Raw genomic sequence first — 144,179 nt, forward strand, 5'->3', positions numbered from 1 at the left:
TGAACTTCTTTCAACATGACTTCGGCAACGGTAATCCCTCGAGACATCGCGTAGCTACCGGGCAGCGTGACGCCGGGGGTGCTGACAATCGGGACTCTCCTTCCTCGTACACCGAAATTATCAAGCGCTTTTACTTGGCTCTGTTACGTTTCGCCTACGACGCGCGGTAAAGCCAGCGCGGATGCAACGTACGCCGGAGCTTCGTTCCAAGCGGCGGACATTTTGGCCCGTTCGGAGCGGCCGCGACGCATCCCCGGCGAGCGCGTCCCGGCATGTTCAGTGCCACGTGTCTTTGTGTGTGCGTGTGTGTGTGTGTGCCCACGCTTGTCAAAGCGCGGCAGCCGGGGAGAGGAGCTCCCCCAGTGTGAAGCGAGGAGGTCTGACCGGCGCCGGCCCGTCTGATGCGTCACCTCCTTGTTCCAACGTGTCTCTCAGTCCGTCCGTCGCTGCCGTCACGGGGTGTCATCTCGTGACCTTCCCTCTTGCTCTCAACTCCGAGAGTATAAGAGCAGCTGCCCCCGGACGCCAGGAGAGAGGCTCCGATTTCTGCTGTTGAGTAACGTGCTCTCCCGTCTCTCTACTTCGGTCGACCTGACCGCCCGCTCTTTGCGATGCTAGAATAAACAAGTTGTTCTGTTAGCAGTCGCCTCATGCTTTGCTGGGACCTTCGGATGCTTCCAGTGTGCCCCAGGCCGCCAGGCCTACGCTACCCTTGGGGCTTGCGGCCCAGTTGCAATAACGGGCGTCAGCACTGAGGTTCCAACAGCCGGTGCCATCGGTGCGGATCAAACATCTGGTTGCCAGCGGTGAGATCGCGACAACGGAGGCCAGCAGCGAAGATATGCGGTTGACTGTATGCTGAGCAGCACAACGACCATCCGGGAGCAGTGCAACGAGCCCTGTGTGATGACTGGTTGCCTGCAGCGGAACGACTGCGCTGAATTCTTGGCTGCGAGGTTTGGTGAGTGCGGGACTTTCTTCTTCTGAGTTTTGCCAGGCTTTTGTTAGTGTCAGAAACAGAGCTGGTAATTGTGGTTGTCGTTGCTGCCGGGTTAGTTGCGGCAAGACAATAGTAGGCAGTAGAGAAAGCAGCATTCAGAGCAGCCATGGATTTGAAGTCGTTGCGCAAACCGAAATTGTTGGAGCTTGCAAGAGAGTTGGGTCTGGATGTCTCAGACAAACTCAGAAAACCAGAACTGCTAAGGGTTATTCTTGAGTTAGGAGCTGAGGATGACGAGCTGTCGGAATGCCTTGAGACCATTGAGGAGAGGGAGACTGCAAAAAGAGATGAGCTTGAACGAAAAGAACGAAACGAGAAAGAAAAAGAAGAGCGTGACCGTCAACACGCTTTGGAAATGAAGCGTCTCGAGGTAGAGATGGAACGCGCTCGTAATGGAAATCAGGCACACGGTGCAGGAGAACGAGTATTGTTCAAAATGACTGACCTAATGCGGCCGTTTAAGCTTGGAGAGGACATTGGTTTGTTCCTGGTTAACTTTGAGCGAACGTGCGAGAAGCAGGGGTTCTCTCGGGAAACGTGGCCACAGCGCTTGCTCACTTTGTTACCCGGCGAGGCGGCCGACGTAGTCGCTCGCTTGGATAGAGAGGAGGCAGAGGATTTCGACAAAGTGAAATCGAGTCTGCTAAAAAAGTACAGGCTGTCCGCGGAGGCGTTCCGTCGGAAGTTTCGAGAAAATGAGAAAGGCAAAAGTGAGTCATATACAGAGTTTGCCTACAGGCTAATGTCAAACATGCAGGAGTGGCTCAAAGAAGATAAAGCGTTTGGTGACCACGAGAAAATTCTGCAGTGTTTCGGGCTAGAACAGTTTTATAGTCGGTTACCTGAGAACGTGCGGTACTGGGTCTTGGATAGGCCAGACGTTAGTACGGTGGCTAGAGCCGCTGAGCTAGCCGAAGAGTTCGTGACGCGTCGGGCTCGCGGAGCTAAGTACGGTCAAAAGGGTGAATTTGGCTCCAAGTTTGAGAGGCCGAAGTTCACGCCCATGAGAGCAAAGGGGGACACACGTAGTGCGGACGCGAGTGAAAGCAGTCCGACTGAACGTAAGGAGACGGCGGCAGCCGAAGCCGAACGCAGAAAGCGGTTCGAGGCGAGGCAAGCGCGCGTTTGTTATACGTGTCAGAAGCCGGGTCATTTTTCGGCGCAGTGTCCAGAAACAAAAACAAAAGTCGTGTTTTTGTCGTTATGCAGCACTGACGAGAACATGAAGCTTCTCGAGCCTTACATGCGAGACCTCCTCGTGAACGGGAAGGAGTGCCGAGTGCTTCGCGATTCCGCAGCTACGATGGATGTAGTTCACCCTTCTTACGTAGAACCCGATATGTTCACGGGCGAGTGCGCATGGATCAAGCAAGCCGTGGAAGCTCATAGCGTGTGTCTGCCCGTAGCAAAAGTGCTTATTGAAGGACCTTTCGGAGCACTTGAGACGGAGGCGGCAGTGTCATCTATGCTGCCCCCCCAGTACCCGTACCTATTTTCGAACAGGTCCGATCACCTCCTGCGCGAGAAGGGGCTTTTGTTTGGTGAGGCTAGCGTTCAGGCCTTAACCAGATCGAGGGTTCGGGAGCTCGCTGCAAAGGCGGTAGTTGCGGGGCCGACGTTGTCGAACGATGAGAAAGGGTCAGAGGCGCAGCAAGGTGATATTCAGAGCACGCCCGAACTGAATAAAATTGAGCCTGTAGCGTTAAACGCACCAGGTACTGGAGAGGAAATTCCCGATGCGGGAAAGTTAGAAGAGCTATCTGAAGATTTGCTCATCGCGCCTACGTCAGATGGACTTAATAGGTTGCTAAAAGTCAGCCGGTCGGCTTTGATAGACGAGCAAAAGAGGGATGGCAGCCTAGAAAACATACGCTGCATTGTCAAGGAAGGTGTCGCCAAGAAAAATGCTCGCTTTGTGGAAAGAGGTGGGGTCCTGTACCGGAAGTATATAGACCGCAGGGGAGTGGAGTTCAATCAGCTGATCGTGCCTCAGTGCTATCGTCAGGATCTGTTGCGCTTGTCGCATGGGGGTTCGTGGTCCGGACACCTAGGAGTTAAGAAAACTAAGGACCGTCTCTTGCAAGAGTACTATTGGCCAGGGTGTTTTCGGGACGCAGACCACTTTGTGAAGACATGCGACACCTGTCAGCGGGTGGGCAAACCAGGGGACAAATCGAGGGCGCCGTTGAAGTTGGTACCTATCATTACGGAGCCTTTTAGACGGCTCGTTATTGATACAGTGGGACCTCTGCCGGTAACAGCCACGGGGTACAGACACATTCTGACTGTGATCTGCCCAGCGACAAAGTTCCCTGAAGCAGTGCCGCTTAAAGAACTCAGCTCAGTTGAGATAGTCAATGCACTACTGTCCATATTTGCGCGAGTTGGTTTTACTGCGGAAATCCAATCAGATCAGGGCACAGTGTTTACTAGCGCTTTGACGACGGCCTTTCTCGAAAGGTGCGGGGTAAAGCTGCTACACAGCTCAGTGCACCACCCCCAGTCGAATTCCGTTGAGAAGCTCCACTCCGTCATGAAGCGCGTGTTGAGAGCATTGTGGTTTGAAGAACAAACTGACTGGGAGCTGTTTCTGCCTGGGGTGATGTTTGCATTGAGGAGCGCGCCGCATGCGGCTACGGGGTTTTCGCCAGCTGAGGTAGTGTACGTTCGCACGCTGCGATATCCGCTTCGCATGCTTCGAAACGGATCACTGCCCTCTCCAATGGCTGCCGACCATCTGTTCCACAAATGACCACCTCCTGCGCTGGAGCCTCGCTTTGCAATAACATTCCTTTGAGGTGCGTTACAAAAAGGGGAGTCTCAACGGTAACGCCGATGGCTTAAGTCGAAGCCCCTAACGTGGGAATCAGCCTCAAAATTGTTTGTTATTGATGTTTTTCTTCCTGAGGCAGGATTTTTAACATATTGCTTTTGTGTAGTGTTTCAAAGTGATAATGTGCTTTCTAGTGCAATTTTCCGATTTGTGGACGCGTTCTGAGTGCTGCTAGACTACTGTAAGGAACTAGGCAGTAGTATTAAAGGGAAAAGAGCCTGGCATGGCTTAGTGAGGGTTGTGCCGTGCTTGCTGACTGAGCGGCTGAGTTTCGGCGTAGTTCTAACGCTTGCTGGGAACGAGAGAAAAATGAGAACTCTCCCGAAGTCACTTTGCAGTGTCCTCTGTGAACCTGAACGTGAGAACGAGGCCTTCTCGGTGCGCTGCGCTCAAGAAACGCCGAGGGACGACCGACTTCGGTTATGAGCATCATCGAGCGACATCCCTCTGGACAGCGGATGCAGTCCCCTGACCATCGGGATCTCCCTCCCCCGGCGGGGCGGTCTGTTACGTTTCGCCTACGACGCGCGGTAAAGCCAGCGCGGATGCAACGTACGCCGGAGCTTCGTTCCAAGCGGCGGACATTTTGGCCCGTTCGGAGCGGCCGCGACGCATCCCCGGCGAGCGCGTCCCGGCATGTTCAGTGCCACGTGTCTTTGTGTGTGCGTGTGTGTGTGTGTGCCCACGCTTGTCAAAGCGCGGCAGCCGGGGAGAGGAGCTCCCCCAGTGTGAAGCGAGGAGGTCTGACCGGCGCCGGCCCGTCTGATGCGTCACCTCCTTGTTCCAACGTGTCTCTCAGTCCGTCCGTCGCTGCCGTCACGGGGTGTCATCTCGTGACCTTCCCTCTTGCTCTCAACTCCGAGAGTATAAGAGCAGCTGCCCCCGGACGCCAGGAGAGAGGCTCCGATTTCTGCTGTTGAGTAACGTGCTCTCCCGTCTCTCTACTTCGGTCGACCTGACCGCCCGCTCTTTGCGATGCTAGAATAAACAAGTTGTTCTGTTAGCAGTCGCCTCATGCTTTGCTGGGACCTTCGGATGCTTCCAGTGTGCCCCAGGCCGCCAGGCCTACGCTACCCTTGGGGCTTGCGGCCCAGTTGCAATAACGGGCGTCAGCACTGAGGTTCCAACAGCCGGTGCCATCGGTGCGGATCAAACAGCTCGGAGGATCTGCCCCCTCCCACATTGCAAACTCAATAGACCTCAGGCTTTGACACTAAGGCTTCTACAGACGGGGGCATACCCAAACCCCCTACTTCTTCGCAAGATGTACCCCGAAATTCAGACGACAAATGCATGTGCACTATGCAATGACTTAGCGAACTTACCTCACATGCTCTGGCGATGCACCGCGTTACGCGGCGATGAAACTAACACTTCTTCACGCTGGGATGCTGTCCTACAGAGCCCCAACCTCGAAGAACAGTTATGGGCTGTCCAACGGGCCCGCGACTTGGCGGAGAGACTCGGTCTCTCTGTCCCGACGTGGGAGCGGCCCGCTGCGCGCTAAGGCGCGCCCTAAAGGACCCTAATAAAGTTTTTCATCCATCCACTAATCGCGATTACATGATTTTGTTTAGTATTGCTGCGGAGCGCGTGCGTCCGAGCAGCCCGGTTGCGCGCAGCGCGGCGTGGTTTCGCCAGAAATGTAAACAAGAGAGAAGAGCTAGCCCGAAAGGCGGAGCAACGCCACGAGCAACGCCAACTTCCGGCTTCACTTTAGCTTCACAAAGAGTGAAGTCAGGGCCTCTCTCGAGTTTCCTTCCTCCGTGGGTACAGCAGATTTCGGCTTCAATCGCGTTGCGGCATGCTCCCTCCTCTTTTTTCCTTCCTCCATGGTCACAAGTTTGCTTACCATTTCTATACGGAACTATAATATATTCTAGTGGCACGAACGGCTCCGCGCAGGCAGCCCGTTTTCGCATGGATGCCGCGCGATGGCGCCACTGCAACTTTTCCTACCGCTATGGCGCGGCGGCCTACGATTTCTGGCGCTTTTCCGCATTGAGGATTAGCAGATTTCAAAATGACCGGTGCTGTTATCTAAAAGCGTTCATCTTACACGTGCAATGACTTATTATTTACAGATTTCTGGTTGTGAATATGCTGGTCAATCATTTAAGCCCGAACATCGCTGTACGCATTTTCAACCGAGTACAAGCCAATCGCCGGCTGTGGGTAGAAAAAAGTTCATTCGATCGCCTTTCCACATCAGTGCAAATTGGCCATATAATTACACTGGGATGAACTAGTACAAGCTGTCCATAGATGTGATCGTGCAAGAATGACCGATTTTGAATGTACATCCTTTGCAGTAAATTCTCTTCCTGAGGTTGGAAAACACTGAGCTTTTTCAGGCCACATCTTTATAGAGAGCATACTATATAGAAGAGTATACTCTATAGAAGAATATACTCTTCTCCATTTGGGAAGATGTTACAAATATTACGGCCTTGAGGCTATCCAACTCGATTCCGCACCAATCCTTGGACTGAGCTTCCGTGGTCCGGAGAGAGTCGAGAGACAAGGAAGCACGGTCGGCTGCAAGCGAAACTTCATGCTCTGGCGCTCCAGCATCATCCTCGCCGCTGCAGGACCGGCTCCTGCTTTGTTGACACGCCCACTTCTGTTACACTTCAGTAGTTGGTGAAACTTTGCTCCTCTTCCTTTCTAGCCTTCGTCGCAGGGTTACGGGGGAAAGATACGTTGGACAGCCTGGAAACAGCGTTGGTACTGCGTCCGGAGCAAGCGACGGCTTCCCTCGCGGAATCCGCACTTCGTTGCCGTTTATCACGTGCGCATAGTCGCACAGAACGAAGTGTGGTTCAAAGTGATGCTCGCATACCGCCGAAGAAGCGGTGAGAGCTTTATTTAGCTTTAGTTTTTTCGTTGCCGTACGAAAAAAAATGGCTATGGCTTAGGTAAGGTTAAGCCCAGGATGCGAAGCATACTAGCCTTTATTTTAGTTGTTGAACCACTGTTTAGCCTGGTGAACTGCCGTTGCTTGGCTATATTTGGTTCGGCTAGACGAAGAAACAACTCATGCATTACTGCTTCGCCTTCAAGAGTGGAACGCGACAGCGTTCCCGTCGACCCGCCAAGGGGTGTAAGACAATGGGCTACAGGGCAGCGACTACGCGCCCCGCATTGGACGCGGTGAGCGTCGAGCAAAGCAGCGTTCGGCGCGGCAACGAAATGTGCGCCTGAGCAAGAGACGCACGCCTTAGACACAGCTCGTTTCTAAGGCAACACCGCATTCACTAGAGGCGCTTTTGTACCGCTTTGAAGCATCGTACTCGTGGCTCAGTGGTAGCGTCTCCGTCCCACACTCCGGAGACCCTGGTTCGATTCCCACCCAGCCCGTCTTGCAAGAGTTGAGCCAAAGCCACTTCTCCTCTGTCGTGACGTCACGGTGTCACGTGGTTTCATGGCGACACCGCCGCGCCTGAGGAGCTGGGTTGAGCTCTCGTAATATGCTTCGCATAAAAATTACCGACGATTACGTTACTTCCTAATGCGAAATTTGAGCGCAGCAAATAAGCTGTTTCACCTTTTCGATAGATTGAGGCAAAGAAATCGAGCAACACATGTATGCGCTATCACAGAATTTTTTTTAAATTTTTCACACGTATTCCTTTCACAAAGACTCCACTAACAGTTCTTGACAGTCATGAAGGAAGCTTTGTGGTCGGAGAAATAGACTGATATATGTTCGATTTGGTACACCAATGCTTGATTCTCAAAGACGAGATCTATACAAGTGCCTCGCGAGGTTGTCACAGCCGTGGGATGCGTTACGAGCGAGAGGAACGGGATGTTCTCCCGCATAAGTGTTAGGAAATTGCTGTTTGTCTTTATGTCAACATTAAAGTCCCCCACTACTAACATCGGTGTGGATCGATGGACGGTTAATGCGAGTTGCAGGAAGTGCACGACGTCTTTCGTGAGTGCGGTAGGGGCGAAGTCGCAGACTCGCAGGAAGAGGGGGCGGCGTGTACACCCAGCGGCAAATGATGGGGGCAGAAGCGCGCGCAGCAAGCGGACAACACGATAAAGGGAGGAGGGAAGAGATAGCAGCGACTGACTGATGCCGCTGACGCCGATAGTGAGTCAACCCTAGCTGCGGAGTTGGTTTCAGGGACAACGCCGCCGATGCCGACACAAACAATATGATACCCTCGCTTCCGCAGCGCTAAGAACCAGGTCTAGCCGTGGGAAGGTGGTCACGTATTCGTCGACGTGCCGGGGCCTACGTGAAATAACCGGCGCGTCGGCAACTGAAGAGCACCCTATCCGCCACACAAGAACAGGGGGGGGGGACCCTTTCCTCCTCTTTCTGCATGGCGGCGACGGTGTTCTATGCAGTCACGTTATCTTGACTCTCTAGCGGCGTCAGCGGCATCCAGCGGTATCAGTCGGTCGCTGCTAGCGCTGGGGGGATGAAAGGGGGGCGGAGCTGGTTACGAGGCCGACGACAACGCCGACGACGACGCGAAACCCAGGAACGGACGCCAAAGAACTGCGCTCTAAAAACTCAAGCCGCGCGAAAATAGAAAATAGCTTGTCGGGTTTCGAGACTACCACGCTAACCGATTCAGCCACTGTCGATTCATCATACGCGTCCTTTAAAGCGGAGTTTCATATGCATGAAGAAGTAGACGCAGCGTTAAGCGCGAGCCAAGCACAGGCGTCCCCTCCCTCAGGAGGAAGGAAAGGGCGTAATCACGTGTTCGCTCGCCTCGCGCCCGCCGTTTCCCGGCAGTCAGAGGGGGAGGCTGCGTTTGTTTCGTTCTGCCGAAGAGAAGGCTGCGTTCGAGGAACTTCAGCGGGCCGCGCGTCGTGCATTCGGTCGAAGAACAGGTGGCGTTTGATGAACGCCGCTGGGAACACCCTCGAGAAAGGGCTCGTCGTCGACGTGTCGACGTCGCCGTGAGGAAGCGCGAAGCCGAGTCGTTAGAACAACGAAGAGCCGCGGATCCCGAGCTTCGCTTGCACCCCTCTTCACAGTAGTAGAAGGGCGGTCAATTTTTTTCTACTCCGCCCTTGTATGGTACGCGATGACGGTGAAACGCCAACTAGATGCTGAGCAGACGACGCGGCGTGGGTGAGCATATTCAGAAGGACGTTTGCCCCTGTTGTCGGCTAAGCAAACCTGAAGGAACTGCTGAGAAAAATGTAATGCAAATCAAACCAAGCCCCAGCATTCAAGTAAACGCGGCCTATGTTACAGCGCAAGAACATTTTTTGTTGTGATATATCACCGGCGCCCGGCTGCGTGTTCGCACCGACGGCATACAGCTGTTTCGGGCCTCCAACGCGGGTGGTGTTTCACCCTTTGCAAAAAGAAAAAAATTGGAGGACGCTTAAGCTTCGCCTTTAACAGTGGAACACCATAGCATTCAAAGGTCCCTGACTGCTTCTCAGGCTTCCCGGCAACTGGAGAATATGTAATCGTAATGTTTACTGGGAAACACCGGCCGCGAATCCTATGCACGAAGGCGGGCTTTCTGGTAGAAACGCGACCTCTTGCGTGGCCCACGATGGATGGATGGATGGATGTTATGAGCGTCCCCTTTGGAACGGGGCGGTGGGTTGCGCCACCAAGCTCTTGCTACTATACTGCCTAATATTCTACCTAGGTTAAACAATGAAAAAAGAAAAAAAACACTATGAACTACCATGCCCAAATTTTCTGATCCCTTATTGCGAACTGTGCTTTTGTACGTCTCCGTCTTTTGTAGTTTCCCTACTTTTCTTCCACCAATCCTCCAGTCGCCTCTTACTAATGTCTATTGCGGACATGTTTGCTTTACCACTGCTCCCTCTGAACCCAAGGGCTTCAAGGAGGCCAGTGGTGCCTAAATCGACCGCTGGGATGAACGCCGCACGATGCGGCGCAGGCAAGCGCCATCTGGAGGTATTGCAAGGAACCAAGCGCGCCCCTCCAAGGCCCCCAAGACCTTCGGATGCTGGCGCGCGCAAATGGCAGACGGCGCTTCCGGTTTATGGTAGAAGCGCTGGAAAAGGGGTTTCTTTGAGTTTTCTCGAAACAGAATTATGTTTTTTCGTATAGTCAAGCTACAATCCGACGCTGTCATGTCTGTAGGTTGTAAGTCGTACTTTTCGATTTTTCTACGCATTTTAGCCAGAGAAATTCAGTTAGTTCAGTTACTTTCTTGCGCCACATGGATGGCCTAGGTATGGGTGGTTCGGAAATCATTTTGTCGATGACACCAGATTTTCTGTGACACGGGGCCCTTAACGCTATCGCGTTAAAGAAAGCTTGCCTTCAGTGAAGCACACTCTGTCTCATAAGTGGCGTTTAGAAGAGACAAGGCTGCAAGTTATGGGAACGCAGACCCAGGGGTGAATCTCCGCATGGCTGCCATTGGCTGTTTTCGAGAAGACGCTCTTTCGACGCTAGCGCCAAGGTCTCCTTCGGTTATGGCCCTAACAGGAGGGCGATGGTCTAGCAAAATGGCGGCGCACACGATTGTTTACGTTGTCCTGACAACAGGAATAGCAGCCGCGCGCCGCCTCCTCCCTGGCGTTTCTTCTTCTTCTTTTTTTATGCGAAGCATATTAACGTAGGTTTCGGGCCTTTGCGCGACGTCCGGCGGTTGCCACCATTGACCCTGAAGTGCGGTCACGTGACATGACGTCACGTGATGACGTCACACCGGGTGCAGATGGGGCCTCATATCGCGCCGTCGGTCGCCTCCCGGCGGTGGCCATCATTGACCTTCACGTGACCTTCAAGTAGGTCACGTGACATGACGTCACGTGATGACGTCACACCGGCTGCAGATGGGGCCTCATATCGCGCCGTCGGACGTCGCCCGGCGGAGGCCTCCACGCTTCGGTTCGCGCCGTCGCGCGCGACGCGGCGGCGGCGCCACCATCGCTGCATGACGTGATATGTGACGTCACGCCAGGGATGAAGCGGCGCGCGCCCGCCGTCGCGTCAGTCTCTGTGCCCGCAACCGCGCCAGCGTCTTTGCGCCGGGCGTGTATGCGGTCAAGATGCCTCCAAACGCTAAGAATACGCTAAGGTTAAGCTCAGTGGATGCTTCGCATCCACTGGGCTTAACCTTGATAAGCCTCCAATTTTTTTTATTATGCCAACCCGCCCCGCTCCCTTTCCCCCATGCCACGCGCGCCGCTTACTTTTCATTTTGCCTGCACGCGCCGTGTTCCTGTTTTTTTTTTTCTTTTCTTATTGCGCGCGCGCTACGGCTCACCGCGAGCCAGCTCGCAAGCAACGCCAATGCGCGCGCTACGCCACGCATTGGGCTATGGGCGCTCCATGCTAACACGACTACGCGCAACACAACAGATGTTTGGTCTCGCTTTATTGACTTTGTTTCCGAAAACAAAGATTTCTCTTATAACGGGGTGTGATTCACGCTCAAAAAATGAACAAAAATGAAAGGTGCATGACATATAAATGAGTACTAAACACAAGAAGTTCAGAGACAGTGCCAAAAAGAACGCTAGAAAATAACGGTGGCACGTGAAATAACGCTAGAAAAGTAACGGTGGCAAGCGGGAACAGAATGTATATAGTCGGCTTTTGCAGCAGCACATACAAAACACAAAAAACACATTCAAAAAACAAGATTTTTATATAACGCCCTCAAGATCAAAATGTAGACGAGCTTCTGATATATGCAATAAAATATTGTACAAAACTGGACGACGTGTGTGACATAGGACAACTAAAGAAAGGGAAAACTCACTGGTAATGGCAAAAACAATGACAGGCAAAATACCTAAAAAAATAGAATAAAATGCTAAGATTGTTTAATTGACAGCCATACCCAAAAAAAACCATGGCTTACTTATAAACCTGCACGAAAGTATATGAAATGCGTGACATGTTCATTACTACTGAATAAAATGAAAAAGACATGGCAGAACAAAAATAACATTGTACTAAAAACTGAAATACACATTATCACATTATATTGCACTTGGCCACAACTTGAGTAACGGTGGCAAGCGGGAATAGAATGTAATCGGCTTTTGCAGCAGCACATACAAAACATTCGCAGAAAGGCCTATTCCTCAATCAAAGACCAGGTAAAATAAGCCTACATCTAGTCATGTGACCAGGAAGACGAAAGCTTCTATGAAGACGTCGAATTGGCGATGGGTAAAGTCAAAACTAAATACACTATACTGATGGGCGACTTCAATGCCAAGGTAGGCAAGAAGCAGGCTGGAGACAAGGCAGTGGGGGAATATGGCATAGGCACTAGGAATAGCAGGGGAAAGTTATTGGTAGACTTTGCAGAACAGAATAATATGCGGATAATGAATACCTTCGTCTGCAAGCGGGATAGCCGAAAGTGGACGTGGAGGAGCCCGAATGGCGAGAATAGAAATGAAATAGACTTTATACTCTGCGCTAACCCTGGCATCATACAAGATGTGGACGTGCTCGGCAAGGTGCGCTGCAGTGACCATAGGATGGTAAGAACTCGAATTAGCCTAGACCTGAGGAGGGAACGGAAGAAACTGGTACATAAGAAGCCGATCAATGGGTTAGCAGCAAGAGGGAGAATAGAGGAATTCCGGATCAAGCTACAGAACAGGTATCCGGCTTTAACTCAGCAAGAGGACCTTAATGTTGAAGCAATGAACTACAATCTTATGGGCATTATTAAGGAGTGTGCAAAAGAAGTCGGTGGTAACTCCGTTAGACAGGATACCAGTAAGCTATCGCAGGAGACGAAAGACCTGATCAAGAAACGCCAATGTATGAAAGCCTCTAACCCTACAGCTAGAATAGAACTGGCAGAACTTTCCAAGTTAATCAACAAGCGTAAGAGAGCTGACACAAGGAAGTATAATATGGACAGAATTGAACAAGCTCTCAGGAACGGAGGAAGCCTAAAAGCAGTAAAAAAGAAACTAGAAATTGGCAAGAATCAGATGTATGCGCTAGGAAACAAATCCGGCAATATCATTACTAATATGGATGACATAGTTCAAGTGGCTGAGGAGTTCTATAGAGATTTATACAGTACCAGTGGCACCCACGATGACAATTGAAGAGAGAATAGTCTAGAGGAATTTCATATCCCACAAGTAACGCCGGAAGAAGTAAAGAAAGCCTTGGGAGCTATGCAAAGGGGGAAGGCAGCTGGGGGGGATCAGGTAACAGCAGATTTGTTGAAGGGTGGTGGGCAGCTTGTTCTAGAAAAACTGGCCACCCTGTATACGCAATGCCTCATGACCTCGAGCGTACCGGAATCTTGGAAGAACGCTAACATAATCCTAATCCATAAGAAAGGGGACGCCACGGACTTGAAAAATTATAGACCCATCAGCTTACTGTCCGTCGCCTACAAACTATTTACTAAGGTAATCGCAAATAGAATCAGGAACACCTTAGACTTCTGCCAAGCAAAGGACCAGGCAGGATTCCGTAAAGGCTACTCAACGATAGACCACATTCACACTATCAATCAGGTGACAGAGAAATGTGCGGAATATAACCAACCCTTATATATAGCTTTCATTGATTACGAGAAAGCGTTTGATTCTGTAGAAACCTCAGCAGTCATGTAGGCATTACGGAATCAGGGTGTAGACGAGCCGTATGTAAAAATACTGAAAGATATCTATAGTGGCTCCACAGCCACCGTAGTCCTCCATAAAGAAAGCAACAAAATATCAATGAAGAAAGGCGTCAGGCAGGGAGATACGATCTCTCCAATGCTATTCACAGCGTATCTACAGAAGGTATTCAGAGACCTGGATTGGGAAGAATTGGGGATAAAAGTTAATGGAGAATACCTTAGTAACTTGCAATTCGGTGATGATATTGCCTTGCTTAGTAACTCAGGGGACCAATTGCAATGCATGCTCACTGACCTGGAGAGGCAAAGCAGAACAGTGGGTCTAAAATATAATCTGCAGAAAACTAAAGTAATGTTTAACCGTCTCGGAAGGAAACAGCAGTTCACGATAGGTAGCGAGGCACTGGAAGTGGTAAGGGAATACATCTACTTAGGGCAGGTAGTGACCACGGATCCGGATCATGAGACTGAAATAACCAGAAGAATAAGAATGGGCTGGAGTGCGTTTGGCAGGCATTCTCAGATCATGAACAGCAGGTTGCCATTATCCCTCAAAAGAAAAGTGTATAACAGCTGTGTCTTACCAGTACTCACGTACGGGTCAGAAACCTGGAGGCTTACGAAAAGGATTCTACTTAAGTTGAGGACGACGCAACGAGCTATGGAAAGAAGAATGATAGGTGTAACGTTAAGGGATAAGAAAAGAGCAGATTGGGTGAGGGAAAAAACTCGAGTTAATGACATCTTAGTTGAAATCAAGAAAAAGAAATGGGCATGAGCAGGACATGTAATGAGGAGGGAAGATAACCGATGGTCATTAAGGGTTACGGACTGGAGTCCAAGGGAACAAAAGCGTAGCAGGGGGCTGCAGAAAGTGAGGTGGGCAGATGAGATTAAGAAGTTTGCAGGGACGACATGGCCACAATTAGTACATGACCGGGGTAGTTGGAGAAGCATTGGAGACGCCTTTGCCCTGCAGTGGGCGTAACCAGGCTGATGATGATGGTGAAAATAAGCCAACAACACGACTTTTCTTTCAGCCCTAATGCAATGCTTAGCAGTAAAATTACGTCACTTAAGGCACTAAGTCGTACCTACTTGGCACTCCTCTGTATAATAAACACGAACTACAAAAATCTGCACTTAGGACACTTGCAATGCTCATGCTTTCCAGAAGAAAAAAAGCGTATCATGCCTACACGTGAAGGTTGTTCGCGCGGTTCTCCCATCGGCGATTACTGAGATAATACACAAACACGAACAGTAACTTTTCAGCTGTTAGTACGTTTGTGGAACGTGACACACAGAAAACGCACCGAAGGCGGAATGGAATGCTAAGCAAGCTACTGAAGTTGCAGAATGAGACTTGGCACAGAAAAACGTCATAGACAACGTGACAATGAGGAGGAACATCTATTTGTCAGCTTTCTCTACCGTTAAGAGGGAAGTATAGCACAATCAAGGCGCAACGACGTCCGGAGGCTCATGGAGCACACGCATGGATAGGGCTGTGTTTGTGTGCATGCGCCTTCTGATGTCCTTGGGTCTGCGCGCTCACCTGTTGTCTTTAGGCGCCCGGAACAACCTTGCATGGCTTGTTTGTGAAGTATTCGTGCACCACTGCACGATGCACGAGTGGTACGAGTCGTGAAACGAGTGAAACATCGCGGATCACAGGCACACAGCTATCGAGGAATATGTAACTGACGAAACTATCTACGCCGGTCAACGCACAGCAGCGCACGCTTCCCGATAACAGCAGATAACGAAACGTGAAACGTCATGCAACGGACTAAGCTCGCGCCGGGCGCGCGCGGAGACAGTCGAAGGTGAGGGCGTTGCAGGAGAGGGCAAGGAAAGGAGCTGAGAGGAGGGAAGAAAGGGCACAGCTTCCTGGATCGGCGAGCGCGGGTGCGCGCCGATCTAGGAGGTCGTACAAGGGAAGCGATGGATGGCGCCAATTACCTATGCCACCGGAGCGGCCGAGTTTCCTAGGCCGGTCGCAGGTGCTTGCACATGGTGAATATAATTCGTATGTCAGCTACCGCGTCCCATTTCGTATTGTTGCGCAACTTCTCATGCAGCTTATGACAACGCCGTGTGCTTTTTTTCTATGCCAGCTGCCGTGTAGCACACTCTAAAACGCCGTCCTATGTCTTGGCTACGACTACGCATTTTCTTTCAGCAGTAATCCGACCAGGTGATATTAGGGCATGCGCAGTAGTTTTGGGCCTTTTGCAATATAAGTATCACTCTAGTCGTTTAGCACATCGCGTGCAAGCAATTCGCCAATCACAGACTCGAATGAATAGAAAAGAGAGAGTAAGCGCGAGAGTGAGGAGGACGGCGCAAAGAACAACGAGTGTCGCTACCTTGTAAACTTGTTTTATCTAGGGGTTGTGGGGTTCTGATGTGGGATTCTCACACCGTACTCTTGGGACAAAGGAACGACAACACAGTAGTGCAAACAATCACAAGGGCATTTATTGCACCTTTCATAGATCAATGCCTGCTAGCCGAGTTGCTATCCACAAAACATGCCAATGGGCGCGCGACAAATCTAGAAGTCCGACTCACCGCGACCGGAAGCGAGCGAATATGTTCGCCCCATGCTGGATCCCAACGCCTGGTCGTTCGCGTGTTCGGTCACGCCAACGGTGGTGCGTTCGAAGGCGGCCACGCGAGGCGGTCTCGCAGAAGCATGGGTCGGCGCGCACGCGGGAGATGTTCACACCGTGCACCGACCCGCCGGGAAAGAGCGTCGCTGCACGCGCGGCACGGCACGTCCGTGCTGCTTGCTGTCTCGAACCCAAGAGAGCAAGCGCCTTCCTTTCAGCGCCCAGGTAACCTCGCCTGTCGGCGGCGTTAGCAGCGCAACACTCGCGCCATCTCTCGCACTGCGCTTCAACCACATCGACCGCGCGGGCGTCACGCAGGCCACGCGGCGAAGCGGGAGTACAGGAGACGCGCTATGCGGGAAAAACATCAGGGGAGGCGCGAGGGTCGCGCATCCCCACAGGGTCTTAGACCCAGGCGCACCGGGGCACCCCAAGGCGCCGTTTCATCCAATCATCGTCGCCCCAGGGCACCCCGGTGCGCGCCGGTGCGATTTTCCGAATTTGCCATCACTTTGCTTACTAAATTACTATTACCTTGTCTGGGCTACAACATCTAAATGTAACTTGCAACAGTTGGTAATACTTGAAAAGAAAATCATTCGGTATATAGAGAACGTTAATCGGCTTTCGCCAACAGATAATACATTTCTCAAATACAGGCTAAACCGCGTAGATAAATTATACGAACGTAGATTACTAGAAACAATTTACTTCTCATCCGAATATGTTAAGAATTATTTTACATCCCTTGCTCAGCTAGAATTCTGCACTCACACAAAACATATACTACACGAAACCCCCGAGGTATGGAGGGTACCATGGTTTCGACACAATTACAGCCTACAGTCCTTAACACATAATATACCGACTGTACTAAACAAATATAAGCACACAGCTACGCTAAATAAAAATGGTTTGCGTCATTACTTTCTTTCTTTATAGTGGTACTTTAGTATATTGCATTCAAGTGTAAAATGAATTTTTTTATGCATACGTGCGATTTGTAATGTTTGTTGTGTATAAAGCCTTCTGTGTATATATCATGTGAGTGCTACTGCCATGTAAGGGACCCTGGGCCTCCATCAAGCTGCTGCGACAGCTTTTTGCCCAGGGATACGTATCCCTCCAGTTCCTTTTGTTTCTGGTAAATACAATTTATTTATTTATTTATTTATTTATTTATTTATTTATTTATTTATTTATTTATTTATTTATTATCTGAATGCTCCAGCTACGTAGCACATTCCTGACGATGTAATTCTGCCTCACAACAGAGTTTGTTCTCCTATCCGTATTGGTTTAAAACAACCTTCTTAGTAACACTATGTGCTTCCATAGCATTTCTGACAGGTAATCACCAGGTACGCGCCGTGAGAGGAAGATGCCCTCAAGAGTGATGATGATCATCATTGTTGTTGGGGAAAAATTACGCTTTAAAGGGTGTTAAATTTTTAGAATATATATTTTCTGCTCACCACAAAACATCTTTAGGCGAGAAAGAAATTTCTAAAGATGTGTTCTTTGGCCCACCTCCCATAGTGACTTTCCCGTTGTTCGCAAGGCTAAGAAGAAGGAAGTAGACGTCCACTTTTAGCAGTGAGGGTGCGCGTTTCTGGACGCGCCCAAACACATCAACTTCATCGTCATCATCACCATCATCGCGCGCGCCATCGGATTCTAACAAGGCCACGTAGCGTTGTTGTTCAGCGCTCGGGAACGTCGCGCCTTGTTCTGACCTGGCCACAGGAGAGATAAGGATCATCGCCAGCATCGAGCTACCTCATATACAATGAGGCGGCGACGGGTGGAGGAGTCGCATTCCAAGACCGTCAGCTACCAATACCCGGACTTGGTAAGCGACGCCGCATGGTGCGAATTCGAGCAGCGTACTTGATACCTTGCGCCGTTATCGAGGCCTACAATCCTGCGAGTCATCTATTCTATGCGCGTCCTATATTGATTGGGAGGCACTCGTTCTCCGTACATAGTATGTAGAATGTCCCAGTTAACGTTATCCAGACTGTCAAAAAAAAGCACGCTGGTGCAATATGCGATTATAAGACTTACGGTGTTCGTTTATAGGTCCTCTTCCATAACCAGGAATGTCTTCCTGGTTACCAGCGTTTTGACAAGGAATCTTGTCTTCAAGGTAGCAACTGCGTTCCTTAGCTGCGTGTATGTGCGCGTAGCTCTCTATCTTCCACCCTCAACGGAGGGGAAGAAGAGTAAGCTGGTGCGTATAGAAAGGTGAGGAAAGTCGAGGTGTTCTGGAAAAAAAAGAACTTAGGCTGAACCCACCTCACAATGACTGTCGACAGTAATGCGTTTAGCATTGAATCAATATAGCGACAAAACGTATTGCCACCGTCGTAATGAGTTTTTTATCAGGCGTGCACTCTTAAACAAAATTACACCTTTTGGGTCGTATCTTGCCACACAACAATAATCGTCATCTGTCTTGTCCGCATCTACTTTCTTTAACGCCGCGAGCCCGGTAGTTCCAAGTCACGAACGGCATGCCTGTTATCAGCATGGCAGAGCATTCTCGACAGGAAAGTAGCGAACGCAGCGTTTACAAGGAAGGAAACGCAAGCAAGGCAGATGACGATTGTTGTGTGGCAAATGTGCACCCCAAATGGTGTACATTTGCTTAAGAGTGCAGATGACGATTATTGTTTGGTGGCAGATATACGCCCCAAAGGGTGTACATTTGTTTAAGAGAGTGTACTGCAGCGGTACTCCTCTTTCCCACTTCCCTAACACTCGCCGCTAAGGCTGCACGTGGCATCCAAAATGCATGGCGCGCCGATGCGTGCGAACCCTTAAGCCTAGACCACACGTGCGCTGGCGGACGCGCGCATGCTCAAGTCCAAGCGCATTGCCGCTGACGCGTTTCGCGAGGAACGGTGATTTGCATCCACAAAGCACTCACTGTGCTCACTCACAGACGCCTCGGAAGACACCACTTCGTACTTTGTTATTTACATTGTTTCAAAATGCTTCCATATCTATTAATGTAAATGTTATATTTTTAATACTTTTAGACCAACACAAAAAGGAAAGGTTAAGCGCTGCGTAGCCAGGCGCGCCGTCGCGAGACAGCCCAAGCGCGCGATAACAGAGAGCTGTTCACCGAGATCGCCCCGCGTTTCGACGCGTACGAGCTGTGCCGCACTGCCTCCGCATGCGTGGGCGCGCGGAGGCGAGCTTGCGCGCATCCGCAAGCGTACGTGGGGTGTGAGCTTTAGAAACGCGTCATGCGGCAACCGGGCTCCGTCTCTCGCGTTTCTTTCTGGACACGGTGCGCCATCTAATGGCACTGACGAGAAGTGCGCGCGTGGCCTACGAGACGAGAAGCTCGGCGCGCCGGTGCCTGTGAACGCTGAGAATTATTCCCTCACTTGCAGCACAGCCAGTGGCACATACTCAGTGACCCCAAGTTGTCGAGTGGTTCATTGAAAAGCGGCACATACCGAGTGGACCTGCGGTGCAGCCTGCTAAAGCGTCGGGCTGCTGTCCTTGAGGAACCCTTGTGACGTGGTTTCGATTTCGCTCAGCATCGAAGAAACTTGAGGGGTCTTTTTCAGCATTTTAGAGCGGCACATTCCCAGTGACACACATCTATTAACCCAAGTTGACGTCAAAGACGTTCATTGAAGAGCAGCGCACACCTACTGGCACATACCCAGTGCCCCAGTTTGCATCAGAGCTTTACTGACGACCAGCACAGACCGAGCGGCACATACCCAGTGCACCAAGTCGACGTCAAAGAGTTTCAATGAATACCGATAACTAGCCAGTCCCGCATCTACAGAGTCCCATGTCGGCATGAAAGGTGTTCGGTAAAGAGAGGCACATATATGTACACATTGCCACATACTCAGTAACCCAAGTTGTTCTGACGGTTGGTTTCGAAGCATGTTCCCTTAACACCGAAGTATAACGTGCCCATGTGACCATGGATGGGCAGGGGTATTGCTGTTGTTTCTTCCAAGAAGTAGGGGTGGAAAGAACGGAAAATGATCCATGTGTAGATCCTTTTTCGTTTTTATCTTCTCTACTTGGATGAACCGATAGCAGCATGCACCCCGATGTCTTTCCTCGTTGCCGCAAGTAATCACCTTCCCCCTTCCTATGTTATACAATTATCGTTCTTTAAGAACTTTATCAAGAAGCGTAGGCTGTTGGACAAGTTGGTACATCATGTAGTGTCGTTGAGTGGGATTACGGGTGGGAAGAAAATAATTGGACAGGACAGACCTTCAGGCAGGAGGCGGATACGAAGCTCATTCATATTCACATGCAAAAGTTGCAAAAAAATACTAACGCCCAAGGAGATAACTAATTTCTTTGTGCGTCAGTGCAACCGACGGGCCACTGACACACGAGGCAGAGTGTGCCTATATCTGGCCAGCCTCAAATAATTTCCCTCACCCATCTGTCAATAGACTTGCTTAAAATCGTTGCATTTCTAAATAGCGGAGTGCAACCGCAATCTTAGATGTGCGCAGGTAGGTCCATACCACCCACTAAATAGGACAGACATACGACAGATATACTACAGACAGACATACCAGCCGCCGGATAGGACAGAGCGTCTGTCCTGTCCACTTCGTTTCTGTCTGCCCGTAATTCCGCTCAACGACACTACATGAACCTTATCCAGTTTTCGGTATATCTGTCAGCCTGTCCTCGGCTAACCCCTTTCACGCCAACTTGGGCCATTAACGGGTAGGTCATCCACCTACTGTGCTGAGAGAACCGGGTTAGAAACCAACGAATAGAACTTGTGGTTGGGCGAGTGGGTTCATACTGCGGGGAAATAAATGGACTGCGTGGAATTCAAGACAAGGACGTAGTAAGGGACACGGACAAGCGCTAACTTTCAGCTAACTTTATTCTTCGTCGCTCGTCAATAAATGTCTTCAGTCGCACATGCACGAAGCATGTAAACACGTTGTCACTACCACAGATTAGAGCAAGCCGCGCAAAAACTTGTCACTATCCATTAAAGAAACAGGTGTGTCACTTACGCAAGCCTTCCCTCTAAGAGATATATAGAAAGCTTCCATCAGCTCCCGGGCAGTGGCATCTTGGCTTCTACCCAAGATCTTCATCTTTCGGAAATCTCGATTTTTATTTTTTCCTCGTAGAAACCTACTGTCGGAACCTTTTTTCACTCCAACTTGTGACACTGGGTAGTGTCATTGGATATGTGCCGCTTTTCAACGAACACCTTTGGCACCAACTTAGGTCACTGGCTATGTGACGGTGGCTATGTGCTGCGCATCAATGAACATCTTTGCTTGGATAAGTGGCTATATGCCATTAGGTATGTGCCGCTCTTCAACGACCGAAAAAAAAAAACTTTAAAATATCTCCGGTACTACGTGGAATCGAATTCAGCCGCGTCATATACGGGGTACCTTTTTTTTTTAAGTTCTACCGAATTTTTAACAATCGCCTGTGGCAGATAGCATAATTCTTGTCCTTGAGCTGTATTATTCGAAGAGGCGGACATTACTAACACGAGAAACTGAAGCACGTATTCTAATAATTAACGCAAATCCACTAATTAACCTATTAATATTAATTGCACATATCGCAATTTACGAATTGTAGCAGGTGAGGTTGCAAGACGTATCCACTTGAAATTAATTGCCACAATTGCACCAGTTTGGAGATTTTATTTTCGAAACTGTAGGACAAAATACATAGGCGTTCCAGTTACTTTTGTGCTTCATTGCGTAATAAAGTGTTTTCCTAAGTAAGTAAGTCGAACAGTGAACATTTACGACGATTTTTGTGGCGCCCATCTTGAAACTCGTGTCATTCTGGAAATTCGTTCCAAGTGGATACGCGATGTAAACTCACCGGCTAGAATTCGTAAATTGTAATATATGCCGTAAAGTAATTAAGGTGTTAATTCGTGACTTTCTGTTCATTAGTTGCATACGTGCTTCGATTTCTCGTGCGAGTAACGCCCACCTTTCTGAATAATCCGGCTGAAGGACAATAATAATGATGTATGCAACAGGCGATTTTTAAAAAAAAATTCCGTAAAACTTAAAAATGGTCACCCTGCATATTCACACAATCATTCAGACACGGGCCACGCGCGAGCTTCGTGGTGGCGCCGCTAAGTGGCTTGGCGTGTCCCGAGGAAGCGCGGGAGAGGAGCCCAGCGGCAGTATACGTCATACATGACGCGTTTCGGCGGTGACAATACGGTGTGTCGCTACATTTTTGATCGAATTTACGTCGACAGACACCCTGACATGGTTTCTGTCGTATTTTTTTTTTTTGGCACTTCGATTCTCCTCATCTTACTCTACGCACATGCTCACTCTCCTCCACCTTTTTTTCTGAGGATGGGAGAGAGTGAGCTACGTGCACAATAAGGCAGCTGCGGAAAACAGTTGCTGTCCTGACGAAGACAAGTCCGCTGGTCGAAGCGCTGGCTCCAGAGACATTCCTCGTTCGACCGCTCTTCAGCACTTCAATCTTCCATCTTCCTCTGGACTTCTCTCTTGTTCAGAGTATACTATATGGAGGCGTCTTGTACTTATGAGCTAGGAAGCCAAAGCTAGCTCGTTCCGGTCATTACAGCGAGGGCCGAGCGAAGAAAGAGAGAGATAATATTTAATGGCAGAAAGGTGGAGTGGTCGGCCTGAGTGAAATGCCTCTAGCCTGCTACTCCACGCTGGACCGAGCGAAGATGACTGCTGAAAGTACTCGGAACAATTATGCGCTTATCTAACAAATAATCGCGTTCCTGAGATAGTTCTCGTACCTAAAGTCGCTCACCATTATTATTATTAATTTTCGTTCTCACGTACCTGTATCATGTCTGTCTTGTCATGTCTGTCATGTCTGTCATGTCTCTGTATTTAGTCATCCTCTTGATTCTTAGAAAGAAAAGAGGGTTGTCAACTCGTTTTGCGGAAGTAACTTGCACATTTAACTTAATTTACGGTTGTTCTGGCACACCACGACGGGCTAAGTTCTTTCCCTTTGTATTCAAGCAAAGCAATGTATTAGGAACCTTGGAAATCGAACTAAGTACAGAACAAACAGTTACTGATGCGAAAACAGTTCCCAACACTCTCCTTGTTCTTAGTGTGTTGGGGATACATCCGAGTGCCAAAGCGGATGTCTGAATCGAACCTTGAAGCTGTTCCAACATATTTCCGCGTGGCAATGCCTGCATAGCTATGTCACGTAATCTAAGGGTGCGCCATAATTAATTATACAAGAATAAGAAGTGCCACAGTATTAGTAACTTGCACATAACTGCGTTTACATGAATGCGGCAGTAGAGCGTATCGCATTTCCCAGCGCATTGCGGTAATACTATGCGACAGCATGTGGCGAGTCCCAAACAAGCCGAAACCTCTTTTCCGCGAGTATGTTTCGCCGGTGAGTGTAGGAGCGCACATGCCGCAGCAAGTCACGCTTGTCTTTCCTCTCCTGACGCATTAATGCGATTTGCCTTCCTAGCGCATTACCGCCGTATAAATGAATTGCGATGCTCTACAAATACAATGAGCCACTTGTCGCATTCATGTAAACGCGACATGTATCCCTCATTCTAAATATGCCATACTCTGTTTTAAAGAAACGCTAGTACAGAGTTAGTGACTGAAGCAGTTACAGATCTCACAGAGCGTTTCTAACCATTTGCTATCTATTTCGCGACTATAAAAAGCCGCACTTTCTCCCGGAAGGCGAAGCATCGATTGCGATAGCAAATTAGTACACAGCTATACGAAGTAGGATAGTAGTTTTGTCAGCCGTATAAACTTGTAACGCTTACAAGTTAACGCTTACTACTTAGTATGGTGTCAGGTGCGCACTAGCTAACATTAACACATCTGACTCGATGACCGCACGTACTCACTGTCAAAACGCTGGAGTGAGAAAGCACAGCAACAGTAGCGAGAAAATTGACCTTTGTGCTGCCTCTCGCTTCAACGCGAACTAAGCGGCGCTAAGGCTGTGCACACGAAGCTATCAGCACTCGATGCACTCTGTCCAATGCATTGCAGATCGCTTTCAAGATAGGACGCACGCGGCCGCGCCATAAGCAGCCAACGCCGGAGTAGAACGACCCCCCCCCCCCCCCCCCCGGTGCCTTGCGCGCGACGAAAGACGGCGCGCTTCCTGCCCGCGTTCCTCCCTTGCGCGCGCGAGATCCCAGTGTGTCCGATGCATCGCAGATCGCTTTCAAGATAGGGCGCACTCGGCCGCGCCATAAGCAGCCGCCGCCGGAGAAGAACGCCCCCCTCCCCCCGGTGCCTTGCGAACGATGGAATATGGCGCGCTTCTTTCCCACTTTCCTCCCGTGCACGCGCGAAGTTGAGCCGCTATGGTCGGCTCACCCTCGCACGCTTTCACTCGCACATACAGCATACGGAGCTCGGCGTCGATTTAATCGTCCTTGGACTTTATACGGAACGTCACGGCGACGGCGACGCCATAAATGCGCCTGGAGTGTCCATATAATTGCTATCGCAATAATAAGCGTCAGGGGGCGCTGAAAAGTCTGGCTACACCATGCAGCATGGCGGATGCAAGGATGTCGCCGCTACCGCGTTATTTGATTATTTTCTTGCAGTGTGATGCCGGTATCGCGCTGTTTTGTGGAAGGAGAGAGGTGTATTCACGCCGAGCACATTGATTCAGTCGGTACCAGAGGTACACTGGGTAATATGGCTGTACCCGCCGTGGTTGCTCAGTGGCTCTGGTGTTGGGCTGCTGAGGTCGCGGGATCGAATGCCGGCCAGGGCGGCCGCATTTCAATGGGGGCGAAAACACACGTGTGCTTAGGTTTATGTGCACGTTAACGAAGCCCAGGTGGTTAAAATTTCCGGTGCCATCCACTACGGCGTGCCTCATAATCAGAAAGTGGTTTCGGCACATAACCCCCCCCCCTTTTTTTTTGGTATGTGGCTGAACTGGTCGCGCTGTGTATGCAAACCTCCGGCCTGTCAGTGGACCCGCGCGAGATTCTGGTGAAAATCGTCAATATATTCCGGCACATTGGTGGTGGAAACGAAGTGCACTCCACTTCTCCAACCTTCGTTCCCGTGCTCGTCGATGTATAGTGACTTAGCTAAAGAAGACTTCCCTGTAACAGTAAATCAAAACATTAGCATGCAGCACTTATCAGGCTTATTGGAAAAACGCCGCACGTTTCTGCTGTTTTGATCCACTGTTACAGGGAAGTCTTCTTCAGCTAAGTCACTACATCGACGCGCATGGGAGCGAAGAGCAAGAACGCTGCGCTGTACAGCTTTTAGAACAGGGACGTGATAACACGATTGATTCCATACTCCTATCTCAAGCGTGTTATATTCCTTCTCGCTGCGCTTGGGCTTCGTTAGTCACAGCGGCCGATGAAGTCGCTGTTGCAGACCAGTAGGCCAGAATAGGAATGAAATTGAAAAAAGAATCAGAGGAGAAGGGGGGGGGGGGGGGGGCTCATACGTCACACCAATCCCAGCTCACACTTCTTCAAAACATAAAAGCCAGCAATGAACAGAATGTCCATGCAGACTAAGCGTGTAGCGGGGAATCTAAAAGCGAGCTTTGAACTTTGTCACGCGCCCTGCATGGTTCAGCATGCGTGACGAAGCTGCGGCGAAGCTCTCCCGCTGCTTTTGCGTCCCGAAAATTTCTGTTATCTATTTACATTTAAGATATGCGCACGGTGACTCCTACTTTGCTTAGCCGTTGTTATTTTTAGTAGATTGATCCCTTTTTTTTTTTTCTTCGTATAGAGCAGAAACGAGAAAAGAGAAACCGAAGGATCTGCTTACAACAAAAACACATCTTTGCACACCAGGTGCAGTTTGGCTTGTGATGTATGACCTGATCGTAACTGATTACTCCCCCCATCTTTGTGCCACCGCCTCTGACTGCTCTGTCAACTAATAAAAGTGAAAAAATCTGTTTTGCTGTGAAGAGACTGTTAACTCACCTCTTGCACGAATCTAAACTAATTGTGCATGTTCCTCTATAGCTGAAGTATCCTGCATTTTAACTGGCCAAAACTGTGTTCATCTCTGAACTGCTTATTTCCTTCAAATGCTAATGTGAGATAACATTGTTTTAACATTTACATACTTTCAAAAGAATGAATATTTTACATGATTTCCTACTAATTTGATCTAATTATTCGGGTAGCGTGCCTAGGCACGCAAGGAAGTCGTACGGCTATGTGACAAGTTATTTTCCATGCCGGCGCGTATGTGTCGTTATTGAACCGTGGCAATGTGATGCAACGAGCGTTAGCGGGGGGGGGGGGGGGAGCGAGGGGGGGGGGTTGCAGGTAAGCGAGCGTCTCCGCGTCTCCTCGTCTAACACAGCTGGCCGTGGTTCCGCATGGCTCTCCGTTCGGCTGAGCGCATACGCGGCCCACGCGCCATATCTTGGAGGTAATCTGCCCGCTGGGCGAGCCAGCTGGGCGAGACGAGATGGCTGATCTCTTCTTCGCCGGTGTACGCTGTCTTCCAGCGCGCCTAACTTTTTCGGAGACGCGTCGAAGCGAGAGGCAGCCCGAGGCGCTCGCTCCCCAAGGCCCGCGCTCCTCTTCGCACCAGCGTTGTGGTGACATCAAGTGCTCGCGGTCATCGAGTGAGATCTGTTCGTTTGCCTGTGCGCCCTCGACACAATGCTTAATTTTATTATAGTAAGCAAATATTTAGTGCAATTTGTACCGCCGATGAATCTACGAACCCTACTTCGTGCATTTGTTTAATACTTTACTTTCGCTATCAATGCTTCGCCTTTCCGGCGAAACTGCGAGTTTTTTTTTTTTTTTTTTTTTTTACTAACGCAAGATATCCACAGGGGCCATAGAGCTTAAGTTCGTAAGGCTACTACTACGTCGTCTTGCCGGTGCACGTGTATTGTGCTTTGTACTAGCTCTCTTTCACATGAAAGAAATTGCATGCAACATGTATCAAAACGGCAAGTTTGGCGAGTTAGCATCGTCGAAATCAAGCAGCATGAAACGAACGAGAAAAAAAAAGCGCCATGCTGTCTGAGTCTATCGTATTTCATTCGTTCCGCGCTCTTTTTTTATTTATTTATTATTTCGAAGATGCATCTGTAAGCGCATATGTGACTGTTCTGACACTTTGGTTCGTTTGCCTTCTGAAACAGCACTCTTCATTATTTACTTCCGCGGTGCGTGGCTAAACCTAAAGCACGCTTTCAGTCTACATGATCACATGTTCATTTTGCCGCCACCGGTTGGTGTCGCTTCGTGTCAAAATAATGCGCCTCTGATCCTTCTACACCTTAATCCAAGTAATTTCTTTTCCCGACGAATGACTCTTTCTTTATACAAATTACAGGATGCCGCAGCAACTGCCATACAGGCGGCATATCGGGGACACCTAGCGCGAAAGAAAATCACTACGCTGAAGGTAAGGTTCACGGAGAAAAGGGAGGTCCCAGCAATGGTATCTTTGTTTTGTAAATTCAGGCGTGCTTGTCGTTATATAAATATATATATATATATATATATATATATATATATATATATATATATATATATATATATATATATATATATATTCATCCAACTATCTATTAAACACAGAGGCAGCCACGGCAGCAGCAGCAGCAGGGAACCCACACAGGCCGCGTGGTTGGCGGCGTCACCGGCAATCTCACCGGCGTCAACACCGCGACCTTCCCGCTTTGCCCTCGCGGCACCAGGCAGCAGACTGTGGCTGCCCGGGCGACCGCACACGGCAACCGGCGTGGAGCCAGTGGCTTCAGGCGCCAGCAAGCACACAAGCCTCCACCTAGCTCTAGTAGCAGTAGCGAACGCCATTTGGCACAAATGAAAAGCTCGAGCCAGCGTCGCACAAGCTACAGGGCTCGTAGGCATCGTTACCGACCACCAGCGATGCCGCCTTTGCCTCTCAGAACGGCGGTGTACGGGGAAGCTGCAGCCAACCAGCCACGTGTGGATGCCTCAGACAGCGACGGCGAGAACGTTCGACGCTTTGGAAGCGACATTCTAATTGAGATGAAAAACTCGAATCAGGGTTGCACTCGTACTCCAGTGGGCGACGGCAACTTCTGGTACGAGGACGATATGGAGCGTGCGGCCCGCGCAAAGCGCTTGGCGTCTTCTAGCGGACCAATTTTTATTACACCGCGTGTTCAAAACGCCAAGTGTCTGACCAAAAACTACCAGCGAATTGACGGCACGGGAAGGGACGAAGGCCGGCGCGGCGGCAGGAATAACGGCTGCCAAGGAACCTGTCCCGAGCCTTGCACCGCCCGATACGTCCACACGACTGAAGAACTGCCCGAAGAGTGCGAGGAATGTAAAGTCCATCAAACTTTATTCGGAGGGCAGCAAACCTCGAAGGAATCTCTCCTGTCGTGTCATGACAAACCTGGAGTTCATTTCCGTAACGAGTCCGACCGCCGCTACTACGAGCGGAGAATGGCGATGCGCATTAGGGACGAAGAGTCATGCGAGGAATGTTCGTACGAATCTCACGCCGAAAGAGACTGGCAGCGTATCCTCGCAGCCAGCATCAACCTGCCGGACGACCCTGGAAGAACAGAGAGATGGGTTCTCGCACATCACCAGTACGCGCCAGAGCCTCTGCGTGCGGAAAGCGCGGCAGATCCCGTGCTCATTTTCGGAGAGGCCGTCTCACCTCCGAAACAGGAGCCGAAGGTTCCTGGAACCCGCACTCGGCAGGCAGACAAAAACCACGCTAAAAAGATGGCCGAAAATATGAAAAGTGCCGCAGGAGCATTCGTAGACGACTCCTCCGAAGACAGTTCACCGCCGCTAGATAGGAAGCAACTCCAGTTCATGCCGTCTACCGTTTGGCCCAGCCACCGGGGAATTATGAGGAGCTACAAAGAAATCATCAAGGAAGAACAAACGAAAAGAGCTGTGAATGTCCCGATAAATGCGTCTTCGCGGCACCAGATTGACCACACTTCTCGCAGAAAGGACGCCTGTTATAACAATCCTCGCGGCGAGTACCAAGCAAACGAAGCTCGCTTCGACGAAGTGGTGGGACATGGTACCAGTGTGAACAAAGGGCACCAGACAAGTACGTATCCCGAGAAAGTGTGCGGGTGCAAGGGGCAAACGATGCCAACGGACGCGTTCGACCACAGGCAACATGCCTGCGGTGGTGCACATCCCAGGAACCCATATCAAGGCAAGATGCTTCCCGTAGAAGGTACTCTAACAAAGTCGTCGTCCCAGCTGACAGGAAACCGAGAGATTGGATTTCGCCCAGGCCAGTTACTGATGGAAGGGCGACGCAATCAAAGTTGTAAGAAAAAATGGGCTGCCAAAATCTGTAACGGGAGTGGAGACCAAAGTCCTACCTCGGCGGACCACAAGCTCGCCGCGCCGCTGCGTAGTCGAGCCGCGATACGCGCACAAGCCGCGAAGTTCGACAACGCCCCTGGCGAGCAGAAAACTCAGTTCTACTCCTGTGAAAGCCGACTGAGCAAGGACACGAGTGGGTGGCGGGCCGCTGACGCCGAGTCGCACTACTGGAGCCCTGTGACCTCACTGCTACCGCCGCTGCCCCAGAAGAAAGTCCGCGAAAGGCGAGTCGGCCCATTAAGTTTCCCCCTAGCTGGGACTCCCACTCATATTTTTTTTTTAAGTGCAGAGCTTTTTGGCGGGAGAAGCGCTCTCCGTACGCGCGAGCTTTCCAAGTTTCCTGCATGCGCGTCAAACATGGTGCCGCGCCGCGCTTTCGCTACGAGCGTGTTGAAAACTGGGCGTTGACATTAGGTATCGTGAAAATAAAACGATAAACTACGGCCCCGCACTGCAATCGCCCCAGCTTGCAGCGAGCTAAAACGACGGCTCATTATCTTAACGCATATACATCGCCATTTGAAAGTCAAAACTATACCAAAGAGCTGCGCCACATGTGCCCGTATACGTGCGTGAATGCATGCTCTCGAATTCTCGTCGCCATGCTAAAACTCCCGGTTGCTAGAGGATTTAATGTGCCTGAAGCACTTTTTCTGCACGCCTGCCATACAGCATGCAGCATTGAAGCAGTTCACAAATACGACAAGGGATGCCTGACAAACTTCAAGCAGCCGCGACATAGCGTTGCATGCCGTTTACATTTGAGGACTAATTCAAAAATATTTTCTTTAGTAAGGACTGTTTTTTCACTCGAAGGCCGCTTTTGCTTTTATATTCGCTATCTTGATTGGCCGGCGCTTGTTTTTACGAGCGACTGTACGTACACACGAACTGTGTTGTGAACGCGAAACATGGTGCTTGGGAAATGTCACGGCATGTGAAGTGAAAAATGTCTTGGACAAAACATCACCTGATGGCTGGAAATAAAATTACATTCAGTATCAACATTTTTATTGCATTGTTTCTTTTCGCAGGCACGAGATCCTGAAATCCATTCGCAGCGACTGGTTTTACACCGACGATATGGCCATTGTTCCGACGCTCCAGAACATGACAAGCCACAACCTTATGCTTATCGGTGGCATCTCGGCTGATTTCCCAACCAATTATTTGGATGGTGAGCTCGCGCTGGGAAGTTAAAACTCGCAGCAAGTCTCAATGAACTTCATCTTTTCTGTGCACGCTTCAACCGCATGCTCCTTAATTATTGTGTACAACAGGAAGCGCATAAAGCAGCAAGTTATCGTAGCGCGATTCCCATGAGCGAGCCTGCTACAGCTACGGAGCCCTTTAATATTGATCGCGTGCTGTAATAATCAGTCGATCGATCGATCAATAAATAAATAAATCAATAACTCAATCAATCAATCAATCAATCAATCAATCAATCAATCAATCAAATGTTTATTATAGTGCCCAGGAACAGCTACGGAGCCTTTGTACTGGTGCACTTAAAAAGTAACACGCGAGACAAAATTTGCAGAAAAGACAAATGTACTAGATAAAACAATGTGAGATAGATAAACAAATGGGGAAAGAAAAAAAATGGGAATTAATCACACAAAATAATCAACATAATTATCTGCATATATAGAAAACACAGAAAATGAACTCTGAAATACGTCAATGCAAGCATAATACTTATTAGACGTTTTCTGGAGACGAGCCAGAATACAGTCACTAATGCAACAAGGCCACGCAGAAAACGCGCAATGCTGCCCGGTATACTTTTGCGGCAATGAAAATTATACATGAGCAAGAAGCTTTGGGCAATGTATAATGCAATGGACACCTTAGAGAGGAACAGAAAGTCTAATTAAATAATCAATCAATCAATCATTTATATACCGTGCCCAGGAACAAAAATGAGTTCTGAGTGCTGGCGCACGCATATATAAAAAACGAAAAAGAAACAGCAGGGGAATATAAATTAACAAAAAAGAGTAAAAAGAACAACCTTGAAAAGAATAGTGTGAATACAGCAAGGCGCAAGGCGAATACAAAAAAAAAAGGAGGAGAAAGGCACTTGAACAATGTGTGAAACTATGACACAACGCAAAGCAGGGAAAAGAACAATGACAGTGAGCTATGAAAAATATCAAGATCATAAAGAATGTATTCTGTGGACGGTTGAGTGTTGGTGATGACAGGCAGGAACATGTAAAGTTCTATGTTCTCTGGTAATCTCGCACGGAATACGAAACCTGATACAACTGACGAGTTCGGGGCAGGGGAGGATACCGTGAAGAAGTTTGAAAAGATACAGAAGGTCGGCGTTATTACGTCAGCAGCGAAGTAAGGGCAATGGCAATAATTCTTAAGTGCTAGAACAAGGTCCAGTATCCGTGTTAGCAAAGCGGTGATGATATATGCTTAGAAACTTTTTATGAGCACGATCTATAATGTCACCGTTGGATCTAAAGATGCCATTCCTGACGACAGACGCATATACGAGCTGAGGAAGACTGATTGTTGCGTACAACTAGCGGAATGGTGTAGGAGAACTGGGGTGCGATCTTGTACGCGTTCCAAAATAGAACGGAGGCGGTTCGTTCCACCGAGCCAAATACGATTTGTCAATTTGAACCGTGCCGAACGCCATGACGTCAATTGTGACGTGATATCTGCTGTCAATCATTCCGTGTCGTTTGCTATCGGACGAACGCAATGGAACATACCGCCTATTTTGTGACGTAAAGAACGAACCGCCTCCGTTCTATTTTGGAACGCTTACAAGATCGCACCCCTGAATTATCTTGATAGTCTGCAAACAGAGCCAAGAGAGCGCATGCCCCGCATTGCAACGCGTTTAGTGTGAGCAGAAATGGTAAGGTTGTATCGAAAAGTACACCGAGATCATTGCTTTCTGTGCACTTCTGTACACGATGGTACAGAATAACAATTAAAAAAAAACAAATGCTTGCTGTTTTGTGATCAAAAGTCATGATTTTGGTCCTAGCAGCGTTCAAGGTGAGATTATCTTCGCATTATATTTAGAAAAAGAAAAAAGGTCAGACTGCAGGATGCAACAGTCATCAACAGTACGAATTTCCTTAAAAATCTTGATGTCATCGGCATATAGAAGGAATGAAGAATTCCGAACAGTAGAAAGAACCTCATTAATAAAAATTAAAAAGAAAGGAGTGGTCCTAATGCTACTAGCCACTAGTTACTAGCCACTGCTACGCCACTAGTTGCCATGTAAAAAAAAGACGTTTGGCCAGTAACGTTAACACAACATGATCTATGAAGATGATAACTGCGCAAGAGATCGACAGCTGACGAGTCGACATCAAAGTGCTTAAGCTTGATCAGAAGCAATGAGTGGCTGACTACATTAAAAGCTTTGCTGAGACCACAATAAATGGTGCAAACTCGCCCCCTTTGAAGTACCGGCGCGGAGATCTGTGTCCTGAAACTTGCGAGATTTGTGATAGTGGAGCGGCCGGAGATAAATTTATGCTAATACGGAATCAATTACTTCTTCACCGTAAAAGACAACGTGTTGTGAAGAGCAAGCTCAAAAATCGTAGACGTGGCACAGAGAAAAATAAATCGGGCGATAATGCGAGACATCGGTTTTACAGCCAGACTTAAATACAGAAAAAAACACCAGCAGTTTACCACATGCGAGAGAACGTGGAAGTATTCAGAGAGTTACTAAATATAGATGTCAATACTGGAGCAAACATACTGCCGTAAGCTTTTCGAATTGCGGAGGGGATGCCATCAGGGCCGCAGGATAGGGAAGGCTTCAAGAATTTAAAGCATTCGCTGATGAAACTTTCATCAAACACAGCACGAGATGTAAGAACCGTCGTGTGCTGCCGACTGACACCAGCTTTGAAACCAGAAGTTTTATATAAGGACGACAAAATAGGGCAGCAAAATTATCGGCGACTGCTTGGACCTGTATTCCTCTAAAACACTCGACACGTTTAACAGCAGACAAAATAGGGCAGCAAAATTATCGGCGACTGCTTGGACCTGTATTCCTCTAAAACACTCGACACGTTTAACAGCAGATATACTTGCAAAATTCTGCCGGGCGGTCGAAGGCGCTCTTTTCCAAGAATGCAATATACGAGTCGTGATCCGGCTTATAGAGACGCATAGTTCACCGGGAGAGGCGGGCTAGTTGGTGGTCTATATTGGAATGCATTATGATTCCGCGCTTTTCCTGTGTGTTTCCTTCTTCGTCCGTTGTCGTTTGCGCGGTTACATAATGCATTCCAATTATAGCGATGTTTGGAGAGTCCGAAAAAAGCGGAATTCTTCTCTCCACTATAATAATAATAATAATAATAATAATAATAATAATAATAATAATAATAATAATAATAATAATAATAATAATAATAATAATAATAATAATAATAATAATAATAATAATAATAATAATGTGGCAGTCGTATCAAGTGGCGAGCTTTGATAGATGAGCGAAAAACGGGAAAGCTGCATTTTTTCTCAGTGCACGCATGATGGCACGCGCAGGGTCTGCAGTTACTACCTACCACCCGCATAAGCAAGCCTGGTTCTTCTTCGGCACCATGCCTGAACCGAGGTGCTACCACACCGCAGTACTCGTCGGCGACGCCATCATTGTGGCAGGCAAGTGTTGTCCAAAGTGCCCGCAAACAAGAGCAATAGCTAACGGTCTTTTTTAGCGCCTGGGTCAGAGTTCTTTCTTGAAGCTATAGCTCCGTTGGCATTACAGTTCAAAGGAAGGGCCTCTTCAAGTATAAAGAGCGTGGAGCGCGAAAGAAAGAACGACCGACACATAAGCTGAAGAACTGATCACTGGAGCATATACGCCCAACTACCATCTTTATTTCTTTCGTTGTTCTAGCTGTGGGCGCCATCTGGCATTGTAGCAGATACGGGGGTTACAGGGCCGCCCGGCTAGACTGCAAGCGTGAAATGAACCCGGTGCGGACGTTCTTGATGTCGTAAGAGAACGTAATGCTCTGGAGCATCCCCAGCTGCTGTGGAGATGCATATGGGTGACATGGTGTCTCCACGTAGGCCGGCTTGAGACTGTCTCCTCACGTCCTGGCTGCGCACTGACAAAAGTCTTGGTGGAACGGCGCAGAACCCGAAAGGGCCCGACGTAGGCCGGCGTAATAGGCGCCCGGATACCGTCTCGCCAGAAAAAAAGAACGTGGGGCGGTCGCGAGGTCCGGGTGTTCGAATATTTGTTGCTTGGCTGACTTAGGTTGCACAGGCTGGAGATCGCGGAAGCAGTCGTGGAGGCATTGAAGACAGAGTTGATATTGGGAAGCTGCCTTTTATATGGTGAAAAGGTCGCCGGGAAGACGTAGAGGGGCGCCAAAAACCAATTCGGCCGTAGAGCGTCCAAGGTCGCGCCGGAGGACAGCCCGAAGGCCAAGCACTACCAACGGCAAGTGTTTGTCCAGCGCTTACGATCACGGCATGCTGTAAGGGCCGTCTTGAGCTGCCGATAAAGATGCTCGACCATGCCGTTAGCAGACGGATGGTAAGCGGTAGTACGGCAGTACTGCACACCCAGCATACGGGCAAGTGCAGCAAATAATGCAGATTCAAACTGCGCGGAAGAGGTCCAGACATATCGCACCACAGATAGCACGGCGCGGACGGATGGGGAACAAGCTCGAGCAGAAGGGAGCAGGGCGTTAAAGCAACGCTTGTATTTCAGGGCCGGCGAGCTGCGCCTCCGATAGCGCGTGCCAGTCGACAGCAGTAGAACTGGAGCCGATCGCCGCAACACGGGATCGCCGCTGCGCTGTGGGCTGGCTCCCTTGAGATGCCGTATGCCCGTGGTGAATCCAGACATGTATGCAGCATGCCGTATCTCCCGCACGACGTACTTTGACGAGTTCGTGATGAACACATGTCAGAGGCTCATAGTCATACCGTGGAACTCGCGTCCTTCCAGTAAGTGGCGGAAGTGCGTCAAAACGGGAATGTACCAGCAGAGTTGCCTCAGCGACGGCTTCCTTAGAAGCCAAAAAGGCAGACCGAGTCTGAGGCGACCATGGTATTGTCGAATACGGGCTCCATGGCTCTTTCAATAGGTCGATGGTCGGCTTAAGTAAGGTTTCGCATTGTGGAATAAAACGGCGTGAAAAAATGACAAGCCCCAAGAACTCGCGAAGCTGGGGAAGAATGTTGGGCACTGGAAAATTCCTGACAGCCTCGATGAGGGATGGCAACGGAAGGATGTCTAGTGTCTAAACACGTTGGCCCACGAAATCTAGCCCAGAGGCTCCAAAAACGCATTTCTGCGGGTTCACGAGGAGGTCATACCGTTGCAGATTCTCGGAAAGTTCACGCAAGTGACGCTAGTGGTTTTCCGTAGTAGCGCTAGCGATTAGCATGTCATCAATGTACGCGGTGTCCCCTTGTTTCACCTCAGCGATAAATTGCTGGAATGTTTGTCCGGCGCTGCGCAATCCAAAAGGCATGTGCACTAACTTGTATAAACTGAAGGGCGTCGTGATGGCAGTTTTAGGAACGTCGTTTGAGTTGAACTGTTGGTACGTTTTAACCAGATCCACTTTGCTGAAGATGGCGCACCAAGGCATATTAGATGTGAAATCTTGAATATGGGGAAGTGGGTAGCCGTCATGTACAGTTTGTTTGAGCATTGAGAGCATGGTAGTCCACACGGCCGCCAATCATCCGTATCCTTCTTTAAATGCAGCGGCGAAGCCCAATTAGCACTGGATGAAGTACGAATAATGCCGAGTTGCAGCATGTTCAAAGTCCCGTTTAGCGACGGCGAGACGCTCGGTGAAAAGCGGCGAGGACGGGAAGGAAGCGGGGGACCACGTGTGATAATGTATTGAGTAACAGTGTGGTTAGAAGGTTTGTTAAAATTGTAAGGTTTGTGACCTCGGGGAACTCGGCCAAAATTCTCTGGTAATAGACTTGGCGGAACAAGGGCGTGAATGCCAGTGAAGCAATCCACTCTCGTTAGAAGTCCAACGATCGACAGACCAGTAGTGCCATCGATGAACCGTTGGGGCCGCATGCTGACATCAAGGTTGTAAAAAGGACAGGAAATCCGAACCGATGATGGGATGGACGACGTCAGCGATGACGAAAATCCAGCGGAACGTGAGGCGTAATCAGAGGTCAATGGTAAGTGAACAAAGCCCATATGTCGCTATATAGCGGCGCGGAGAGGCTGTCCACGAGGCTTAGAATGGCGATCATTTCGGGATGGGGGCATTACGCTCTAAATTGGGCGCCCGTGTTGGTAAGGAAACGTATGCCCGTAATCTTGTCCGTGATTGTGAGCAGGCGGCCAGCTCGAGGAGATGGGTCACGTGCGGCCGTCAGAGACCCTTCCTGTCGTTTCTCAACCGGGTACAGGGGGGGCGTGCACTTCCTAGCACGATGTGCAAAACGCGGGTGATGCCAGCAGATTCGCTGCAACTGAGGAGTCCTTGCCCGCGGGGGCGCGAGAAGACGACGAAGCACGTGGACTAGAAGAACGCTGGCGTCGTGTGGGCTCGTGAAGTAATGGCAGGCTTGAGGTCATCATTGCGTGCTTCGAGCTGGGTGACCCCTGAGGGCTCAGGTAACGCGACGACAGAGACCGAAGGAGCGGCAACCTCGTGGACCTTATTGGCGAGCTCACCCAGGCGCTCCAGCGTCGTTGCATCAGCGGCGGCAAGGACGAGGCCAACAGGTTGGAGAAGGCGTTGCAGGAAACGTTCCTTGGGCAGACCGCTGTCGTTGTTGAAGTTACCTTCGCCCAAGGTTCGCCGCATCTGGTGCAGTATTTGGGAAGGACGTCTATCACCAAGTTCTTCGCTCGTCAAGGGCTGTTGCAGGCAAGTACGTTCCGAAGGTGCGTTACGCGTGAGGATCATTTCTTTAAGGCGCTCATACGGGTTTTCATCCAAAGGCTGAGCGAGGACGTCGGTGAGATCGTTGACTACTTCGGGTGATAGTGACGAGATCACTTTGTAGTACTGTGTCATCTAAGTGATCCGGTGGAGGTGGAATTGTGCTGCCTGTAGAAACCACACCTGGGGATTCTGCGTCCAAAGTGGTGGCAGCTGAAATCGCGCCTCGGCGATATCGGGGAGGCGAGGGCTTGGCTTGGTTGAAGAGCTTGACGCAGCGAGGGCCTGATGTGCAGCATTGCAAGGTTCGGTCATGTTTCGTTCCTAGGCCACCACTGTGGAGCGCGAAAGAAAGAACGACCGACACGTAAGCTCAAGAGCTGATCACTAGAGCCTACACCCACTACCATCTTTATTTCGTTCGTTGTTCTAGCTGTGGGCGCCACCTGGCTTGGTAACAGATTCGGGTGCGACCAAGGAGGTTAAAGAAAAACTGCTGAAGTAGAGGGAGCGCCCGTCAAGTGAAGCCGCCGCATCGCCATCTTGCGGGGGGCAAAAGCACGCCAGTCGCCCCAGATATATGTTTCGGGTCGTCGTATCTTGCCAAGCGCGGTGCTGTGCGGATCCCAAAATCTGCTAGCGCACTCGGGTGTTTTTAGGAAAGTTGACGTACAAGCAGTTGACATATTAACATTATCCTTCTCACATAAATAAGGTTGCAGATTAGCACTGCCTCGCTCTAGAGTAAAGAAAAAAATTTATATTTCACGCTAAAAGCAAACGGCCGCCACCAAAGGTCTGAAACAATTCATGGAATGAGGATGCTAAAGCCACGGCTATACCTGATCATAATGAAGATAATATTGAATAATTATGTTTGTTGCACGTACTGCTATTTCTTATGCTGCACTTTCAGTTTTTAATAGTTTTTTTGTCATGACAGCTTTCATGATTGATTGATTTCTACGCTGCATTAAAGAGGGTGAATAAACGTTAATTATTGCGCGAATTCTTTTTCTGCTTTGCGGGAATGCATAATCATATGCCGATAAAATTGGAAAATGCCCCAGTACTCGGATACCTGTGATCCGGAGACCTCCAATATGACTCGCCCCATAGCCCACAGTGTTGCACTAGGACTTGAAAATCCGTTAAGCAATTAAAAACTGCTGGAAAAGTCGGCGAAAAGCGCTGCGAAACTCTTGGCTGGCCCCTTCTTGCCCCCCGCAAGGTGGCCGCCATTGGCTTCACCCGAACGCATAGGCGACTTCCACTCCAGCAGTTTTTCTTTAACCTCCTTGGGCGCTACAACAGAACAACGGCATCTAGCGAGAAATTCTACGCCGCGTGAGCGCGACGCTCAGCCCGGCGATGCCTGTGTTTAAGATAGAAATGCACGCTCCCATTTGTTTCTGCGCGGTCTTGTAGCGCATCCACACATACACACACGCCTCCCCATAAACTATAAAGGTGCTCAGCGCTCTCGAGTCTGTCGTCTTTCGATAGTTCCTTGCGGTAGTTCAGCGCCGCTTTTGTCCGCAAGGGTTTTTCATTCGAAACTTTCTTTGAGTTTTCCCACCTCTCTTCGTGGACGGCTATCTGGCTGAGTAGACTGGACCGATCTGCAAGCAACTGGCACTGTAAGCCACCATTGAAATAATTGGAATGATAGACATGGAATTCACTAAACGTCTTCCTACTGACTTCAAACGACTTCGTGACCTTGAGGTTTGATCACATTCGATAAAATATTGCGTTATAAAAAGTGCAACTATATTGATTATGCATGTGCGAAGAGTCTTATTGCTCTCATGCGTTTAGCAAAGTACGATTGCTTGGAAATTTAGACCAATAAAGGCAGATAAAGCGGAATAAATAAATGTGTAAGTCGCAAGCACGAAAAATATCCTTGTACTACCGGTCATTCCCGTAATACATGCCCTAGTAGCCGAACAATCTTGGCGGCAGAGTTCCCTCTAGTAACTTTTGTAGGAAGCTCGTTGTAATAATGACTTGGTGCCGAATTTTTTACTGGTTCATAACGCGCGCTGATCCTAGGAGCATATCACCGTGGTACCGTGCGTGCGTGCTCGCGCGCGCGCGCGCGCCTGTGTGTGGGTGTGTGTGTGTGTGTGCGCGCGCGCGTGCGTGCGTGCGTGCGTGTGTGTGTGTGAGAGAGAGATGGCCAGACAGACAGACAGACAGACAGACAGACAGACAGACCGACGGACGCACGGACGGACGGACGGACGGACGGACGGACGGACGGACGGACGGACGGACGGACGGACGGACGGACGGACGGACGGACGGACAGACAGACAGACAGACAGACAGACAGACAGACAGACGGACGGACGGACGGACGGACGGACGGACGGACGGACGGACGGACGGACGGACGGACAGACAGACAGACAGACAGACAGACAGACAGACAGACAGACAGACAGACAGACAGACAGACAGACAGACAGACAGACAGACAGACAGACAGACGGACGGACGGACGGACGGACGGACGGACGGACGGACGGACGGACGGACGGACGGACGGACGGACGGACGGACGGACGGACGGACGGACGGACGGACGGACGGACGGACGGACGGACGGACGGACGGACAGACAGACAGACAGACAGACAGACAGACAGACAGACAGACAGACAGACAGACAGACAGACAGACAGACAGACAGACAGACAGACAGACAGACAGACAGACAGACAGACAGACAGACAGACAGACAGACAGACAGACAGACAGACAGACAGACAGACAGACAGACAGACAGACAGACAGACAGACAGACAGACAGACAGACAGACAGACAGACAGACAGACAGACAGATAGATAGATAGATAGATAGATAGATAGATAGATAGATAGATAGATAGATTCTTTCCCAATTTTTGCCTGCCGATTGCCAATACAACGAATTCACACGCGTGACTGGTCACGGTGACCATCATGCAGGCGGCCTGGACCCACTGTGCGTGACGAGCAGCGGCCACATGCAGCCCTCCAATAAGGCGTTTCTGTTCAGCCTTCGCAAACGAAGCTGGCGCAAGCTGGCCGATATGCACTGCGAGCGCGCCTACCATGCCGCCGTCGGATGGTCCGACCGTATGATCGTCTTCGGTGGCATGGACATTGCTCGAAGGTAAGCCACTTTCCAGGGAAGGAATAAGATTACGTTTCAGCGACCTCGTAGCCACACCATACTCATTAAAAACAAAGAAATACTGCCGTAGGGTTGATATGGTTGCTGTCCTGGTGGCCACTTGTACTGTTTTCAGCTTCATTTAAATGTGCTGTATGAGCAGGGTGTCTACCAACCGGGAAAGCCGGGAATTCTCAGGGATTTTGAATAGTCTGGAAATACTCGGGGAAAACTCAGGGAAATTGTGGTTTTATCAGGGAAAATTAGCTGTAACTTTATTGCAAGGGAACGAAAGTCGCAGTAATGCTGGCTCGCGTAACAGAGAGGAATCGTAACGAATCGTCTTTTGACGCCGTGTCGTCTGCTGCCGACTTTCTGGACGCCCGACGGCTCCGCGGCACCATCACGTACCCCATAGAGTCAATGTCTAAGAACGTCTAAAATTTCGGAAGCAAGATCCTTTCGCCGTCCTATTTTCCGGACTTTTTGCCCTGACCGCACGTACCAAACGGCATTAATCAAAGCCACCACTGCCGCCGTTTTGATTACCTCGCCACCGTGGTAAACGCTAGGCCTAGCTGCTTCAACGTTCCTTATTAAGCTTCTTGCCATTCGGCGCCGTGTTTTTCATTGAAATAATTCGCCGCTGTAAGCAATGGCATTGACTCTGTGTTTGTGTTCCTCGCGACTGGCTTCGAAGCTCGGAAAGTACAACGCGTTGCATTATGCCGGTTTTCAAAAGTCAGCTTTGCCTCAATACAGAAATTTTACGCGGTGAAGCATAACAAGCGTGGGAAGGGGCAATTGTCACGGGACACAGTATCTTTTCCTTAATTATACACGCGTCCATTCGCCATCTCCTGTCACAGTACGGGCACCGATATGCCTAATAAGCGTACTGGTAGTCCTTTTCAGATGTGCCTGTGGCGATTTGAGCCTTTGATGGCAGTAAAAGACATGCATTCATTTTTTTTTTGGACAGCCCGATTTTACGGACGTTTTCACGGCCCTTAGGGAGTCCGAAAAATCAGACGCTGACAGTACACCTGTCGAAGAGGACGCTTCAAATGGTCCGTGGGGCGAACGCGCGGTGGAAGGAGGACGAGAACAGACAGGACCTACGCATTGAGTAATGAATGGGAAAGGAAGCCTGCGCGGCTTTTTTCAAGGAGCTTGAGCACAAAAAAGAAAGTGTTGGCTGACGCCGGAATGCAGGTGTCCCTCATCCAAACCGAAATAAATTCTTTAACGCAGTGAAACGCAACACTGAGGCGTCGTGCGTGGGCTGAGAGTATGTCAGGAGAGTTGAGGTTGACACACCAGCTGTTGAGAATCTCATTTGTGACAAAGTTCGGGCCTCACACCAATTAGGTTGCTATAAATTGAGAAAAGTAGCTCATATCACCTTCAGTCACGGCGGCCACATTCGTAGACGCAACATATTTTTGCCATTTCTGTGCAGTGGTAGCAATAAATAGAGCATGAACATTAAGCTTACGGCAAATTTAACATTCTGATAACCTAAATTACTTCCATTTTGCTTCAGAGTGGTATGTATCGTTACAGAGTCTAGCTTTGGTGAAGGCACTACCATGTTTTACGTGACGCTTGATGTGGCGCATGTCGGTAGCTACCTTGAAATATATATATTTTTTTCTTTCTTGAATTGCTTGAGGCTAATGAATAACTTGTGCGTGTAATTCGAGCGGAGGATTTAATCCTTTTTGTGAAGAAGCGTAGCATGACTAGCCTTACAATATTCAAATATTAAGTTACTTTGTAATTATAATGACTCACCATAAAATGCTCAAAGAATCATTCTGTCACCTTGATTTACTTTCAGTGGAGTCTCAAGCACCACCTATGGTTCACACATATGTATCGACAGTCGATCATAATTCGTGACTTGGATATTCGAAAACATTTGTTTATGTATGCATCTCATTTTTGTTCGTATTTGAGAATGTTCCACTCGATTTGCAATGAGTTTTACCATCTTTTTCAAAGTTATTTTCTTCGCTGTGCATTTTACTAGCCCCTCGCTTCAGATTTTTTTAAATAAAGTAAATGATACTCCTTACTATTCAAAATGGATTAAGTCGTTTTTTAGCATGCTTGCTAGAGAGTGACAGCATCGGGCGACATAGTATCAGCCTGTCTTGACGAAAACAAAGTTCCGCGTCACTCGGGGAGTTTTGCGAAGCCACTCAGGGAAAACCTGTAAAACTCAGAGAATTCGGAAATGTCAACTTGGTACACACCCTGATGAGGCCAAAGTCAATATCTCCCTTTAGTTGACGCACTTAAGAAGCTCTTCGTTGAGTCAATCCCTTTCCTATTACATTAATCTAAAGATCAAGAAGAAAGGGGGTTAACCGAGGAGCCCGATTTTATTAATCATATCATGTGAAGCCAACAAGGACACCAAGGAAAACATAGGGGAAATTACTTGTACTTACCAAGCGAATTAAAGAAATTATAAATTAATGGCAACGAAAGTGGATGAAAAAACAACTTGCCGCAGGTGGGGAACGATCCCACCAAGCGGTGGCGCTGGCTAACACTCCCAAGGTTAGGTCTAGTAGTAACACATAAATACCCAAGGAAGTGGATGGGAAAGCGGCGCCGCGGTAGCTCAATTGGTTAGAGCATCGCACGCGTAATGCGAAGACGTGGGATAGTTCGCCACCTGCGGCAAGTTTTTTCATCCACTTTCGTTGCCATTAATTTATAATTTCTTTAATTCACTTGGTAAGTAGAAGTAATTTCCCCTATGTTTTCCCTGGTGTCTTTGTTGGCTTCTCATGATATGAATCTAAAGATGTCGCATTTGCGCCAAACGAAAAAATTATCTTGACCCTCGGCACAATCCGTCATCTAGCATCCAGCCTAAACGGAGTTTGGAGCGTCTGCACATATGTTGTTCATTTGACAACGCGTTTAGCTTCACAAATACTGAATCAGCGTAGCACCCACGTGCGACGGTTTCAGACTTGCTCGAACGCCGAAGAGAAAAGCAGAGAAATAAGTCAAATTTAACACTCAGGAGTGCATTTGCTCTTCTGTTCATATTGTAAATAAAAATGATTATGGGGTTTTACGTGATCATGATTATGAGGCACGCCGGAGTAGGGGACTCCGATTAATTTTGACCACTTGGAGTTCTTTAACGTGCACCCAATGCATGGTACCTGGGCGTTTTTGCATTTCGCCCCCATCTAAATGTGGTCGCCGCGGCCGTGATTCAATCCCGCGCCCTCGGGCTGAGCAGCGCAATGCCAAAGCCACTACACCACTCCGGCGCGTTATTGTATATAAGATGTTTATATATGAAAATGTGGGACTTTTTCCAGGAGCGCTCTTACTTGCGCGCGCTTTGCCTCCGTAGCTTCACCTTCGTTGCCACATAAAGTTGATATAGCACAAATCCACGCCATTATTGATCAGCTGCGCCGGTAAATTGTGGCCGAGGCGACTCTTTTGCAAATTAACGCGGGCTAACCTCCGCTCAGCCTTACTGGCATGATGGCCCGGCGACAGAACTCTGCACAGTGCGGAGGTTTATTCCACCAAGGCGGACCAGTGGACGCTCGTTCACCCGATGCCCGTGGGACTCATGGGCATGGCGGCCGTCACGCTCGACAACCGCATCTGGATCTTGGGAGGTGTTACTCGCGACTACAACGGCTCCAACCTTCAGGACTCGACCTACGTCTTCGACCCTCGAACAGACACGTAAATATCGACGTAAAAAGCGTCTGGCAGTTGCTGAGGTGGAGTCACTGTTATTAAGTGATTGAATAAAGCGCGCTGCATCCACGCAGGTTGTCCTTGTAACATAAACCAGCCATTAAAAATCATAGTGGTACATCGCAGACGGTATGTGCCGCATTCAACGGCACATTCTTCGTACCTAAAATGAACAGACGGACGGACGGACGGACCGACCAACCGACCGACCGACCGACCGATCGATCGATCGATCGATCGATTAGATAGATAGATAGATAGATAGATAGATAGATAGATAGATAGATAGATAGATAGATAGATAGATAGATAGATAGATAGATAGATAGATAGATAGATAGATAGATAGATAGATAGATAGATAGATAGATAGATAGATAGATAGATAGATAGATAGATAGATAGATAGATAGATAGATAGATAGATAGATAGATAGATAGATAGATAGATAGATAGATAGATAGATAGATAGATAGATAGATAGATAGATAGATAGATAGATAGATAGATAGATAGATAGATAGATAGATAGATAGATAGATAGATAGATAGATAGATAGATAGATAGATAGATAGATAGATAGATAGATAGATAGATAGATAGATCCAGGTAGAGGTCTCCTGAATCATTTCGAAAATTTAAATATCGCCGCAAACTACTCATTTCTTTCTCATTTTTTTTTTCATTTATGCGATGAAGAATGCAATGACTGCGACCAGTACTTGGTGGGAGCGCTCTTTCTGTGAGTGTGGTGACGGAGGCGTAATAACAGGCGTCGTATGCTGTGCAGCTGGGTCACTCACTCGCCCATGCCGAGGAAGAGGGCCTTCTGCTCAGCCGTGCCCTTGCAGCGCGACATCTGGCTGGTGGGTGGCATTGTAGACATACGGCCGTTAGAGTGCACCAACCGCATCGACGTGCTCCGAGTGGCACAGGGCAGCTGGGAGCGACGCGCCTCCTTGCCCGGCCCCATGCACTCTGTTCGAGTCGTCAAAACAGGTGAGTATAGCTGTCTACAGAAAGCTCATTTACACAACTTCCAAACAGCCTGACTGCAAAGATGGCCGGCGCCAAAATGCAGCTGCCGCAGATGCTGAGGTGAAGTGCTTACAGCGCGATCACCACCCCGTCGGCGCAATTTTCAGAGAAAAGACTCGTTGAGCAAACATTTTACACATTGTAAATCAAAACTAATTTAAAATGCTCAAATTATTCCTTTCTTGTGCCGTCTAGTAGGCGTTATTTGTCAAGTCATCTCGCCTAAATTTTGGTTGAGCTTCACCGCATTGTAAATCATAGTGAGGTGGTGCACGCTTAACAGGAGACTTCATTGCAAATGAAGGTAGCACAAAATGGCGGTGTTTGGAACAGCGAGGCACGAACACTTCTAAAAAATTATCTCGCCTGCGTTTACAATGAAGCACTCGGAGACACCGTGTCTTCATTAAAGGCTCGCTCGGTTCGAGCATGTGGGGTCTTGAGTGAGCGTTTGGGAGTTTACACTGGACCCTTCAGCTGTACGTTTACAATTCATGGTGTCCCATCTTTCTGCTGCCTCGTGCCACTTGCGCGATTTTTTATTCTCTGTCATGAAGTAAGGTGCTGAGCGAGTGAACATCAAGTGGTCCATGAACCTGTTTTCTTACCTTAACGCAGTGGGCACCTGCAAAAGAGGGGTTACACCAAAAACGCTGTAAACGTTGGACAACAATTCTAACGTTTTTAATGCGAAGTATTACATGGGAAGCGCTCAGCAGGTTCACGCAAAGTCATTTTCAATTTTTCGGTTCACCTAAAAAAACATTTTTTCGCTTATAAATCCAGCAAAATAACGCTACGATCTTAAACTAGACTTAATAATGTATATAATGATGATAAATTGTGAAGATATGTGCAATGAAATGCCATATATATGATATATATTATATGCAATGTAAGATATATGCAATGAAATTTAAAATAAGACTCAGTTTCTTGGTTTTGTGACGTGTGAAGTGATAAACTAAATTAGGAGTTTGAAAATTGCCATTCTATATTATCTATGTAGTAAGGGTTCACATAAAGTGAGTCACCTGACCATACGATGATTTAGGGGTCCTCGGTCCTTTGGGCATGAAGGCCACATCAACCGCAATGAAGTCCGAAGCTCCTCTCCTTCACGCGCTAGAGGCGCATCTGCGGCGAAACTGGCGCGCACCCATTGGTGCGATGATTGGACAATCTCCAGAGCTGCTACTGCTTTCGGGCTGCAAACATGTCTCGACCAAAGAACGTGAGCGTTGCGTCAACATCATGCGCCAGAAGAGTCAGGGATAGACAGAGCTACCCTAATCTAACAAGAAGAAAAGCAAGAACGTTTCGCTTGCAAATGCGCAAATAAGAGCCACTATATAATGCTTCGCACCACGATATCTCCCCTTAAGAGAGTTCCGGCCATAATTTTCTAAATCTATAAGGCTTACTTGCTCGATTACAGTACCACAGTAGCGTAAAAAATAAATGTTTTCCTCTTCTTAGAAAGTCCGAAGTACAAAGCGCACAGAAGTCAATTTTGCTGGGTTAACAGGTCGCACTTACTCAGAGGGAAAAAAGATACTACCGTCGACCGAAGTCGCTAAGTTACGGCTCATCAGCGCGCAACGACAGAGGCTCAACGCCAACCTGCCCCCCCCCCCCCCCTCTCTCCCTCTCTCTCTCTCTCTCTCTCTCTGTACGACTCCATTAACACTTTCCAATGCATACTCCGTCGCTGAAATCTGAGAGCGAGCGTTCTCCGCGACCTACAGGCTATGAGGTGTACCTGGTGGGCGGCCAGGACGAGATGAACAACCCGACCGAGGACGTGATCGTTTTCGACCGCATACAGCTCAGCTTCATCAGGTGCACCAAGACGCCCAAGGCCCTTGCCGGATTCGCTGCCGTGGTGCTGCCTCAGGACTGTACGGTTCTGAAGAGCTGTCCGTGGGTGAGTTCACTAGTCTCCGGAAGAATCGCCACTTGCCTCACCACATGGCACCCTGCCCCCGCGCGACGCGAGATATGGGATCAAATCTCTTCCCGGTTGAATATTCTAGCCGTTCGTCCTTCCTCATTTAGGTCTGTATACGGTAGGATTGTATTTGACGGTATATCACAATATATTTTATGCCCCAGCACAAGTTATGAAATGTCGCACTGTAAAATGACCACAGAACTATTTACGTCACCCTATTTTCGTTTTTAATGCGAAAGCATTATATGCCCCACTGAACAAATATCCGTCGGCGTGACCGAGAGATGGTACCAAAAGTAAAAGAGTAAAAGCACATCAGAAATGCTCGGATTGACGTCAAATTTCTCAGGAGGTTCCTGCAAACAACTTAAATCAATGACATGTAAAAGAAAATTTCGATCTGGGTGGGAATTGAACTCATGCCTCCGCGGTGCGAGGCACGCACGCTTCCTCGACTCCACGGTGGCTCCGTGGAGTCGAGAAGTGCTTAGATGAAGAAGAAGTGAAGATGAAGATGATAAGAAGTGCTTAGATGTCCTCGGATTTGTTTACGCTCTTCGCAGCCTGGAAGCACAGCGACTCCACAAGAGCGTTGGTACGCTGCCACAGTCATCCAGAGGGCGTATCGACAGTACCGAAACGGCACCCTACAGTACTACAACAAAAACGTAAGTCATTCTGTAGACATAAGCATAGCGAAAAGTATCTACCGAATCGATGGCGTCCGCACCTTCACTGGGATAATGTCCGTTACTGACGTTTGCAGGTGCGGTACGGCCCTTCGAAAGTTGTCGCCTCTCGACAAACCTCAATGCCTCATTGGCCGCACACATGCCCGAGGGACTTAGCGCCGGTGTGCATCGAGGTGAGGGACACCATAAGCGCAGTTAGTCCTTCCAGAAATAATCGCTTCTTTACCATTGTGCGGCTATAGTGATTACTGGAAGGCAGGCACCTAGCCAGGTGCCCGTTCTCGTTCCTTTTTGTCTCTCGCACTTATAGTGTCACGCGACGCCTACAGGTTTTAGGAAGCACAAAACTTTTAATGACGTGTTCTTACATCGTCGTCTGAGCCGGTAGTAAATCTACGTATATCAAAGTGCTTACATGTTGCCTGCGCAATTACACACTCCACCACCAGCGAAAGGAGAGCTATAATTACGTTGACCTAAAATGAAAATGAGGCAAATTGCACATGCTGGCAGTGACGTAAATAGAGCGTTCCAATACAACAACAGGGAATCTGCGGGCAGCCGTGGAGATTATCCTGCGCACCACCACATGTGGCTGCGCTTCAGCACGTACCGTATATATCTAATACCCCCTGTGCAATGCGCGAATGATAGCAATAGTTCCGGTCGCAACCATTCAGATGGTCTTCTATATCTGCCGGCGCTTCGAAAACCTGAGGAGTAAAAAGTACGCCAGGTCAACCATACACAGGCCTGAAACAGCATGCACCGCGCACGTAACAGCCATTAAAATCGTGAGTCAATGAACTGCGCTTCCACGCTGACGTGCAGAAGTGGCCGCCCAGTAAACCTTCAACAACCACCCTGAACGCTTACTGCGGTGCCGGCGAACCTGGCGAGAGAAAGTACGCGCACTACACAACGCTGCGCGCAGACATGGACCCGAACCTTGGGATGCTGCTGCACATGGGCAGCTCCTTCCTGAAAACAAAGTAAGTGACGCGCCAAGCTCCGTGCAATCGTCTCGCCGTCCGTGACAGTGCTCGCTAGCCGCACAATGTCGCGTTATTTATTTCTCGTGAGCTCGGCATTAAACATGACGCCGAGTAGAGGCACGCCTTCGAAAGATTCTTGCGGGGTCGCATATGTTCATATGCACCGTATTTGAGAAGATGCGCATGTGTAGATATACGGTAACGTTCAACTTCGCCCGACAAAGCGGGAAATGTCGGAACATTTTAAAAGAAAGTTTAAAGAAAAAAAAACTACTTAAGCTGCACTGAAACTTCAATATGTCCAACATGAAAATGCAATATTAAAATTGCGTATATGGAACAAAAACACTATGATTTCGCAATATCCCGAACTTAGATTCTTAACTAACTTATTTAAAAGATGTATTTTTAAGCAGCTAGGTAATGAGACGACGTCACCGCGTATATGGATAAGCTAATAGGTGCACAAAATTGCGGGTGCCGCTTCGACACCACGTTTAGCTGTCATTTATTACCTTATCTCGTACTTTATCAGTATTCCTACTCACTTCTGCATGACGTAACTCTAACGCTGATTGGATATGTCTTACGGCCGCGGAAGCTACATCACGAATGTTGCCAATATTAAGAAAACCGCTGTAAAGCAGTAGATATCTCCACAATGTCCGCTGCCCAACGTCATTTCTGACACCGCAGATTTCGCAAGGAATATATATATATATATATATATATATATATATATATATATATATATATATATATATATATATATATATATATATATATGTACACACTGTGGTAATAGAAAATCCCGAACACTGCAATTTTTACTATGCATACAGCTTTCAGGACCCAAATGAAGTCAAATTACACGCGATACAAGTTTCCCTGCGCTCTTATAAAGCGCCTAGTACATAAGTGCGCAGATTTCTCGGAGCACGAACTAAACAGGCAGGCAAATGAGGAGGGAGTTTACCGACAGACGGTGATGCGTGAGAATGTTTTTTTTTTTCATTCGGTTACCGTGCTCAATTCAGTACTCTCGAATGCAAACACGCTCCTGTATCGTGCTTTTGGTGCACGTTAAAGAACCTCAGGTGTCGTGAAAACTATTCCGGAGCCCTCCACAAAGGCGACCCTCATAACCAATGTGCACTATGCAATTTCTGGACGTTAAACCCCAACATTTATTTCCGCATTCTCCTCCTATATATTCGTAACTTAGCAGCAGCTCGCCGCTCGAGGAGCATACTAAAATACAGTTGATGTACGAGGGACGTTCCGAAAATAAGTTTCATCATTTATGTTCACGCGGAAACTTTATTGACAGAAAAAAATACACCATGGCATCATTAACTATACACCTTGCACTATTTTTCTACATAGTCACCACCGACAGTGAGACATTTATCGTAGCGTGCAATCAGTTTGAAGAAACCACTCCGGGAAAACTCGGTGCCCTACTATAGAAGGAACTGTCGCGCCTGCCACGGTTGCTTAGTGGCTATGGTGTTGTGCTGCTCAGCACGAGATCGCAGGATCGAATCCCGACCACGGCGGCCGCATTTCGATGGGGGGCGAAATGTGCAAACACACGTGTACTTTGGTTTAGGTGCACGTCAAAGACCCCCAGGTAGCCCAAATTTCCGGAATCCCCCACTACGGCTTGCCTCATCATCAGATTGTGGTTTTGGCACGTAAAAACCCCATGTTCAATTGTATTTCTAACGAAGTATCGGACAGCCTGCTCCACCTCAGCTTTGTTTTTGGAAAGTTCAGGGGACAGGTGGCCATTCATATCGGATAACAGCGAACACGTTGTCAGCTCACCCCTGTTTGCCATCGTAATTTGTACTCGAATAACCTCGAGCACGCCGGTATGCTGCTACTCTCGCTTCTTCGGTGCTCTGTGCATGCGTCATTCCTCCTCCGCTGATGCTCCTTCCGTCGCTGAACCAGCAATGAGCGTGGATTCTTACGGTGATTGTTTGTTTCACCTGGTATACCATCTTCTCTTTTTAAAAAAATGACGAAACTTACTTTCAGAACGTCCGCCGTATATGGCGCCGGAGGCATCTATGTTTATACGTGCGCGGGCCTATCACCAACCACATCGTTGCAGCTTATTTCAATACAACCAGCGGGTGCGTGCCACAGTCTAGGATGCGCCCTGCCACGGTAGTTTTTGTGAAAGCGTGTGCATTGGGATTCACGTCAATGCTTTTTATAGCGAAGCTTTCTTTGCCTCTTCCTTCGACTTTCCCGCTGCTGCTGCTGTAGCTTTTGTGGATGTTGTGGATGCTGCTGCCTGGCACACCGCGTCGGGGTGACAGGAGCGAGTCAAAGAAGAAAGGCAACGATATAAACTCGTTTAGATCCCACCGCATCGAATGTGCACAATGCCCTCTGGAGCTCCCTGAACGTCGCCACATTAGCCTCTGGAAAGCTGTAATCATCCGTGACCCCCCGCCCCCTCAAAACATTGCATAAACTGCATGGCTTCCCTTTCTATTAACGTGCGAGTCCAGAGGGGACGTAGATAGAACGGTAGAGAAGAGGGAGGTGAAGAGGCACTTCCCATACAAAGAGGGGGGGGGGGGGGGGGGGGGGGTGACGTGAGAAGCCAAGGAAACCCTACTGCTATACGACAGCGGTTGCGGGGAAACTGTCTATATAGCGTCCATTATTTTCGAAGTTGTCCGCGCCACTGGCGTACTGAAACCAGACAAGCGCAGCTGCAGAGCGTCAATCATTTGCTGCAACGTGGATTTGATGGCAGAGTCCGATAGGGATGTCTCAGCGCACTGTCGTTGTTCGTTCTGACATTCCGAGGCTCTTCTTCCCGGCGGCAAGCGTGGCCATGCATTGGAGCCCTGGATTGCGTTGCTCGCTTGATGCAATGTCTCGGGAAGATCAAACGAAACCGATTCAACGACGTCCTGCTAGGCCTGCGCAATATAAGCCAGGCAGCTCTCGTTTGTTTCTACAGCTTGTCTACGTCGACAAAGCAGGCGCTTCCTCCTCTGGTGCACTGATGCTGCCGCCTCTTTGTGTGACATGCTGGTGTTGCTCATCCGGTTCAATATTTTAAACCCTTTTTACTGTTTCGGGCAATCCTTGGAATTCGCCTTGCGTGATCCATCGAAATTTGGGCACTTCATCTCTTTGACAGGGTGTAAAGATATGTCATGGGCGCCTGCACGGCGGAGGCTTGCACTCTTGCCTGTGCAGGCAGCGCTGACATGGCCTACTAACATTAAGCACTTGCGACATTGCATTGATCGAGGCACATAAGGACGCACCGCGTGCCCCACGTAGCCCCCCTTGGCATGCTCAGGCAGAGTGTCTCCCCCGAATAGAAGCTTGACGCTCGTCGAGCGGCCGAAGCGCTGAAAGTCGATGATCTTCACGGTTGAAGACGGAAGCTTTTGAAATTCTTCGTCGCCGTAGTCAACGACGACATCGGAAATGACACCTAACCTATAGTGCGACCAGCCTGCCAATGAACGAGCGCACTTCTACATGTCCTAGTATTCTCATGGCTTTCAGTGTTCCCAGGGCGGCCTTCGTCGCTACTTCCACCGTAACTATGTTTTTCCTGTGGTTGAACCGTAGTTCGTTAATTAGCCGCATTATCAAGATAGGTATTCAGAATCTGCCTATAAACCGAATTTAAATTGTTGGAGACGTCGACAGGCACATGTACAATCGCGTAAGTCGGAGTAAGCTAGTGGTCCGGTAGAGCCTTGCTCACTCACGTCTTTGATCGTTGTCCTGCAGTATTTCCTCTTCAGTCGTTTGCCTTCCACGACAGTGAAGTCGATGTCGGAATCCGTGGGATCGCTGTTGTAGAAACAGGAGCCGGATACCTCAATGTCGACGAGGCGAGCCTTACACCATAGCACTAGGGCCCCAAGTGCGAAGAGACCTGCTCGACGCTAGAGATGGCTTGCCGTCTGTCATCGCCTCGGACGGCTCCTCGTCCAAGAAGAGCTATTATGCCTTCGCTGTAACTAAACTGTCGAAGCGGGGCGAGAAGCTTGCTTGCTTGCTCCCTCTATCATAGCTCGTACTGACTACGGGGGACTGAACAAGAAATTTTAGTTAAACGTATTGGAGGAGATAAAACTAAAGCTTTAGAGAAAAAGTGTACATGAGGGTAAAGTTGAAATTGTACGAGAAATTAAAGTAAACAAATTTTATTTTAGAGACATTTATTTTTTTCCTTAGAGGAAAACGTTTGCTTATGAAAGGATAAGAAATTGGAAGGTAATTGTATTCAATTTCAAATTGCAATTTTCTTAAATATAGAGAGGAAAGGCGACGCGAGAAACTCGTTTGGACCCCACCGCGTCGAATGTGCACGATGCCTTCTGGAGCTCCCCGGACGTCGCCTCATTAGCCTCTTGACAGCTGTAATTATCCGTGGCCTCCATCAAAAGCATTGCATTAACTGCAGCGCGCCCCGTTCTTCTAACGTGCGAATCCAGAGGGGACGTAGATAGAACTGTAGAGAGGAGGGAGGCGAAGAGGCAGTTCCCATACAAGGACGGGGCGGAGGAGAAGGTGACGTGAGAAGGCAAGGAAAACCTACTACTATACGACATCGGTTGCAGGAAAAGAGGATAAGCTTAAGTTCAAGGTACGGTACAGTAAGTTCCTGCTATTTCTGAAAAATAAACATCATGCACATATGTCAAGCGGGCGACTTACGCAGGGCGTGCACAAGCATAGCCGCATTAAGTAAAGCCCACTACAAGGTCTGGGCAACAATACGGAAGCGGTCGACCATCACTTCTGTGCCCTCCGCGATAGCTTTGGGGCTATGGCATTGCTAGAGGTCGCGGATTTGATCCCGACCGCGGCAGCCGCATGTCGACGGGGGCGAAATAGAAAAGACACGCGCACTTAGATTTTGCGACACGTTAAAGAGCGTCACGGTGTCAAAAGTAATCAGGAGACCGCCACTACGGCGTGCCCCATAATCCAATTGTGGTTTTGGCTCGTACAGCCCCATAATCCAATTCGAGCTTAATACTTCTGCCACGATGCGCTCTGCCATGTGAGGTAATGACTATGTTCAACCCCCTCAGACCTCATGAAATATGGCGCACAACAACGCCTCAAGCAAACACCTCTCCCTGTGTGCTCTGTGTAAACAATCAGCAGCGGTGTACGCAAAGTAACGTTTAACATCAACTCACCACTCTCGTGTTAGACTAAACTTTGAAGAAATTAAGCTTTCGCCGTCAACATCACCGCTAATTATCGCCAATTAAAGCAACCAGCACTTAAACTTCTCTTACATCGATTCCTACAGTGCGTGGGATCTGAATAATTTTTTCGATGCCCGGGCCATCACAGCACCTGCGTACGCCTTCTATCCGAAATTTAACACAACGAAACGGCAACTGCAGCATTCGGTGCGAGTGCCTGCGTAAACTGCCGCTGTCTGTAGCAGCACGCAAATCCGGCAGGCATCGGTGCAGTATCGTTGCGACAGTGAGACCATGCTTGGAAAATCGCCAATTGCGCGGTCTGAGAACCAGCGTGCGTCGCCCTCTAAATGCAGGAGTGCCTTAGGACTACGTGTGGCGCCCGCGTGGATGTCGGCCAAACTGCGCATGCTCGAAAAGACACAGCAGCCGTGCGACCCACGCTTCCCGGTGATCTTGGTTGTGGGCGGACTGGACCCCCGAAACCCGATGGGCTCAGGTACAGAGGCAACGCGGCGCGCAAGCGGCGCGCGACTAAAATTACACGTCCATCTTGTTGCACTCTAGGTTCGGCTGTCCTGAAATACCATCCGTTGAAGGATCGGTGGACGCTGGTGAACGCCATGCCAGAGCCTCGAAACTACCATGCAGCTGCTTACGTTAACGACGTCATCTTTGTTACGGGTACGCTATCACCATATAGCTCTATGCGTCCAAAATCGCCGTCGACTATCCGAAGTTCATTCACCGGCAGTCGAGATCTTTAATGAGCATTTTTCTTGATAAAGTCCGTTTTTATTAGCAAGGAAAGTTACAGTGCATTTCAAGTCAACCTTTTGGCAATATAGTACTATCTCATGGTGGAGACTGTCACGGAATCGAATCCCGGCCAAGGCAGCCGCATTTCGATGGGGTCGAAATGCGAAAACACCCGTGTACATAGAGTTAGGTGTACGTTAAAGAACCCCAGGTGGTCCACATATCCGAAGCCCCCCACTACGGCGTGCCTCATAATCAGTGGTTTTGGCACGTAAAACCCCATAGTTTAATTTTTTATTGGTGGAGGCTGATATTCCCTACATAACATATCCTATTAAGTATTGCGCTTTACTATGTATATGCAAAAACTTTTTTGCCAGTCCTTTGCCAAGATACCCTGCTCGGCGGCTTTTGGCTTATTCTTCACTCGGCATTAGCTTGGCATATCATATTGACCGCAAATAAAGACGGGGACAGAGGGAGAGAACACATAAACAGCACGGGTGGTACTTAGAGTTATGTGTTCTCTCCCTCTGTCCCCGTCTTTATTTGCGGTCAATATGATATGCAGTAAACACCAACTAGGCCAATGTGAAGTTCTTAGCTTGGCAAGCTGCCTTAACGGAAACCATTCTTCCAGCAGGTGGCTACTCAACATTCAACAGGAAAAGTGGCGAAATGGTCGCAACAAAAACTACGTTCGTCATGAGCACTGAAACTGGCAATTGGGAAAGATTACCGGACATGTGGGATGAAAGGGCGTGCCATGCATCGATTGCCACAGAAGACAGTGTCATTGTTTTTGGTGGAAGAGGACACCATGGAAGGTAATAACGGGGAGAGTCTTGCTTAGCTGTGGGATGACAGGAAAGCGACCGATTCTAATCGTAAATATGTTGATATATTCCTTTTTTTTCTTAGTATCTGTGTACGTGCACAACAACCGGCAGAAACAAGCAATATCGCAGTGTCGTTGACAGCAAGACCACACATTGGAAAATCGTCATTCGCGCCGAGAACGTCTTCCGCGCGCGCTCTGAGATTGCACATGTCATATCCCGCGTACTCACTCAAAATGCAGGAGTGAATGAGGAGTCGACTGTTGGCTAGATGGCCGCAACGTGCTTGGTCAGGCACAGCAGCTGTGCGACCCACTCCTCAGCGCTATGCCACAAACACAATACCTTCTTTCTTCTTTTTTTTTACTTCACGTACTCGCAGACATCGCTTAGGATAAAGTTAAGGATAGATTTATTAACCACATTTGCGCGTGCAGCTGTACAGAGGTGGTAGGGATAGGGATAAAAACTGCATTTACAGCAGCTTGACTAGCCCCACAATCTTGAGGTCTAATGACAGCTTTAAGGCGACATGTGTATTTTTTTTACAAAACATTTTTTTTACAAAAAAATACAAAACAGCAGGGCAGGAGGAGGAATAAAACTTTATTTGCAAAAGTGAGCTGACGGTGGAGTCGTACGAGGTGGGCGGCGTCCCTAGTCCAGCATGCCGTGGGCCTGAGCCGATAGCTTGGCCCTGCTCACCAGACAATGCTGGTCTTCAGGGCTCAGGCTTGTCAGCTGGGCCTCCCACTGCTCGACGGTGTTTCCGGTTATGTGTGGTATCGATTGGTTGCGCCCACACTCCCCTACCATGTGCTGGAGGATATCGGGCGCAGAGCAGATCGCGCACTTGTATGTGTAGCTCGCAGGATACATGGCGTACGTGTAGCAGGGTGCCGTGAGGGAATGTGCCGGTCAATAGTTTGCGGAAGATCACCGCTGCTTCTCTAGTCAGCTTGGGATGCGGGGGTAGGTAAGCCCTCCTATACCCAGTCTGTAGTGGCTCAGGATGTGGCTGTATGTTTTCGGGATGCCATCGTGCAGGTCCACCGGGAATCGTGAACCCGGTGGAATAGTCCGGAAAATGTGATCTTGGGCAGCGGCGTGAGCCGCTAGATTACCCGCCAGGGACTCATGTCCCGGGCCCCGGACAATATATATTAGTTGAAAATTGTCCATTTTCTCGAGGATATTCAGGGCTTCTTTAGAAATGCGGCCCTTTTGGTAATTTCTGCACGCCGTTTGCGAGTACGTGATGACTGTGATGTGATCTTCACGCTTGCCCGTCGTGGCCTCCAGAGCTATCGCCGTTTCTTCCGCGGAGTCGATTTCTGGAGTTTTCGCCGAGGTCGCTGCTACCTCTTCTCCCTGGCCGCTGGTTACGCTGACAGCTTGAGCTGCTCTGTTCTTGTTCTTTGAAACGTCGGTGCATCGACTTCTCCATTTTTTTGGTCCTTCATAGGCCTTACATAGAGATTGCACTCTTGCTTGCCTCCTTTCTCTGTTGTGTTCCGGATGCATGTTTTTCGGGATGCTGGTCACCATGATCTTCTCTCTAGTGGAACCCGCTCTTTTCTGGATTCATATTAGACTGGGCAGTCAAATACAGCAAGTTTTTTATCGAGTCACTATATAGATACTTTACGTAGCCTTTCATTAGTAAGTCCGAACTTATTGTGTGTTTTCAGCAAATAATAGGCTTCCATTTGAAATATGTAATTCGTACGCGCCCAAGGGACATACCATTGTTCGGAGTGCCGAGCAGAGTGAGGAGAATTGTGTATAAAATTAGATAAAATATGCATATAAGCGCTATTTTCACGATTTAGGATGTCTAGGATAGCACTAGTTGGTATTCATATGAAAGGTTAACTGTTAAATTTTACGAATGATTGAGACGTATAAACTTTAAGGCAGACATGCAATCTAACGAAGAGATTATGATTATTATAATATACTACTACTACTACTACTAGTAGTAGTAGTAGTAGTAGTAGTAGCAGTAGTAGTACGTTTTTTGCAAAAGTATCATCATTCATTGATTGTTTTGTTCCATTACCCTGAATAAAGTGACAATAACACGTTTGAAGCAAAATGTGCATTATACAGTAGAATCTTCTGAGAAAGTAGTAATATCAACTGGCATTTCCTCAATGCTCCAAAAATTTTACGCAGTTTGTCATGCAAAAAAATTGATATGGTGGTCATACTTCATACAGGGTATCCCAACTAGCATGCACCAAGATTAAAAAATATGCAAAGGCAATGTAGCAGGACAGAACCAAGGTAATGTTGTTTGGAGTTGCTTGGAGATATCCTTATTATTTTTTTGCATTCTGCCTAATTACATAATTAGTCTTAATCAACTTTCCAAATATTATAATTAGATGTAAAGTATCAATGACAAAATTGTAGAGCAACATGAAAAAGAATGTGGGCAGTTTGCACTAGTGGTGCAAGGCTGGGTTACAGCAGAGCTAGTTCTGGCTTTTGCTAAGTGTTGCTAGGTTGAATTCAATTAGTAAGTACAAGTAATTTCCCCTGTGTTCTCCTTGGTGTCTGTTGTTGACTTCTTATGCTATGATTAATGAATATCGGGCCCCTCGGTTAACACCCTTTCTTCTCGTTCATTTATACAACGAGGGTCTCGACTCCGGCAACATTGATGCCTTCAGGTACCACGTGTAGTTGCCTTCACCCAAAAAGATAGCGTACTCGTGACGCCTGCGGCAGAAAGGATGTTCCATATCCGGCGCCAAGGTTTGCGAGTGATGGCGCTGGCTAGCACTCCCAGGATTAGTTCTAATAGTAACACATAAATACCCCAGAAAGTGGATGGGAGAACGGCGTTGGAGGTAGCTCAATTTGTAGAGTATTGCATGCGTAATGCGAAGACGTGGGATCGTTCCCCACCTGCGGTAAGTTGTTTTTTCATTTACTTTCATTTCCATTAATTTATCACTTCTTTCCCCTGTGTTCTCTTTGGCGTCTTTGTTTGTTGGCTTCTTATGCTACGTTTTGTGAGGTTATCATGGCTTGGCTAGGCTCATACCAAGCGTTGCTAGGTTTTGCTAAGTGTTACGAGGTTATGCATGGCTTAACAATGCTCATACTAAGTTTCGCCTAGATAAGTTTCGCCAAGTTCTTGCGAGGTCATACACGGTCAGGCCGGTAAGCCCCAGCAAGTCACCGGCACACAAGCCACAGTATACGCATCACAATTTATTATGTACAGTTCTTTGGTACCAGTCGTCATCATCGTCGATCCGGTCCTCGATGTCCGACCGTCGTCGTGGTCGGTGGCGTCCAGGAAGGCTTCGCGAAGCACCTGCAAGGCGGAGCTCTTCTGTTCAAAGTTCCGCACCGAGCTCACCGTGGAGGGATTCACGTCGAAAAGAGCCGGTCACAGACGCGGCAGCTGTGCCCGAACTCTATGCCAAGGCTGGAAGCGGCCGTTCGCACCTCCCATGGATTTGCGGCCCGGCTTGGCATTGGAAGCTCTCGGTGATGCGCAGGCCCGGAACCGAGTCCCGGCGGCGCCGAGAATTCAGACGGCAGCGTTCGTTGTCTCTGGCCCGAAACTATGGATCCTTGGCTCGGCGGCGGCCTTGGCGCGATCGGCAGGGTCGGCTCTCCTTCGTAGATCGTAGTCACGCTGAGCCGCGCGCCGAGCTTCCTTGTCGGTCACAGACGCGACAGTTGTGCCCAAACTCTATGCCCAGAAATTCGCGCTGGAATTGGCCGTTCGCATGCCCCGTGGCTCGGCGGGCTTGACACTGGAAGTTTTCGAGCAGTCGCAGGCCGGGATCGCTTTCTCGGCGACGTCGAGCGTTGGAGCGTTTAAGTGTCGACTCTCGCGTTCCCTGGATTGAAACTCGGTATACTCGACTCGGCGTCGTTTCTTCTCAGCCGCAGCTTCGGCGCGGTGTTCCGGATCAGCTCGGCGGCGACACATCGCTTCTCGCTTGGTAGTACGGCGCTCTTCCTCGTAAGACGCTTCTTCGGGCGTCCGGACTTTCTTCCGTCTTCCCATGGCAGCAGCACGTACGCACGGATGCGAGAGGTGCGTCGCCGGCTGTTGCGAGCTTCGACTCGCCTGTGACGTCACGACTCCGCCCTATGCGCGTGGGGTGCGAGGAGGTTACGTGGCTCGGTGCTCTCGCAGGTGGTTGCTAGGCAGCGCACAGCTGGGCTGAGTTTTCTGGTAACGCTCCACGGCTGAACGAAAGCTTAAACAGCTCAGCTGTTAACATTCCCGATACAGATTTCTGTTGCTCAATATGAGCTACATAAAAGTCATTGTCCGAGCCTGAAAAAAAGCCCGCGAATACACGCAAAGTGCCTCGAGTCGCGCGGCAGCTTTGCGTGTATTCGCGGGCTTCTTTCACGACGTCGTTACGCAGTCATAATGCAACCGTTGTGATACCGTCGTTGTGTTGCCATCGTGGTCATTCCATCGCCGTCATTCTAACTTAGACATCCAACTCTTGCCATGCCATCATCTTAACACTGTTGTTTTACCATTGTCATCACTTCAGTAACTTCATAACATTGTCATGCCACCTTAGTCAATCCAACCACGTCAGTTGTTCTTTGTTTCATCATCATCACGCTGTCATGATTCAATCACGATTATTCCACAGTTGCCATGCCATCGTTGTCAGACAGTCTCTATCATGCATCTATTGTCGTACTGTTGTCATGCTGTCGTGATCGTGCCATCGTCGTCATTCGGAGGTTGCCATATCGTCATCACGCTATTGTCGTCATCCCATCCTCCTCATGTTGTTGTACCATTGTCATCCTTTAGGAATCGTCATCTCATTGTCATCATGCCACCATGCTCGTGAGTGACCTTGGCAAGCAAGTGCTATAGCAAACCGAGATCATACCAAAGTATGACACATAAAGCCGAAGCAACAGAATTCTCAGAATGACCAGTACCAATGGTAAATAAACTTGACTTTAGAAATACGGTGCATCACTACATTCCTCAAATGCTAATCGCATTACCACTGAGAGTCATTATGAGATGAATTCTGCCGCAATTCTCTTTATTTTTAGAATCCTTGAGGTGACTTCAAGTCTACAGCCTCACTTTGGTTTCATGATTTTAAGTGGGAAATGTTTCAGGGGCCCTATAACGTAAAACTATTCCAATATGTTTTTATTCCAATCTCCTGACGTGAAATTTGCGTAATCGCCGATGCAAGCGTTGGGCGGTGACCCGCAGGGCTGTCTGAACAGACCAATCAAACGCTGTCCTCGATCATAGGAGGTCACTTTTCTTTGCTTGAAAATCGAATAACCTTGCCTACACTGAGCGGCTTGTCTTACCTAATTGGCTGACAAGAGGCGAGGAGCACACTCAAGTGAAGAGGGATTCGATGAGGCCGAGCCAGTGCAATGAAAATCGATAACCAGAAGAAGAGGCTGGGGCCGGCATCTGCGATTGGTCCGCTTTTCCTTACTTAGCTTGCAGTGGCTGGTCGAAAATCACGGCAGCATGTAATGGAGGCTTAAGAATGACACTAAAACCGATCCTCAGCAAAGAGGAGTTGGTAGCACGAGGTAGTAAACGTACCAAAAAGGCTCGAACACGTCACATGGCCACGCAAAAAGCTTTATTATGTGCAAATAAACTCATGCTCTCCGGCAGGTGCGAGTAGCCAGTGCCCGAGTGATCAACGGCAGCCATCTGTTATTCCTTTCGGAATGGGGCAGCTTGCGGCTATTCAGAAGAAAATTCAGTTTTGTTCGGCATATTAATGAATCTTTAACATGTACGCATCACTTTGACACGGTGAGTTTTCGTGGTTTTGCGATGTTGCGTGACAGGCGGTGAAGTGGGTGCAGCCCAAAAACTCTTGACCAATAACTGACGGCTAATGGTGAAAAAGCGTGGAATCGGAAATAACTATTTTTCTCTTGTTCAGTCAAATCATGCATAATCAGAGTGTACACGTCATATCAGACGGGGAGCCATCGCGGTTTACGTGACGTCGCGTGACAGAAAGGCAAAGTATGGGTGGTCCAAAAAAGTTTTTGATCAATTGCATAGGGCAGATTGCAGAATAGGAATAGAAAAGTTTGGAATAGCTTTATGTTATGGCACCCCATTAGTGCAAAATTTTTCAAGAAAACATTCATATGCTCTTTGAAGACAAGAATAACAAAAAATATCAAAATTTAACTACCTTAATTTCATCCCAGAACTGCAAAATCATGTGGAAATTTATCTCAATAGTGCAAAAAGCCTGTGGGAATATATGTATTTACAGTACATGCTAAGAGGAGTCTGTCTAGCTGGGTTTCAGTTCTTAGGAATAACTCAATACATAGGTGAGTGATGCATGACAAATCACAATGCTCATTTAACAAATCTTTTTTTTAACTTATACTCAATCACTTAGAGCACATGCTGCAGCTCAACTGCAATTTAGGCCAAGTAATAATTAAGTCACAGTCATTTAACAGAAAAGCTGAAGCTGGCACCAGTGTCAGCAACTGTTCTCAAAACGTGCCGCAAAACCGGCTGGCATTCCAGTTCTCTTCACAGTGCACGAAGGAAAGCTTCGGAAGACCATCAACTGGGATACCAACATAGTTTGCAGTACATTTTGGAGCAGGTACCTTGAAACTAGTGCTAGTATCACGGTTTATGCAAAATGTACTTGGAAACCTGAAAATTGCAATTTGTCATGCAAGTGATGACCACCTCTTCAGGTAGTCCACCAAGAGGTGATACTGAGCTATCTGCTACAGGTGACTCAAAACTTACCAAGGACTCACCTTGGCACCTGGAATTTTTAACATGCTTTGAAATATCCACGTGGCTGTTTTTTGCACTTTACCATAATGGTAAGAAAATAACAGCACCACAGATAGATTCAGTAACTATATGTTGATGATATTCTGAAGAGAAAGAAAGCCCGACTTCTTGCCATCACTGTGAAGATGCGGCCAGTAAAAATTTTCATTTAAAAATGGGAAAGCATAGTGCTCAATTCCTCAATGCTTCCACTCTATCAAACATTTTGATGTTTCATATTCCAGCTTTTTCTATTGCACTAAGCCCCGGTTACAGCACGGGCCAGTGCAGCATGAAACAAACATGATGTTGCACATCAAATAAACACAGCAAACATGTTCTGTGTGGTTGCAACAGGCCTTCACACTACTGAACCATACATGCACCAGTGGCCTGCATTTGTTGGTTTAAAACTTGGGCTGGGCATTTAATGCACAGAATTGACCATATTATTAGGGTAACATTATAAATACCAAGGAAACTATTTATTCGCTTGCTGCACAGGATCAAATGGAGGGAAATAAGACAATAACATAGATATTAGAGGGCATGGTTGACACAAACCAAGGGCAACTACAGAGCTCTGGGAAAGGTCATTGACATAGATATTGTTTCATATCGTCTTAAAAATTTTTTTTTATTCACAGACTACTTTCTTCTGTTGAAGAGTATGACTTGAAGAAGAATGAATGGAAGCAGCTAAACTCAATGCCAGAGCCAAGAATGGGCATGGCTGCAGTGGTCAAGGAGGGACGCATATGGCTTTTAGGAGGAATGTCCGAGAGGCCCAATGGCCCAGCTGTTTCTGAAGTTCTTCTGTACTCACTACAACATGACAGGCAATTTTTTTTTGTATTTCACGCCTTTCTATGCTCTAGTCTCATATTCTTTGTCCATGCATAAAGGGTCTACTTTATTTCTAACAGCTGGGCTCAAGGTATACCACTCAGGCTACCTCGAGCCTTTTCATCTGCAACTCTCATCAATGGCAAAATCTGGCTCTGTGGAGGCTGCAGAACAGCTGATGTTGAAGAGGAGCACCCTGTAAGCATGAACTCTATTGATGTCGGCTCCAAGCACTCAGAATGGAAAAAAACCTGCAAGCTTGCAGTGGCCAGGCATAGTGCTTCTACTGCAACCATAGGTAAGAAATTGCCACTATACTATCCATAGACTGAAAAGTGCCTATTTGCTTTACAGGTTCATGCATATTCATCATGGGTGGCATCAACAGCCGAGAATGGGGTGTACTCTCCAAGAACACGTTGATTGTTACTGACCGAAATGCTATATTATCACCGAACCCAATGCCTCAACCAGTTGCTGGACACACTGCTGTCACTGTGTTGCCTTCTGCTAGTCAGCATCCAATTTCCAGCATCAAGTGGAGCAACGCCATATTTGAAAGGCTTACATAATGCCTGCTTATAGCAAAAAAAAAAAAACCTTTCTTGCAAAAACTTTTGCATTCAGATGGCAATCTTAGAATGTTGTGTGTTCAGAGTTCAGTCTCATAAAAACAAACTTGTGGGCAGCACATTTTTGTTCTCTCTTCATTTACCACCACAATGGTGAGCCTCTTGATAAACCACTCTCCAGTCATTATCCCACCGACTGTAGTCAGGTGTCCGACGAAAACTCGTCTGGCCAGGAAACATGCTGGTGCCAAAAAAATAATAAAAAAAAACATCAGGATTCAGGCCCCGTATGGGTCCCTTGATCAAAATGAAGATGTAAGCATGGGTGCGTACCTATTTATGGCCGAGGTGGCGCAGCGTGCAGGTGCATATCTCTGGAAGATTACCCCGCATCCTGTTTATCATGCGTCTAGTTGATTGAATGTAGTAAGATATTACATGTAAAAGCAAACGGGCAGATAAGTGTTTCTCAGTTACGATGATGGCTGCGGAGTCCAGCCAATGCTGGATTCCACATAGTGGGTGATTTGCACAATTCTTGCAATTCTTGCAAAATTCTTGCAAGAGCTTCGCTTGTTTCCACCATGAAACGGCAAAATAAACAGTGAAGTGTGCAGCGGTACCTTACACAGTGTGAACAAGCGAAGCCCTGGCAAGAATTTTTGAAGGCCCCTCACCAGGTCTGGCCACTTTGAGCTGACAAGCGCAGAGCATACAATACACGCTAACGATCGTGTTGGCAAAGAATTACTTTGCTACATGCCACGGAAAGATCTGAAATTTTAATTGGGACGCCTTTTCCTTTTACCTCGCGGCGACTGCACTCCAAGCCGGGCAGTGACGTACTCGTGTGCCTGCGCCTACGTACTTGTGTCCGCAGTGTGACGTCGCTCGTGGTGACACGAGACTTCGAGAAATATTCAAGGCAACATCTGTTAATTCTGTGATCTGTCGCTTGAATTGACAAACTGAAGTTTAGAGAAATAATAAAACACACAAACGGAATGTCTGCATGTTTTTTGTTTTCTTCACACCGAAGCAAGAGAGATGTACTTCCGCTTCATCTGCTTGTTCTTACGGTCGTGCGGTCATGTGCGCAGGTACCGAAACTATGCCATTTTCTACCGTGTTCCAGCACATGATCATGACCTGCGATCTGCTTGTTCTGCCTCAGTATACGTGTAGCACTGAATTATACCGCTAGTCATGTGTCCTTCTGCACAGCACACAAAATCGTGCCGCTGCGATCACAACAGCTCGTGCACAATGCCGACAGCAGAAGTGCGCAGTGCCGAAAAGAAAACCGAGGAGCAAAAAAAAAAAAAACGAAGGCGGGGCTCATGACGTATGCGTCACATGATCCTCAAGGTCCAGTATGGGAGAACACAAGGAAGGAATTTCGCTTGCAGAGGCTAGACGGAACGAGTGGAGAGTGTGCCAAGCTTGGCAGTGGAGCCCACCTGCTAAAATCATGGGTTTGCAGTACTAAATATTTCTATCTTCGCTATTAATGAGCCGATTTGAAAACGTTTTGTGGCAGAACGCTCCCTAGAGGACATGTAACAACTTCCATCGTATCACCGAAATTTCCTAAGGAGCCTGGTGAGGGGCCCTTTAAGGGCTACGTGTGCAAATTGCCCACACGCCTTTCCAAAAACTTAACCAACAGCTGGTTCATGCAAAAGACCCTTTGAAGCACATGGACTACCCAGGAGTGATCTACAAGATACCATGCAAGGAGTGTGACATGTTATACATCACATCTGCCAGAGCGGAAATTTTAAATGGTGCTTGAAACAACACATGAATGATGTTGCCAAGGGCCACACAGCCATGAACCCCCTGGTGGACCATCGTGAACTAACCGGACACAGCATTGACTGGGACCCAGCAGCCATCATCGCAACTTAGAAACACCTGTCTGCCCGTTTCCTTTTAGAATCTTACTACATTCAATCAACTAGATGCACGATAAACAGGATGCGGGGTAATCTTCCCAAGATATACACCTGCACGCTGCGCCACCGCAGTCACAAATAGTCGCGTGCCCATGCTTATATTTTCATTATGATCAAGGGACCCGTACGAGGCACGAAACGTCATGTTCTTTATTTTTCTTTTATTCTTGGCGAGTGCATGTTTTTTTGGCACCACCCCCATTGGCTGTGTCAAATGACCTAAAATGCAAAACTTGTACTATAAACATGTGTCAATGCATACACTTTACCAATTGAAATGCTATATTATCACCGTGCCCAATGCCTCAATTAGTTGCTGTACACATCTCTATCACTGTGTTGCCCTCTACTAGTTGTAATTCAAGCTACGTCATAAAGTGGAGTGACGCCATATTTGAAGAGCTTGCTTAACCCTTTCAGGCGCCGATTAATTGTTCGTTGAAAAGTTCGTTTCACCACTTTCCTTGAATTCTTTAACGAGTTTCGTCAGGTTAGCAGAATGCAGACTCCTTGTGAAAGCTGACTACAGGAACACAAAATTTGAGAACAACTATTTCATGTCTGGCAGGCTTGAAAAGTGCCCATCCAGCCACTTCAAAATAAAGCCAGGAGCAAAAAATTGAAGCACAATGAAAGAAGGGAACTCACCACATCTGACATACTGACACCGCAAAAAACACCGAAACTTCTACCTTCTCAATAGTTTTACTAAAAACATTCCGCACATGTTATTCAAACTTACAGCACTATTCCCATCGGAAGTGTTTCAATATGTAATACATTTGAAATATTACTTTCATCTATCCTCTTGTTCTTGGTGCAATATCTTGGTGTGCACACTTGTGCACACAGCGCCTGAAAGGGTTAGTGCCTGCTTGCAGCCAAAACAAGCAAGTACTTTATGCTCTGATGTTCACACTCATAAAACACTCTTGGGATCATATCTTTATTCTTGTTTCATTTACCAGAAAGGTGAACCTCTTGATAAGTCACTCTCCAGTCATTATTCCATTGACTGTGCTGTCAAATGACCTACAATGAAGGTTATACAATAAATGTGTTAACACAAACCTCCTCAAAATGAAATAAATAAATGTAATAGATGCAACTGACCTGGACACTATCTGGTCACCAGGTACATAGAAGGGATTGCAAACAACATCACAGTACGAAGCATGAAGTTTGTGAAACATCTGCAACAATTTAATTTTGTTTGCATGCTGTGCATTTTCAATGAATGAAACATGAAAGATGAAATTGCACCACTGTACCTACCTGCCGGATTTCATTGTCACGAAGAGTTGTACGCGAAGTTTCCACAATTACAATGAACTTTGTTTTAGTGTTTGTCACATATCCATAAACTTTATAGTCCTCTGTGGGGTACAGCAATCCCAAATACAGCTCCCGAACGTCTCCAGAACTCTTGTTCCCAGGAGATATCTTTTCTTCGACAACATCCAATGATGTGTGTATAGTATATAGAAATTTGAGTTCATTGCACGGTGTCACAGTCTTTACAAAAAGCGGAGAATTCTGGAAAAAGAAAAATACTTAAAATTAATTCTGTGCCCCACCATGAAGTGAAGTAAGGCAGGGTAATTCCAATAACAGATTTAACCCTTCATGGTAAAACAGTTCTGCGCAAGCCCACAAGGTGGAGACATGTTCATGAGAGGGAAAAAATTGCCATCCACCTGACTGTAGCTTCCCTTTCTGAGAAACCCGTATCAGTTTCCTTTGTAATTTCATGCTACAGTCGGGTGGATGACAATATTCTTTCCATTTCATAAATTCCTTATGTATTTCTTAAATTGGGTTAATTTGCTGTCTTAGCATTCAAGTAGTACATATTGTCTATTTGCAAAACAATGAAACACAGAACAGAAAGACATGGACACACACAACTGCTTATACTGCACTAAAGTCATTCAAATGGATACTTAGGTATGCAGCTGGTACATACCCGAGACATACCCGAGTCATAGATAATGCTTTTTCAGCTCTGCTGTTATTACAATAGCAGAGGCAACCATTGTGACTGCTTTCCCATTGTCATATCTTGTCCGGCGCCTCAGACTTCCACTAACAACTCTGGCTCAAAGTTGTCTCTCCAGTTTGAACGCCTGCAGCAATCAGATGTTACATCCCTCTCACCCGTTGTCTTTTTTGCGTTTCTGCTTTGCCGTGCATTCTTGTTTACCATGTTCTTTTATTTAGTGCAAAATAGTCGGTTGTGAGGCCTCACAAGTGTCTAATGTCTAATCAAAATGACTGGTGTCCAAGCTTTTTAACAGCGTCTACTAATCATAAATCTACTTCTCCTTTGGTATTCCCATGATTGGTTTCTAGGGGTGTGTGAATATTTGAAATTTTCAAATAACGAATCAAATAATGTCCTATTGAATATGGTCTTCAAGTTGAATAGTCAATATCCCTAAATGTAAATATTTTTCAACACTTTTAAGAATGGTAACTGAGCGTAATCAAACATAAAATTGGCGGAAAAGTACGACAAATTTCACCCCCCACAGGTATAGTATAGGCATAAGACATGTGAAATTAAATAGAGCAGCAGGCTACGCTACTTAGGGAGCCATACTTTGCCGGCTATACAGAGATCATTGCACTCTCCAAAGAGTCCTGTGTATACAAACTAGTTGGTGTATGCTAACACTCGTAGCACATTTACGAATTCTAGGATGTGATCAGCGTTTTACATAAATTGTGAAAACAGCTGTTCATTAAAACTATTCGAAACATATTTGAAAAGTATTCTATACTCCATTCGACTCACTTTTGGCACTATTCGATTCGTATTCAATCAGGTCTAAAAAATTACTATTCACACACCCTCGTTGGTTTCTCTCCAGAACTTTTTTTTTTTACTTGCCCTAAGTAGTGTACAGACATGAAGAACACACAGACAAATGGAGTGCATAGGTATTTGCTAACAGAGGTATAGATCGCATTTGAGCACATGCTGTGTTTATATCATGTTAAAATATTTTAAGTGCCTGAGCGTATTACAGGTCACATGATTTCAAAGGTACTTTCTCCCATATTCTATTGCTCTTTGCAATTATATAAATACATAATTCCAGTCCGAAATAAACCACTTGTTAGTTTGTGCTCCAATCCTGTGTTCCTTGTTCGATACTGAGCAAGGTGAAATAAATGAAATGAAATAGCAGAAAAAGAATTAACAGCAACAAACCATTTTCCATCACCCTGTTGATCTCCAGAACTTGTATTGAATTTCATTATCAGATCAAAATAAAGCAAATTACAAAGCAAGTACCGACACTTGTACACCTGTCTTCCATCACAGCAAACTTAAAATGTATATTAAGAGAATTTTCAATCAAGGAACCCACGCAGCTTATGTACGCATGCGGAATGCAAGCTTCTTATGCCCCCTAATCTAAACCTACTTTACCTTAGCACGGTCGCAGTAAGCTCCAAAAGGGCAACAATGAAAATTGCAGGACTGGAGTCATAGCAGTAAACCACAAGGCTGCAACTCCTCTCTAATGCAAAATGTGAAAATTTGTCCTTTTTTTACATACTGCAAATTAAATGAATAGAACAGGTTGGTTGATTAGACTAAAAATAAGGTTAGACGTTTTAACCAACACCAAACCCTAATGTAAATGTGTTTCATCACCATGGCCAAGCTTTAGAGCCTGCTTGGCAAACTAAATGGCTGGCTATCAGATGCTCTAGTATAAATATGATTCCTGTTATTAAATGAGATAACACAACATGAAGGCATGCTACTAATGCTACATGTTTTGTCTAGAGTAACACATCCCAGAGGTCAGAACTTCTGGAATAAATCAGCTGTGTGTTACTACTTTTAGCCTGAACATTCCAGTTTTGCTATAACGGATATCAACCTACAGAACAAAAGGCTGGGAGCCAATTCAACTTTATTTGCAAGTGGCGTGTACATATTAACATGCCAGGTTATGAAACAATATTACAACAAAATAATTGCACTCCTCACAGCTATGTCGATCAACATATGAGGTGGATGGAAAGTGGAGGCAGCAGACTTCACATAAGACCTCACAGCAAGATAAGAATGAATACTGGAGGAAGCCTAAAGGAGAAAGTATGAAAAGCATTAAAAGATCGTTGACATGCGTGTAGCCCAATGACTCCAGGAGAACTTCAGTTTGGCCTAGTGGGTGTTTACTGCATATCATATTGACCGCAAATAAACATGGGGACCGTGGAAGAGAACACAAAAACGACACGGGCAGTCACGACACAACCACCCGTGTTGTTTTTGTGTTCTCTTCCACTGTCCCCGTCTTTATTTGCGGTCAATATGATATGCAGCTCAATGACTATTTATTGTAATATAGCTCGAGATTTCTTTCCTAGCGTTCACATGCTAATGGGCCAATGAGCGCTTCTGGAGATACGCAAGGGTCTTAATTTTTCGGAAAGAATGACGCTATGCGAACTACGGAGTGCACCCCTGTCGGAAATGGCTGGGTGCACGACGACGCAGTGCACTGGTGAAACTTTAGCATGGAGATTAAGGTTGGTGTTGGGCTGGGTTAGGTTAGGTTAGGTTAAAAACAAGTAGAGAATAATCCGGTTAGAACGAAATATTACTGAAGCTCCCAGATCGGGTGCACGAATTAAGAAGGTCCAAACCAGACTCGGAATTCCCGGTGAGTGTACGTTTCGATTGGCAAAGAACTGTATGGCTGACGCCGTGCGGCACCTGCGCGTCGTGCACCCAGGCATTTCCGGCAGGGGCGCACTCTGCAGTGTGCATCATCCTTTCAGAAAAGTTAATTTTCTCGATTACAAGGTACAGCGGAATGGTCATGAAAACGAGAGTTGATCGGGGACACGAAACCGAAGCTCAGCATTTAACGGTGGAAGCGAGCTGGAATGAGACGCAGTACTGTTACACACATATTTTGCAAGATTTAAAGGCGCGTTGATCACTGTTGTAGTTCATTTAGTATTTGGCAGTGGAATTGTAGGGGGTTCAATCATAAGAAGGCGTCTCTGCAGCAATTTGTTAGAACGCATGGTGTCAAACCTCAAGTTATCATGTTACAGGAAACACTGACGTCTAATGTGACCTTAACGGATTTCAAAGCGGAAGTTAAGGATAACGAACAGGGCAGCGGACTCGCTACTCTCATTAATAGGAGGTTGGCGTATATTAGACATGATCTTCACATGGCAGATTGCAAGCTTGAATATATTATGGTGGAAGTAATCTTAGGTCGGCAAAGGTCATGTCAAAGGAGCGTTTACCTGCTTAACCTGTACAGTAGCCCCCCGGGACACGAAGCAGAGTTTCAAATCTCTTTTGACCAAGGCAACCAATCTGGCTAAGGATGCACCATTGCTCATTGGAGGGGACTTCAATGCACCACATCATGTGTGGAAGTATGTTTATAACACTATTAAGGGGGAGAGACTATAGCAGCAGGCACTAGACTTGAATTTAACTCTGATTACAGACCCCTCGTATCCCACCAGATGTGGCACGTCAACATGTAGAGATTCGACACCTGATCTCACTTTTGTTCGAGGGGTGGTGGATTCGTCCTGGTCCATTTCTAATATAGATTTTGGTAGCGATCATTACATACTTATGATTACTTTGGTAGTGGCTAATAAAAAGGAGCGCACATTCAAGATGGTTGCCTGGGATGCATTTAGGAAACGAAGGTCGCAGAGATTCGAAGATGAGGGAAATGAGTTGACCTTGGAACAGTGGACTAGTCACCTTAAAAGTGACGCTGAGGCGTCCACTAAAGAGGTTCAGACCAATATTGACACGGAACACATGGATAGTCACCGGGCAATTTTGTTGGAACCCAAGCAGTCAATGTTAGCGAGATGGAAGGGTCAGAGATTGAATAGAAGGCTTAGAAAGCGTATAGCAGTGATTAATCAGGAAATTGAAGACCATTGTCGGGTAGTGTGCAAGCAGCAATGGGATGAAGTGTGCAATTCTATTGATGGTCGTATTAAGAGGGGAGGCGCCTGGAGTTTGACATTTACTAGATGAGACAAACACTAAGTCTAGTCAGAGGACTGTGATAGATAAGCTGGTCCATCAGGCGTGTCGGGACTCCACGGAGCAGGAGTTGCTGAAGGATTTGGCTGAGAGATACCTTCCGTTGGAGACCTGGCACGATACACCTGACGTGATTTTGGAATATAGTGGGGACGAAAATGCAGCTATGGATGCGGAATTTACTGAAAGTGATACAAGGATGGCGCTGCAGAATCTTAATGGTCGATCGGCATCAGGGCCGGATGGCACTACGAATAAAATGCTATGGAATTTAGACGATGGGTCAATTGAGTTCCTTACGCAGGAGATCAATTGCCGATGGAAGGAAGGCTCTTTCCCGGAAGAGTGGAAACTTGCAACTACTGTTCTGATACCCAAACCGGGGAAGGCCATAGGGCTTGAAAACCTCAGACCCATTTCCCCGACGTGTTTAGGAAAAGTCACTGAGCATGCCATTTTAAATAGGCTAACGCGTTATGTTGAGGGCAATGGGGTCTTTCTGCACTCGATGATAGGATTTCGGCCCGGCCTCACGACCCAGGATGCTATGATCAGGATTAAGCATCAGATCCTTGACCGGTGGACAAGGGATACTAAGGCACTAATTGGACTTGATGTGGAAAAAGCTTTCGATAAAATTAGACATTCTTTCATTCTACGGGTGCTATCGGACTTGAATATGGGGCAGCGGCTTTTCCATTTTGTCAAGGCTTTCCTTACGGATAGAAGGACGTGTCTCAGGTTTGGGGAGATAAAGTCAGAAGTCTTTAAATTGGGTTGCTGTGGTACTCCGCAGGGATCCGTACTCTCGCCTATGTTATTCAATCTGGTGATTTTGCAGTTGGCTAATAGACTGGACACTGTCCAGGGTATTGGCTATTCTATCTACGTGGATGACATTACTATATGGAGTGTCGGTGGTAGTGATGGAGAGCTTGAGGCTAGGCTGCAGCAGATGGTAACGTTTACGGAGGAGTATCTGGGTCTCATGGGGCTCAAGTGCTCCACTAAAAAGTCGGAGTTGTTGATTTTCAAATCTAAGAAGCTAGGTCGTAGGCCGAAGGGTTGGGTACCGGAAGTTGAGCCTTGCATTAGAATTCATACTAGGGAAGGGTCGGTGATACCCAAAGTTGAAGCAATCAGGGTCCTGGGTTTTGTACTTGAAGCAAACGGATCAAACATTAGAACCATTCAGCATATTACCAAGAAGACGGAGGAGGCCATAAGACTTATAAGATGGATCTCTAATAGGCATAGGGGTTTAGGAGAAGAAGGTGCGATGCGCTTAGCTCACGCATTTATTATGTGTCATTTCTCGTATGTGGCAGCTATGCTAAATTGGAATAGGGGGAAGAAAAATAAATTGGAAGCATTAATCAGGAAAGCCATCAGGGCTGCACTTGGTCTGCCTATGACTACGTCAAATGATATGTTGTTACGACTGGGTTTGCATAATACTTTAGATGAAATTGCTGAGGCTCAACGTACCGTACAGAGGGAGCGGTTGCTAGGCACGCCAGCGGGTAGGTATATTTTAGAGTCAATTGAAGAATCGCTGGCTGTGTCGCACGATAGGGAGCCCCTACACAAGTTGAATGTGAACCTTAGGGCAAATATCATGGTACGTCCGTTTCCGCGGAATGTGCACCCCGTGCACAATGTAGGGAGGCGGGTCGCGAGAGCTAGGGCTTTGTTGCGAGAGGCAAAGGATCAGGAGGAGCAGTCTGCGTTTGTTGACGCCGCATGGATTAATGGTAAAAATGCTTATTCGGTGGTGGTGGTAGATGGCAAAGGGAGCGTTAGAAATGCTGCTTCCATTAATACCAAAGATCCGGGGGTTGCTGAACAGGTGGCTATTGCTCTAGCACTAATTGATTCATGAAGAGTTTTGGTGTTTAGCGACTCACGATCTGCGATTAACGCCTTCTCGAGAGGACTTGTTGCGGAACCGGCTAACAGACTGCTACAGGGTAGGGATATCACTTCGCACACAGTTACTTGGTTCCCGGCGCACATGGGGACAGTGGAGGGAGCCCCGCGTAACCTCAACGAGGTGGCGCACAGGGAGGCACGAGGATTAGTGTGCCGTGTACTCCCTGAAGGGGCTGGATCTCCCACTCCTGAGTACAGGGACCAACTGTTAACCTACAACGAAATCACCATGCACTATTACTTAGGGCGCAGGACATTCCCGCAGCCACATCCTAAATAGGCCACAGGCGGTTACATTAAGGCTTCTGCAGACACGAACGTACCCTAACCCGGTCATCATGAATAAAATTAATCCGGACTGCGGGGTTTCAGTCTATTGTAGTAAGTGTGGGGGTTTGCTCGATTTAGAACACATGCTGTGGCGCTGCTTGGCGTTGGCCGGTGATGGTTCTCGAGGTGAACAGTGGTGGCAGCGTATGCTGCACAGTGAAGTGCTGGCGGACCAACTCAGGGCTGTCCAGAGGGCCCGTGTGACGGCAGAGTGGCTCGGCCTCTCTGTACCGAAGTGGGAGCGGCCCGCATCAGTCCCAGACTGATCCCTCAGGACCTAAATAAAGTTCTTCATACCATACCATACTGTTGTAGATACTCGGGCATCGCATCGCCTCGACGCTAGGAAACGTGACACAGATTGACTAGAAAGTGACTAACAACCGGACCTTAGTGCTCGTTGGTGCCACAAGAATGAATAACGAAGTGGGCGTTTACCTCTTTGCCGATCACAGCCACAGCAACAGCCATAGCACTTTTCTTGAAACACTTCGGATGCCCGATTTCAACTCGGCTTGAGACGCGCTTCTGTGCCGGATCTTTTAACCGGGCTGCCCACGCTTCTTTAAACTCGTTAAACGTGATGCATCTTGTCAGTATGAGCACAGGTATAAAGACCTAAAAGGTGCTGTGTGGTGCAGCTGCGAGTTCACCGCAGCGCCACAATAGACAGCACGGTTAGCGCGGTGAAACGCAGCAGCATGCAAACGATGCAAGCACTCCCTACATTGAAAAAATGAGTCGGGACCACGGTTCGTTTTTTGTTGTATAACTATTCTGGGCACATACTATGACCGCACTCCGAAACAAGCCCATAGAGAAAGATGACAAGCCGATAGCCGAGCCGGGCGAGCATGCAAGTAATCCATGTGCTCACCACGCAAAACTGTTGCGGCTTGCAATGCTACGAAGTCGAAAAGCGCTCAGTAAAAGCAGCAGATCTGTACCACAGTGGTCTGGAAATTACTAGAAGTCCCTGACCTGTTGTAACGTGTATACTATGGTATTCCCATGTGCACTCCAAGTCAGGCAACTGCCCTTCAACACATGACGGCTTCGTCGAAGTATCAAAAACTACTCTCGAAGGCCATTCTTTTGCGTACCGCTAACGCAGGAAGCGATGATATGCGCCGAAAGAACGTCATTATGGTCGTGCTTGGAAGAGAGCTGGCACAAGCGCAGCCAGATCGAAGCCCAGCCAAACAAACGCGGCAAATACGCCTTCCATTTTTTCGTGAAACTAGACTTGTAAAACCAGGCAAAACTAGATTGCTAAAATGTGCAGATGCAAAGTTGGATGAAAAGCGTCTTCATGACTTATTTTTCACAGTGACTAATTTGACAAATCAATGGAGAAAGTAAATACATTTTTGTCTCTTTGTCTGGAAAACGAGTTAACGGAAGTATGTAATCTATTGACAAATGGTCAGTGCTTTTTCTCTAGTGTCAGTTGTGTAGATTTTTTCGCTTCCTAAAAAGAAAGTTTTTTACTGTTACAGGTATTCCAGTTGACGCTCAGGATGCAGAAGGCACAACGGGGTTGCAAATTGCAGCTACGAATGGGTACAAAAAGTTGGCCGAACACCTTGTGGCGCAAGGCGCCGATGTTAACCTCACGAACAACTGTGGTTGGACACCGCTTATGCATGCTGCGCAGCATGGTCAGGTGTCTGTAGTAACGCTGCTATTAAATTACGGTGCTACTGTAAATGCCAACAGCCTCTTAGGTTAGTACTGGGATTTTTTTAATTATATGCTTTGCTCTTGCTATCCACTCAGTCATGTAACTATGAAATTGCAGCTTTACTACGAAGATTTCGGCTTTCTCGACGTAATTCACTGCATGTATATCTGTAGAAAGTAAGCTGATGTTATTAACTAGTTGTCCAGATTTAGCACAACCACTTGCTGATATTTTGACATGGGGTACGGGATGAGGTGCACTAAGCATAATTCAAGCTGCATGTCACTTTGATACATAAAGCCGTGGCATACAATACCTGATTCGTTTGTTTGTTTGTTTGTTGCACAAACACAAAAAAGGAGTTAATAGGGTTGAAAGAGGCGGGGGTGCCAGCAGCCATTGCAGCTGTGTGTCACTGTGCATGCTTATATTTCTCTGAACAGGGGCTGGTGCACTAACATTGGCTGCAGCTGGTGGTCACCACTCAACCGTCTGCCTCCTGCTGGAAGCAGGAACAGACATTGCAACCAGTGCTGGCCATTCTGGCCCAAGACTCTCCCCTTTAGCTGCTGCTGCTATCAATGGACATGTGTCAATCGTTGGTGTCCTTCTTCAGAGAGGTACTTCTGTCAACCAGGTGCTTCTAGAAACTGGTAAATGACCCCACTGCAGTTACAAAGCCTTCATGTTTTTATCTATCTTCAGAAGCCGACATATGAGAGGTGTGAGCAGATAATTGATGAAAAGGCGTCACCAGATTGATGTCTACATGTTTTGTGTAGTGCTAAAGCAAATGCTTGTCACTTTGGTCCAGGACTGGAATACGAAAGCTAAACTGCAAGCACAAATAGGTGGAGTCCAATACAGATGGGGCGTTTTGTCACCAATAATTTCTTGCGCCAATAGGCCACACACAATCATTGCACATGCAGAGCCTCGTCCTGGTCAGAACAGTACATTATGGTGTTATGGACTGCTCTTAATAAGAAAGCTGCCGAATTCCTGAGATTCTGAGTCCCTTAACTCTAGTACTGCAAACAACAGTTATGCTTAAAGCCCGGCTATGACTCTGCTTATATCCTATTGTCCAGTAGCAACCGCCCTCTTTTTTCATGGTCTCATACTGCACTGATAGCAAGAGCCGGTGTGAAGCTTATTTTTACTCGTCTCGTGGCATCACACTCACTTTGCTAGAGCCTTTTCTACCTACTTCGCATTGTTTTGAGCAGCCTAGGTAATCTGTTGAACTGACACACCCGTTTAGCCCATTTTTCTAGCTTATAACTCCCTAAAAAATCCTCCCTAAAACGGTTCATCACAGTTGAAGGTCGGCGTTGGGTAATGGTTAGAGGGCTTGGCTTGAAGTCGCATAAGCAATGGCTCGATTTGCCACACCAACGCACAATTTTTAGTTTTATGAGAATCGTTCGAAATTCCTGCAAGCAGATAGAGATGGTCGGCCCATTTCCTAGCTCATAATTGCTGTTAGCAGTAAAAAAATTATCAAATCTAGATTCTTGACTTTTCCTACTGTGTGAGCAAGCCACACCATGTAGAAAAGCCGTATTATCATTTTTAACACAATAGCATTAAGGAGCTCGTGTCACAGGAAATCCGGCACCGACGTCCCGTGTTGGCGTCGGGCGTCGTCCTGGCAAAATATTTTCGAACCACACATACCCAGGCCGTTCATGTGGCACAAGGAGTTCATTGAACTAATTGAATTTCTCAAGCTAAAATACATGGGAAAATCGTAAACTACGACTTACATACAACCTACAGACATGGTAGCTCTCAAATTGTGATTTGAATGTATGAGAAAACATGATTCTGTGCCACGAAAACTCAAACAAACCCCTTTTCCAGTGTTTATACAATGCATAGACCGGAGGCGGCGTCGGCCATTTGCGCACGCCGGCGCATAAATATCTGAGTCCACGGAGCGGCGTGCCCGCTTCCTTGAAACACTTCCAGATGGCGCTCGCCTCCGCGGCATTGCAGCTTATGCAAGAGGCCGCATTTCAACCAGAAAGCCTGCCTTCGTGCATAGCGTTCGCCACAAGTGTTTCCTGGTAGGCATTATGGTTACATACGCTGCAGTTGCCAGGAAGCGTGAGAAGCAGTCAGGGATCGTTAAATGCTATTGCGTTCCACTCTTAAAAGCGAAGCTTAAGCGTCGTCCAATTATTTATTTTTTTACCTTTCCTTTCATCATTACGTTTCAATGGCTTGCATTAATGTAAGGGAGCTGTTTGTAAGGGAACTGGTTGAAACAAATTTAAATTTGTGCCAAAGATTTTGAGCATTTCTCTCCCATTTTTTTATTCTGCTGAAGAAAGTGAAAAGAAAATTTTTTTTCTTCTTTCAATCTTCTTGAGTACACAGCATTACAGAAAGGAAAGGCATGCAGGATAGATGATGATTATTGTTTGGGGACAAGATAAACCTGAAAGGGTGCAAACTTTTCTTAAAATGCAAGAACAGGGCTTCTGTAAGCAAGAAAATGAAAATGGAAAGTCGAAGTGGTGTCACTGTTTTGGACTACAGTACCTCTCATGTGATGTCAGCACTGATTCATTCACAGGAGTGGCAAGGAGAGGGAGGTCATGTTACAATTACATCAATTCGTCCATTTTGGTGCAGGCACTTCGAATTGAGGAGTATCAGCGATACCTTCTGTGGCAATTTCTTAAGCAACAAGGTCATATATTGTCACACAGAAAATGTTTACTATAAGCTGATTTTAGTTAAGTTCAGCCAACCAGTTGACATTTTTAAATTACGTGAAAAAAAAATTATAACATAGCTTTCGTGGCAGCAAAAGTGAACCCAAGCTTAGTTTCTTGACAAAGTAATTATTTTACCAGGAAAAAAATCACAGTATTTATTATGCCTCAGGCCACCATCTACGAACTGCAATTTATTGGCACTTGTCCACATTATTGCAGGGGTGGTATTCTTAGGAGTCCACCTAGTGGATTGTCCATTTCAACCGCTGCTAATTGGCTGGGGCCGCTCATCTCCTCCTCCCTCGTACAGCTGCATCCAATCAGCAGCATGGACAGTCCACTAGGTGGACTCTTACAGAATATCCCCCCAGGAGTAGTTTTCGCACTGTAATCAAAATATTTTTTTCTGAATTATGTAACTGAAAGTTCTCCTGGCCAGAATAAATATAATGTTGTTGGGAGCCTCAGATGTAGAATGAAAAAATTTCAAACATAGCACAAACTTCAGTTTGGCACACATTTCTACCCTTTTATGCCAAATGACAAATCTAGAGGGTTGAAATTTTTTGCACACCTCAAGTGAACTATTGTCTTAATTGATGCCAAAGTTTATCCTTCCAGTCATTTTCTTTCATGTACAAAATGGGCTCGGAATGTACCATGTTTGTGATTAATAGAAATTTTGAAAATTTTTTACAAAATAAAATCCACTTTTATTTTCTGCAAAATGCCTCCCATGAGACTAAGGCATACACCCTATCAATTCATCAAACAGTATTTCACTTTTTGCTACAACTGTCTATGATAGAGAGAAACAAATGCGACTCATAGCCCGTAATTTTATTTCTGAGTGGTAGTATGCATTATGGCTTCCATGGCTGCTTAAAAAATATTCTAGCCTTTATGGCATATCAGTACTGCGGAATACCGCAAGGTGGAGGAAGTATCATGAAAGGGGAAAAATTGTCACCCACCCGAATACAGTACAAAGCTATAAAGGAAACCCATACGAGTTTCTCGGAAAGAAGACTTCACAGTTGAGGAAAAATTTGTCCTGGTCCGGAATTCGAACCCGGGACCAATTCCTTTCAGAGGTAGTTGCTCTACCTTCTGAGCTAACCAGGAGGCTAGCAGATTGCAGTGTGAGGGTGAATTAATCGGCAACTAGAAGCACAGGAAATTCTAACCTTTCTGAGACCTTTGTAGCTTCGTGCTACATTTGGGTGGATGACAATTTTTCCCTTTCATAATTCTAACCTTTAGTGAGGATTCTTACCTTTCGCAGCAACAACAGGCTGATACTGACTTAAGTAACATCTGCACCGAGACCTCACAATAGCTTCCAAATACTAAATGAAACCATCACACATTGGGCATTTATGCTATCTCACATCCGGCTTTTAACCAGCGCTTTGAAATAAATAATGCACGCACGACCCCAGCACTGTGCTCATTCAGTGTCTCACCTCACAAAGTTTATACCACCGCAGCCCGGTTCGAATCCTGTTGTGTTCATTTTTCTTTGTCATGTGTAGTTGCTTGCGCAGTTACGTGGCACAGACGAACACAACAGTACCCTTCCCTTTGATGACATATAGAAGATAGGCTGCAATACAGAGTGCCTCATCGTTTACTTTCTGCCTTGCACTTTTTTCAGCTCACGTGTCTCAGCTCAAAAGACCGTCAATAAAGCTGGATATCATTGCATGCAGACAGCTTTATCGCATGAACTTTGACACAGCAACTTCGCATCTACAAAACAGCTGTCCTCTGTGATGGGATATAACAAGAATGCATGTGACGGAGTTTGTGGTGTCATCAAGCGCCATGCAACCTGTAACAACCTCCGACGTCCAGAAACATCTGTAATCAGAACTGCACATACCTTGTGGAAAGACTCGGTAATAAACTACCAAATGTTAAGGTAATGTATTTTCCTGAAGAAAGCCTGAAAGAATTCAGAAAAGAAACGCAAGATGCCTGGCACTCATTTCGCCCTGTAAATGGCATTCAGTTGTGACATATTAATGTTAATCTTATTGTGACATGTTAATAGTTGTGGTTGTAACAACTATAACTATAATAGTTATAGTTGTGACATGTTAATCTTATTGTAACGCCCCCCTTACCCAATGCCTCATACGAGGCCTGTAAGGACATTGTTAAATAAAATAAATAAAAATGTGGCCGAGTAGTCGCAACGGGACATACAGGTTCGGGGGAAGGTGGGAAGAACGATAAATGCACAGATAAAAATGCTGAACTTTTTTAAAGAAAACTACTTCATCACTCTCTGTAACGATTTGTTCTTTCAAGGATGATATTTCTGAGCTTCTCCATGAAGGGAAAATTTGGCAGCCAAATAATTAAATAGCCTAGTGTGAATCAGCTGAATTTTTCCTCCTCATGAGCAAACAACCAAAAAATAGAATAAAAGCATGTCTTTTGTTTCCACACTTAGAGTAGACCAGCTGTTCTGGTGTACTGTGGCAAAGGCAAAGACAAGGATACAGCGACACTGAAACGCATTAAATGTATCTATGCAAAGACCCTTTTTATGTTAATATTGCATATTACCACTGCTCAATTATTGAAGGTACTGTTTACCAGGCTTTTTCCAGTGAAAGGGCATGATATTCACTTTATGCCAGAGCCATTAATTTCGAACAGCTAAGGAAACTAGAAAGCACACTACCACTCACAACTGAAATTACGCTAAAATGGTCGTAGTTGTTCCACTGTATCACGTACACCTGCAGTAAAAAGCAAAATACTATTTCATGAATTGATAGGGCACATGCCTTCGAGTCACTGGGAGCATTTCTAAAAAAATAGTGTTTCTTTATGTATAACTTTTTGAAATTTCCATTTAATTACAAACTTAGCACATTTGGTGCCCATTTTCTACATGAAAGAAAATGACTGGAATTATATACTTTGGCATCAATTCAGGAAATAGTTTGCTTGAGGTGTGCAAAAAATTTTAGCACCCTGGGTTAGTCATTTGATGTAGAAGTATAGGTAGAAATGTGAGCCAAACTGAAGTTTGTGCTATGTTTATTTTTTTTTTCTACATCTGAAGCTCTCAACAAGATTATATTTATTCTGACCAGGAGAACTTTCAGCTAATATCATTAAGAAAAGATATTTCAGTTACAGTGTGAAAACTATTCCTGAAATAATTTGGAGAAGTGCCGATGAATTGCAGTTCACGGATGTTGACCTGAGGGATAATAAATATTGGGATTTTTTTCCGGATAAAAGAATTTTTTGTTGAGAAAATAAGCTCACATTTGCTTTTGCTGCCACAAAAACCGTATTATTTTTTTCACATAACTTAAAATGTCAACTGGACATAATTGGCTGATCTTAACTGAAACCGGCCTATAGAGTTTTAGATGAATATCATATCAATCTAGCTTATCTTTAAAGGGAGTTGCATTGGTTAATGTTGTAGATTTATTTTGCTGAACTGTCAGTGAATAATATGAAAATGAAACTAATTTTAATCAGACTTACTTGTATTTTGATACCTGTACCACTAGTATTAAAACTTTTAAAATATTTCTGCCTCTGCCCGAGTTAATTGTTTTTTTTTCATACAGTTGCATATTGAAGCCCTACAGCTGTCAAGTTGTTAGAAGGTTTACCCTACAACTCGTGCAATAGATCTGTTGCCCATTGGCTGCCATTACTGCTAAATGAAAAGCAGCTTGGCTGTTGAATTCTGTACCGGTCCAAAAACATGAGGTCACAGCATATGGCTGCCCATTGCTTAGTGCTGGTACCATAATAATGATAGGCTGCTGCATGGATATCACAGGCACAACTCCTCTCATGCTGGCTGCAAGTGGTGGTCACCTTCGTGTAGCACAGATGCTGAAAGACCATGGTGCTGACCCAAACCAGCAGGATTTCTATGGCAAAACTGCCTTGGATGTCGCCACTGCATGTTCAAACATGGAGGTAGCTGAATACCTTCGAAGCATGACACAACTGATGTCAAACCAAGGTAGTACAACTTTGTGCAAACTCCACCAGTGTTTCTGCAAAACAAGTCACATGATTACTTGTGTAAACAATGAAGTTAAATTTAATGTAATCAGTATGTGTTACTCGATTGTCTAAAAAGCTTTTATGGATTTTCATGTAAACTTGGTTAGTCTAAGGAAGGAAAACAAGAGGTGAAAGGCAGAGATGTTAACCAGATGTTAACCAGAGGCTTTAGCAAATATATTTTCCTGTTTGGTTTCTCTAACAAAATAATTATTTCTGTTGGTGAACATGCACTCACAATATCGCATGCCATGACTCTCACCTTTTAAGACATCGAGGTAATGTCTTTGCCAACTAGATATGCAAGTGCTCAATTGCTGTCGTCAAACACAGTCTAGCTCACTTGGACACACTTTCTGCACTATTTCACTGAAATATGAAGTAGTGCAGAACCTTCATACCTTCTTCCACAAGCGGGATAGACGAAAGTGGACATGGAGGAGCCGGAATGGCAAGACTACAAATGACATAAACTTTATACTCTGTGCGAACTCTGGCATCACACAAGATGTGGACGTGCTCGGAAAGGTGCGCTGCAGTGACCATAGGATGGTAAGAACTCGAATTAGCCTAGCCAAGAAGGGAACGGAAGAAACTGGTGCATAAGAAGCCAATCAATGAGTTAGCGGTAAGAAGGAAAATAGAGGAATTCCGGATCAAGCTACAGAACAGGTATCCGGCTTTAACTCCGGAAGAGGACCTTGAAGCAATGAACGACACTCTTATGGGCATCATTAATGAGTGTGCAACGGAAGTCGGTGATAACTCCGTTAGACAGGATACCAGTAAGCTATCGCAGGAGACGAAAGATCTGATAAAGAAACGCCAATGTATGAAAGCCTCTAACCCTACAGCTAGAATAGAACTGGCAGAGCTTTCCAAGTTAATCAACAAGCATAAGACAGCTGACATAAGGAAGTATAATATGTATAGAATTGAACATGCTCTCAGGAACGCAGGAAGCCTAAAAGCGGTGAAGAAGAAACTAGGAATAGGCAAGAATCAGATGCATGCGCTAAGAGACAAAGCCGGCAATATCATTACTAATATGCATGAGATAGTTCAAGTGGCTGAGGAGTTCTATAGAGATTTATACAGTACCAGTGGCACCCACGACGATAATGGCAGAGAGAATAGTCTAGAGGAATTTGAAATCCCACAAGTAACGCCGGAAGAAGTAAAGAAAGCCTTGGGAGCTATGAAAAAGGGGAAGGCAGCTGGGGAGGATCATGTAACAACAAATTTGTTGAAGGATGGTGGGCAGATTGTTCTAGAAAAACTGTCCACCCTGTATACACAATGCCTCATGACCTCGAGCGTACCGGAATCTTGGAAGAACACTAACATAATCCTAATCCATAAGAAAGGGGACGCCAAAGACTTGAAGAATTATAGACCGATCAGCTTACTGTCCATTGCCTACAAAGTATTTACTAAGGTAATCGCAAATAGAATCAGGAACACCTTAGACTTCTGTCAAGCAAAGGACCAGGCAGGATTCCGTAAAGGCTACTCAACAATAGACCATATTCACACTATCAATCAGGTGATAGAGAAATGTGCGGAATATAACCAACCCCTATATATAGCTTTCATTGATTATGAGAAAGCGTTTGATTCAGTCGAAACCTCAGCGGTAATGGAGGAATTACGAAATCAGGGTGTAGACGAGCCATATGTAAAAATACTGAAATATATCTATAGCGGCTCCAGAGCCACTGTAGTCCTCCATAAAGAATGCAGCAAAATCCCAATAAAGGAAGGCATCAGGCAGGGAGATACGATCTCTCCAATGCTATTCACAGCATATTTACAGAAGGTATTCAGAGACCTGGATTGGGAAGAATTGGGGATAAAAGTTAATGGAGAATACCTTAGTAACTTGCAATTCGGTGATGATATTGCCTTGCTTAGTAACTCAGGGGACCAATTGCAATGCATGCTCACTGACCTGGAGAGGCAAAGCAGAAGAGTGGGTCTAAAAATTAATCTGCAGAAAACTAAAGTAATGTTTAACAGTCTCGGAAGAGAACAGCAATTTACAATAGGTAGCGAGGCACTGGAAGTGGTAAGGGAATACATCTACTTAGGGCAGGTAGTGACCGCGGATCCGGATCATGAGACTGAAATAATCAGAAGAATAAGAATGGGCTGGGGTGCATTTGGCAGGCATTCTCAGATCACGAGCAGCAGGTTGCCATTATCCCTCAAGAGACAAGTGTATAACAGCTGTGTCTTACCAGCACTCACCTACGGGGCAGAAACCCGGAGGCTTACGAAAAGGGTTCTACTTAAATTGAGGACGACGCAGAGAGCTATGGAAAGAAGAATGATGGGTGTAACGTTAAGGGATAAGAAAAGAGCAGATTGGGCGAGGGAACAAATGCGAGTTAATGACATCTCAGTTGAAATCAAGAAAAATAAATGGGCATGGGCAGGTCATGTAATGAGGAGGGAAGATAACCGATGGTCATTAAGGGTTACGGACTGGATTCCAAGAGAAAGGAAGCAAAAGTTAGGTGGGCGGATGACATTAAGAAGTTTGCAGGGACAACGTGGCCACAATTAGTACATGACCAGGGTAGTTGGAGAAGCCTTTGTCCTGCAGTGGGCATAACGAGGCTGATAATGATGATGATGATCTGCACTATTTCATAACTGCACTGTACACAAGTTCACACTCTGTGAAACAAATTCAAAGTCAAAGGTGGTCCCAGCCACAAAAATAAAAAAGAAAGAAGGAAGTTCACATTTTGCTTGTGCACCTTTTCTTACGCCAAAATCAAGTGAACAAATACAGCAATGTATAAGCCTTGTCATCAGCTATGACTGGATTTTTTTTATCTCTGTGATTGAGTAAGGTTTGGAGATGGACGTTTTTCATTGGAAATAGTGCAACACATACAAACGTTACCCAAATAAAACTAATTTACCCCATGCTGCCAGAAGTGATTAAACACATATGACCACAAGTGCTTCCTGCAGACCTTCTGAGGTCTAAACTGACTTTTCATTTGTTAAAGAAAATTGTAACACTTCTGTTTGTGTGAAATTAAACAAGTGCATTGCCATGCCATCCACACCGAAGTGCTTGCACAATGGCTGCACTTTCAAAGTGGTAACTGCAGGAGTACTAAGAACTTGTGTAGAACTGGTTCTTGCACTGTGACAACATAGAACTGTGGTATTGTGCACTGTAACATCAACGTCAATCCAACATCAAGTACAAGTGCACTGCACTCCATACACTTGCTATAATAGTGAGCATTCCCTAAACTTGTGACCTTGGTAGTATATATAGATGTCTAGATTCAGGAGTTCTGTTTTGGCAAGTTGGCACAGTGTATTGCAAGTTTTAACAGTGCAAAAAGATGACAACGATAAACTGAAACTCAGTTGCACAATTAGAGCGAAGATGAGCCTGTGCGTTAAAATCTATGTATTTGCTTTCAATAATTATAAAAGACCTACAATAAATACAATAATGAATCGAAAAATCTGTTTCTTATAACCTTTTGTATATTGACACGTGTACTTGTGTATGTTTTTCGGGTTACACTTTTCACCGTCTAACAAATGTTATCGCTCGGCGCAGGAAGTACCCGCATGTGTCAGAAGTTTCTCGAATGTTATTGATAGTTCTGTTTGCTCTCTGTTGTCACCGAAGCTTGTGTAATCTGATTGCATGTGCGACATGAATTATGTAGAACTGTCTGGAAGACATGCAGGCACTAGTGATTACTCTGGAACATTCGATGACTCATGTACAAAAGGCGTCGCGCTTGACCAGCAGATCAGATTTTCGCTGATCACCGACTGTGTTCGCCGCTATCATTGTTGTTTAAGTGTAGCCTGTTTTTAAGGGCACAGGTTCACCCAATAAAACGCTAGTTTCATCAATCACAGTTTTGCTGCCTTCTTCACCGTCACTACTACATGACCTCTGGTGGAGGTGCTAGTGCGTTCATGTACTGAACGCCCCCAGAAAGCCGCGAATGAAGCCCGAACCCCGAAGACAGCACCAACGTCGCCCAAGACCAGCGAGCTAGCCACAGACTGCAAAGACTGCACCTGGAGCATGGACTTCTGCCTCATATGACCAAGAAGACCGTGGCTAGTTCAACAACCACAATGGCAGCCCCAGCGTCCCCCATCGTGCTTCAACAACCCGGGCAGCCCCCTACCTTGTGTGGAGCATTGTCAGAGGATCTGGAAACCTGGATCGAAACTTTCAAAAAGATTTCAACCTTCAACAACTGGATCTCTGAGGATAAGATACGCCATGTGTACTTCTTCTTGGAAGATGCTGCAAGGACTTGGTTCGAGAACTGGGTCCACCCTTACAACGAGGGACCTATTCTGCAGTAACTTTCTAAGGACCTTCACGAGTGTTGTCTAAAAAGAAAGGGCTGGAGTTGTGCTCAAAACTTGAGGGCAACTACCCAATGAGACTATCACCATCTTCACGAAAGAGATGACCAGTCTTTTCCAGCACGCGACCCGAAAATGTCCAAGAAGAAAAAAGTCCACTTCTTGATGCGAGGCGTAAAGCAAGAACTTTTCGCTGGACTGATCTGCAACCCACCGAAGATCATAGCTGAGTTCTTGACAAAGGCAACAATGATTCAAAAAACTCTGGAAATGCGCAATAGGCAATATAGGCCAAGTGCTCACGCCGCAATGCGCAATCCAAGCACGGCTCCAGTGACCTCCAAGAAACCATCAGGGCCATTGCGCACGAAAAACTGTGCAACATGTTATCTTCATCGCAACCTCGGGTGTCCTTGGTCACTGGAATCGTCAAGGACGAGCTTCGATGGTCACTGTGTGTTTCCGAAGTGCAGCCCGAATCACCGCTCCCGTACCGGAAGTGATGACTTACATACGCCGCCTTCGCCCGCTGTCAAGGTACCCCTCTGCACCCGAGCCAGGGCCCTGTAACGCCACAATTCTGTCTGCCACCGCCGCCACTACCTCGCCCCTCTGCTGCCACGCGCCACTACCAAAGGAAGACAGATGTATGGCGTGCCCCTGATTACCGCCCGCCTACCACCTGCAGACGAATGGTCTTACGGAGCACCTGAACGAGACCCTCGCGAACATGCTAGCAATGTATATCGACGTCGAGCACATTTTGTGGGGTGCGGTTCTGCCATACGTAACCTTCACTTATAACACAACAGTGCAAGAAACAACTCAAATGACGCCATTCAAGCTGGTTTACGGAAGGAACCAGATGGCTACTCTCGACGCCATGCTGCCTCACATCACCGACGAAGAGAATCTCGACGTCGCTGCCTATCTGCAGCACACCGAAGAAGCCTGACAGCTCACCCGCCTGCACATCAAGAATCAGCAGAGGACCTACAGCCGGCGCTATAATCTTCGATGAGGATATGTGGAATACAACCCCGATATGACGATGAGGACTTATGCTATCTTCGGCTGGTCGCTTCCATCCCCCGAAGCAGAGTCGGGCAGATCCGGCGTTCCCCGAGCTCAGAGGTAGAGGACGAGCGCGCAAGCCAAACGTGCGACACGCTCTCGGAGGAGGCAATGGCAGATGCTAAACCACGTGACTACTACCAACGTCCGATGTTTCGCTTATCGAAAGCTCCCGGCGCTGCCGGGAAAACCGGCGGACGCGCCGGCGGGACGAGCGTTCGTTGCAGTGGCCTAGGTTGCCTAGGTTACGGTGGGCCGTCGCCAACAGCAGCAACGCGGCTCTGCGATGACGTTTCAATTTCGACGACTGCTCCCACGACAGGGCTCGGAGCGCCTCAGAGCGCTCGAAGGTGGAGGAGAGCAATCGAGAAGAACCAGCCGAACGCAGGGCGGGCACCCTCTTTCAACCAGCCGAAGACAACGCCGCTCGCAAGAGCGCTCCAGAGCGCTCAGAAACGACCAGTCGAAGATGGCATTAGTGAGAAGATTTTACGCTGCTGTTCCAAACCCTACAAGATCATCTGACGCATTGGCGCACTCGACTTTGAGGTCATGCCAGAGGGCATTTCACTGTCACAGCGGTGCCGCTCACGACCTGAAATAGTCTTAAGTTGTGCAACTTTAAGCCATTCTACCAGATTAAAGAACTTTGGACTTTCGTTTTTTAGACTGTGTTGCTTTGGGCTTTGTCTCTTTGTTGTTTTTTGGGTTTTTTTCTTTTTTTGTTACTTTTGTTTAATAAGTCCTTTTGCTTTTCGCTGTCCTGTTATGTTTGTAGCATCGGGACAATGCCTTTTGAGAGGGGGGCATTGACACATGTACTTGTTGATGTTTTTTGGGTGGCCACTTTTCACCATCTAACAAATGTTATTGCTCAGCGTGAGATGCGCCCACTTGTATCGGAAGTTTCTCTAATGTTATCGATGGTTCTATCTGCTGTCTGTTGTCCCCGAAGCTTGTGTAATCTGATTGCATGTGTGGCGCTAATTATGTAGAACTTTCTGGAAGACTCGCAGGCACCAGCGATTACTCTGGAACATTCAATGACTCATGTATAGAAGCCGACGCGCTTGACCGACAGATCAGATTTTCACCAGTCGCCGACTGTGTTCGCTGCTATCGTTATTTGAGTGCAGCCTGTTTATGAGGGCTCAGGTTCGCCCAATAAAACGCTAGTTTCGTCAATCACAGTTTTGCTGCCTTCTTCACTGTCACTACTACAGGGCAATATTATGTTTTGAATGATTGATTTTAGACACACAACTTAGTAATATAAAATGTCTAGTGCTAAGCCTGGTATAACTATAAGTGAACTGCAATGTATTTTCTAGTTATCCTACAACATGTCTAATGAAACACTAGGTGCATGAGCTGTTTGACTAGTTTATCTTCTTCACTTCTTACAGAGTACAACCCAACCATAACTGATATCTTCAAAGCTATTGCAGAGGGTAAGTTACTCATCTGTCATGCAAGTTGCAATATGCCTGCAGGGCATCCTACATTAAGGAGCCAAGCTTTACATTAAAAAAGTATCATGTGCATAACCTACATCCTAAATTAATAATAACCTACATTCTAATAAACAGGCAAAAAATATCTGCACCCACATACAAAGCACAAAAACAAAAAAATATAGGGAAAGTAACATGCGGGATTATGAGGTTTTCATGTACATAATGCAATTAGTAGTTTTTACCTGATTGCATGTGTGTGTGTGAATATGCATAAATGTAAGAAGTCATTTGCATTATACTTTCACTCTACATTATACTGTGCTTGAAAAACAGGCAATTTCTTTTTTCATTTCGCCTTCACATTGAGCCGATGTTTCTTTGTAATGGTAGTAGTACTGCCAAAGTAACAGCAGCGTACAAATTATTTTCACAACGTGCCAAATATGGCACATTATCACACATTTCATGGCTGCCTGTTTATAGCAGACTGTATATAAATATGTGCAGTATGTGCTGTGAACACAGCTTTTAACACAACAGCGTTAAGGCCCCCCTCCCCCCGCAGAAAATCCGGTGTTGGCGTCCTGCGTCACACACTCAGTGTCGAACATCTTTTAGCGAAAATCATTCTGAACCATGCATACCCAACCACGTAGGCTCTCCATGTAGCACAAAGACATTACTGAACTAATTTAATTTCTGAAAGTAAAATGCTTCAAAGAAATCGTAAAGTATGGCTTACACACAACCTACAGACATGATAGCGTTGTAATGTAATTTGAATATACGAGAGAACATAATTTTCTTACATGAAAACTCAAACATAAGCCCCTTTTGCAGCATTTCTACCATTTATAAAGTGGTGTGCTGGGCTCAGTTCCTTCCAACAGCACCATCCAGATGGCGCTGTCCTCCGCGCATTCGTGGCCCATGCAAGAGGCTGCATTTCTACCAGAAAGCTCGCCTTCGTGCATAGTGTTTGCTGCCAGCGTTTCCCAGTAAACATTACAGTTGCATAAGCTGCAGTTGCCAGGAAGCATGTGAAGCAGTCGGGGATCTTTGAATGCTATCGCGTTCCACTCTGAAAGGCAAAGCTTAAGCATCCTCCAAATACGCTGAATGCTTGAGTTAAAATGTTTTTTTGGACACTGCACACTATTGGGTGTAGGAGCTCAAATTTCATTGGAAAGGTGGGAAGAGCATGGAAGGGCCATTCAACCTAGTTAAGTTCATTGTTATTTTAAAGCAAAGCTTTGTTTACCTGCCACGTCCCCTCAAATTTCATTTGAAAGGTGGGAAGAGGATGGAAGGGTCCTTCAACCTAGTCAAGTTTGTTGTCACTTCAAATCAAAGCTTTGTTTACCTACCACCCCAGTGTTCCGCATGTGTCATCAGTCAGTCATCGGTTTCTTGCCTGATAGGCACGCAAGCCAGGCTCCCGCAGACTGACTTGTATAGCCCTGCATATTGACTGTCAAAGTAGTGTCAGTGAACACACCTCTGTTCTGTGTAATCTACCAAATCCAACATAAAACTTATACATATAATGTTAGCTCTTAAGTATCTTTAAAGCACAAATATTTCTTAGTGTAATAGCATTTAATATCCAATGGCTTGTTTCATTTTCACATACAATCAATGCCCGTTATGAGAGATCCGCATACGACATACTTTCAGATATAACAGATGATTCTTTTCGCTTCGTTTGGTTTGCCTATATTATCAATGCAACAAGTCCTGCTTTTAACAGACCTGGCTATAACAGAGTATCGGGTACAAAAAACAAATTTTCGTGCAAATTTTGTCTAGATGGTGCAAATACAACACACCTTGCTGCAGTGATGCATGCATGCAACAGTCCATAGTAAGGTTTGTTACAGCGCAACACAAGACAAGGACAAAAGAAGGTATGAAACGACGACACGGCGCTGTCTCATCGTACCTTCGTTTGTCCTTGTCTTGTGTTGCGCTGTAACAAACCCTACTATGAATCCCAATCAACTGGCCCAACTTGTCGTTTTGATGCAGCAATCCACTGCATGCAACTATTTTCAGCCACTCACGGAATGTGCAAAAATGCACTTTTTCTTAAGGAATGAACAAATTAGCAGAAAGCTTCCCAGAACAGCATGCTGCAACAAGCCCAGCTAAGAGTTTTCACACCGACAACGCAAGCTGCCAGTCATGAAAGATACAATTAAGACAGTTTATTGTACCTGCCACTGTTTTGTATGAAAACGGTAGTTCATGTTTGTGTCATCTCAAGCCGGATTCTCAGCACAGTGGGGAGCTGGCCGTTAATCTTGCCATTGTGCAGGTGTATATATGCTTTAGTGCGGAAAAACGGCCGTTTGTCGGTGACTAGCATTCGGGAAAAAGTGAACAGCAAAGTGCCGTGCTGTGTGGTTGTGCAATTATTGTGCAAACCATTTATGTTTTATTTATTTATTTTTAATTTCGCTGTTTTCGCTGTTCTTTTTTATCACCTTTGGGTATATGCAGAGTTCTGCCATTTTGCAACATATGTGCCATGGCCCTCATTTTGGATGGGAAGTACTTCACATATAAGATGGACCTTTTTTTGCTGGATTATAACTGCAATGTAACGAGCATCAATTGTATTTGGGCTGCCCAATTCTTCAGCAACTGGTTATATACCATCATATGCTCCAACTTATAGCATGAAATTTTGACCAACAAAGTATTGTCAGTGAGTGCACCTCTGTTATGCATAGTAAAACAGTAAATCATGACTTAAAAGCTGTACATGTAATGTCAGCTCATGTGTATCGCTAAAGCATACAGAGCTCTAAACAGAATAGCAGATGATATGCTATGGATTCTTTTTCATAAATTTCTTATTATTTGGACTACCACACTTTTGGACTGCAGGGTACGTGCCCATTTTTGGAATGGGTATGTGATACTGTGACTCAAAGATTATAGAACGCTTAAATGTATTCGGATGTGTCATACCTCTTTGTGCCCATACACCTCTCATCACCATTCTTCCTTCAACAACTGTCATATATTGCCTTCTTCCTTGTGACCTGGCTGTGCTGACTTCTCACACTGTGCATTCGGCTTATTTGGTGTTTGCATTTTGGCATAGCTTGTGAAAAACGGTGTAGTGCATTGCATGATATTCAAGTTGTGACCTGCGCAATACACAAACATAATTATTGCACGAGGCTGCATCTTTCATAGGTCGAAAACAAGCATAACTGTATAGATCACATTTAGTTTTCACAGTAGACTTCCATAATTCGACTCCGGTTAGTTTAATTTTTCAGTTAATTAGTTCCCGACCGAAGGTCCTGGCAGGCACCCATGCATTTCTATGGGGCCAAACATTCATTACTCTGATCCTGAAATTGGAATTCTCCGGTTAGTTCCAACATGCCTGAACCATATGGTGACCCCAGTAATGGCCTCTTAATGGCAGCGTCTGTCTTAGCAGAGTTCAGGGGACAGTGAATGCGTTGAACGTACATTATCTCCCGTCAAAAACGCCTATTTTCGGCCTACCTTAGGAAGATTTTAAAGCAATAAGAGTAGCTCGCAATGTCTGATTACGGTATTTACCCAATTATAATGGATGCTTTTTGTTTTCCAAGCAAATGAGGCCGTAAATTGTCTGCGCGGTGCAATCGGATACGAAACCAAAGCTGCCTTCACGCCATTTGTATGCTTTGCCGCGTAACATATCTGTATAGCGGCGAAGCTAAATTTAAGAAACCGGCCGCCATTCTAAATAATCGGGTGCGCTCTATACTTGTGCTTTGGTTAGAACCCTTAAGTCATTTTTACATTAGTTGTATACTTCAGGCACAGAAAGTTGTGCGTTTGATTCGCAGGTGCGTTAAGCTCGAACAAATACTGCCAAATGAATCAGCGGTGTGTTCTGGCATTTTTCTGCATCATGTTTAATTCCACCCGCCGGATAACTCAATCAATTTCATCGTGCCCGTCAGTTTCGAACTAATGGTAGTCGACTGTACAGCATTTTATTAACTGTTTCGTTTACACTTTGCTTTTATCCCGGCCACGGCGGCCGCATTTCGATGGGGGCGAAATGCGAAAATACCCGTGTACTTAGATTTAGGGCATGCTAAAGAACCCCAGCTGGTCAAAATTTCCGGAGTCCTCCACTACGGCTTGCCTCATAATCAGAAAGTGGTTGTGGCACGCAAAACCCCATAATTATAAACTATATATATATATATATATATATATATATATATATATATATATATATATATATATATATATATATATATATATATTCAAATGTGTGCATTGCATGTGCATAATTTTGCTATTTCTAAACGATAATTCATGGTCAGATAATTGTATTTTCCTAATGGTTTACTTGAGCAGTTTTCTTCTATTTCTTTATTTTTTCAAGGCAACTTGAGGGATTTGAAGAGAATCTTGAAGGAACATCCATCATGCGCCAACTGGTGCCACCTAAAAAAGGGCACCACTCCCTTAATGCATGCAGCGATATTGGGCTGTATGGACGCTGTCACACTTCTAGTCAAAAACAATGCTGATCTGGAAATGCAAGACTACTCAGCTGGCTGGACAGTGCTCATGCATGCTGTATATCATGGGTAGTATTCATTGTTCTATGATTTTTATTTTTTACCTTAAACCTTCCTTTTTTTTTTTCAATCCTGAAGGCATGCCTCCCTCTTTCTTTTTCAACAGGCATGTCAACATTGTTCGCTACCTCATTAGCTCTGGTGCTGATGTCTGTGTGGAAGCTTTCAATGGTGCCACTGCTCTTGATATTGCTTGTTATCATGGTCAGTGGAGCTTGCAAGGTTACTTTTTCATGTGGCAGAGAAGGTATTATGGATGTGAATGTCTTTACTTTCATTTTATTTCTAGAGAATGGAGATGCCAAAATCATTCGGATGCTGGCTGACCAGACAGTTGCTCGCTTGTCAACACCAACAGGGAACGTGAGGTGCCCTGTGAAAGCAATGTCTTTATTTTTTATTTATTTATTTTTTGAAAGACTTGGGTTATTAAATCTATGTATCGCATGCAGCTTCTGGCCATTGATTTACCCACTAAATAACTTTCAGAAAACAAAGTGACTCTCAGCATTTGAAGGCACTTAAGGTGAGCAAATTTTAATTATTTCTTTTTAATTATTATTCAGTTTTGATCCCATGGTAGTACAACCATTAAGCCATAAACTGCACCATCATCTGCATTTTTACAGTGACATATAAACCTATTATATTTTTACGCTAAAGCTGCAGCAAGGACGAAAGAAAAGGAAAACGAAGTGCGCTTGTCTTTGCAGCGGCTCGGTGCCGGCATGGCCCCTTTTCACCAATTAGTCTTTCAGTAAACGCACCCCATCGTAACAGTTTTGGTAGAGGTGCTGGGTAAAATAACAGCGTCCCCGAAGAATGACGACGAACCGCCCGCAGAAGCGCAATCCATGGAGCTTCGCCGAAGTCGCCGACAGAGATGGCATCCGACGGCGACAACCCACCACCTTCTTCCAGCTAGCCATGGCAGCCCTACATCAAACCACGAACGTTTGCTGGAAAAGCCGGGTAAGACGTGGACGGATAGCTCAGCTTTTACCAACGAGCAAGTCGGTTCAATGGCTGGAATGCCACCGCTCAGCTTAACAATGTTGCCTTCTTCCTTAAGGGAACCGCGTCTGTGTGGCTTGAAAACCACGAAGAAAGGATGATGACAAGGGAAATGTTTGTAGACGAAATCAGGAAGTGCTCCGGAGATCCGGCAGCTAAGAAGAAGCGTGCAGAGCAAACCCTAATGCAGCGAGCCCAAGTTCCCAGCGAAACCTGCACGACGTACATCGAGGAAGTGCTAAAGTTGTGCAAGGCCCTGGACCCTCAGAGGACAGAAGAGGACGAACTTGGTAATCTTTTAAAAGGGATCACCGAGGACGTGTACCAGTTCCTCATCGGAAAAGACAGTCTGGACTCCGTAAGTGACGTCATTCAGCACCGCCGCACATTTGAAGCCTTGAAAGCTCAGCGTATCACACCGAAGTTCGATCGCCTGGCCAACGTAACTAACGTTGCCAGTGTTGACGTGGTCCCAGCTCCATCCGACCTTGCATCAGTTATTCGGCACGTGGTGCGCGAAGAGCTTGACCTATCTGAGGCGGCTTCCCTTTCGACTCCGCGAGTTCAAGAGCCCTTTTCTCACTGTGACTTCGGTGAGACGTCCATCACCACCGCCTCCGTAGACGCCTACAACTTCGCTCCTCGTTCAGGAGTGCCAAACCCTACTATGAACGCGCATCCCAGTTATCAGTTCCCAGACGGTTACTCGCCCAGACCACCTGCAGTTTCTCAAGAGTGGGGCGGCTGTGCCAGTGATCCTGCTACTGACAATTTCAGTGGGTCCCGTGAGCGCTCCATCTGCTTCCAATGTGGTATTCGCGGTCACGTCGCCAGATTTTGTCCCCATCACTGTCGCACCTCACCACTGTCCTATGAGTGACCGCGCACTTTTTATCGGCGTAGCAATCGGCATGGCGACAGAACACGCTGGCCTTCTGACTCCGATAGCAGGACAAACCACCAGGCGAATTATCGTAGCAACTCACCAACTTCTGTGCGGAGCTTGACGCCGCTGCCTTCACACCAGCGCAGTTTCCATCTCCACGACGACGTCTCACGTCACCGCCACTGGGAAACTAGGCGGTGTGACCAATGGAGGTGAGGTCGCCAGTCATCATCAGCTACATGCCCCTATGCCTCCGCCAGTCACCATTTGTCATAACAAGATTCGTGTTTTAGTGGTCAGTGTTGCTACATTGGCCTTAGTGGACACAGGAGCGAGTGTCTCTTATCAGCCTGGATTTTGAAATCCGACTAGGCCGTAAAGTGATGTTTCGCTGGGATTACGCTAATGCATTTTGTGCTGTGAGTGGAGAGTTGCTCCGGCTTATTGGAGTGTGAACCGCGAACGTTTATTTCTCTGAAAATGTGTATCAAGCCGAATTTGCAGTGCTTGCTCAAGCCACTCGCAATGTAATTCTTGGCCTCGATTTCCTACAGCAGTGCGGTGCCACTGTTGACTGTGGTACTGGCAAGCTTTTCCTGTGTCCTCTTGCCAACCAACCTGCTATCTGTTCACGCACTTTCGCCGTCATTGAAGATGCTGTCTTACCGGCACATTCCTTATCAGAGTTCGAGTTGTTGCTTGAGGTGTCGACAATAATACATTTGATGCGATTGTTGAGCCTATGCCTTCGATGGTTGTAAAAAAAAAGTGTGCTCTTACCTCGATGCGTCCTTTCTGTGGCCTGTGGTACAGCTACACTGTGGGTGTCAAATTTAGCCTCCCAGTCTGTTGTGCTATCCAGCGGCATGCGACTTGCCTCTTTTGAAGTGGATACCAGTCTCAGCATAGGCGCTTTAACTGATGACACGTCAAATGAATCCCGACAGCACGGAGCTGGCCCTGGTGTCCCTGAAGACTCGTTGCCTTCTTTAACAATGATGAACAAGTCGCCGTCTTCAGAGATGTGTCAAGCCCTGGTCAACATCCTTAGCAAGCATGCGTCATTATTTGATTTCGCACAGAACGCTAACAAAGTTGGCGTTCCAACTATGCGGGCTCGCCACAGAATCGACACGGGGACCGTGCATCCCATCAGGCCTCCATCATCCATCAGCCTTACCGCGTGTCCGTGTCAGAGTGCAAGATCATCGCTCAACAGGTCGATGACATGCTAGCCAAGGGCGTCGTCCAAGATTCCTCTAGCCCTTGAGCTGCGCCGGCCATCCTCGTGAAAAAGAAAGATGGGTCCTGGAAGTTTTGTGTCGACTATCAGCCTCTCAATTCTGTGACAAAAAAAGGATGTGTATCCACCTCCCCAGATCGATGACGTTATCGACTGCCTTCATTCCGCATCCTACTTTTCATCTGTGGATCTCCGATTGGGCTACTGGTAGATACCCATTCATTCAGCTGACAAAGAGAAAACTGCTTTTATGACCCCAGACGGCTTGTTTGAATTCAACGTCATGCTGTTTGGTTTGTGCAACGCGCTTGCAACATTTTAAAGGTTTATGGACACGGTACTGTGCAGCCTGAAATGGGAGGTTTGTTTTTATCTAGACGACATCGTCATTTTTGGCCGAACTTTTGCAGAGCACAACCATTGACTAGACGTTGTTCTGACGTGCCTTGAACAAGCTGCCCTTACCCTCAACTCCAAGAAACGTCACTTTGGCCACTGAGAGGTGCTAGTACTTGGACACCTAGTGGACAAGCAGGGGTTGCGACAAGACCCACAGAAGGTTGCTGCAGTTAGCAGCTTTAAACAACCGCAGTCACAACGCGAGCTGAGGAGACTCCTGGGTCTTTGCTCGTACTTCCGACGTTTTGTGCCCAACTTTGCCGATACTGCCTACCTGCTGACTTAATTGCTGCGCAAGGATAACTATTTCACCTGGACAGTAGATTGTGATTTCTCGTTTCGTCAACTGAAGTTCCTGCTCTCTTCCGGACCCATACTTCGCCATTTTGACCCCTCTGCCACAACAGAATTGCACACCAACTCGAGTGGAATCAGCCTCAGTGCCGTCCTCTTCCAGCTTTTTGGTGACGCCGAGCATGCCATTGCCTATGCCAGCCATTCGTTGAGCAAGGCCGAACAGAATTACACCGTCACTGAGCAAGAGTGTCTCGCTGTCGTCTTTGCAATCCAGAAGTTCCGCCCATATCTCTACGGGTGCTGCTTCACAATTGTTACTGATCACCATTCACTATGTTGGTTGGTTGGTCTCCACGGCCCATCTGGCCGCCTTGCTCGATGGGTGTTACGTTTGCACGAATTTGACTTTGCAGTGCATTACAAGACTGGCCGACATCATGCGGACGCCAACTGTCTTTCGAGGCTCCCTCTACCAACAAGTGCATGTGACGCCGACAATTTCGATGAGTTTCTGGCCGCCATCGACGACATTCTTTTTCCCGACCTGGCCACTTTCCAGGAAGAGTAGCGTGACGACCGCAGCCTGGATGCCCTCCTCGCCGCAGCTGCTCAATCAACAGGCAACAATGGCTTTGTCATCCACGATGGCCTGCATGGGGCTCATGGTGCCCGCCTCCTCTTAGTGGTCCCTAAGAATTTGAGAACCCACATGCTCCGTGCTATGCACGACGACTCGACCGCTGGGCACCTGGATTTCACCAGAACATACCACCGCATTCAGGGCCGATTCTACTGGACTAGTATGCGAAGGGATATAGAAAAGTATGTGGCCAGTTGTAACAAGTGCCAGCAATTCAAACAAACTAATACTGCTCCAGTCGGACTCCTTCACCCTGTGGCGCCACCATCATCTCCTTTTGAAATGGTTTGAGTGGATCTTCACAGCCCATTCCTGTGCTCAATAACTGACAGCCGTTGGATTATAGTCTGCGTCGACCTTCTGACGCGTTATGCTGAAACCGCAGTGATGCCAACAGCCACGGCTCTTGATATGTTCTTTTGATGAGCTACTGCATGCATGCCTGTCTATGATTTATTTTGGGATGAAGAGACTGATGAAAACTAAACTTTAATGTCGTATCGAAAGCAGCAGAAGTTGCTACAAGCCTGTTGTCTATACGAAATAACTGCTTACTCAATTAATGGCGAAGAGACATCATACATGAAAGAACTGTTGCAACTGATATTTAAGGAGGGCTCCTTAGTGTGATTAACTAAAGACACCGTGACTGGAAATGGGGCATGTGATGTGATTTCTCATATCTCAAGCTGTTGTAGATCTTATATTTTCTTAATTTCTATGTTTTATGTGTTCTAAATAGGGCTGGATTGGTCATGTAACACAGAAGCTGACACCATGGAAAGGTAGACAGCTTGTGCAAAAAAGTGCCAGTCAAGCAGCCAACTTGCCTAGCTCTTTGGCTTCGGACCTGCAGTCACTGAGCGTGTTGCCAAAGCACAACACGATGCCTGCACTAGACATTTCCTTCACATCTCCGGAAATAGTGAGTTGAAAAAAATCTCGCCACAAGACCTATGGCTTCTATTCAGCTAGCTGTGTGGTCAGATGTTTGAACAGAGAATAAATATATAACGAGATGCACAAAACATTGTGTTTTTGACTGCCTTTATTATATATTTGGACAGATTTTGTTTAATTTAAGGAATAATCACTGGGGGGCAACCAAGCATCCCTAGATTGCCTTAGCATGCAGCATGTCTCCACCATGCCTCAGTGCTAGTGGAACATTTCACAAACCCTACTAGTAGGAATTTGTGCTCCACCAGCAAGCTCATTCTTTCACACTGTAATTTATGGATGGCATGTGAAAAATCAGATTTAGGGGTGCTGCTGCAGATATTTCAGCTTCACTTGTTTCAGCTCGTTAATGTGGCATGCAACTACAGCATCACTGTACGTCAGGTACTGTACCGTCCACTCTTAAAGGACTACTGACACATATTTCCAAAGCTCTAAAAACTCTACTACACATTTCTTGCAAATAAATGGATCACAGCAAGTGTGAAGGTTGGGAAACACAAGATATGTTTTTAATTCAATCCTAAAATTATCTCGAAATGCTGGACTTCATATCATTGACATTATTGCAGCATTATGACACAGCAAAACTTGTTGATGTTGTGTAGCAACATGGCCAAGAATGATGTTGCTCATAAAATTATAAACAAAACGCATTTTTGAGGCTGTGGTTCTGTGTGGCAGCTGCAGCAATCATAGGAACAGAATGAGCCAGTGTATCATTGTCATGCTGCATCCACATCCTGGGTACCAGAATCAAAACAGGTTTGTAAAAAAAACAGAATGACAGTAAATTATTTAGGGCACTCTGGTTATGACATTCATTTGCTAATGTAAAAAAAAAAAGACGTAAGGACAAGTAAAAAATGTCATGTCAGTACTCCTTTAAAAGGAACACCCAAACAGTATTAAACCACCTTAACTTGGATGTATCGTCAATGTGACAGGAGAAATGTAGTTGATGTGACGCATTAGGTAAACCTATAATATTAAAGAAAAAATATTGCTCAGGCCTTCATCTACTGTAACCAGTCCTGAAACACTAGTAACAATTTGTGCTTAGCTTTAACAGTGGATTGTACTGTACATACCAGCAAAGTGCAGTGATTTATTAGAGGTATCCTGCCTTTTTGCAGACTTTTCCTGAGGTAGACACTGTTTTCAGAGCAGCACCACCATCACTTCCAAACTATGCAAAAATGCTTGAAGCCACTCCAGCAGCCATGCCTGATTTCACACAGGCACACTCACAGAAGGTAAAGCTGCATACAGAGAGATCCTTAATGAACAAGCTGTAATGAACAAACATGTGCGTCTCATGCAGATCACAAGAAGAGCCACTGAACCGAAATTTCTTCGACATCTGAAACCGCCTCAACCGCCTCCCTGCATTAAACCAGAGCCTCCAGGTATGTAAAAAAAAAGGAACGACTGACTCCTTCATTACTTGAGCACCCACCACGGTAGCCCAGTGACTATGGTGTTTCATTGCCGAGCTAGACCTCACGGGTTCAATCCCTGCCTTGGTGGCCATATTTCAATGGAGGCAGTAGGTGCAAAAACACTCGTATACCTTGCATAGGGTGCACAAGCCTTGGGTGGTCAGAATTTATTCATAGCCCTCCACTACGGCATGCCTCATAATTAGATCATGGTTTTGCCACATAAAATCTCTAAAGCCCCAGAATTCAGTTTAATTATTTGAGCATTCTTTTTTTTTCCTGCATACAATGTAAAGAAACTTGCTCATGGTATGTATACTTTTTTCAAAGTTTCAAACTGTGAAAGACACTTTGTACAGAAGTATATATGCTTCATACAGTACAAAATTTTCTTTAAAACTTGCAGTAGCTTTTATAATTGCAATATTAGGTGCTGCTTCAGGAGCAGAACATAAATTCTACCTCAAAATGTTAAGATACCGATGTTATTTAGAAGGGTTTGGGTGTGAGCTAGTTGGTACGGGTCATTATTTTTAAACAGCACCAAAAAACACGTGGACGAGGAAGAGCACAGGACCAGCGCACAGGACCAGCGCTGGTCCTGTGCTCTTCCTTGTGCATGTGTTTTTCGGCGCCGTTTAAAATGAACTACCGATGTTAGCTTGAACTTGGTTGTTCCATAGTAATTGCCAGTGGGCATGCCAACATATTTTGGCGTACCACAGGATTAAATATAATAAAATAACACTTTTTTCTTACATCTCTGTCTTACTTGAATGGGACACCTTACTAAATATTTTGTACATAGTGCACTCAGTACATAAACTTCGGATGACTTTGTCAAAATTGGAGTCTAGCCCTTTAATGGGTGGCTGGAAACATGCTTAACTGCTATGGTGGCCCAGTGGCTATAGCATTGCACCGCTAGACACAAGATCGCGGGATCAAATCCTCGCCATGGTGGTCACATTTTGATGGGGGTGAAATGTAGAAATACCCATGGCCCATGTACACTGCATTGGGTGCACATTAAAGAATCTGAGGTGGTCAAAATTAATCCACAGCCCCTCGCTACGGCTTGCCCCATTATCAAATCATGCCCTTGGCACATAAAACCCCAGAATTTAATTTAATTAAAGCATACGTAGCATCATTTTCTCCTCACTCCTGAGCTTGCGGCAAACAGTTTGGCCACCACAATATCCTGTCATCATGTACAAAAATTATGGGGGGAAAAGAGAGAGAGAGAGAATGCCAGCTTGTGTGCTCTAGCGAGAGGTCTGCATCAGCCTCTTTTTCCCCCTCGCAGGACATAAGTTGCATTGCACATAGTCAAGAGTTTGACGAAAGCTCGTCTAGTCAGGTAGCATGTTGCAAAAAGCAAGGAAGTGTGGTCACTAAGTAAACATTATTATTGATGTTTCAGAACCCATACGGGTTCCTTGTTCAAAATACAGTGGACATAGTCTTGTAGTTTGTTGATATGCATAGCAAGTGACAAAGAAAACAAAGTGAAAATACATTACAATTGATATTCACTCTCTTCATCATGAAACATCAACAATAAATTTGACTGGGTCACTGACCATAATTTTTCACTTTCTGTAGTTGCATTGCCACTCTCACTCACCTTTCAGTGATCTTGGACTTTATAAACTGGAATGGTTCATAAAACGCCCGACTTTCACTGAATGAATGAAAGGAATGATGTGGATGTGAGCACACAGGAACACTGCTTTGCAAAACTCAGTAGGTTGCTCTGGCTTAGTATTTGATAACTGTCATTCATATAATTTGTTACATTGCAAAAAGTTGCCATGTACGAGATTGCATGAAGGTCATCGGAGCGGGTGTGTGCCTGTTGGAAACAGGTAGCACTTGATAAGGAGTTGAAACTGCGGCGAAAGGGCCGAAGAGTGCAACACATATGCAAGGCCTGATGCACTGTGCCTGTGTGTACTCATTCATGATTTTGAAAGTGCCATGCTAAAACTATAACAGACTGATCTCACAATTTCTACTGTGCATGCTTTCTGGAAGCTCCCTTGCTGCCATCTTGCTTGTGGTTCTCAAGAGATCTTTGCTCTGCTCAATAGTTACGCACTTCAGCGCTTCACTAAGCAGTGCTCAAGACCACATAAACAGGAATATTTTGCAGCTAGACTTTTATTCCTTAACATAATTTGCCAGAAGAAATACTTAGCAAGTCTTTATGGTCACAAATGTTACAAATGTTATGTGGCACCTGGAAACAGTATGTCTTAATAAAGTAATGCTGTCTTTATTTACATGCACCAATCACGTGAAACAGCTTGCTTTTCTTTCTTTAGTACCCCCACCCCCTCCCTCAGTCGTACTGTCAGACTAGCTCACAATGCACTGCAGCCAACACCGGTCGTGCGAGTAACACTACAGTTTGAACGCTTACGTGTCTTGAATGTCTGAATATAATCTGGTATTGCTGCATTTGGTGCCCACCATCCCCACAAAATGCTGCTGCTAAAGGTTCACTATAAGTGACTTATCGAGAGTAACAGGCACATCAGTGAAACCAAATCTGCCATGGTACAAATGCTTCAGATCCAGCTGTGTTCCATGTCTTAATATATTTTATTCAAGTTTTACAAGATGCACTTGGAGCTGCAGATGTCTTCCAGAAAATTAATTTGCTGAGAAAAAATGTCCTTGTCTTTCCAACCAACTCAGTTAATACTCCTAACTATATTCTTGTATCCAGCTGTTCTTCCAAAAGATGTAAAAACCGAAACGTACTTTTCCTTCATATTTTTATTATTATTATCATTATTGTTCAGGGAAACCTTTGACATTTCTTTTTTTTTTTTTTTTACTTGCATTGAGTGCACATCCATGACTGGCGTTTCACAACAATTTAGAAGCAGCAAATGCATAAACCTTCAGCACTCCACTAATGTGTGCTGGAAGCATTTTTATACTGTTTACGTTCCTGAACCTCACATGAACTAATTGTTCTGTAAGAACAACATTGTGTAACAAACTTTAAAGGAGTACCGACAAGACACTTTTCAACATTTTTTGCATTAAATTAGGGCCTTCAACCTTGAAGCTCTAGAAAAAATACTTGCAAGTCTCATAGCCTCTAAAATAATTTGCTGTTAAAACTTTTCTATGAATCAGTTTCAGACTTGCTGTCACGCGCAGTTTCTCCATCACCCTCGCAGGTCTATGTGTTCATATTGTTTTCATTTCCCATGAGGTGCATGTCATAACTAGGGACCGGATGTTTAGGCCCTAAAACATGTTTTAGGCACATTGAACAAGCACGCACAAAGCTGCCATTTAAGGCACATAAAGGTACCAATTACAGTCCTTAAGCATGTAATAGGCTCAATTAATAAGTACTTCTGGTGCGCATCCTAGGATAAATTATATTTTCTAAAGAGCACAGTTCACTAAAGCCTTGTTTTGTGAAATTCATTCTAATTTCTCAATAAAACAGAATGAGGCAGATTACATATATTCCAAGATTTATCTGAAATTTAGTGTAACTAGACACCATGGGAAAAGTTGTGAAAGCAGTTACAAACAAGCACCATCCCAAGGTTTTCAGGTTTTGTGCTACGCCCTTTTTCAGCAAGTATTAGTTTGTATTGAGAAAAAGACTGCTGAACATTTACCGAAGTTAGTGGCGCATACTTGTATTTCGAAACGTTCAATGATTCAGTGCCCTCTGAAATTGCAGAATGTTCGCCAGTTAGAGCAGTTCTTTCGGTACCAAAAACCCGGGAGTTTTGTCTGAGAAAGATTTAAGTTTCGGACTAACTATATCAGCAATAGGTCTATTGGACATGGCGGCAAACCTTTCTTGGGTGTCCAAAATGAGCCCCACACTCCAGGTCATTGTTGCGCCCGACCTTTGAAGTTTCTCGGCTAAAAACATATAGTGAGTGTACAGGTGTGCCAAGTCACATTCAACTGTATCGCCAGGTAGAGCAGTTTGTGCCCTTTTCACAGCACTTTTATAGACTGCTGCAAAGCTGGTGATGACAACCTTTACAATTATGGTAATAATCAGCTGCCTTCAGTGAGGTTTCCCAGCAAATTGTAAGATTATAAACAAGTTGAGGCTAGGACAAAGCATGAAAGGCATTTTTAGGCCCTGAAAATTCAATATAGGCACCAACGTCGAAATGGGCATTTATAGGCACAATAAAAATGACACTAAAATGTTTCTAGACTTATAGTTCATGCTTATATGTTAAATAGGCACAAGAAGGACTTCAGTGGAAAATAGGCATTTTGCCTAAAGTTCCGATTTCTAGTCACGACACAGAAGGCGGTCACAAGGGAGCAAACATTGTGGCATTTTGCACTCGCTCCAGCTCACCCGGTCGTCTGCTCTGCTGCCACATTGAGCCATGCAACAATTACTAGCAGCACATCTGAGACAACTGAGTGAGCCACAAGTTTTAAGCCACTGGTTACGTCTTGAAGGTATTTAGAAAGTAGAGAAAGGTCACATTGGTTATACTTGAAGCGAGTAAAAATTGGAGAATGCGGTGTGCAAATCAACAAGTGCGCATGGCATTTGGTGCATGTGCAGGCACTGTCAGCTAAAATCTGTAAAAGGCTCTCATGGAGGCCTGGTTCAGCCAATTTCAAGCTATAGTCGGATACAACTTTAGAAAAAAGGGGAGGCCCCGCCCAGATGACCGAAGCGGCGAAGTCACCGGCCGTCCGGCGCATGACGTCGGTCCAGAATGCGCGCCCATTGGTGCACCCGCCTCGGAGGAGTAAACGCCCCCTTTTTTCTAAAGTTGTATCCGACTATAGTCTAGAACAGAGGAGGACATGTTGCACGATTTGGTACTTGCTCAAGGACATAATGCAGTTAATGCAAGAAGTCTGCCGAGCCACAAATCCTGCCAAATTGTGAAGTGACGTCACTGCATTAACAGAATACAGCAAGTATAGTGTCGCTCTTTAAATACTAGTGGCTAAGCTGGCATTAGTTTCTGCATGCACCACCAGTATGGTTGTTCAACCTGCATGGAAAAATGGGGGCAGTATATGAATTTGCCTCAACTTCAACTTTGCAGATCCTGAGGTGCTTGACATTGACTTTTTAGCCTCTAATTACCACCATTCAATGTTTTTGAGAACATTTCAGACAAAATGCATTGCTTAGAACAATAATAACAATAATAATAAAAGCATACTGAGCATTGCTGACCAGACTTCATCTAGATTCCACAAGCATACTTGAAAGTGTCACAATTTCTTTCTGCAATAGCTGCCATAAGGGAATGTGAGGCTAGCACAAAACGAATAAGTCACAAAGAGCAATATTGGGTAAAAAAATTTGTGTACTACCAGCAACTCTGATGGTAACTAAACAATTGCATTGCCATTTATCTGTCTAGCAAACTGATTGAGTAGGAAACAAGTGGAATTAGGAACAATCTAAACCAGCTTGTTTAAACTTCACCCCCATCTACAGTTATTTGGGTACCATATCTTTATTTTTCAGGTGTAATGAGCATTCTCCAACAACTAGGTCTTGACAAGTACGCCGAAAACTTTGAAGAAAATGAGGTAGGCCATGGTGCACTTGTGTTGCCAAGAAATATCACTGTCTTTGCAATTTGTAGGTTGACTGGGAAGCATTTGTGAATCTGGACTCAAAAAGCATAGAAGAAATTGGTGTTAAAACGGAAGCAAACAGAGAAGCACTACGAGAAGCCATCAACCAACTGCAAAAGATGTAACGAGTCTTAAAAGTTTGCGAAAATTCCAGGTTGTACAAGCCAAGTTGGCAATTTTTATGGACACTTATGCTGTTGCACAATTACCTATTTGTCAAAGCAATAAATTATGCTTAAAATTCCAGTGCAGTGTTTTTATTACTGTTTATGTCATGCAGCATGTCATCTTGAGCCAATCCATGTTTCATCTGTAACATGTGGAATTCTTAATTGTCAAGTGAAAGGCCACCAAGTGCTCCTGAAGGGGCATCTGTCTCCATATCATCTGTCTGCATTTCTGCTCTCAGCAGCTTCCGACCTTCAAAGCAGTTTAAGGCAGTCCATTCTTTGAGGTCAACTACCGCAAATCCAAGTGATTTGTCGTCACCTCCAATGGCTATTACAAAGGGTTCATCTGGGGAGCTGGCTAGTGTAAGCACAGACCCCACATTCAGCCCCTCTTTTTCAAATACAAACACTGGTTTGTGATCCAATACGTCCCACACCTTCAACGTTTTGTCTTCCGACGCTGTGATGAGACATCCTGGGCAGTAAGCACTCAGTGCAAGGCCAGTGACACCCTTACTGTGGGCTGAGAGTGTGAATACGGCTTGGTCTGTACGGGCATCAAAACCATACACAAAACCATTGTCTGTGCTAACGTAGAAGTAAAATGGATCAAAGTGGTTCCACAAGACTTTCTCTACTTCACCGTCAACAGTCCACGACTTGAAGCTGGCGTCGGTATTTCGGCAGTCCCAAAGCTTGACTGTATTGTCGCATGCGCCTGTTAGCATAGTGTGACTTTCAAAAGGATGCCAAGCAACAGATTGAACTTTCTCTTTGTGTGCTGAGAGGCACCTAGCCGGAACACCCGTGTCCAAGTCCCACACGAGTGCTTTGTTGTCAGCAGATCCACTGGCAAGCAGATGCCGAACTTGCTTATTCCACGACAGGCTCAGGACGGCATCACTGTGCCTCATGGTTGCCTTGGCGCCAGTTGCCTTTTTCTTCTTCGCTTTCTTGCCTAACTTGTACGCAGGCTCCAAGCTGTCCACAAGGTCCAAGTCCCAAACGCTGATCACAGGAGTCATGTCCCCCACGGCTAAGTAATTGCCAGGATTCGCGTCCGTTGGGTCAAAATTCATCCATTCCAAGCACAGCGGATAAGCAGGTAGCATTATGTCATGGTGTACGTAGAGATGCTCTTCCTGATGGTTGTTGACGTATACCTCAATTGTCGCGCACGTATCTTCATCTACACGTGCCACCGCAATCAAGTTGTCGGTGGATCTTATAGTGAAGTCGTCTATTTCTTCTTCACTGTCTTCGCCGTCTTGAGGGTCCAAGTAGGGGTCGTCTGCGTTGTTTGCGTACACGGCAAGTTCAGCCAGATTACCCATTTGCGCCGCACTGTCTTCATCATCATAGGTATCCAAACCATACTTCGCTGTAATGTCATCTTCACACGCTCCTTCGTTACCGTCCTCGAGGTCGCCGTCACCGTCCATGTTTTTGTTGTCGTTTTTGTGTTTACCCTTTTCTATCAGCTCCTTCAGCTGCTCGCTGAGTAATCTTACTTTCTCGGGGTTTGCTTTAGCCACTCCTCGAGGAACCCAGGTGACACACGGGACAAAATTCATTGCAAATTTAGATGCGCTAGCCACGAATGACGAACACGCGGACACAGCAAAAATAAGGGCCTAATGAATTGGATTGGATTGGATTTCAGGCTGTTGGGCTAAACTAAAACCCCTAAAAACGTTTTCTCTCTCTTTTTTTTTTATTCCGAGTAAGTCGTCGCTAGTGCTAAGTCGTCGCTAGTGCGAGAACAATCGTTACTTTTGGCATTTAAAAAAAGGTTTTGCAAAGAAATGTGTTTACACTTGCAAGTGGTTTTGTCTGTCGTGCAGTCTTTGAAACGGTACATTTACACTTGTCAAGTACGCTCTAATTTACACGGTCTGAGTAGAGTCGAAACTAGTCCAAATCGTATCCAGCTGGTTGACTGGGCTTGCGCGATATTATTGCTCAGCAATCAGCTGGCAGTCTGTATAGTCATCGAAATCATTTATTATGTAGTTAAAAGTGCAGTCGAATTCACTCTGATTAATCCAGATACATAAATTAAAAGGAGACGCGCAGGCAAGCTTTAATCGGTACTGTATGCCGCGGCAAAACTTGCATGAGCGGTGCCTGGCATGAGTGAAATTATGGCAGAACTGCCTCAGCTGGGTAAACACTGTCACGTGGAATCATGCAATCGTTTAGGTGGGTGGATCAACTCTGCTATGATTTTATTTATACACTGCTTTCACATAGCGCGCTTACAGTACGTGAGTAGGCGCACTAGGTATGGTTCTTGTCGATTTTACTTCTGCGTGCACCAAGTTATCATATCATGGCCTTGGTGCACGCAGAAGTTAGGTCCAGTGCGCGTGTACTTGAAGTCATGCGCACATAATGTGACTGTACAGACAGATTTAGCGCCTTACCTGCGTACCTGTCGCATTAGTAAGACTAGTTGTGATCACTCTTCGTGTGTTACACAAAGCTTCTTGTACTTCCGTTTCCAGATTTTTTACCTTTTGAGTGTGTGCACTGCAAGAACTCGTTTTGGTAAGTATGGTACAATCATATGCAGCCACGCAGCGTTTCCATGTTGTTCTTTGTGGAACTAGCGCGCTCATGCAGTGTTTCACACAACCCTGTCAGCAGCAGTGACCATCGTACGTCGGATGCGCATGTGTGCAATCAAGTGCAGGTATGCGAGCAATTTATTGTGTTTAGTAGCGAATTGTGCAGATGATGCAGTGTTGTGTTTGTTGCGCATCCCCTGTTTAGACCCACATTCTTACTGACAAAGAAGCCAAGTGCAGTAGGACCGGAACACTTTTCGGATGCACATTTAGTGAGTGCACGCAAAAGGAGCTGACTCCGATCGCCTGTGGACTCTGCGCAGCTAATTTCTGCGTGCGGCACCGCCACGCTCAGGACCACAAATGCAAATGTCTCCAATCACAATCGGAGCACATGCCCCTTACCACAAAAGTGGTCCAGAAAATATTAGGTAAGTGTAAGTGTATGTTACGGGGGACACTTTGGTTTTGCACTACATGATTCGCTATTGTATTCCTTTGTTCATAACTAATGCTGATAACTCTGTGTTTGTACGGCAGATGTAGAGGCAATAAGTAAGCTAAAATATGAACAGAGACTCCCAGCACTGGAGGAAAAAAGGTGGGCAGGAAAAGTGTACAAATATCTATACATGAAAAGTTTGAACACAAAGAGGACACTCAGAACGAGGAAGCTGAGGAATAGATACCTACAGCCGAGAGAGGGGGTCCAACGTGGTTGTAGTGTGGGAAAGGAGGTGAAGGAGACGGAAAGAAAAATGTGGGAAGAAAGAATGCTCGGAAAGCCAGCGCTATCTATGTATAGGTCACAAAAACAGGAGATTAAGAGAGAGCTCTTATTTGATAACTTGCGGGGCAGCTCACTATTATTCGAAGCTAGGACGGGTGTTTTGAAATTGAAAACATACAGGGCTAAATTTGAAGACGTGGACCTTTGGTGCACAGCTTGCGGAGCCGAAAAGGAGACCGCAGAGCATATAGTGCTGAGATGCACAGACCTTCGCCTGACTCTGGCAGAGGGAACAGTGGCAGATATGGAAGGGGCATTGGGTTTTCCCGGAGAACGAGGGCAAATAGATGAGAAAAGAGTGGCAGTAACGAAGGGGAGGCTAGAGGATTGGTGGAGGAAGTCAAGGGAGAGATAATATCATAAATTGGGGAGATAATGTTTCCTATACTTTTTTAGATAGTTATTTTGGGGGGGAGGAGGGGAGTGAAAACTAGTTTAAGGAGAAGAGGATATAAAGGAGGAAAAAAAATAGGAGGGGGAGCAAAAAGCTAGGTGGCGCCAGCCGCTGCCCGTTACAAAGGGTATAGCTGCCAACCATCCATGTGTTTTTATACTTTGCACAATGATTTTGACGGTGCCTAGTGAATACTCACTCGGTCACCGTCTGGATAATTTGCAAGGCTATAAATCCAACTTTCATGAAGAAATTTTCCTCTGTATAGTAGAACACATCATCCTCGAAACAGTATCTGTAAACACCAAGATTTATCTTGAAGGCCAAGTTGGTGCAACGTCATGATAAATTTACCGTAAGCATGATGGCAATGGGACTCGATGAAGTGCTCCATCCCGTCTCCTTGTGTCATCCTAGTGCTCAATTTATTGTGGTGTTGCAGGCGCACTTGGCTGTTAAGGGGGGATGAGTGGTCGACTACAGTGTTAAATTACAGTCGCCTCTAACTTAGCTGGTTTTTAATTCTACCCTAGTAGCACACCAAATATTACACAAAAAGATTGAAATGTGTTTAAGATATTAGGATATCAGTAAAGAAGCATCATGCTTTTTTGTATTATTTTTTAACCTTTAGTGCACAGCTGAAGTTTCTTCTGCTTATTTTAGATACACCGGGCTTCTGAATTAAACAAGATAATTTTTTTGAAGTTACCGGCTCAAATTTCAACCACCTCTTTTAGACAAACCTATTAATTAACACAAAAGTTCTAAAGCAAACAGATTTCTTTTGATTCAGTAGGCATGACCCATATTCAGGAACGACTCACAGAAAAATTTTTGTCAAAGTTTTAGCGATTACTGAGAAAAAGTTCCTTGTGCCCACAAAAATGTGGTTTTGAAAAAAACGCAAAGTTATTGTTCAGAGAAGTCAAACCAGAATGCTTTTACAGTTCAATCTCTAGATATATATATATTTTTTTTATTCTCATAGCCTCTTGAAACTGTTCCTTTCAAATGCCTGTGCCTTCCTTTTGTTCTTATATTCAGCAGAGGCCCAGAAGTCTGGTGATTATATCATTGTCCATTCTGTTCAACTCTGTATCATAAACGCTCCTTGTGTAACACCAAGGGCTTCCAAGATTTGTTATAGCATTGTCCCCATCATTACAATAACCACTGATGCCATACACAATTTTCTCAAACAAGTGTTATATTTGGCACATACACCAAGTGAAGTTGTTCGAAAACATGTTTGTGTTCTGGGTCTATCCACTGAAGCACTTTCTGCCAAATTCAAGTGCATAACTTTTTTTTGCAAAGTGCTCATAAGACGAAATAGTTGGAAACTTTCAGAAAAATAAAATATGGGAAGCACGCTAAAATTGGTGGCAATAGCCAATGGCAACATAGACATAAATAAATGATTCCCTCTATAAATATCACTATTTATTTAGTTATTTATTTATTTATTTATGTGGCAATTCTGAGAGGGAATTTTCAAAGGGTAGAAATACAGATAGATAATGTTTTATATAAAAGTAGGAGAAAGCAAGTAAGCACAGATTGCAGGAGACAAAAATACACCACAAGCATCGGTTGGCATGATATATGCTATTATATCACCTTGCGGTATATACTGAACTAATGAACTCATTAAAGTAAATAAACATTTCTGTATCCTTGCATAAGGAGCAGCTTTTAACTGCAGAAGGGCAGCGGATTGGGTGGGTTGGTGTTGCATGGTAACAATAAAATTCAAACAGCGCTAAACGACAGGACCAGAATGAGGAGGACACAAACACGGCACTGAACTTACAATTGATTTATTTGAAGTAAGAAGTCAACATTTATACGTACAAAACTGGGCACGCATGTGCCCGGTCATACATCGATGATCAGATACAAACTCCGGACAGCGAAAATTCGCACGCGTTGTACCTGCCTTGCAATCTACCCTTTATGCAGCAATGCCATTTCTTTCGCTGACAAGATTAAAGACATTTTGCTAATGCAACTATTAGATTTTCTGATGATATGAAATGCTTCAGCGACTTCTCTGGTAGTCTTGTCACTATGAAAAACAACAATTTTGTATCATCAAAGAAAGGTACGCATTTACAAATACTGCAATGCTTTGCCAGGTTAGTATCTTTTTTGTCTAATGAATTCGCATGCTCTATTAGTCGAATATTGATGCAACGGCCTGTCTGGCCTATGTAAGTTTGGCCACAAGATAAAGGAATTTGGTAGACAGTGCCCTTCTTGCAACTGATGTACTTATTGACATGATTTACCTTGCTTGCAGCATTCCGTTTAATGCCTTCCTGCTTCCTCTGAACTGCTGCCCCTACTTAACCCAGCTTCATCGGAGCAGAAAAAACGACCCTCACACCATACTTGGCCCCTACTCTCTTAAAACGATGTGACAACGCATGCTCATAAGGCATGACAACAACTTTTTTCCCCACAACATTTTCTTTGGGCTGTTCCGAACATTTCGGCGTTTTTATAATCTTATTAGCACCAGCCGCAATTACAGAATCTGTGAAACTGGCCTCTCTGCATCTCTGGGCTTGGACCATCAGGCTACTGGACATTTGATGAGTACATGATTTTTTGACAGCCATACCAATACATTCTGTTACAATTCCGAATTTAACATCATTAGGTCAGCAAATCTTTTTTCATTAATTTAATCATCCTTATTCACCCCCATCCCATACCCCTGTATGCCCTGAGGCATTTACCCTCGCATTTAAAAAAACAAAACAAAGAAAGCTTAGTGTGACAAGACGCGGAGTTTACAAGAGGTTTTTCACTCCTGGGAGCGTATTGCCAGCATACATATTTAGACAAAAAGGTCAAACTCAGATCCGAAAACTGCAGGACGTTGCTCTGTGGGATCTCATGTGTGAAGCTCAGTCCAGACCCATGCTTAGAAAAAACATCTAGTGAGTCAGGCACACATTCAGCACCCTTAGACTTAACTATATTTAGGAAGTCGTCCACGTATCGAAAAATTCAAATAAACGTTCCATTTTAGTCATTCTCTACTTTCCTGTCAACATAACTTAGAAAAATGTTACTAAGTATTGGGGCAATTGTGGCACCAATACACACTCCCGACTTTCGCTTGAATACTTTATCTTCCCACATTACATAGGTATTCTCTAAATAAAAGGATAAAAGTTCCATGAAAGACCCACTCGAAATGCCACAATTATTTTGGAATGCGTACTCATCGTTTTGGTCTGAGATGCAATTCTGAACACATTGCAGAAGTTGATTATGGGGGAGAGAATGGAATAGATCGACCGCGTCTCAGCTAAAACCAAAGCACGAAGCCGGGTTTTCCTTCAAGAGAAACTTTACAACTGCCTCCGAGTTAGGCACAACAAACGGGCCAGTTACGGAAAGTGCTGACAAATGCTTATTGAGGTAAGATGATACCACCAATTGCCAAGTTTGGCGTTCAGAGACTATTGTTCGAAAAGGAATGCTGGGCTTATGCGTTTTTGCCGAGAAGAAAATTTCAAGCAAAGACCGCTCCGATTCCTTAACTTTATTTGCCAAACTTAGAAGCCCCATGCCTTTCAATAATGAAACGGCTTCCTTCTTATTCTTTATCGGTTCCTTACTAGTCACTTTAAAATGTTTGCCTATTGCCTCAAGCACCTTGTTTGAAAACTGTTCCTCAGAAAGTGCAACAAAGTAACCTTCTTTGTCATATTGTACGATGTGACCATCTTGTCAGATTGTGTGACCATTGACCATCTCAGGGAATTCCTTTGGAACACGGTCCGAACATCCCTTCCGAAAGGCACAAGAAGTATTCCTGCAGAAGGAAAGCTGCTGGTCCTTGGAGACGTCATTTTGGATTCAAAGCATGAAAAGACCTTGCGCCTTGAACCTAAGTTTTGCCTCGACCCGGGTCTGAGAACCGTTGAAAAGTTGGCCTTCGCCCATAATGTGTCATCTAAGGCTCAGCCCGAGGACAGAACTAGGTGTGTATCAGAGTGTGCTGACACTGTGGCTAGTAGTAGCAGCCCTAAAGTGCGCAGCAATAGATTTCGATTGCTGGTAGATTACTTGGTTGATAGCCGTTTGCGCGTCGTACAATCTGACAAAGAAGGTTACATTGTTGTACTTTCTGAGGAACAGTTTTCAAACAAGGCGCTTGAGGCAATAGGCAAACATTTTAAAGTGACTAGTAAGGAACCGGTAAAGAATACAGACAGGAAAGTAGAGAATGACTTAAATGGAAGGTTTATTTGCATTTTTCGATACGTGGACGACTTCCTAATTATAGTTAAGTCTAAGGGTGCTGAATGTGTGCCTGACTTACTCGATGTTTTTTCTAAGCATGGGTCTGGACTGAGCTTCACACATGAGATCCCACAGAGCAACATCCTGCAGTTCTTGGATCTGAGTTTGACCTTTTTGTCTAACCATGTATGCTGGCGATACGCTCCCAGGAGTGAAAAACCTCTTGTAAACTACGCGTCTTGTCACACTAAGCTTGTTAAATTCGGAATAGTAACAGGATGTATTGGTATGGCTGTCGAAAAATCGTGTACTCATCAAATGTCCAGTAGCCTGATGGTCCAAGCCCAGAGATGCAGAGAGGCCGGTTTTCCAGATTCTGTAATTGTGGCTGGTGCTAATAAGATTATAAAAACGCTGAAATGTTCGGAACAGCCCAAAGAAAATGTCGCGGGGAAAAAAGTTGTTGTCATGCCTTATGAGCATGCGTTGTCACATCGTTTTAAGAGAGTAGGGGCCAAGTATGGTGTGAGGGTCGTTTTTTCTGCTCCGATGAAGCTGGGTTAATTAGGGGCAGCAGTTCAGAGGAAGCAGGAAGGTGTTAAACGGAATGCTGCATGCAAGGTAAATCATGTCAATAAGTACATCAGTTGCAAGAAGGGCGCTGTCTACCAAATTCCTTTATCTTGTGGCCAAACTTACATAGGCCAGACAGGCCGTTGCATCAATATTAGATTAATGGAGCATGCCAATTCATTAGACAAAAAAGACACTAACCTAGCAAAGCATTGCAGTATTTGTATATGCGTACCTTTCTTTGACGATACAAAATTCTTATTTTTTCATAGTGACAAGACTACCAGAGAAGTTGCTGAAGCATTTCATATCATCAGAACATCTAATAGTTGCGTTATCAAAATATCTTTAATCTTGCCAGCGAAAGAAATGGCATTGCTTCATAAAGGGTAGATTGCAAGGTAGGTACAACGCGTGCGAATTTTTGCTGTCCGGAGTTTGTATCTGATCATCGATGTATGACCGGGCGCATGCGTGCCCAGTTTTGTACGTATAAATGTCGACTTCTTATTTCAAATAAATCAGTTGTAAGTTCAGCGCCGCGTTTGTCTCCTCCTCATTCTGGTCCTGTCGTTTAGCGCTGTTTGAATTTTATTGTTACCATGCAGCTTTTAAGCCTTTTAAAATAAAAACAACACAGAAAATCAAGTATCACTCTAGCTTGCACAGCCAGTACGAGCCACAGGACAATGTGCTTGGCGCCATTTTTTTTATGATTTTCAGAGTGCATATGAGCTGATTTGGGGAAGCTGACAATTCTTGCACCCAACTAGAATTTGCAACAAAATATTTTGCACTTATCCTATTTTGTATTTTACCGTGGAGATGAATTACAACAAATGATTGAGGACCTTAATTGAGAAAGTGTAACAGTGGAGTTGAAAACTAACATGCAAAAGGCAGAGATAATGTTCAATAGCCTGGCAAGGGAACAAGAATTTAGGATCGCCAGTCAGCCTCTAGGCTCTGTACATGAGTATGTTTATCTAGTTCAATTACTCACAGGGGACCCTGATCATAAGGAAACTTACAGAAGAATAAAAATGGGTTGGTGTGCATACAGCAGGCATTACCAAATCCTGACTGGGAGCTTACCACTGTTGTTGAAAAGAAAAGTGTACAATCATTGCTGTGTACTGGTGCTAATGGACCAGAAACGTGGAGGTTAACAAAGAAGCTCTAGAACAAGTAAAGCACCGCACAATTAGTGATGAAACGGAAAATGCTAGGCATAACATTAAAGACACAGGAAGAGAGCAATGTGCATCAGAGAGGAAATGGGGATAGCCTATATTCTAGGCGACATTAGGAGAAAAGAAATGGTGCTTTCTAGGTAATGTAACATGCAGGGTAGATAACCGGTGGACCATTAAAGTTATAGAAAGGGTGCCAAGGGAAAGGAAGTGCAGTCGAGGACGGCAGAAAACTAGATGGGGTGATGATGATGTTGTACTTTCTTAAGAAAATTGAGACCGTGCTGTTAAGTCATATATTCATTATTTTATTGAACAGAAAAGCATATAACATTGAGTTGCATTTTTATTCACATTGCATTCTACTTTTCTGCCTCTAGAGTCAAAGAAGCCAGTTGAAAAACCTATGTCAAGCAAAGCAAGCATATCTCCAACTGCACAGAAGGTGAAACTGATGAAAATGAAGATGCATGCTGCTGGTGAAAAAAATGTCCCCCTTGCCGACAGGGTGTATTTTGAAGTATACTTCCCAAAAGGTCACAAGGTTCGCTCAAAGCCCTATCATTTTTCCAAGGTAATACTCAAATGTTTAATATGTGCCATTATCTAGAAATTTTCATAGATGTTCATTTACAGTTATGGTCAGTGGGGAGAGCAATTGACAGCACTGCTTTAATTGAGAAACTTCCAAATCAGAACAACAGGCTGACAGAAAAGGTAAGCAGCTATGGAGAGGAACTGTATTCTACAGTGTGTGTTATATGCTTAAAATTGGAAACCATAAATATTGAATTTTTTTATGCAGAGATTGCTGCTGTTCCATGCAAGTACCTTCAAGGCTCTTGGTGTGAGTGACAGCTTTGAGACACTGTTGAACTCCAAGCTCCTCAACGAAGCAGAAACATTAGTTCTTGAATATGTTGCTCCAAACTGTGATTCATTAGCAGCAGACTATCATTTTGAGGAAACTTGAGTGTCTGCCATGTCTGGATAGCGAGTAACATTTTCAGTAGAGGTTCATATGTCTTGCAGGAATTCGCTGGGTAACTGTGCTATTTTGTTGTAGCAATATGTAGCTCTACATTTTGAATACACAGTAAACCTTCACTACAATGAAGTGATCCTTGAAGTTTATTGCCTGCTGAGCAAAAGGATAAAAGTTCAGCTCCTGGCTATGGTAGCTGTATTTCAAAAGGGCCGAAATATAAAAAATTCTCGTGTCCTTATATTTTAGTACAAATTAAAGGTCGCTCCACTGGGGCATCTCTCGTAGCCCAGGGGTAGCTTTGGAATGCTAAACATCCTCAAACAGTGAATTTATTATAGTCTTGGCTTAGGCACACACATTTAGACGAGGTTATATGCAAGTGCAGCGACAACAGACTTCTGTGAATATGAAGGACAAACTTGCAAAACATTTCAGGCCCACATGGAGGAGCACTAATCCCTTTTCACTTATTGAATGTAAATAGCACTGCAAAGGTAGCACCATTTCATCATGCTGGCTTATATGTTGCACATTGATAGCTGAGGTGGAAGTAACTTCAAGAGGCCATTGACACTCCTATTCCACCTGGTCATCTCACTTTGTTTGGATCAGTTGCAAAGGATAAAGCAGAGGAACAGAAAAGGAATGGCTCTACAGTCTACAATAATGATAGACAGGAGGCCAGAGGGCTTGGGGAGTATGTCAATGCCTACACTCGCTTACATGTTGCACAGTACAATAAGGAGAGGCAAATGCATGTGTAAGAAAGAAAATTGCTATGGGCACCTGTACCTTTTAAACAGCTTGTAGTACGAGTCTCTTGTGCACTGGCATAATCCTCACTATTTAGCATCTGTGTGTGCCTAACTTGCAGCTTACAGTAGTTTTTACTTGGACAGAGAATTCAGTTGGGCGATAATATTCAAATCAAGTTGTCAGAGGTTTGACACCAGTATGAAAAAATGAATTTTTTTTTCTTGCTTGTTGCACTGCAAATATTTGACACATGGGCCTTGTCATGAAAAACCTTCCGAAGAAGTTGTGACACACACACAGGACACATCCATTGTGTGTGCAGCATACTGTAGACACATCCCGTGTTGAAGGTAGCCTTGTTTCTCTTCGTAACACTAAGTTCATTGCAGCATGACTACATGCCCAAGTTTAGGACAACTGGGGCCCTATTCTCCAGTAATCACTTTCAGGAATACCTTTGCAAGGTTTCACATCGCTAGCGCTACTCTTGCCTGTAGACGTCAAGTACGTGGTGCATCTGGCAGTTGTCAAGCAAAATCTTGTTAAGGTATACATATCCTAAAAGTGACTGTTCAAGAATGCTACCTCTGAAGTCTCCACAGAAGTGCTTGGCTCTTGAATAGAAAATCACAATTAAGCACTGCAAAAGGTGGGCTCAAACTAGAAGTTTAGAAGGAATAAACTATTTGCTCCATAGTCATGTGTACTGGCAGTGATGTACGAGGTGCACCGTGTTGTTGGAGGAGGCACAGCTAGCAGAACCTGGTAGACACGCTGGCCAAACATTCTCAAAGTGTTTCCTTGCCATTGAATAGAATTTGTCATGTTTGAGCATGTGCTTGTTTTAAATGTCTGGTCTTAGTACTTAAAGTGTGCCAGAGTACATTTTCTACAATATTGTTATATTGTTACGTGGGAAGATGCAGGCAAGAAGCTATGTACAAGTATATTTACAGATGAATATTTTTGCTTTATTGAATCCTCTCTGCCTTTATCAGACAACTGATTATTGTAAACCATTTTTGACGTCCCTGGAACCTAGCGATGCAGGGGGGGGGGGGGGGGATTTTCTGTAAGTGTCCACCTAGTGGACTTGTCCATTTCGTTTGCTGCTGAAGCGCTGATTGGCGGGGCTACAAGTCTGAAGGAGACAGGTCCCCCCAGCCAATTAGCACTTCAGCAGCAGACAAAATGGACACTTACAGAATACCTCCCCCTCCCCCCACCATCCAGGCCTGCATAACAGTGTTTTTTTCTTTTTTTGTACATTGCTTCTTACATTGTACATTGCTTTTGTACATTGCTTCTTCTTGCTGCACAAGCTTTCCGGGCACTCTCTTCAAATAAGGGCTCATGAACTCTTCATGGGTAATCACTCCATGGTTAGAGCATGAAATAAAAAAAAAAATTAGCTGGCTATGAAAACGGTACCTTCTGTAATTCTAGCTACTGTGAAACTACTGAAGTACTTGTATTTACAGTATGGTAGCTTTGCAGGGACCGGTTTGATCACTTATGCCCTGAAAAAGAGATCAGATATGTACATTGAGGGTTCTACCTGTTCACCCACTAAATGTGTGCAAGTTCAGTTGCTGCGTGCAAAAGAATTAATCTGCAATTATAGTGATCATAAGTCAGAGTACTGCAACCCCCCCCCCAAAAAAAAAGAAAATAGAATGCCAGTACAGTACTTTTAGGCAATGCTAAGACTGGCATATGGAAATGGCTACTTACCAAGTCTATAAGATAAATTGCACACGTTACTGTAGCATACCTGCCAACTTTACTGAACTTAGTGTGTGATTATAGTAAAATCACAGAACTGTGATTTTACTAATGTTGTGCTAAGCTTTACTATAACTACATTTTGTTTTACAAGAAGTTTCGCTCATTGGTCTCTGATCATACTTTTGGAAGTCTCCTGATTGTGAAATGACACCCAAGGGATACCTGCTTTGAACAAGTTTATTCAGAAAACTTTTTTAAACTGGGAAAACGAACAACAGCAGCGTGGCTGAATAAGCCACTGTGATCGAAAAACAGTGTATTGCATGTCAATTTGTCATCCAAGTTAGCTGCTGTTTTTGTGCTGGGTCTAAAGGTAAGTGATTGTAAATAAAGTACATATGTGCCCCACAAAAGTAGTGTGCTCAGGGTAAACTTTTAAAAGTACATTATTCTCCCCTCTCCCCATTTCAGTGTTTTGTCCATAAGATTTTTACAAATTTTAATGTTCAGAGGTTGGCATGTATGATATATCATCATACCTAGGCTTAGCAGGAAGTCAGTACTGCTAACAATGCTGGGTGAAGGCATTTTTTAAGCAATGTTTGAGCGCACATGTAATCTGCTACTGCATTCTAATTATCAGTCGTTGGTGTCTAACCAAAAGTATGTTGAAAGCCACTCTGCAACGCTATAATTTTGTACCACAGCTTACCTTTTGCTAATAGTTGCAGTACACAATAGTGTGTAGCACATTTTGATGAGCACAACCTTCGTAGCAGCACTATAGCAGCTCTGGCTGTACATCACAGTAATTACCATAGTAATACATGCACATAAATCAGGCTACAACTTCTTACAAGGTAATGAGCAAGTACATAAAACAAATCTATGGTTGTCATTTACATGCTCCATATATGATCAGCAACAGTCAACAGTAGCAGATTCTTCTGAACAAGTCGTTGCATAGTCATATGCTTGTGTATGCTTGATGCAAGCAGGACAGTGCATACAAACTTCGTATTGCTGGCTTCGAAACGACAGCTTCTTTGAAGTCGGAACACATATGCACTGGGTGAGATAACCAAAAGCTTAATCATGAACACTAGGCAATAAATTGTCAGCTTAAGTTTCTTTTTTTTTTAGTTTGTCTGCAACTGTTACCATGTCTAGCAGTAGCACTTCTTTTATTGAAGCGGCTCTAAACAAAGCACGCTTTCTGATGGCACCTTTCTCTTCTCCTGTGATCATCCCATGTACACAAGCTGCCCCGAATAAAGAATGACTATTATTCACCTGTTTTGTCATGGTGCTGGCTTTATGCATTCTCTATCTTCTCTTTATACCATATTATCTCGCCTATGGGCTGTAGCACCTGGGTACTAAAGTAAGCGCAGTGCTTTTGCAGGGAGCTAATGTGTAAATTATTTTTTTATTTTATTTATTTATTAATAATACTGTCAACCCACAATGGGTCATTACAGGAGTGGAAGAAGTACAGAAAGAACATACAAAGTGTTACATTCCTTGGCAGGTAGTGGGGCATCGTACATCATTGTTGATTTTCTAGGTACAAGAATATTCTTTCAGATGAAAACTAGGTATACAAGATCAAGAAAGTGTGTTGTACACAAAGGCACTCAAAGTGGCATACAAAGGTGATGCATAAAAAGAAATACAAAGAGTGTCCAGACCCTAGTAAAAGTAACATACGGTATGATCGGAACATTGCACTTCTAATACTGTCTTCGTAGTTGAGCAAATATTCTAATGAACAGACACTTTCTGGAAGACGCATTGTAGAGGTGTACTCGTGAACAAATAAAGGTCACAGGAGACAAATTATGTAAAATATGTAGACTTAACTTTTTCCTGACATTCACCTATTGATGACAGTTTCACTATAGTGTCTGGTAGCCCGTTCCATTCACTGATAGCTCTAGGGAAAAAACTAAATTTAAAAGAATCAATAAAGACAGAGGGAGGGGGAATGTACATACTGTGTCTATGCCTAAAATAGGTATCTGGTTGGATGATAAAGTAATCGTTTTTATTTATGCTAACGAGATCATAAATAACAAGAAAGAGAAATTTTAGTCTTTCGAGGGAAGTTCTAGATTCTAGAGAGGGTAGATTGGCAATTTTGTTAAGTTCTGAGGGGGAGTCATGCTGCCGATACTTATTGTAAAAAAACCTTAAAGCTAGGCGTTGAATTTCATCAAGTTTAAATTTATTCGTTACCGTGTAAGGGTCCCATACAATTTTGGTGTACTCCAAGATTGGTCTAGTTAACGTTTTGTATGCCAGAATTTTTATTTCAGGAGTTGCGCTGTGAATGCGTCTTCTTAAGGACCATAGTGCATTGCGTGATTTGGTACACACGTCATCGATATGAACATTCCATCTTAAGTCGGACGCAATAGTAACGCCAAGATATTCATGAGCGGAAACCCTTGTTAAGGAAGTGTTCTCAATGGAGTACGTATAAAACAGGTTTCTTTTTTCTCGTAACTGTCATGAGAACAGTTTTATTTGTATTTAATACCATTTGCCATGTGTCGCACCAGGTTTTAATCTTTTGCAAGTTTAATTCAAGAAGAATCTGGTCCTCGGGTTTCTATACCTCATTGTACAAGACACAATCGTCTGCAAACAGCCGAATTGGTACTGTAATATTATTGGACATATCATTAATGAAAATTTAAAGAAGGAGCGGACCTAAAACGCTGCCCTGGGGTACACCGGATAGTACCCCTGAGGGATCAGAGCGACAGTTTTCAAGCACAACGTACTGTTCTCTGTTGGAGAGATCGGATGAAAACCATTTAGTGATCATTGGATTTTTGAAAATTTTATCAATCTTTAGAAGCAGTTTAGGGTGGGAAACTTTATCAAAAGCTTTGGCAAAGTCAAGGAATATTATGTCTACTTGTTTACGTTCGTTCAAGGCACTTGCGAGATCATGTGTTAATTCAACCAACTGAGTTATTGTCGAGTGCTGCTTACGGAAACCATGTTGGCAGGGATTTAGGATATTGAAATCAGTGAGGTATATGGATAATTGTTTGGAGACAATATGTTCTAGTATTTTGGCACATGTACTAATTAATGAAATAGGTCTATAGTTATTAACATCCAATTTATTACCACATTTATGAATCGGAACAATTTTCACACACTTCCAAGCAGACGGGAAGCAGCCAGTAGAAATTGAGGAGTGATAACTGTAAGGTAATTAGCGGTTCACTCTGAATATCTATACAAAACTCATTAGGAATGTTATCAGGTCCTGGGCTCTTTTTGCTATCTATGTTCAATATGAGATTTAATACACCCTGCTCATTTATTTCAATGTCATTCATAGGGGGTTGATTGGAAACTTCGTCAAAATTAGGTGTGGAGCAATCGTCTTTAGCATGAACGGTAGAAAAAAAAACTGTTAAGAGACTGAGCTCTGTCTAAAGTATTATCATTACAGTCAGTGCGAGGCGAGGGGTTTACATATCTCCAGAATTTACTAGGAGCATTCTTGAGGAATGATACCAACGTAGTGTTGAAGAAGTTAGTTTTTGTTCTTTAATAAGTTGCTTAAATTTCCGGCTCATATTCTTGATAACATTAATAGAATGTGGGCTACCAGAGTGTCCAAGCACCTGACGCCTTCGCTTTAATCTTCTTTTTGCATGTATAATGTCTCTGGTTATCCATGGATTTCTTTTTCTAGTGGTTTTAAGACGGTGCAGAACATAGCACTTTATGCAACGTTGAACCACATTGGAAAAATGATCCCAGAGTTTGTCAACGCTCTCACCAGAACGGTGCATAGTAATGAAGTCTTCAAATGATAAGGCAAGGTGATCTAATATGCATACATCATTAGCATCTTTAAAATTCGGCATCAACTTTCGCAAGCGCAATTACAGCCATCCAGAGGGCATTGTGGCGACACCCACGAAGTTCTCGCTGGAAAGGGATCCTGCATCCCTACCATGTGCAGCTATATTATACACATTCTCAAACACCCCTCGACGTGGCGTTCAATACAGCAGCAACAGCAGTGTAAAAGTCGAGGGCAGACGCAAAGAAAGCTTCGCTTTAAAATCCACTGCTATTAGTACCATACTGGGTAGAGCTTACAATAAAACAGTCACTGAATAAAGTGTTCTAAGCATTCCTCATATTCACAGAAATTCTCCACTTGAATTCTCCATCCCTCAGCTGAAGTAAATACGGTTCAATAACGCTCCTCAGCAATTCCTCGAATGAGAAATTGCTATAGAATTCCTTCCACTTCAGCACCTTGAAGTGCTGAAAATGTCTGATAATAAAGCAGATGTGGAATCCTGAAGCAGTGCTATTGCTGCATAGAATAGGTTCAGATAACATGGGCAATGACAAAAACTGTCGTGGAGTGCTCCAGATTAATTTTGACCACCACGGGATCCTTAACCACTGCTCAATGCATAAGCATTTCTGCATCGTACCCAATCAGAATATGCTCATTATGGCCAGAAATCAAAGTGTGATCTTATACTCCACAGCAAAATGACACCATGCCACTACAGTGGGTAAACCACAGAGCTGCTGGTACCAGTGCAGTCATACATTTTCATGGTATTTTTAGGCAACTGTCTTTTCTGTGCAGGAAAAGTCTACAGAAGGTGCCAGAATGCTTACTCTAGAATGCAGTATAAACCTCCTTTACCTTGTCTCAAGCATGCGCTGCCTTGGGCGAGCCAAGTTGGCTGGTGGCTGCATGTGCACTGCCTTTGCGTGCACATAGTGCTGGAGGAAGCATAATCTCGGGTAACGCAGATGCGTTGAAGGGAGAGGCAGCAAAAGCGTTTGCTCCGCTTAGTTGGCGCTCTTCATCATTCCGTGTTTGTGAGAGCGTGTTTACAGTAAAGTGAGATTGGTTCATGTTTGCCTGCGCAAGCATGATGCCATGCTTACTAATTAGTAAGCAAATGTTAAGTGCAATTCGATAAAACTATGAACCTTACTTCGTGCAGTTATGTAGTACTTTGCTATTGCTATCAATGCTTCACCTATCGTGCACAACTGCGACTTTTCTCTTTTTTTCCACATCAATTGCATTACATGCAGATAACATGTGCATAGATGGGCAAGCTTCCAAGTATTTATAAGTAGGATTCAGCATTCTCGATTCAAGCTAAAAAAATAATTTGGGGGGGGGGGGGGGGGGGCATTTGGTTTTACCCAGAAAGAGTCAGAAAAAGCAACTGCACTACAACACTAACATGTCCAATTGCCACGCCGATGCAAGCCAAGCCTGGTAAGCTAAGGTCACATGTGAGCCTGCCGACCAAGCAATCTTTCTTGGTTTTTCTTATTTACTTCTGTTTTGCCTGTCGCTGCGATGAAAATCAGAATCAACGAATCGGGTATACGTTATTTATTCAATAATGGGGTGGGGAGTTGCCCAAACGGGTCAGGGTGCCCTGTCCTGAGCAGCGGCCACTGCAGCAGATGAACTGGGCAAGTTTACTGATGGTAACAAAGGGTCATACGTACCTTGTCATTCTTTTTCTTTAATAGTTGTCGGATCTCTGTGCTCGCATAACTTTACAAATTCTACTTTTATTTGTTCTCAAATATCAAATTTACTTCCTTGCATATTCATGTCGCTGTATAGATACATGCAACTACAATGTTGATGAGAAGCAACACATTTCAATGTCAAATTTCTTAACCAAATACCTACCGAAAAATGCTAAAATAAATTGGGCATGATGGAAAAAGTTAACCAAAAAGCTGGGAAAATATCTACTGGAAAAAACTGAATTTATGGGGCGGCAATAAAAAATGAAAACACTGTACCCTATTTATAAGGTATGCATAAAAACATACTTTGCATAGGAATCTTTTCAGATAAGGATAGGGAGATTTCAAGGCCCTGTGTTTAGAGGTTTAGCATGCAAAGCGAGAGCTTTGTGCATCTCAACAGCAAGACTGGTGCAAAACAAAGCAAATAGCACGTAACATTAGTAAAATCAAAGCTTATTCAACAAACTTTCAGTTGTACAGACATCGGTTTAGCGAATATTTCAGAATAACAAACTTATAGAAAATCCCCAGTGGTTTTCCTATGCATGTTAAGCAAAAAAATCTTTTGGTTAAAGGAATTTTATAAAAGCGAATATTTCACTTGAACAAACTTGATTTGTGGACCTGGGCTCATTTTTAAATCAGTTCAAAGAAGTTTTGCACTCTGTAGCGCTGGCACAGCTGATGCCCACCGCCCCCAAATCGCCCCTCCAGCGGTGGCGGCGTAACATGGTTTGTGCTTACAGTGCCGCTGAGGCAAAGCAGTCGTGCAGACCTAAACAGGCCACGTGGTGCGTCTGTTTAGGTCTGGATAACAAAAGCAGGATTGCAGTTTGTGCGACGCGCACCTACTTTGGTAATGAGTTCGATGAAATGGAAGCAGTTCTGTATCAGACAAGCTCAAAATCCTTCAGCGTTTGGACAGGGGTCAAAGGCAAGTGGACATTGCAAAGGACTACGGAATCGCACTGTCAATGATGTCCACGATAGGTCTGTCACCAGCCGGATGTTGACAGCAACACTTCATTTGAAGACTATATGCAGTGTGACATGAGCTCGTTACCTGTACTGAACTATCAGATTGGGAAACTGTTTCCAGTGTTCTTCCCGAAAAAGAAGAGTGTGACGAAAATGAAATGGCAGAGGCAGGTTCGAATACTGTAACTCAAGCCGAGGCTGTAGGATGACTTGGAAAGTTGCAAGACTTGTATCGCAGCAACAAGCTGTGCCAGAGGAACTGCACAAAAGCATAGACTCTCTGAAAAGCTTTCTTACTTCTTGCATTTCAAGAGCACCAGTGCAAATGAAAATTAGTTTTTCTTTCAAAATGAGATAGGCAACAACATAATTGTTATGCACTTCGTATATATTGATCTATATAACTTCATAAAGAGTATTTTACACTTATGACTCTTATGTCTGCTGTGACCTGTGCTGTTCCATATTTTAGTGAATATTCCGTTTAGTGAACTTTCAATTAAGTGAACTATTTCCTTGGGTCCCTCAAAGTTCATTCAAGTGAGAGCTCACTGTACTAGTGCATAATGGTAATTCCCCTTCCTATTACCATAGAAACCGATGCATATAAAATCATTTACCAAAGCAAAAATGTTCTTCAAATGAATGTAACTAACCTTTTTTACACAGGTCTTTCCACATAGCTTTACTGATCTGGTTGCGCCGATTAGGTGGAAATCTGACAGCACATGGCCTTCTTAATATGGCTTATCAGCGATTCTTGAACGCGCTGAGTGAGCACTGCTAGCTTCCGGATTCAGTGGAACACTCGTCGGTGGATACCGGCATAAAGAAATATCTTTTTAGAGTGCAGCTCTTAGGCGCCCATTCCTGCGTTGAGCATCGGCGTGCCTCGTAATCAAGCGAATGAGCACAGCAAAAGACTAAAGCGAATGCCGAGCACCGCAGGAGATGAAAGAAAAGAGCGTGAGAAGGAAAGTGGAGGAGTAGGTTACAGTGAAAGCATAAGGCGGAAAGTGGAGGGAAGACGGCCTGCGCATGCGTTGTTGCGACTGAGGGTCCGAAGGTGTGGAATATACTTTCCTCGTGGAGGAGTGAGGGAACGTGGGGCTGGGATATCCAGGACGTTTTACACACAAGGTTATATTACATATTTACAAGGAAATTCAAAGTAGTACAGAAAGAGTTTGTGAAGAAGTCGTAGCAGCCGATCTCTCCAGCCATATGTCGCTCTTTTTATCCCCTGCGTGTTCGTTGTTCAGTCGCCTCTCCCAATACAGCGTCAGAGACCGATGACCTCGGGTCCCACCACTCACAAGGTTTGCTGCCCTTTCTCTTCAAAGGGATCTTTGTCGGAAACACACGCATCACTGGTCACAAACCAGGGATAGGGGATAGTACACTGGCCTCGTCTCCGGCATGGATGCACCAATTTGGGCAGCTGACAGGTGAAGGACTGTCACCTCGCTAACTGCCCAAACCTCTCCTGACAGAAGTACTCCACTGGTGGCCATAAATCGTCCCATTGAGAACAACCGTGATGAGGCTGTCGGCCCGTTTCCCGTAACCGCGCTATCCGTGACTGGAGGTTGTCACGGGGTTAACAGCCGGTCACAACAGTGCTGAGTTGCTGGCGGCCACAGTATTCACAGTCGCGTGAGAGATCTCACCTACGTTTCCGGGGGCGGACGGGGGGGTGAAGTGGGGAGGGCTACGCTCACCTGCGGCACAGCTGTTTGAGGCTCACCTCTTCAGCCATAATTCATGCAACTCTCTCTGCTTGTGTACATTTCGATCGCATTTTTCGTCTTCACCGTGGCTGTTTGTTGATTCACAATTGTGACGATACTCTGTCTCCCTGCTTGCACTGTGTGTTTCCCCTTTGCGCTGAGGTCAGTATGCGGTACCAACAGGTGTGATGGGGATCACTGCTCCTGCAAGGGGCGATGGTGAGCGGCTACGGGTAAGGCTCGATGTGACAATTCCTTGGGTGCTGTCGCCACTGACACTGGTGGCACAATTTCCCAGCAACAAAGAATTGCTCTCATCATTGGTGGAACGAAGGCATCAGAAGCGTAGTGCCGCGCAAGACGAGCTGCGCAGAAATGATGGCTACGATATGTCGCCAGAGTAGCGGGCGTCGTCTGTACGGAAACAAAGCACTGCGCAAGTGGAAGTCTGTCTGCAGCGGCTGCTGTGAATCACGCCCATGCATCACCCACGCGCTGCCTCTTGCGATCTCCCGATTAGCAAGGCGACTGATTCGCACCACACTTTGCTCCGTTTGCAATGTGCCACATGAGACAGATAGTCTGCACCAGCTATGGCACTCACAGCATTCTCTTCCAAATATAAACCGTGTACCTATATAATCATAATACAAGATATTGGCACGCAAAATGGAAACGCGTATAGAGCTGTGCTCCAATTTCACATCACGGAGTATTGTAATGGTTGATGCTTTTCTGTTTGTTGTTTTTATAAGCATCGGCTTGCATTCTCACAGCACTGTGCTGGAACTTTGGAAAATACTGCAACACCTTGTCTTACAGCAGTTTTTCTTAATAATGCGACACAGGACGAAGGAAAGAGGCATATGAGACAGAGCGTCAGCCCTGTGCCTCTGTAAGAAGCACAAGACTAATGCTCTGTAAGACCTGTTGCATCGCTACTTCACTGCACATGACGACGGTTAACATGAATTAGCACTGACCGCTGCATTAGAAAAAGGTTGCACTATCGCCTGAAATGTGAAGCATTGATGGTGATAGCAAGTTATTAGACAGCTATATATGCAGTCAGGTTAGTGGCTTTATCAGCTGTAAAAGCTATAACATTCGCTTACTAATTATTAACAAGCACAATGTCAAGTATGACCACGGACATTCCCTATATATCACAACGCTGGCGTGATGAAGAGAGGCAGTAGCAGTGAGGGAATTCCTTTCGCGCAGCCTCTTGCTTCAATGCGAACTAGGCGTGCAATAACAGTGCACACAATGCCATCAGCTATCTCAGGTCAATTAGCCTTTGAACCCACCTCAGATTACCTTCAGGACCAGACGCACATGGCCGTGCTCAGCTGCACCATGTGCAGCCACTGTCAGAGTAGAAGTGGAGATGCACGCTGCCTTGTCTTAACATCCTGCCCCTCTATACCCCCACCTTCCTCCCTTGTGTGCACCAGAAGACGCCGCCACACCAATCCACCACCCGTCATGTCTCACCTTTGCATGCTTTTCCTCGCACCTACAACATACAGTGCATGGCCATGATGTTATCGCTCTTGGACTTTATACAGAACATTACGGCGACAACTACGGAAATTCCCCTGGAGTGTCCATATAATTAAAGACAGCTCACCTTGCTGGTGAAAATACAGGAAAAAAAACTATCTTTTGCAGTCCTTCGGCCATGCAGAGTGCACCTTTAAAAAAAAAATGTTGCTCTTTCACCCCAAATGCAAAGCATCGATTGCGATAGCAAATTAGTAGACAGCCATACGAAGCAAGGTATCGGCCGTATGGACTTCTCAACATTCTCTTACTGACTAAATTAACAATTGCATGGTACATGACGGCGTCTTTGCCTGCATGGTACACTCACTGTCAAATTAAGCGCTGGCGTGACTAAATGCGGCAGCAGCAGCGAGCAAAGTGACCTTCGTGTTGTCCATCGCTTCAACGCAAATTGAGCGGCGAGAACACAGTACACGCAAAGCTACAAGCCGTCGGCCCCCACCTAGACTCTGCCCAAAAAGATTGCTTTCAACATAAAACCTGCGCGACCCTGCCATACGCAGATGCTGCCAAAGTACAACCCCCGACTACCTCGCCTCCCTCACGGGTAATGGAAGACAGTGCTTCCTCCCTACTTTTTTCCCTCGCACGTGAGAGACTGAGCCACAATCGTCCGCTCATCCTCGCCCGCTTTCACTCGCACACGCAGCAAACGGCACATGGCAACGGTATTCATATGCAACATCATGGCAACGATGACAGCAAAAATGTGCCCGGAGGGTTGATATAACTGCTATCGCAATAAAAGTATTTGAGCTCAACCATTTTACTAACTGCCTTTCCTGGTGGCCAATGTCAGTCATGAGGGCAGAAAATCATTATACTGAATAAGTATGATGAAGTTCAGTTGCCCCTTTAACCTTGTTATAGTGAGGTTTTATTATAGATCCTATGAAGTAGAGTCACAGCAAAATCTGCAGTAGAGTTTCAACCAAACTCCCCTAGATCAGAACAATAACTTAAATAATTCGTTTCAAATCGCAAGTAAAATGAACACTACCTAAACAATTACTGTTCATTCTAGGTTTGAAGCCTTACCATATACTGCATGATTCATACACCTCCTTGAAAGCCTTTGAATTTACAAAGATTCAAGGGGGCTTAAAACTCCTTTAAAATACATGTGCTGCTGAAATTCCTTGAGAACTGGGGCTAACTTTTGAACATTTTAAAGTCACGAACTCCACATAGGGGCTATGCTATGGACACTGTCTATCAGCAAACAATCCTAGATATTTTCTTTAAAGGGTGTTGCTAAACGATTGGAATGTGACGCATCCACAGCCACATAGGACAGGTTCCATCATATAGCTAAACAGAGCCCCATCAAGCGACCAAGCCGTGCCACCACTTTATTGCTTTGTTAGTTGGTTTGCACTGCAGCCATCATGACTCCATTTGCAAGCCATTGTTTCTAGAAATGCCTGGTTGAAAGTAAGTTTCAGTCACGTGGCTTTGACACACAACAGGCATTTTTGCATTCCATCCCCATTGAAATGTGGCCACCGCAGCTGGGATTTGATCCCGTGCCCTCCGGCTCAGCAGCACAGCACCATAGCCACTCCAGTGGGTAGTATCGTCATCGCATTGTATCCAGTGAACGCCATTAGTATCAGCTATGATGTGCAGCGTTTTTAGCTGTATTGAGTTTTAGAATAGGGGCCCCAAAGAACTTTGTGGGTGTTAGAGTTAGGGCATGCGAATGTGAAGAGTTTTAGAATAGGGTTTTGTGTTTGCGGATAGCGTCTTGCACCAGCAGCGCTACTACGGTATCAAAGAAAAGCTATTACAAATAAAATATATCATTTTATCATAAGAGTAATGTTAACATTGGTGTTTCTACGTTTAATGACAATTTAGAGGTTATAATTTCTATTAGCAGCAAGAAATTAGTTGTGCTTAGTTTCAAGCAACCAACTTTACGTGCCTTCACCAGCCAAGTTAAGCCGTGTTAGGCCTAGGAGCCGTGAAATTGACAGTCGAATTCGGAATCGGCGGCGTCTAATAAATCAATCTTCATCACATCAATAGTTGAGAGAAAGCGATAACTGGAGTCACTTTTCCTAGCTTGTAAACTTCACGCATTACACGAATCGAATGCAGGTAGGTGCTAGGTTAGAGCCATTGCTTCAATGGGTGCCGCCATGTTTGTCGATGCGAAGCTTTTGCAGCAGCTCTTCGGGCTCCCGCTAAATCATGGCAATAGCATGCCCTACACAAAGCCCAAACATAGTCTGCATCTCGTACATGTGCAGTGGCTTCAATGCTATTTCTCTAGGGCCCCAAAGCTTTGGGGCCCCTATTCTAAACTCTCTATTGTGCTTTTGGGTGCATGAAGAGGGCATCACTGAAAAAAAATGTACGTGGATATCGAATGCATGGTATGCAGTTTCGTTCGAGACTGTCATCAAAAGTTTCAAGGTGATGGGTATCTCAAATAGTATGGACAGTACAGAAAACCACCACCTCTAATTGGGAGGGCACTGATGAGGCTACCTCATAACCAGTAGCCTGCCTCATGTAACCTGTGAAATTTCTTAAGTGCGGTCGTCGCACAACTACAGCAAGCACGGTGGCACAACACCTTTTATTAACTATATAAACATTATCCTATTGAGTCCTGAAGAAATGCCTACACAGAAATTAAGCATCTATCCATGCAAGTTACAGAAACAATCATGAAGATGGTGACTTGGCAGCATGTGCCTCAGCCCACTTGCGCTCAAACTCCTCCTGCTCTCTCCAAGCTTTCATCTTGGGATCCTCGTACTCTTCTTCTGGGTAAATACTGAAGGGTTGCAGGTCTTTGTACTTTCCTGCATGGGGGTTCAAGAAAGGCAGTGCTGCACAAAGTAACCCATGGTACATATGCAAGGCTATGCATTTGTGTGTGCCGAAAATCTTGTGGGCAAGTGAACTTGAACAATCACTCCTTACACAGGGTGCACCAGCTAATGTTAGCCAACCTGTTAAGCAAAATTGGTTCAACATATGAATGTAAGACCTACAATGCCCTATTCCACCACAGGATAATTTTTCTGTACAAATTATTCCACTAATTATACAATAATTACTCAGCCTCTTCATTGTTTAAGGCACAAGTTTGTTTGATGGCACAAGTTCTGATGGAAAAGTTGCTATTTTGTTCTAAAACATCCCATACAGTTGATTTCGGCGAGCTACGTCCTGCGTAATTGTTTTTTGCACGCTTTAGTCATAGTGCACAAAGTATGAAGAGTGCCATGCGATTACCCAACTGTGTGCTGCAACACCAATGGCCCCAAAAGTGATTTGAAGAAACTAACTCTGTTCAATGCCTGTATCAGCAATTGCCTGGTTATCGCATAGGATGCAATCATCTCATGGAACACGCAGCTCATGATCAGCAGAAGCCAATATCAACACCAACAGTTTGCCACTTCCAGGCGGTTGCCAAGTTGGCCAATGAGTGCAGTCACTTCCTTCAAATCACTTTTGGTGTAACAGCACGTAGGTGCATAATCACCAGGCACATTTTATATTTCGCGCATTGCGAGTCAAGCACAGTAAAATAATTATACAGGAAATAGCAAGCTGAAAATAACTGAATTTGTTGTTTTAGGATGCAGTAACAGCATTTTTTTTATTGTGACACCCTTAATTCAAAAATTAAAGGAGTTCTATAACTACTCAGGTAGTTAGTACACAGACATTATTTTGGTGGCAGAAGAGGACTGATAACCTAACACCATATGTCTCATAACTGTTCATCGTATGAGTGTTTTTAACAGCTTGGTTAACACGTTGGCTGAGAGCCCTGCATAGCTCATTTATAGAAAAAGAGCACTTGTAACAAATATTTTAATTTCTCATGTCCTTTTACTCACATTCAATGTACTTTGGATACCTATTTAATGAACCATGTATACAAAGTTTAATAAAGCAAATATTCATTGAGAGGACAGAATGAGGGAAAAAGAAATATAGAAGTGTAGCTGTTAGCAGTCTTTACGGGATGTTACACCCAGGGTTTGTTGCAGCTTTCTTGCAAAATAAATTCAAGTGTTCTTAACAGACTTCTATGGCCCAGACAAAAAAATTTTCAAGGACCAAAGCAACTTTGACAGTTTGAAAGCAACAGTGTTCTTAAGAATGAGAAAACGTAATTGTGCACCAACAAAAAGGGCACATGAAGTGAGCTTAGCAAGCAAACCACTACCAGTAACATCCATGACCACCATAAAGCTCCTAATCAATCTTATAGCCAGATATCCAAACAAAATCTGCGAAGTCAAAGATTTTTAAGCGTCACGGCAAAAAACAGAAAAACAAGACACATGTGCAGCACTTAGTGGAATTAAAACCCCAAAAATGTCATTTCAATATTCAAAAGTCACAAGGGCTGCTACGAGACTCGTGCACTTATGCCAGCTTCTGAAAGGTATCCGGACTGCATCGCCAAAAACAAGTAATGAGTGCCATCATCACAAGTGGTCAACTGATCACTGTCAACCAGACAGATATGTCTATAATCAAAAGAAATAAGAAAGCCAAGAACAGTTTAAAATATACATTTTACCTTCCCCATTTTATCAACACAAAGCTCTGCAAAATAGCAAATCTTAGCTCTAGCTCTATTTGAGCTATCAAAAACCAAGTCAGCCTTCATGGCTAACATTCCCTCAATGTGAAAAATCGCAGGTGAATCACTCAATTTATATAAAAGCCTGTGCCACCTTCTTCTCGAAGGAGCCGCCATCCCTGCCAGCAGAAAACATCACTGCTGCTGCCTCCAAGTCACATGTGTACTAACCTGCAGCACAAAGGTATCAAGCAATAGCAAAAACTCTGGGATTATTTTGAAATGAACAGCGTGCAAAACCACTCCTGGAAACATGCCACACAGCAAAAGACGGGAAAGAATAAAAACAAAGGGGGGCAGGGAATACGGTGTCATAATATGAGCCCAATAGAGGAGAAAACAAGAGAGGAATGTAGTTTGCAAATGTAGTAATTTGCTTCCTTGCACCAGTGACTTGAAACATTGTATTGTCTTGTATCTTTGCTATTACTAAACCATTTCTAAGAATTCTTGCAGTAGAAAGCACCCTGGACAACACCTTACAACTTCTAGTACATAGCCAGAGTTTCTGACAGGGCCTGGTGAAAGGGCCTTTTACATATTGCCACCAAAGAGAAAGAACCACCACATATCGATCACAGGTGACTGACGTTTTGTGGACACAGTTTGAAAAGAGTTAAGAACAGTAATAAAAAAAATGTTTGTCTGGGAACTTAAAAGCATCCCTATTAGCAATAAATTTAGTAATGTTAGCACGCCTAGTTACTACTCAGGTGCACAGTCCAATAGGGCGCTGAAGTGTATATCTGAAATTAAGCATCCTGCCAGTTAGCCACCTAAATCTATTGCTGCATTCCAGAAAACAAATAGCAACACAAAATTATCAAACCATCAGAACTTACCAATGCGAAACCGCTCTTTCCTCATTTCGTCAACTAGCCAGCTAGGTGTGCCTTTTGGAATCTTGTAGATGTTCGGGTATTTTGGCATGGGTGGTTCATCTTCCAGAGGATTAAGGGACTTCAGACGCTTTAGGTAAACTTCTTCCCGAACGTCTCTGGGGTCTCGGTATTTGTCAAGATATCTTCACCCCACAGAGGAGATTGTCAAGAAGATGAAAAAAAAATATTACTCTGTGTTGTATGAAACACGCAGCATAATCGCAGTGCTAGCTGATAAAGCACCCCTCGTCAGAGCGGTTGTAATGGCACTTTTGCCAGGCTTCATTCTCGTAAGCATGCACCTCACTATTTTTGCAACAATAATGGTGACCTGCTGCATGCAATGTTTCATTATGCTCTTAGGCATTCTCTCTCTGCAGTAGAACATTTTGCTTTCTGTTTTGCTTCTGCAACAGTCTACATCTTTAGTGGAGGATTTTAGCTTAGGGTACACACATTGCTAGTCAAATATCAACAAAATGATGCTTCCGCTAATCTGTGGCCAAGCATTTAAAATGGGCAAGCAATTGTTTGGTAGTGGTGGTGCCATTTGCATGGCTATGCACATATGTTGCCCTGCTCATCACATAGCTGCCGAAGGACTGTGGTAATGAACTGTTGTGTCATGGTTACAAAATGTTTTCACGTAGAGGAAGAGCACTTTACACAGCTATCACTGGAAAAGATTATTCCAGTCAAATTATGAGCAGTTAATATCAACCAGTAGTGTAACCATTGAAAAGCTATGAGAGATGCAGTATATGAGCCACCTTTTATTTACATGTAGTCAAATTGCATGTACTGCATGCTGCCTGCACAAGTAATACCGTATTTACTCGATTCTAATGTGCCCTCGATTGTAACGCACACCCGTTTTTCATGACAAAAAAAAGAAAAAGAAACACCCTCGATTGTAACATACCCATTTGCCGTGACCTAAAAAAATAAGAGCCCTTTGCAGAACCAAGCACCTCATTATTTCAAACAGAAATACAACTTTGTCTCATTTGGAAAAACAAAGATTTACTCCCAATACACTAAAGCTGCAATTAATAAAAGAAGTCACAGTTTCGCCCGAAAGGTGAAGCATCGATTGCGATAGCAAATTAGTAGGCAGCTATACGAAAAGTAGGGATAGTAGTTTTATCAGCCGTATAAACTTAAACATTCACTGCCTTACTAAATTAGCAAACATGGTGTCACGCGCACACAAGCAGACATGAACACGTCTCGCTCAATGACCACGGAAATTTTTATGAGCATACTGGAGTGAGGAGGTGCGGTAGCAGACGCGAGCGAATTGACTTTTGTGCGGCCTCTCGCTTTAACGTGAACTAAGTGATGTGAACCAAGCAACGAGAACACAGCACAGTGGGCGTAAATGCATAGACTGTCTCCATATCGCAGATCGCTTTCAAAATAGGGGCTGTGTGGCCGTGCCTATGCAGCAGCCACCAGAGTAGAACGCCTCTCCTCTTTGCGCCAGTCCTACACGCAAGTTTCGGGAACTCCAAACACCCCTGATGCAGCCTGATTTCCGCCCGTCTCCGCACACACGATCACTTTTCTTTTAATTGCCGCATTGTGATGAACACCTTCTTTTTTTAAAATCTGACAATGGTTTGCATGAACTTGACTCCCTCCAGTGCACTACATCTGCAGGCTTGGAGTGATGCCCGACACCGGCAAAAGATGCCGAGAGCGAGTGGGGCTATACTAATCCAGGTACAACCAAATTAAGAAGGCCCACAAAGTTTCAACAAAGACACTCCCTCACCAGAACAGGAATTGGCCTCCCTGGTGCAGTATTTGGCCACCCCCTCCCTCATGATTCCTACAATTATCCCATGGCCCTCAGTCCCCAGTAGCTGCGGAGCACCTGACCGAGGTGGCGGTCAGACCAGTAATGCAGCAGAGGGTGCTAAGAATGTCTGGACCCAGACAAGCCGCCAATGGAAACTGACCCCGGTAACCTTTAACAGCCAAACTCTGTCGAGTGAGGCTAGCTTAGCAGGACTCTTTGAGGAACTATCAGATATTGTTTGGGATATCATTGGCCTTAGCGAAATTAGAACTGGTAAGGCTTATACAGTTCTGCCTAACGGCCATGTCCTCTGCTATAGAGGTTTCCCAGATAAGAAGCAATACGGGGCAGGATTCCTAATCAATAAGGACATAGCGGGCAACGTTGATGAATTCTACAGCATTAATTAGAAGGTAGCAGTAGTCATAATCAAACTTAATAAGAGGTATAGATTACAGGTGGTACAAGCCTATGCTCCAACTTCCAGTCATGATGATGATGAAACAGATCAGTTTTATGAATATGTGGAATTAGCTATGAGAAAAGTGAAAACTCGGTATACAATAGTGGGCGACTTCAATGCAAAAGTGGGGAAAAAGCAAGCTGGTGAATAAGCAACTCGCAACTACGGCGTAGGAACCCTAGAGGAGAGATGCTGGTAGAATTCGCAGAAAGAAATAAGCTTCGAATAATGAACACTTTTTTCAGGAAGCGTAGCAACAGAAAGTGGACCTGGAAAACCCTTAATGGTGAAACAAGAAATGAAATTGATTTCATACTTTCTGCCGATCCCAGCATATGCAGGATGTAGAAGTGATAGGTAGGGAAAAGTGCAGTGATCACAGGTTAGCAAGGGCTAGTATTCACCTCAATTTGAAGAGAGAAAGACTAATATTGGTCAAGAAGAAACAGGTCAACTTAGAGGCAGTAAGGGTAAAAGCAGACAAATACAGGCTGGTACTTGGAAACAAGTATGCAGCCTTAGAACAGAGAGATGAAGATGACATAGAAGTAATGAATGAAACAAGGAGACACAATCTCTTCAATGCTATTCACTGCGTGCTTGGAAGAAGTATTCAAGCTATTAAACTGGGAAGGCCTAAAAGTAAGGATCGACGGCAAATACCTCAGCAACCTTCTGTTTGTCGATGACATTGTTCTATTCAGCAAACGACTTACAACAAATGATTGAGGACCTTAACAGAGAGAGAAAGAGTGGGGTTGAAGATTAATACACAGAAGACAAAGATAATGATGGATAACCGGGCAAGGAACAAGAGTTCAGGATCGCCAGTCAGCCTCTAGAGTCTGCGAAGGAGTACGTTTACCTAGGTCAATCGCTCACAGGGAACCTTGATCATGAGAAAATAATTCATAGAATAAAAATGGGTTGGATCGCATACGGCAGACATTGTCAGCTCCTGATTGGAAGCTTACCATTATCAGTGAAAATGAAGGTGTACAATCGGTGCATTTTACCGGTGATGACATATGGGGCAGAGAATCCGAATGACAAAGAAGTTTGAGAACAAGTTAAGGACCGCGCAAAGAGCGATGGAATGAAGAATGCTAGGCATAACGTTAAGAGATAGAAAGAGAGCGGTTTGGATCAGAGCAAACGGTTATAGCCGATATTCTAATTGACATTACGAGAAAAAAAAAAATGGCGCTGGGCAGGTCATGTAATGCGCAGGTTAGATAACCGTTGAACCACTAGGGTTACAGAATGGGTACCAAGAGAAGGAAAGTGCAGTAGAGGACGGCAGAAGACTAGATGATGCGATGAAATTAGGAAATTTATGGGTGCTAGTTGGAATCGGTTGGTACAGGACAGGGGCAATTGGAGATCGCAGGGAGAGGCCTTCACCCTGCAGTGGACAAAAAAGGCTGATGATGATGATGAGCACGATGTGTGTTCACAGTCGGCACTTCCATGCTGATAGAGCAAACGCAGAAAACGGAAAGATAGACGGTGTACTAACCTAAGCCAGCACCGCCTCTATTTTTTCTGTGCCTGTTAGATCGCGCCCATTTTAATTGGTGTGCCGTCGTCGCTCTGTTGCTCCGATTGACCGCATGGTGACACTACGCTATTACCCTCTCCCCGTGGTAGCAGCTGCGGTGCGCTGCAGCCGTTGCTAACCTAAGCATTGTTTTATTTATAAATTCATTATTATTGTTGTATCTTATTTTTTTTTAGCCTTCTGTGTTCACGAGTCCTCAATATTACTGCATGAGAGCATAGTGCAAAAAGAAGTGTTCAAAAATCTGTCGCATTACCTCGGAGCATCTGAAGTGCTCTGCTGATGATGAGAGCCCTAGTTAAGAATAAACTGGATTCACAGAAATAAGTGAGAAAGCAAAAGAACAATTTAATAATATTGTGACAAGAGAATTGTCTGAAACAAACATGTATGAACCATTAAAGCTCAACAAACATGGACGTGGATCAGTCCAGTGTGGAAGATGGCGTACAAGCAACAAGTGCACTATCGTTTAACCATCAAAGCTTTAGGTACTTGCGAGACAGTGGCTTGTTTCCATAAAGCCTGGCTACTGCTTTCTTGTCAGTGAAGTGAACAGCATAGTATGTGAAAAGTGGCTTCATAAATTTCTTACATACATGTCTGCACCTTTGGCTTTTGCCATAACGGTCACAAAACAGAACTGGCAAGGCAACAATAATGTCAACACTGTGCATTAAACACGTTTACAAGGGCTCATGCAGGGATGTGCGGACTGAAAGCATCGTGTCCACAAACCTCTTCAGGGCATGCAGAACTTGCACCAGATCTTGAGTGGGGTAGCACTGACCTCCTCTGCCCTGGTGCGCGATCAAACCATCCGTCGCACTAGAACTGGCCTCTTGTGCTTTTGTGACCAGCGACACACAGCGCTCGCACTCAACTTTCTTACTCGCAAAGCGGGATATGTATCCCACAACAAGGGAAATCGCTGCAATGTCTGGCATTGGAAGAAAAGGTTTTGATGAGATGCACAGTTCACGTAGTGTCTGTTGTGCTAGTTTCACTGACATGCTGTCTGTCTTGCTGCTTCTAATAATGTTGCATGAGGAAAAGAATGAGTTTGAAGTTTGTACGTTACTGGTGTGCGAAGCAGCAACTATTCCCATCTTCAGCATCTTCTCAACTCCAGAAGCAGTGCTTCTGACATCCAGCATGTCATTGCACCCAGCACTGCACCGAAGGGGCCAAAGAACGATTCTATGGAGTCACTCGAAAATTTACGTGTCAGTACAAACTTGAATCTTCTCTCCAATAGAAACCTAACGCACTGAATGTTAGACACAGATGTGAATACCAGGGAGTGGTACGTTTCTTTTGCCAGGAAGTTCTGTGGTTCGCTTGCCAATTTCAAGTCTTCAACATATTTTAAGAAAAAAAGCTCCAGCCAGTGAAGTCTCGAGTCCTCCGGATCAGAGAACTGCTTGGAGTCCGGGTGATCTTGGTGAATATGTTGTTGGCAATTGCTGACGTCCATGAGGACAAACCATTTGCAACTTTGCATATGTTCTTCATGAACTCCATACTTTGTCCAACGCTGGCAAACTTTGCATCACAAATGTGCCCTGCACGATTCTTCATGAAGGACAAAGCCACTGTCATGGCAGGTGAAAACGACTGGACAGCAGGCTTTACTCCCATCTTTCTATATTTTTAGAGAGAGGCGTTTTCTCGTAAGAAAATGGACTGGCTTTAAAATCGAGCCCTGCTGCATCTTGTAGAGGTCCTTTATGTAAATTGAAGAAATTTCACCATTTTTTCAGAATTCTTTTGCGAGAAACTGTGATCGGATGTTTTTTTATGATGTCACTCTGATCGGCTTGGATCGATCGAATTTCGGCTTGGATCGACGGGATGAGACACGCGGGTTTGCAGTTGCCCACACAATAATACTTCCATTGCTGCGACGTTTATTTTATGGTTGTCAGTCACAACCTGAACGATTTCAAATCCCAGTTCTTTGGTCTTTCTGATGACATGCTTTGTTGTTTCTGCAAGTAGCTCACCAGTGCAGGCCCTCGTGAAGAAGTATTCTACCGAGATTCTGAACCTCGCATGCAAACCACAGAGCAAAAAGCACAAGAGCGAATTCGCCAGTTCCTTCCTTTCAGATGCCAACAAAACATTGTTCAGAGCTCTGTTTGACCCGCATTCCATCTATGACGAGGCTGCACATTCTGGCTTGTTCTATACCGAGGCACTGCATCTCGGTGCTCAGCCTTTTTTTTTCACAAGATCACTGAAACATACTTCGCCTGCAGTACTTCCTAGGTACTACTGAACTGTCATTCTGCATGGGAGTGCTAGGAGCTCTGTCCTCAGGTATTCATACGACTTCGTGGAAAGGTTGCGCAAAATTATGCACTGCCGTATAGTGGTTTCGGACCATATTGTTTTCTTTTTGCCTTGTAGTTCAGCACCTGATCCATAATTAATCTGGCTTTCATACTGCCCTGAGTCTACGGCGACTTGAAGAAATTGGTTGACATTGCACTTTATTTAGGCGTTGTAGCTCCTTTTTGTAAGCGTGAACGGTTGCCTGGAGCCTCTCATTCCGTACCTTCCAGGTCCTTTCTTTTTCGCGCCACTTCTTTTGTTCTAGGAAGGCTGATGCGGAGCTTCTTCATTCAGCTTGAGTGCGAACTGATCTCAAGGCACGGGCACGCCTGCCCCGTCTACTGACTGCACATTGGTTGGAAAGTGAAGTTCATGCATTTCCCGCTTGTTGATGCCAGAGGAGCAGTATCAGGGTCATCGCTGCAGAGTGCAGGTGTACTTTCTGATGTGACCTGATCACTGGGCCATCTGGGCTCGGGCACTTGAGCAGGCACGTTCATGCAAACTTCGAGTGTGTCTGACAATGATGCAGCGCACAAATGCACTTTCTCAGCAGGTACAGGCAGGCTAGCCGGCGTGGCTGTAGAGGAATCGCGCTTTCTTCTCTGTGTAATGCTAGAACTCCTCACCTTAGGCTGCTCCTTCTTCATGTAGGACAGATAGTGAGGAAAAGCACTGGGCACTGCACCTTGCTTGAGCATGCGCCTCTTCGTGTCCTGGCGAAAGTCAGTTCCCAAAAAAATGAAGGCTGCATACGGGCGAATAATTTGAATTTGAACTCGGCTTCCAGTTCTTTCTTGCGATAACTTGCAGCCATCGTTTATTTGATGGAAAAAAACTGTGTTTAAAGAAATCAGTGCAGGCAAAAAAAAGGTTGAGATATTTAGAGCATGGTGACTCCTCGTACATGAGGTTTTGGAAAAGTCTAATAGTTGTCTAGAGAGGAGAGGCAAGGAGAATTGATTAATGTGTGAAGGAATTTTAGGCATTCAAGTTTGTGACGCTCTGCAAGAGGAGTGAGACTGAGTAGGGGAAGAGAGATGGCGAAAAATTCCTTGTCATATTTCCTACAAATTTGCACTGATTCTAGTTTTTCGATGCCACAGAGTTTGTGTGGATTCCATACAATGCAGCCATATTCGAGGATGGGGCAAATGAGGGTTTTATAGGAAAGTTTAGTTTCTTGAGGAGCAAGGCGCAGCATACAATGTAAGTAACCTAGTCTTTTAAGGGCCTTGTTACAGGTGACATCAATGTGTTTTGACCACGACAAATCGTGTGTTAGTAGGATACCTAAGTATTTGAATTGGAAGACCCTAGTTTCCATAGCTCTTTGTCCACTGGTATGTCATGAAAGGACACTCCAGGGTCTTTCTTTTGCTGGCTTAACGTGCAAAACAGTACACAACAGCAGCGCATACTGACATGTAAAACACCACAGGAATATCACCGTTGCAGCAAAGACCTTCGTCTACCACTGCTGGACACCTACAGGTTAAAAGTGTCGTCTGCAAGTTGGCGGAGGTAGGAACTGTGGCCCCGGTAAGACTCATAATAACTTATTTTAACATTTTTTTTATTTCGTGCAGAGATTACTTCTTTTATTGTCATTGCGAGAACACCCAATAACCTTTGTAGTTCTTGCTCGCATACGACATAAGCACAGTGCAAAATGTCCGCAAACCGCCGGCGCGTGGGCAGCGGAGAACGTCATCTGCAAGCGGGCAATACAGTGGAGCCGCCAAGCGGTATCTCGGGACAAAATCGAGAGAGTAACAGGAGAGGGTACGGCGGATGCCGCGGCGCTCACACGGCAGGCACAGGAAAAAATAAAGGAGGCACTGCCTAAGCATACGTACTACAGCACATGGAGGAAGCTATGGCAGCTAGGCTCGAAGTGCGTACGAGGTGGCCACTTTTAAATGCCGATGGCGATATGGTAACACAGATTTAGGGTCATACTCGATTCTGACGCGCACACTATTTTTGGACTCGTTTTATCGGGAAAAAAGTGCACATTAGATTCAAGTAAATACGGTACTTACGGCCTAGATGAGACAACAGTGAAGATTATCAGTTTAAGAAACTTTGCATACTATGCAAACAGTATTACCCACCTCTGGGTCTCTATATCTTTATATACAACTCGCCATCAGCCAACACCGTATAACAACAGGCACTTTTGTAGCAACATATAACAAGAACAAACCACCCTCTTCTGTTGTTTATAACGGTAGAAGAACAAGGTACTATAGTTCTATCAGGGATGCTTATCTAGAACAGAGTTCCACATGCAACAATTCAACTGTCTGCAAATGCCGAATGAAATTTTGCAAGCAGCTTACGTATTAAAAGGCTCCCTGTGAGGGTACAGGACTTGCTTTGGGACATATTCTGGAGGGTGAACATATTCAAATGTGGGCACCCGCATCTCTGCAAATAGATCATACTTACATATCATTGAAATAGTCAATTAGGAACGCATGCAAAGCAAAAGCATCTTTAGAGCTCACATA

The 144,179-nt window shown here is 45.4% G+C and overlaps 6 protein-coding genes across 13 annotated transcripts in view; 3 read left to right on the forward strand and 3 right to left on the reverse strand.

The window, feature by feature from the left end:
• The first annotated feature begins 17,581 nt into the window (after window positions 1–17,581).
• On the forward strand, window positions 17,582–64,083 carry LOC139054184 (alpha-scruin-like). 3 transcript variants are annotated; one of them, XM_070530853.1, is made up of 18 exons: window positions 17,584–17,887; window positions 27,399–27,470; window positions 27,647–29,646; window positions 30,457–30,599; window positions 33,977–34,093; window positions 40,301–40,487; window positions 44,028–44,222; window positions 45,030–45,238; window positions 47,026–47,204; window positions 47,795–47,899; window positions 47,998–48,096; window positions 48,755–48,915; window positions 54,491–54,633; window positions 54,702–54,818; window positions 55,534–55,720; window positions 63,194–63,385; window positions 63,473–63,690; window positions 63,747–64,083. In XM_070530853.1, exons 1-18 carry the CDS (start codon window positions 17,825–17,827, stop codon window positions 63,962–63,964), a joined length of 4,605 nt encoding a protein of 1,534 aa, XP_070386954.1. In that variant the 5' UTR covers window positions 17,584–17,824; the 3' UTR covers window positions 63,965–64,083. The 3 variants fall into 3 exon arrangements, with proteins under 3 accessions (XP_070386956.1, XP_070386954.1, XP_070386955.1); XM_070530854.1 differs by having other exon boundaries at window positions 55,537–55,720; XM_070530855.1 differs by lacking the exon at window positions 44,028–44,222 and having other exon boundaries at window positions 17,582–17,887.
• Window positions 64,084–66,854: 2,771 nt separating this feature from the next.
• On the reverse strand, window positions 66,855–75,070 carry LOC139054188 (trafficking protein particle complex subunit 2-like protein). The gene is made up of 4 exons (XM_070530864.1): window positions 74,684–75,070; window positions 67,198–67,458; window positions 67,036–67,115; window positions 66,855–66,954 (listed from the first exon to the last, which is right to left on the reverse strand). Exons 1-4 carry the CDS (start codon window positions 74,714–74,716, stop codon window positions 66,912–66,914), a joined length of 417 nt encoding a protein of 138 aa, XP_070386965.1. The 5' UTR covers window positions 74,717–75,070; the 3' UTR covers window positions 66,855–66,911.
• A 76-nt stretch (window positions 75,071–75,146) lies between these two features.
• Window positions 75,147–106,972, forward strand: LOC139054185 (ankyrin repeat and SAM domain-containing protein 6-like). 5 transcript variants are annotated; one of them, XM_070530856.1, is made up of 14 exons: window positions 75,147–75,456; window positions 75,745–75,972; window positions 76,373–76,582; window positions 82,482–82,670; window positions 89,566–89,610; window positions 94,025–94,232; window positions 94,330–94,427; window positions 94,513–94,591; window positions 94,713–94,749; window positions 99,445–99,627; window positions 100,799–100,918; window positions 100,987–101,071; window positions 106,614–106,678; window positions 106,735–106,972. In XM_070530856.1, exons 1-14 carry the CDS (start codon window positions 75,366–75,368, stop codon window positions 106,849–106,851), a joined length of 1,755 nt encoding a protein of 584 aa, XP_070386957.1. In that variant the 5' UTR covers window positions 75,147–75,365; the 3' UTR covers window positions 106,852–106,972. The 5 variants fall into 5 exon arrangements, with proteins under 5 accessions (XP_070386957.1, XP_070386958.1, XP_070386960.1 ...); XM_070530857.1 differs by lacking the exon at window positions 75,147–75,456 and adding an exon at window positions 75,463–75,670; XM_070530859.1 differs by lacking the exon at window positions 75,147–75,456 and adding an exon at window positions 75,467–75,603 and having other exon boundaries at window positions 75,745–75,808.
• On the reverse strand, window positions 106,968–108,549 carry nclb (no child left behind). The gene has a single exon (XM_070530861.1). The coding sequence runs from the start codon at window positions 108,468–108,470 to the stop codon at window positions 107,055–107,057; it is 1,416 nt and encodes a 471-aa protein (XP_070386962.1). The 5' UTR covers window positions 108,471–108,549; the 3' UTR covers window positions 106,968–107,054.
• Window positions 108,550–108,795: 246 nt separating this feature from the next.
• Window positions 108,796–119,260, forward strand: LOC139054187 (AN1-type zinc finger protein 1-like). Of its 2 annotated transcripts, none has more exons than XM_070530862.1 (7): window positions 108,796–109,098; window positions 109,404–109,446; window positions 109,522–109,591; window positions 109,672–109,897; window positions 117,063–117,256; window positions 117,319–117,399; window positions 117,488–119,260. In XM_070530862.1, the coding sequence occupies exons 1-7, from the start codon at window positions 109,029–109,031 to the stop codon at window positions 117,653–117,655; spliced, it is 852 nt and encodes a 283-aa protein (XP_070386963.1). In that variant the 5' UTR covers window positions 108,796–109,028; the 3' UTR covers window positions 117,656–119,260. The 2 variants fall into 2 exon arrangements, with proteins under 2 accessions (XP_070386963.1, XP_070386964.1); XM_070530863.1 differs by having other exon boundaries at window positions 108,798–109,098; window positions 109,546–109,591.
• A 13,304-nt stretch (window positions 119,261–132,564) lies between these two features.
• mRpL38 (mitochondrial ribosomal protein L38) overlaps window positions 132,565–144,179 on the reverse strand; it is a 54,559-nt gene continuing 42,944 nt past the window's right edge. The window contains exons 7-9 of the mRNA XM_070530865.1: window positions 144,009–144,096; window positions 135,460–135,641; window positions 132,565–132,812 (exon numbers count right to left, since the gene is read on the reverse strand). Coding sequence (XP_070386966.1) covers window positions 132,673–132,812; window positions 135,460–135,641; window positions 144,009–144,096 — 410 coding nt within the window. The 3' untranslated portion in view covers window positions 132,565–132,672. The remainder of the gene's footprint in view (window positions 132,813–135,459; window positions 135,642–144,008; window positions 144,097–144,179) is intronic.

Source organism: Dermacentor albipictus, chromosome 1, assembly GCF_038994185.2.
Source record: "Dermacentor albipictus isolate Rhodes 1998 colony chromosome 1, USDA_Dalb.pri_finalv2, whole genome shotgun sequence".
NCBI classification, from domain to species: domain Eukaryota; kingdom Metazoa; phylum Arthropoda; class Arachnida; order Ixodida; family Ixodidae; genus Dermacentor; species Dermacentor albipictus.

Bases quoted from the DNA above. Each gene is read 5' to 3' on its own strand.
- LOC139054184 (XM_070530853.1), top strand. From the start codon at position 17,825: ATGAGGCGGCGACGGGTGGAGGAGTCGCATTCCAAGACCGTCAGCTAC. The intron at 29,647-30,456 runs GCGAGTCGGCCC...TTCTTTTCGCAG, and splicing joins CAGAAGAAAGTCCGCGAAAG to GCACGAGATCCTGAAATCCA. The intron at 54,819-55,533 runs GTACGCTATCAC...CCATTCTTCCAG, and splicing joins CGACGTCATCTTTGTTACGG to CAGGTGGCTACTCAACATTC.
- LOC139054188 (XM_070530864.1), bottom strand. From the start codon at position 74,716: ATGGCTGTTGCTGTGGCTGTGATCGGCAAAGAG. The intron at 67,116-67,197 runs GTAGGTACAGTG...AAATTGTTGCAG, and splicing joins GTGACAATGAAATCCGGCAG to ATGTTTCACAAACTTCATGC. The intron at 66,955-67,035 runs GTCAGTTGCATC...CCTTCATTGTAG, and splicing joins GGTGACCAGATAGTGTCCAG to GTCATTTGACAGCACAGTCA.
- LOC139054185 (XM_070530856.1), top strand. From the start codon at position 75,366: ATGATATGCGCCGAAAGAACGTCATTATGGTCGTGCTTGGAAGAGAGC. The intron at 89,611-94,024 runs GTAAGTTACTCA...TATTTTTTCAAG, and splicing joins CTTCAAAGCTATTGCAGAGG to GCAACTTGAGGGATTTGAAG. The intron at 106,679-106,734 runs GTAGGCCATGGT...TGCAATTTGTAG, and splicing joins AAAACTTTGAAGAAAATGAG to GTTGACTGGGAAGCATTTGT.
- nclb (XM_070530861.1), bottom strand. From the start codon at position 108,470: ATGAATTTTGTCCCGTGTGTCACCTGGGTTCCTCGAGGAGTGGCTAAA.
- LOC139054187 (XM_070530862.1), top strand. From the start codon at position 109,029: ATGAGTGAAATTATGGCAGAACTGCCTCAGCTGGGTAAACACTGTCAC. The intron at 109,099-109,403 runs GTGGGTGGATCA...TTCCGTTTCCAG, and splicing joins GGAATCATGCAATCGTTTAG to ATTTTTTACCTTTTGAGTGT. The intron at 109,447-109,521 runs GTAAGTATGGTA...GCGCTCATGCAG, and splicing joins CACTGCAAGAACTCGTTTTG to TGTTTCACACAACCCTGTCA.